This window comes from Microchirus variegatus (assembly GCF_963457635.1).
Source record: "Microchirus variegatus genome assembly, chromosome: 10".
NCBI lineage: Eukaryota > Metazoa > Chordata > Actinopteri > Pleuronectiformes > Soleidae > Microchirus > Microchirus variegatus.
In genome coordinates this window covers 22,692,838-22,837,016 of record NC_139811.1, presented here as the reverse complement: position 1 = coordinate 22,837,016, position 144,179 = coordinate 22,692,838, and the positions used below count along the sequence as shown (strand labels likewise).

Sequence of the window (144,179 nt, the reverse complement as noted above, 5' to 3'; positions counted from 1 at the left end):
TCTACCGCTTTATCTTCCACCAGAGGGTCGCAGGGGGGTGTTGTGCCCATCTCAGCTGACATAGGGCGATAGGCGGGGTACATCCTGGACAGTTCACCAGTCCATCACAGGGCCACATATAAAGACAAACAACCATTCACTCACACTGTCACACCTACGGTCAATTTAGAGTGACCAATTCACCTAATCAAGTTAAACATATCACATATATATATATCAAGGTTTGCGGACAACAAAGTTGATGGAGATGGTCTTTTATAAAGCACCTAAAATCTTTTTTTTTTTTTTTTATTTCGGTAAGAATCATGTTCTCACTGAGCTTACACCCAGCTGCTCGCACCTGCTGCTTCTCCACACAGGAAGCAAGCAGAGCACAATCAACTCTATGCAACACACTGAATTCACCATGACAATTTATAAATGTCTCAAACAAAACCCACATCAAATATCCCAAACTAGCCTTTTGTAGGTAACAAAGCTTCTTCAGCTCAGTTGTCCTGCAGTGCAGAGCTTTTATTCCCTTGGAGATCAAGCTGAGGTCATATAACCCTATAGTTCTCGTGATTTTTGTTTATTTTTTTTAAAGATATGGCAAAGCAAAAACTTGACTTGTGGTGATCTTTAACCACACGAGTGGCTGTATGTTTGTATAACAATAGCGAAAAGGCAATGTGCAGTGTTTTAAATGTCCTCAACATACAATTTAACTCAAACTTTTTAAAAGAATCAATACTATGAACAATACAAAAATCACTCCTTATTTTTAAAACCAGCAATCCCCCAATTGGGTCTCTCCAGGTTGCGTGGAAAGTGAAACAAGAGAATATATTGACCCCGGACAGCAGAATATGGGATACTAGGCTGAATAAACCTATTTTAAATGTGAATAACACAGCTCAAATAACATAATAAATAAGAAAATAAATCACGTATTACATATCAAACATATGTAAGAACAGAACCGCTGCATCAACCCACTTTTCCGCATTTCTGGATCTAACGCTCTGATACTTGTTGTTTGGCCCAATATGTGTGTGCCATCTTAGTTTACTCTTCACCAGTAACACATGTACTGAAGCTCCTTCCGCAATATCTCACACAGGACATAACTTTTGTTTTGTGACAAACAAACAAGCACACATATTATTGAACGGGTATAGTGCACTGATAAACAAATAAATAGGCACCCTCGTCTGTTACTGTTCGCACACAATTGCAGAAGCGATCATTTTCTTCAAAACACAAGAACAACTTTCCTTTCCGATGGTAATTGCCCTGACAGTTTAATTGGCAGAGGCATAATAATAATAATAATAATAATAATAATATTCCAAGACGCAGAAACTTCACCTCCAGGAAACAAAAATGAAAGGAATCAATAAAAGAACCCGTGACATTAGAGGTGACGAGAATGACAGCGGCTGTCACTGCGGATCTGTCGCCTTGGCAACAGGTCAGCTGTTTCACAAGCTGTAGTTAGCCAGCCCTGTCCCGTCTGCACGCACACATGCAGAAACACACATCTGACACAGCCGGTGACAGATGTGGCACAGATTACAAGTTGTCGAGGCAACATGTCTCAGATGTGTGTTATGATGCTGATCGCCATGTGGCTCCGTACAAACCGCTCTCTGTCGGCTGACAGAATAATAAAGAGAAGGAACAATAAAAGACAAATGGAGAATCAGAGGATGGAAGGTAAAGCGGTGGTTGATTCCTCCTAGCTTTTTATTTCAGAAGCCTGTGAACCTCAAAATTCAACTGTTGGATCTTCACATTCTTTTGTGATAAGAAAAGCAAAATATAAGACAGTGAGATCAAAAAAAAAAGAAAAAAAGCCACACACATTAAACTGTGCCACAAATGAAAAGACACTGTTTGATTTGAAGTAAATTGAAAGCCGTGTTACAGATCAGAGATGAAATATCACACTGAGCACTTTAGCCCTGTTTTTTTTTAGGGGAGGGTGTTGTCAAGCCCAAGGATGAGTGTGGCACACAGCAGTCCCTAGTGGGATGTTGGAGTAATTGCTTGTTTCACTATTCCTCCAGGGAATAGTACAAAGTGTTCAGAGTGGAATGCTCTGCCAAACAGCAGCCGCAGCCACACCTTCTGCTCCACATCTCCCGTCACCCTCTGCTGCCTGACTCTTTATCTCTGTCACAGAGACGAGGACAAAAAAAAAGTTTCTCACTGACAAACTTTTTTGTGGTTGACTTTTGAGTCAGAATGTCACCCACTGAAAACAGATATTATAGCCACGATTGTATATAAGAGTCACTGAGTTCATAAAGTTACATATTTATATACAACTATGTATATATATGTTATTGGTTGTGTGGGATAGATAGATAGATAGATAGATAGATAGATAGATAGATAGATAGATAGATAGATAGATAGATAGATAGATAGATAGATAGATAGATAGATAGATAGATAGATAGATAGATAGAAAGAAATGAACACAAACAGCGTTTAATGAAAACAAAACTCCACTTGAACTTAATGTGGAGAATCTAATTGCACACTGACATTAGTATGCAGCCATTAGCACTTTTACTAGGCCTGAGCCTCAAGAGGAAAGATTATGTTTGTGGAATTTAGGTGAGACTGAAGATTAAGGCTATTTCTTTTTTATGATCTAATTGGTCACAATTTATACTAAAATGTTCATTTCTGCTGAGCTATTCCAGATGACTGGTTGTTAAAAAAAATACTGAGTTGGAAGGAGGGGAGATGTCATTGTGAAAGGAGACAGTTTTACTACTGTAATGTAGTGATTAAATGTAAGTTACATTAGGATAATGCATGTTCATGACTGACAGCTGCTTCACTACCGTGACGCTTTGGTGTCATGTAACTCAGTTCAAAGAGAATTTGCTTCTCCATGTCATGTCTGTGTTTCTGAAGTGGAAGAGAGTCACACAGCAGCAGTAGATGGAATAAAGGGCAACTGAAAGGCATTCCCCATGTTAAATAATAGCTGCTTTTATTTGGTTTCACTTACAGAGGTGTGCTGTGATCACGCAATTGTTCTGCATTCTGCATCATTATTCCATGTCCTTGTTCTTTATTTAAAAAGCCTTTAACACACTGTACTACTGTGTGACCTTGACCCTTCTTGACTCAGAGAGAGAAGTGTGCAGACACGGCTTAGCCATCACTTCCTCTTCCTGCATGAATGATTGATCAGCCGTCCTTCTGCAAACAGCCACATAAGTCCACATTGCTATTGGCCTTAATGTACGCCGCATCATGAGCTTGTCTATGTTTAGATGCAGGTTTTCTTTTTTTCCATTCATACTTCACATGCCTATTGATTTTTGAGCACTGCAGTCTATATTCCCTGGTCAATTGGTCCTCTCTTCACTCTCACAGACAAACACATTTGTATCCAAATGACAAAAATAATCACAGAGAAACTGAGTAGGGGAAAAACTATACTTTGCCGGACGCGCCTGGCGCCTGGAAAAGCATCAATGAATCACAGCTCCAAAGTACTGCGTTTGTAGTTTTATTTGTGGATAAAAACAAACAATTCAGTATACAGTGATGTCTAAGCATGTAGTCTAAGCGTGTAGTCTAGGCATGTAGTCTAAATGTGTAGTTTAAGCATGTAGTCGAAGCGTGTAGTCTAAGTGTATAGAATTAACGTGTAGTCTAAATCACAGCTCCAAAGTATTGCGTTCAATTCAACAACAGCGATGTCTAACCCTGTAGTCTAAGCATGTAGTCTAAGTGTGTAGTCTAAGTGTGTAGTCTAAGCATGTAGTCTAAGCGTGTAGACTAAACATGTAATCTAAGTGTGCAGTCTAAACATGTAGACTAAGTGTGCAGTCTAAACATGTAGACTAAACATGTAATCTAAGCGTGTAGTCTAAATGTGTAGTCTAAACATATAAGCTTAGCATGTAGTGTAAGCATGTAGTCTTAACGTGTAGTCTAAGCGTGTTGTCTAAGAGTGTTTTCTAAGCGTGTAGACTAAACATGATATCTAAACATGTAGTCTAAGCATGTAGTCTAAGCATGTAGTCTAACCCTGTAGTCTAACCCTGTAGTCTAAGTGTATAGTCTAAGCATGTAGTCTAACCCTGTAGTCTAAGTGTGTAGTCTAAGCATGTAGTCTAAGTGTGTAGTCTAAGTGTGAAGTCTAAGCGTGTTGTCTAAGTGTGTAGACTAAACATGTAATCTCAGTGTGCAGTCTAAACATGTAGACTAAACATGTAATCTAAGCGTGTAGTCTAAATGTGTAGTCTAAACATGTAAGCTAAGCATGTAGTGTAAGCATGTAGTCTCAGTGTGTAGTCTAAACATGTAGACTAAACATGTAATCTAAGTGTGCAGTCTAAACATGTAATCTAAGCGTGTAGTCTAAATGTGTAGTCTAAACATGTAAGCTAAGCATGTAGTGTAAGCATGTAGTCTCAGTGTGTAGTCTAAACATGTAATCTAAGTGTGCAGTCTAAACATGTAGACTAAACATGTAATCTAAGTGTGCAGTCTAAACATGTAGACTAAACATGTAATCTAAGCATGTAGTCTAAATGTGTAATCTAAGCATGTCGTCTAAACATGCAGTCTAAATGTGTAGTCTAAACATGTAAGCTAAGCATGTAGTGTAAGCATGTAGTCTTAACGTGTAGTCTCAGTGTGTAGTCTAAGCGTGTAGTCTAAACATGTAATCTAAGCGTGTAGTTTAAGCTTGTAGTCTAAACGTGTGGTCTAAACATGTAGTCTCAACGTGTGGTCTAAACATGTAATCTAAGCATGTAGCCTAAATGTGTAGTCTAAGCGTCAAGTTTAACGTGTGGTCTAAACATGTAGTCTAAACGTGTAATCTTAGCATGTAGCCTAAATGTGTAGTCTAAGCGGTCAGCATGATAAAGTCATAATATTCTGAGAATAGTCTTAAAATATTAAATAAGTCATATTACAAGAATAAAGTCATAATTTAAGAGAATAAAGTTTATTTTTTATTAAGAAATAGCAGCAGCACACAGGTGTAACCAGCAATATCCTTGCAGTTGACCACTAGCAGCCATTTCCTCCTCCAAAAAAGAGATGATTTCCTCCAAGTCTGTGTGATTCTTTCTTCCAAACAAACTCGGTGTCTTCTTTCAAAGTCCTGATGCTAAAGATATTGTGGTGCTGATGTGCCAAAAATATATTATTTGTGAAGCCCAAATCAAAATGTAACTTCGCGAAATGCTCAGTGCGTTCCTCATCGTGGCCCATGGTTGCAGGTGATCATCTGCTTGAATCATAGTTATGTCTTTATTCTCGAAAGATTAACATTCCTTTCCCCCTCTCTAATCATGTCTGCATCTGCTTTGACCATCTCATGTTGGGTTAGGGTGCGGGGTGGGTGAGGTGTTTTTGTCATGATGGACAGTAGGTGAGCAGGAGAAAAGCAGTCAGTCCACATGTAAGAGGAGGAGGATGAGCTGACGTGAGTTAGACGTTAACAAGCTGTCACTGCCAACACAACACAGCGCCCACTGCAACAGCAAGAACAACAAAGACAACCCTCTGACAAGCCTGGAGTTGTAAACAACAGCCAAACACACACACGTAGCCTACACTCTGTTCCACCCACAGAGGAGAGGTACAAAAGCACAGGTTGCACTCGGACAAGTTAAATGGAAACGAATGTGTTGAGAAGAAAATGAAACAAAAGTCCATGTAATAAATTGCATTTTTTTTGGGTGGGGGGTGAAAGTTGGAGAAAGTTTTTCTCTCATCTTCCAGACTAACCTCCATGTCTGAGCTACAGTAACTTCTAAATAGCTTACAGCAGCAGGATGAGGATTAGTGAATGCTGCTGCTGCTGCTGCTGCCACAGCAACACTTTTTTTTTCTTTTTTTTAATGCAGAATTTTAAATCAATCAATCAAAGGGAAGAGAGAGAGAGAGAAGAAGAGAGAGTCAAATATATCTTCTGGCAACTTTTTCCTTGAATCAGCCAAAAATATTTAAAACAAGGTGACACATTCAAAGTGTTTTAACATCAGAGCTATTTAGTCAAACTTGACATTAAAGTGTTCAACTGTAGCACAATATTCCTTTTACCATTGGTACATCATCCCTCCATCAAACCATCCATCCATCCATACAACTTATTTTTCAGAGGTCACGGGGCAGCTGGAGTGACACAATCCCAGGTGACACATGGTGAGATGCAGGGTACAGAAGCCTTGGCTGTGTGTTGTTGTACTTCTGTTCAGGACTCAAGTCCTGAATCCCGGTACTCGACACTCAACTCTGACTCAAGCATTGACCTGGACTTGAACTCTGCATTTACTTGTGGAGTTTTAAGTTGATATATGTATTTATATATATTTGTTTTTGTTTTGTTAGTTTAAAAAAAAAAAATGGGCCACACAGTTGGTGTAGTGGTTAGCAATCTTGCCTTTGCAGCAAGAAGACCCGGATGTATGTTCTCCCCATGTGTGCGTCTATGTGTCCACTCTAAATGGACCATAGGTGTGAGTGTGAGTGTGGATGGTTGTTTGTCTCTACGTGTTCCTGTGATGGAATGGCGATCCGTCCAGGCTGTACCCCGCCTTACGCCCTATATCAGCTGGGATTGAGTGAGATTTTTAAAACACACCCAAATAATTTGGCATATGATGTTGATACCTAAATTAATACTATCACATAATTCAACTTTGTGCGAGGGCAGATTCAGTCATGTTTCCCAGCAGAGTGCTGAACACATTCCCTTAATGGAAATACAGTAGTTCCTGGCAGGCAGGCAAAAGTTATGGGCACACAGTTTGTTTTTGCAGAGATTGTGTTTGTGAGTGCTTTTGTTTGGCTAATGTGTCACAAAGGTAATACATTCACTCTGAAACTATTACATCTGTTTTTCCTGTGCATTTTTGCTCAATGTAAGAGCTTTTATATTTGTTTGTGAGCCATTTAACTGTGACAGAGTAACACTGGAGCTAATCATGAAACTTGACTCAGGCTCAACCTTGGATATGGACTCCGAGTCAAACACAGGATATTTGGATACACTGTCAGGGCCAAAAAAACAGAGCCAAACATTTCAAATACACATTTACATACACAGACAGTGTAGCGTCTGACTTACATTGTGGTACTCCTATATTTTGAGTCACATTCTGCCTTGTACAGTGGGCTCAACAGCTGCAGGCACTTGCTAACATTTCATAGTCTCTTATACTCAGAGCACTAAGTAGCATTTAACAAAGTAAAAGTGACATTTACTATGAGTCCCCAGGGCTAATCATCTTAGTGTTGTTTTCCTTCAGTCTTAATACCTCATGCTGCCAATCACACCCTTGAGAAATCTGCTTCTCTGGACACATATGCACAACAGAATGGCTATCACACCTGGGGAGCTGCAGCAGGACTCCTGCAGGGACCTAACACTATAAAAGTGTGAATAGAGATGTGAAGACATGTCTCTATTTTAGTCATTGTTGTGGTGGCCCTTCATCTTGCCACCTGCTGGCTCAATGAAACAGAAATATGACAATTGTTAAGTGTTTTGCCCCACAGCCCCCAGAGCACTTGGCAGAGTAGCCCATGGCTAATCCAGCAGTGAGACAGAGAGATGGAGACTGACAGACAGGGAGACTAAAGCCCAATTTATACTCCTGCGTAAAGTGCTCTGCGTAGGTTACGCAGAGTCCTCTGCGTCGACGGAGAGCCTGTCGTAGAGCATCTGCGTCATCGCCGACTGCACAAAATATTTTTTAAGTGTCAGTCACTCCGTCAAGGGACAACAGAGACGGCAAGGGCTGCGATTGGTCCTCAGGACAGGCCCAGCGGAGCTGCTCTGGGCTGGCTCACAGTGCGCACCGAGCGTCCACAGACGCGGGGCTGATCACCGCCGACAACGTCACTGCCAAACTATGAATACGTCATATCTTAACACACACAGCACATGTTTAGACTCTAAATGGCCAATTTCTCGCCTCAAATGATCTTAAAACTGTGTTCCGTGACACAGAAAAGTGACAAACAGCTACTGTTTCAACAACAACACAGTCTTTCTCTCTCGGACGCCATTGCTCACTGTAGCCAGAACACAAAAAACCTTGAGCAGCGACCCCTACTGATCGGGCGGGAAATTGCAGCGCATATCCGGCTCGAGGTGTCTCCGTGGTGACGCAGTCGGATAACGCATCACGCAGTCTGAGAAGTATAATGTGGCCTTTAGAGACAAAGGAAACTACAAAGTAAGAGAGAGACAAGTGAAGTGGAGATAACTGCGAGCTATGGACAAAAATGGAGGCTTGGCAGAAAGAGGTTGGAGAAGAAGAGGAGACAAATTGATGGTTTAAGGCCTTGACAAAAAAACAAGTGAAAAGTGGAGGGAGGGCTGGCAGAAGTGGGCCAGATGGTGGTTTGTACACAAGGAAATAAACAAATTGAAATTTAAGGAGGAAGACGTGGGTATTGGGGCCAAGAGCTGGATGAACGATGGGAGATGAGGGTGCAGAGAAGAGGAAGACGGGGGTGCAAGGTGTCCTCCAAAACCCATTTGTCACCCAGAGACTCATTAGTGTTTATGAGTAAGTGTTTGGTTATAAATAGACTTTGGAACGTGTGTTTGACAGGAGGTTGTCTCAGGTTTGACAGCAGGACATAAATCTCACTGGGGAACTCCTAGAAGATGGACAGAGAGACACAAACAGACACGGGTCTCTCAGAGTCTCCTTACCTGAGTCTTGCTTGTAGCTGGCACTGCGTACAAAGATGTGTCATATTTCACAAACGCTCGTGAGGGCTGCTGCCCGTTAACATGGTTGTTCTTAAAATTCCCAAATCTCTGTTCTCTGCTTCTGCTTAGTTTTTGCTGTCTTTTCACTTTCCTCCCTCCAAGCTCTGACTGCAGATCCCTTCATGCTTCACTGGACACATTTCCAGTTTCCACTTAAAAGATTGCCAGTCACTCACAGCATGTCCTCTATCCTCTTTCATTGTCTCTGTCTCTCTCTCTCTCTCTCAGCGGTTAATTGCATCATTTCTTTACTGTCCCCACAACAAAATGCAACACTCACTGCCTTCGGTTAAAAAAAAAGAAACTCACCACTCTTATCTCCAGCTGACATCTGGCTGTGACCTGCTGTTTCTCTCAGCCTCCAGCCAGTTCAGAGCAGATGTGCACACATTTTTCCATCTGTAGATGACGCTGCATGCTACAGATCTGCCCTCATCTCAGATTTGCCCTCATCTCCCACCACATCAAGCATCGTCACAAATCCAGTCTCCTTTACATTTCCCGATGTGACCTCACGTCTAACCTCAGTAAGTCCCTTTGACCCTGTATATGCTGTGGATCATTGGGACATAAAACTGCCACTGAGACCAGGAATGAATCACCTGGAGCTGAGTGTAAACAGCTTAACAAGAGCTGCTTTGACCTGGCTGATCATTACTAATGACTGGTTCAGTGATTCTGTCCCAAATCACTGCCACTTTGTCGAGTGATATCTAACTTCCCCTGGCAAGGGACAGGATCCACTGAGACATATGCACATAACAAATCAGTGTTTGATTACGTGACATGGCTTAGCGGTGGAATGGGTTGTCTTTCAACCAGAAGGTCGGGTGTTCAATCTCAGGCTCTGCTAGTCTACATGCCCAATGTCCCTAAGCATGGTAGCCCAGCCCATGTGAGACCTGATGGCTGTTCCAGCAACGTGTGAATGGTTATGACAGATGTGTAATAGAATGGGCTGTATCAATGTGTGAGTAAATGCATGTGAATTGGTGAATGGCAAACATTCTTTTAGCCATATCGTGACGATATGAAAGAACTTGCAGGACTCAATGGTGAGTATCAGGTTGTTTCTGTGTCATTAGACATGATATTATCATAGTCAGTCATAGTCAGAGGCCGTAGAGAGGAGAATGTCACAACACTATGGTTGGAAACGCTGTAAATACGCCCAGTGCCACTAGTTTGGGTTCAATGTTGGGCCCCTTGGGGCTTTTTTGGTTTGCCCGGGGCCTTCAAAGCCTCTTGCCCCTGGTCACAGCAGGCAGCAATTTTCAACTCAACCTTTTGAAAAGCCACTGCACACAACTGGCTCAGGACTAAACAGCACACAAGCTGGTGAACATCACAGAGCATTTAGCAGCTTAAGAGACAGATATTTTTCTCAGGAGTGGGAAGAGCCCCATGTGAATATTTCTGGACAGAATAACAGACTGACAGAACCTGTGTTGTCGAACAGGTTTAAATGATCACTTTTTTTCATATTTGGAATTGCAATATACTAAACCATAAATTTGGAGTAGAATAGACTTGAATTGCTGACGTGTCTATGAGCAGGACACTGTAACAGGCTCAGTCATGTTCACTGATACTGACCTCTGATCATCTTGTGGAGGGACACCATTAAAAGAGAGGATCCTGACAAAGGATCAGCGAGGCATCACATGTTGTCGATGTGATTTAGTGCACAGTGCATCCACCAGGAAATGTGCAAGTGCAGTTTTTCAAGAAAAATGCTGATAGATCCGAACTACAACGCTAAAGGGAACCCATCCCCGAAGAGATCTTATGCCAGAGGCCGACGTTTTATGTCGTGTAACTGTGACCGCTCAGGAAAAAGAAAATATATATGAAAAGGGAGAGTGGGGGGTTCTTAGAAACACTGCCTCAGCCCTTCATCATCTCCTCACTCTTCACGCCCAATTTCACCCCCCACATCTCGCTTCTCATCTATGAAGTTGTGACAAACGGGGCAGATCGAGAGCTCAAAGTTCGAACCTGGGAGGGGGGGGGGAGTGGTGAGGCTGAGCAAAACTGCGTCTTTCAATGTGAACCCTTTGTCACTGCACATACAGTGTAACCGTTTCAAGTGTACAGTCATTATGGATCTGCAAGGCATCAACAATGATTTGCACAGCATACATCGTCTTGTGTTCAATATTCCAATATCTTCATATAAAGATTTGCCATTTATACACACTAGGATTTTCATGTCTTATATGAGTTCAGATATCCATATGAGGTTGGGTGGGAAATCAAACCTGAAAATCAAATTAGAAATCAAAATATACGGCCTACAAACGATTGAGTAGAGTTGTCACCAAATTGTCCTGAGGGCAAAACATTGTTGTTTTGTGTCAAAAAGAAATTTTTTTTGTCCTGTCGTGGACAATCACGACAATAAATGAAACCCATGTGTTAGACGTATTGTTGCTTCTACGCCACAGATGAAAAGCGGAGGGAAAAATAGCTTAACTATTAGCTACAGCTGGCGACGCCTCAAGCTTTTGTCGTCACGTGTGTGGTACTTTGATCGTAATAGTGTGTCACATAATATTAGTTCAAGCATGATTTTCAGGCACATGTGAAAGCCCTGATATATTTACTGTAAATAGTTTTGTTGATGAACAGCTGCCTGGAGATTTCACCTCGGGCACTGAATGATTGTGATGTATTATTTCCTCCCTAAACAACAGATAATTCGACTGAGCTCAAACTTTATTAGTCGAATGTGAGGAACCTCAACTCTCAGTTCTGGTGCCGTTAGTCATCAAACTTTGCTGCAACCACAAGGTCTCCCGCCAGCAAGATGTACACGTCCTCTGAGTGAAAATGTGTTATTGTCACATCACAGATGCCCAACAAACATAAAAATTTTGATAAAAAAAAAAAAAGACATGCTTTTAGAGGAGCTATCCATCCATCCATTATCTACCACTTTATCCTCCACCAGAGGGTCGCGGGGGTGCTGTGCCAATCTCAGCTGACATAGGGCGATAGGCGGGGTACACCCTGGACAGTTCCCCAGTCCATCGCAGGGACACACATATAGAGACAAACAACCATTCACTTTCAAGCCCACATTATACTTCTACAACTGTGTAATGCATTATTCAACTGCGTAACCACGGTGACCCCTCGAGCCCTCATAGGTCTCCGTCGTGGTGCTGGATACGCACTGCAATTTCCCGTCCGATCAGTAAGGGTCGCTAAGAAAGGTTGTTGTGCTTCTGGCTACAGTGAGGAATGGCGTCCGAGAGAGAAAGACTGTTGTTATTGTTGCGGCTGAATAACATTGAAACACAGATACTTTTGATACAAAAAATGGAGACATGAAAGACTGAGGAGACGTGTTCGGAGGTGGTATGTACGTCCACTAAATGTGCCGAGACTGATGGCAGGCGAATTTAACATTATTGGACCGATGAGGTACGAAGAAACCCACTTTACGTACTTCCGAATGTCGGCTGGCAAATTTGTTGAACTTCTACGCCGTGTGCTACCTCATATTAATCAGGGCACCCACTGCATGCCCGTTGATGCCGCCCAGAGACTGGCTGAGGACCAATCGCAGCCCTTTGTCTCCGTTGTCCCTTGACGGAGTTTCGGACACTATGGGCTAATTCCAATTCCTATCTTAACCCTCAATCTTAACACTCAAGCGCAACCCTTAATCTTAACTGGCCCTCAAAACCAAGTGTTGAGGGTTATTTTGTCACTTAGAAATGGGACACACCTTAAATGCAGATACGTCTTCAGACTGTAGGGGGCAGAATAACGTGAAAGCTGCATCCAGTCTGACAACTCCAAAAAAGAAGAAGAAGAACACATTTACGTCACGATTATTTATTACAATCCGTTTGTCAGTCAAGTTATTAGGTTGTCAGTTAGTTATAAGATGATACTCATACAAATACCACAACCATTGACATATTCAGCTGACAGTTACCACACACCACGGCTTATTGAAAAGTAAACCCTAGCAAACGATCACTTGTCCGCACCGGCGGGCTATTGACAAAATATCGTAAAATAAAAATAGTAATCCATAGTCAGTAATCCATAATATGGGCCTAAACTAAGATAATACAATGGTTTTCATAATTTGTATATCTCTATTAACAAAGAAAATACTTAATTCATGGCGTACTCGTTTCGCTATTTTCGACGCCATCTTTGTTATGTGAAAGCACGCAAAGCATTCTGGGTAGCCCTTGCTCCTAAGGGTGGTCTCAATATTGAGGGTGATACAGCCCTTAAACTTGACCCTCAACTTAATTTTTCTGAGAATCGGGACAGCACTTGCACTAGAGGGAGCGCGTATTTTTGAGATTGAGGGTTAAGATTGAGGGTTAAGCAAGGAATTGGAATTCACCCTATGTCTCATGCAGTCGGAGACGGCTCTCCGACAGGCTCTCCAGCTACGTAGAGGGCTCTCCGTAACCAACGTAGAGCACTTTACGCAGGAGTAAAAATTGGGCTTCACGCCTACGGTCAATTCAGAGTGACCAATTTGTTAGAGGAGCTAATGTATGAATTAACCTTTAATACTACCTTCCATCACATTTTCAGCCTCTGCTTGTTCAATAAGACATTTCATTCTAATCTACAAAGCCCAGATCAACATAGATGTCATGTCTGCATGAAATGTCATCTTATTTGTTAGGTAAGCCAACCAACAAGGAGGACATGAGCAGATACAGATAACAGCTTGGTACAGCTCTCTCTCTTGTAAAAAAAAATTTAATAAATGCATATTTCCTGAAATTGTAGTTGAAGAGCGCTGGAGGAAAAAAAAAAACGCTTAAGTAATATTTCCTGCATCATCAGTTTCCACATTCCCACTCACTCCGAGGATTACATTGATATCATGAGTTCACTCTGAATATCCTAACTTAGATAGAGTTTGTACATTTCTTACACGGATTCAAGTGACAGCCACAAAACTTTGTCTCTGTCACGCGGACCTATGTTGACACATCAGCCACGATTCATTCCGCGTCACGCCGTGCATACATCTCCTCCCCAGATGTAAGAAATCCCAGTACAAATGCAAATGTCAGCTGCAGGTTTGATCTCGCTCTGCGTATTCTCTTGCCGTCTTCAATCGTTTAAACTCATTATATGAAAACAACAGTGTGGGTGTGAGAAAGATGTGGATGAGGAAAGTAATTTTATGTAGAATTATTCACTGTGTTTTCATCTCTATAGTGACTCCTTTGCTATAAGTGCATCTGAGTGAGTGAGAGTGTCTGTGTGTGTGTGTGTGTGTGTGTGTGTGTGTGTGTGTGTGTGTGTGTGTGTGTGTGTGTGTGTGTGTGTGTGTGTGTGTGTGTGTGTGTGTGTGTGTGTGTGTGTAGACCTGACTTTGTGAACCCTGATTTCTGAGGGGGATTTGATCCCAAATGCACAAACAAGCACACACTACACATAAACACACATATGTACACACATTAACTCTCTATTCAGCGATAGGATCGAACTGAGGGTATGATGAATAAATAATGGTTTAAACTCAGGAGATTCCCTTGACTAATTAACAGGGGAGGAAAAAAAACAACTTTCTTCTTGAGAAGCTGCAACACACGAGAGCAGGAGGAGGCCGAGCTGTAAATCAAGGATCGCTGCACACAGGCTTTTCGCATGCACATGCATGTACATGTACACACACACACACACACACACACACACACACACACACACACACACACTGTACATTTGTGCACATCCTAATTTGCGATTCAGTGTGCCGTGAAGGGAGGAGAGGAGAGGTGCTGGCCTCTATTGACCCTGCAGGCTAGAGAGAACTTACATACACGCACACACCCCCCCCACACACACACACACACACATACCCATGCTCATTAATGTCAGGTCTCTGTGACAGAGTGTGAAAGCCATGGGTTGGGTCACCATGAACCAATATCCAGAGAGAGAGAAATTGTACTTTCTTGTCAGTTTCGTTAACGCTTCAAGAGCTTAATGGTTACCCACCTACACACACACACACACACACACACATACACTCACACACACACACACACACACACACACACACACACACACACACACACACACACACACACACACACACACACACACACACACACACACACACACACACACACACACACACGCCACTAAGGTCATTAGAGTGGTATAATTATGAAGAATAACCAGTCTAACTGGCCCAGCTGCTCTGCTGCTAACATCATCGTCCATGTTCTCCCACATCCTGCACTGTCACTAAATATGAGCAAACAGTAGAACATGATTAGTGTAAAAAAAAAGGAGTGGCAACGCTAACTGACTGGAGGCTTTTATTTTGGCACGCTGACACGTCAAAGTCACCATTAAAGGGACAGCGAAAAGAGACAGGCGGTGAATTCCGAATCAACTCCAACAGTAACAACACTATTTTCACTCTCTGCAAAAACGTCAGAAAAAAAATGTGAATCAGAGTAGCATCTGAAGAAGAATTGACAATGGGAATCAGATGAACTAAAAGTGACTGGCTACAAGTTACTTTAAAAAGTCCCAAAAGGTGCACAGGAAGCCATGACAGAGTTTGTTAAAGAAGCTTGTGTCACAAACGCGGCAGAGGCAGCAGCCGCAGTTTGAGTCCTGGAGGAGCCGTGGAGCGCCACAGCCTTTGAACATACAGGAGGCAGGCGGAGGCAGACAGCAGAGCTACGTGACTCTCATGACAATCGTACAAATACACAAACACACTGTCACACACACAAATCCAAGTCCCTCAATGCTGCAGGTTATCAAGATTAAACGCCACAAGCATCAAACACACGTGCCAACAACAACAAAAAGAAAGATATCCTGGAACAAATTGGAGAATGGGGAAAGAAGAGAGCAAAAATAAGACAATCAGGACATAAGGAGAGAGGGAACCACTTAAAGTGCCCACCTGAGGGTTTCCCAGTATTCTCCATTTGTGCTCCTCCCAGCCCTCAATGTCTCACTCTTTTCTCGTCGAGGTCAATCCTCCACCCATTTCCTTATTCATCGCCCCGCCGTCGCCACTTCACTGGGACACTGGCTTAGCCAGAATATTGAGTGAAAAACACACAAAAACCATCCAAAATTAAAAGAGTGGGAAGGCAGCGAGTGACAAAAGGACGGGAGAGAGGAGGAGGAGAACGGGAAGAAACACAGGGAGAGAGAGAGACACTCACAGAGACTGTAAGACCGTGGAAGAGAGAGAAGTAGTGCTGCCACTTCTTGAACATTGTCTCTTTTCTCTCTGTCTGATTGTGTGTCCCTGCCTGTCTGTCTTCCTCACTCCGCTCTCTCTCTCTCTCCCTCTCGCCGTTTCCCTCGTTATGTCAGTCTGAGTGGTCATGCCAAGTTTGCAGGAGAAAACATGGAGCGCAGTGGCCATAAAACACCTCACAGTCTGTGCTCCTCCTGCTGGACACTGATTGTGGACCTGTGTTTGCTGGTGGTGTGCTGGAGGCCACAGATTGACTAAGACTGTGTGTGTACAAGTTTGTGTTTTCTGGCATAAACACTGACTTTGTCAGGACCAGTAACCAGTAGCCCTCATGGAGATCAAAACCTGGTTCCAATGAGGCAAAACCTTTAGGGTTTTAAGATTTGAATTGTGGTTAGCTAGGTACAATGTGTAGTATTTATGGGTTTATATGACCCAAAATCCACTTTTTTATACATATTATGTGCTCCTGCATTGTCTAGTCGCTGTATAATAGTTTTTGTTTCATTTTCGTAGTGTTTCAAAAAGTCATGTAAAATAACATGGTCGCGGGCTGCGGTTGCATAGCCACTGTTAGCAGCGAGACGCCATGTTTCTACGGGAGCCTGTAAGGACAAAAGCGAGAGAACAAATCAAGCGTCTCTTTACTTGTAGCGGAAGTCCCGCCTCCACTCCGCTTCGTCTGCTACGGCCTGCTGACACGGAGAAAGACGACGAGGATGACATTTGACCGGCTGCGGATACCGTAGCGCTCAGGGAAGGGAGGGGGTGAGCAGAGGAGCCGTTCTTTGTTGCAAATTTCAGCCTCTCCTCTAGATGGCACTATAAACTACTTACTTCACCTTTAAGGTTAGGATTAGGCTAGAGCTGCAACTAACGATTATTTTCGTAATCGATTAATCTGTCGATTAATTTCTCAATGAATCGCTTCGTTCATAAAACGTTCATCAGTGTTTGTCAAAGCTGTGATGTTCTCGAAAGACTTGCTTTGTTCACAAACCAAAATGATTCAGTGTTAATGTTTTCTTTGTTATGTGGAGCAAAGAAACCAAGCAAATATTCACATTTAAGAAGCTAAAACAATCAGAAATCTTGTTTTAATCATGAAAAAAGCTTCAAACCGATTATCGATTATCGAAATAGTTGGCGATTAATTTAGTAATCGATTAATAATCGATTCATCGATGAATCGTTTCAGCTCTAGATTAGGCATTAACACATTGTGGTTAAGGATCACGCTTTGCTCAGCCTGTCCAAATGAATGGAAGTCAATTCAGTGTCCTACAAAGAATAGGTGCACAAAGCTCTATGTGTGTGTGTGTGTGTGTGTGTGTACTGTCAGCTAGCCAGAGCAGCAGATTACTGTTGCTTCACTGGCACGTCCCACTTCATCCTCCTCTCCTGTCACCCCGGCAACACCTCCGCTCCCTGCCTACTTCTTGCATCACCCCCCCCCCCCTTCACCTCCATCTGCCTCCACTTCTCCCCTCCCTCACTTCCCGCCTTCCCTACAAGTAACCTGAGAAAGAGTCGTTAAATTTAATTTTCATCCATCGCTGAAATCTATAGCAGAAGGGAGAAGACTCCACGCGGCCCACGGGGATCGTCAAGATTGTCAATCTCTGTATCATAACCCGCTCAAATAAAAGAGCCCCCATTAAAATGGATGTATATACACACACACACGGGGCCCTCCGGGTGATTCCTCACTCAGATACTAAACAATCATAGACATGGGAAGTAAGAGAAGTTGTGCATTAAAGCCCTGTTTCCAACAAGGAGAACAGACACCTATTGTACACCTATTGTTTTCTCCAATATCAAACATAGAGAAGGATACCAAAATAACTGATATTTATCCAAACTGCACTGTTGTTGTGCTGTGCACTTACATATCCAACCCACACACCCCGTAGTGGCAACGTAAGCCAGATCAGGACCATTCCGCACTGTAGTGTCTAGTGGAAACAAATCATAATTGACACCAGTGGACCTGGACTTAAATCCACGTCGACGAACAGCCACGGTTAAAATCAGAGGTGGATGAAGGCATGCTCTGACATAGAAATGATCTTTTAATTAACATGTTAGATTTCCTCTAAATCTGCACACCGTGGGACTTTCACATGTTGAACTGAAGACATCTAAAAGAAAGTAGCGCAAGGAGAGAATCTGCTTTCAGTGTGTTTTTTAAAATGAATGGCTGGATGGTGTGGTTGAAATTGTAAATTAAACTACACTAGTGAAGCACCCGTTTAATATTTGAGACGGATGGACGTTTAGGAAAAGGGCTGAAGCAGCTCCTTTCAGGGATAAAATGGCCCATGGTACCAATAATATCACGATACAACGGTTCTGTGACAATCAAGATATTGTAAGACAATCATATAGCGATACGTCACGATAACTGTCTTACTGAAGAAAACAAAACCTCTGTGATCTTCCACTACACCACTGTCTTTCTTCTTCAGCCAGGTAACTTCCACCCAAATTTCCCTCGTTTATTTGAGCAGCGCCTTATTTTTTTCAATCAAAATATATGTATTTTCCTGGCATATGGATTATCATATTGCATGAGGAAGGAGGACGATTTTGACCCACCCCGACTGCACACACTAGTGCCTGTAGTGAGTCACGGGGCAATGTCTTATTATAATTTTTCTGACAAAGAAATACAGTACAGTGGAAAGTCCCTGTGTGCACATGAACGGACATGTGGAGCCGCATACTGTAGAAAAATCTCTCCGTACCATAAATAGTGGTCAAAACCTCTACAGCAGGGGTGTCATACTCATTTTCACTGAGGGCCACATCAGCATAATGGTTACCCTCAGAGGGCCAGATGTAACTGTCATACAGAATAAATGTAACTAAATGTCACCAAATATCATGTAAAATAAAGGTAACTACTCCGTAACATATTGATAAATAACTTATTTATTGCTTATTTCACTCATCGCATGATGCATATACAATGATACACTGCGATCTAGTGGTGGTGCCATCATTTTGCGCGTAACGCAATCGCTATGCACTGTGGGAAATGTAGTTTATGGTCAGCGCACGCCTTAAAGCAGCATAGACCTATTTTACCACAGATTTTTAAGACCAATTAATTGCTCAAGGGCCACATAATACTTCTCCGACTGCGTAATGCGTTATCCGACTGCGTAACCACAGATACCCCTCGAGCCTTCATACTTCTGCGTCGTGGACGGATATGTGCCGCAATTTCACGCCCGATCAGTAGGGGTCGCTGTGCAAGTTTGTTGTGCTTTTGGCTACAGTAAGCAATGGTGTCTGAGAGAGAAAGACTGTTGTTGTTGAAACAGTGGCCGTTTCTCACTTTTCTTTGTCACGGAATGCAGTTTTAAGATAATTTGAGGCGAGAAATTGGCCATTTAGAGTCTAAACGTGCTGTGTGTGTTAAAGGTCACATAGAGTGGTCCTGTTGCACATATATGTGAGTTATGGAGGTCTACTTACATATATTCAGTTGTTTTTATGGTCAAATCCTCCTAGTTGATGTAAACTCCCCGCCGCAGTCCCTTTATGACTTTAAACCGGAGTCAGACCCAGAGTCAGAAGACACTGTTGCTCGTGAAACACCTCCACAACGGACGTTATTCTTCTTCTGCGGTTCAATGTACGCAACCGGATGTGGCCGGACTACCGCCCGGAGCAGGACGATCGGTTGTTCAGGAGAACCGCTGCTTACGTAACGTTAACGGGATTTTCAGTGATCTCGTTGAGCCCCGAGATTACAATAAAACACAACTTTCTCAGCAATGGCTGAACTGTTTGTTTCGAACCGTCAGGCTTCATAAACAAGGTAATGACGCAGATACACACCAAAAAAAACAGCGATAATAGGAACTTCCGGTCTAGTTCCGCTTTAAGATATGACGTATTTATAGTTTGGCAGCGACGTTGTCGGCGGGGATCAGCTCCGCCTCTGTGGACGCTCGGTGCGCACTGTGAGCCGGCACATAGCAGCTTAGCTCGGCCTGTCCTGAGGACCAATCGCAGCTCTTGCCGTCTCCGTTGTCCTTTGACGGAGTGACGGACACTCACGCAGAGCACTTTACGCAGGAGTATAAATTGGGTTAAAAATGACGTGGTGGGCCACATCTGGCCCCCAGGCCTTGAGTTTGACGCATGTGCTCTACAGCGTAGCTTCAAACAATACTCAAAACTGGTGTATTTTAAAATGTGTTCCTTTTCCCCCTGAGCTGATTTCTTCTTTGTTGAGCTGTAGTGGATGAACATTTCTGAACAGAGGGAGAACTGTGAACTGAAACCATCCTATACGAACGCAATACATTGTTCATATGGACACATTAAACTTTTCCTCTAATGTACAGCGGGTGCTAAAGAGGATCGATACAAACTTTGAAGAGCTAACTGTCCTTCCCTGCCTGTCGAGCTGAAACATAAGTGCTGTAAAAGTGGCAGAAACGTTGATTGACTTTTATTAGACCGAGGTTACTTTGCCATCCATTGCCTACTGTACGTATAGGATTTGAAAGCATATAGTGTGATTCTGTAACAAAGGCCCACCCACCACGTCCTCTAGAGCAGACCAAAGAGCGGAGCTTAACACCCACAGATACCTCACCCTATGCTCAGCTGCCCCTGCTGAGTGGTGCAAGGTTGACAATGGCCACTTTGGGCTTAACATCTGCTGAACATTGCAGCTTTTCTCCCTGCAGACCTCACACGCACACACATCCATGACAGCATATCTGCACATCCATGCATGCACGCTTTCATGAAGATCGTCCATGTTGGTGTGGACACATTCTGTGTGTGGCTGAAGGACAGTGTGTTGTTGAGCTAACACGGGCGAGTTAATGCCTCCCAAGGACAAGAGAACAACAAGTAAACAAAACAGCGTATCGTTTACCTTTGAAAAACTACCCTCTCTCTCTACCCACGAAGCGTTTTAGCACCCACAAATACACACAGACGAGATAATAATGGCTTGCTGTGCCCTCTTTGACCTTTTAATTATTCTGATTTGTGTACGGAGCAAGCGTGCATTAATCGCATTAGCATCTCTGCTGGTTTACTTAATGTTCCAGTGGCGAGGGAACCCTGATGCACCAAGCAGATAGGATAACACGGCCTTCTTTTGTGTGCGTTAAATGGTCCAGTGTTTATGTCTGTGTGTGTGCGTGGTTGCAGTAAATCATGTGAGATTTATTAGCTCAGTTATCACCACTCAAACCCTCTGACATGCAATTATGCTCTATCAGCAAATAAATTATTTGGCCATTAAAGCCCATAATTGGTTATGGAACGAAGGGTACAATATATTGTCCAGCTATCTTTAGCCGTTTAGCATCCGGTCCTGTTCTGTTGTTGCTCGTATCGCAACTTATTCTCCACTTCCTCTGAACATTTCCCTCGAGAGAACCACTGCTCCTTCCTTTCTTCCTTCCCTTTATGTTTAGAAGAAGGCACCTGGAAAACACAGCCCTGTCTCCGCCTCCTGTCATCACATTCAATCAACCTGATATTTATTCATTTCCACTGTCCTACCAGCCTCTCCTCCCTCCTGCAGCTCTGCCCGCCTTCCTCTCTCTTCTCAGGTCCTAAACGGAGCGTTGCTTATCACCGTCCTGCATCATTCCCATCCACCCTCCTCCCTCCAGTTGTTTTCTGACCCACTATCTTTTCTCCTCGAGTTATTTTTCTCTACTCTGACTCAAGAGTTGTTGTATCCTAAAAGAATGTGGTGCCAATCGCGGATATATATAAACACTTAAGGTAGCAGAGGTACCATTTACCAAAAAAAAAAAAACGAAACCACAGCTCACTTGTAATCACAGCCTTCCTGAGGCTTCTTTCACTTCATAGGTCACCTCTCTCTGTGTGTGTCTTTCAAGCCTCTTTGTTTTTTTTGCACTTTCTCGCAGTTGTTTTGATTCAAAGCATGTTCCTCAAATAGCAGGTGTATTTCTCCATCACTAGAAAAATTATATCCCCCTTTTTGAGCAATTAAAAAAACATGCAAAATGATCCACTTGAGCGTGGAAAGATGTGGTGTGACCAGTGTGTGTCAGCAACCGGGGTAAAGAAATATAGATTGTGATGTATTTGTGTGTAATACATGGTGAGGGAGTGAGATCAAATGATTTGGATGCGATTGGAATACATAAAAGTGGCCTTGACTGAGTGACGGCAGCAGTGTGGTATAAAGAGTGACATAATCCTCCTTTACAGTATTCTGTGCTATAATGTGCATATGGGAATGGGACTGATGAATCGATGAATGAATGGATGGTTAATCAAAGAGCAGAAGAGATCGATAGACATCAAAAAATGTATGTAGTTTACATGATTGGCAATTAAATTAGTGTCAGGGATAGATTAGGGTTTAATGTCTCGATTTTATATTGTGTCAAAGTTGTATTTCACCCAAAATACAAAAAAACAAATGCTAACACCCCAGTACATCTTCTCACTTTAAAGCTGCAGCCAGCAGGATTTCGGTAAAAATAGTTGTTGACTGTTAAATTTCATCAGATAAGATTACACTCACTTCAAACGCAACAGGTCGACAGGAGGCAGTCTGAAAGTATCTGCTGATACTGGCACACGTTGTATTGTGTTTGCTGCGTGTCTCTCTCTCAGATCTGTTTATTTTCTGTTGCCCTGCTCAAGTAGCAGTAATTTCACCACGTATGCCTTCTTGGCTGCCCATAACACCACAGATTAAATTGTGAGGCTGTAAACTGAGTTTGAAGATCAGATTGTTCTCACTTGTTTTACATTATGCTGAAAGGTTGTTATGAAATTCTTACTACTATGCTTCATTCAGATGGAGTGAAGGCAGCAACGGAGAAGAGCATGGATACCTGACCATATCCCAGGCTTGGTCATTTTAAAATGTCTTTTTTTTTTCTTTCTTTTTTTATTGCTTCACTAAAAATATGATGAAAACCAGTTATGTCCAAAGTCCAGCCCATGGGCCAACCACAGAGTAGAAGGTGATTAACCTAGTGCACACATGCTAAAGCAGCTATCCACAGTGGATGCTATTGTTTACCTCCACGACAACTCAAATTAAACCACAAATAGTTGTTAGTAGTTATCAGCAGTTACAGCTCAACAAGAGTTAATGAAGGAGAACTGACTGTTGTTGATAGTGAGTATGTTATTATACCCATAAGTGCTGTTGATAACTCATACAGTGAAATAACAACTTATGTCATTTGCTGTAACCATAAATAAAAGGCGACAACCACTGTTTACAGGACATACTAAAATACCATGAGTCAGGTTTGGGTCGAGTTTATTCAATATTCTCTCAGGCTTGGTTGGGTTCAGAGAGCAAAATGCAGCCCAATCCGTACTCTACACCGAAGTCAAAGAGATGCACAGTATCTCCCTGTGTGAGGTGAATTTGTGTCAAGCTAGAGGTTAAGTAGGTGAAAATAGGCTGGCTGCCTAATTACTTCCACAACAGCAGCTAATTAATGCTGCAGTGTGACTGCTGCAATAAAAAAAAAAAACAGAAACACAAATAGAGATTGAGAGACAGCTTGAAGAACATGAGACCTTTCAGACCAGATCTTTTTTCTTTGTTTCTGCATCGCGCAAACAGTCTGTCCAGTGCTGAGATAACAAAGACTTGGTGGAAGCGGTATGAAGCTGATATCTCCGTGTGAGAGGGTGGATAAAGAAGACACATCTGTCTTATTATACGCAGGCTTGGCCACACAGGACAATTCTGTTCCCCGCTGGGTGGAGTTATGCCTCAGATAAGAGGAAGCTTAAGGAAAGACTGTTGAGTCGATAAAAACTGGACTTAGAAAACACAGAAACTGATAAAATGGAGTATGATTTTGACAGAACTACGGCGGGAAAGAGTGTTCGCCGAGGAAAGAAGGGAGAAGACGGAGGGATTTGCTGATTAAATGGCTGCAAGCTAATCATGACGCTAACAGTAATGGATCAGCAGGGCCCTTCAGAATGCCTCATTTAAGGGACACTTGAGTATCAGTTAGGTAATCTCTCTGACGCACTCACAAAAGATTTGAGTCATGGAGACAGAGTTGTGTAAAAGGAGACAAAGTTGTGTGTTTGATGATTCTCTGCCTGACCTTAGGTCTTCGCCCGATGTCGATGGCGCGAGCGGTGTGGAAACACTGCAGCACCGCGTGACCCCAGAGTCTCTGAACTGACATGGAGGGAGGGCATCACACAGAATCAGAAGAAACTCAGAGAGAGAGGGAGTGTTTCCAGACTTTTGTCCTCCTTTGATTCTCAATGGAAGGCAGAGCAGGAGAATGAACATCTACCATCCTTAACAACCTTCAGTGACATTTTCACACTATCCACACACAACACAACACATTTATTACAGCCTTGGGTATCGCCATATAAACTCTGCAACACTCTTAAGTGGACTCCTTCAGCATTCACTTCTTGTGGTACTAGTACCCCACATTTTATTGCCTTCTCATCCATCTCCTATACTTTAAACAAATCTGTATGTTTTTTTATCTCTCCTCATTGCGAGTGGCCATAGTACTGGAGCACACCTGTCATTTGTTTTTACCCTCATTCTTTCTGCTTGCTCGCTCCCTGTCATTTCTGGCTCTCTACCCCTTTAATGCCAGGGCTTACTGCGTTCTGTGTCCGTGCATAGCTGCTCCACATTTCCACATGAATACGTACTTGTGGTTCCATTCATACAAATAATGGCGTATTCCTGTCATTTTAGTCAGGAGGCTACTTTTAGTTGTAATATTTAATTTTTTGATTTTATATCCTGGCCGTGAATACATTAATCGTTGCTGTTGTCTGTTCCAAAGATGTCAGCCCACTACATCCATCCTGAACGTCTCAAAATCTGCCAGCATCGCCTACAACACACAATCATAACCCCTCCACCACCGACACCCCTGACCTACCCCTGGCCCTTCCCGACGAAATCTCACTCTGAACTGACTTCAAAACTTGAGAGCCTTGATAATTATTGCAGTAGTTTGAACAACGTTTATCAACAACAGATCTAGGGACCCCAAGGGTTCTATGAAGAGGTCCCAGGGGGTTCCAAGAGAAAAATAAAATGAAATATGTATATAAATTTCATAAAAATGAAAAACAAAAAAGGTAATATACTTAAGTGTTAGAAGGATGCATAGAGTCCACTAGCTCGAATGCTAACGCTAACGCATCCACTCGCATAGTAGAAGTGAGATCAGCAGCCGCATAACTAGAAGCCTCGGTCTTTGTTAAGAAGTACAGCCACGATTAAGTTCTTCTGCGTTTTTTCTTGTCCATCTTTATTAAACGGTGAACACATACAGCAGCTTCTTGAAGCAGCAGTGAGGAGAGGCTGCCACGGCTGCATATTAAGTAGCCGTGTGTTTTCTCTGTGAGGAACAGCTGATTGGACAAAAAAACAACAAAAGCACTGGAATTTGATGTCACCACACCCTAACTAGAAATTGATTCACAGCGATCAAACAAACCCAATTCAAATACAAAGTTTAGGGTTTTAAGACCCACAATGTTGTGATTTGAAGCATGTAGTGGCTGTCATGGGTCCAGCTCCACCATACCTTATTGTAGTACTATTCCTAATGGAAACACATAAAAAATATGTACTGTACCTTACCGAATCGAACCGTTCTACTCTGTGGAAATACGCCATAAGGGCCTGCATCTGTCTAGTGTTCCATTCATGCATATTTGATCAAATATTCCATTCCAGTAGTGGTGATTTCGCACCAGGAGTCCTTTCACATGTATTTTTCCTTGTATTCTTTGAGCAATGGGTTGTACATGTGCAGTAACCTGGCAGACCTCCTCCCATAATCTCAAGCAAGTTTCCATGGTGACCATCTTCTTTGTTGTCTCTTCTGACCAAGCCAAGACCATGCACCCAACTGAACAGGAAAGTGTTGCAGGGAGCATGTGCATGAGAGTCCAATAAGAGAGGGCCTTCCCTCTTTCTTGAAAGCAGCAGAGCCCTTACAACACAAATCACTCTTTATTTTTTTGTGATTTAATTTTAGTTGAAAATCACCAGTAGTCCTGCTTTGTTTATTTCTGTTTGATTCACTACAAGTCAAACCTGTTTGATATCCAATTTTGAAGGAAACACCTGGGTCACAGTCCCCTGAGTGGCTGTTTTGCCCAGGATTTCCATCACCGTTTGTTTGCTTTATTTTTGCATGATGACAATTCCCTCATATTTTGCATTAGAAAGTTTGTATAGCATCTGCTTAATGTGTGAGGTCTCATTTGAGCCTTTTTACTCGTGTTTTATGAGGCCATAACGCTCCTCATCGCTGACAGCAGCTTGGGTTTTGTTCCTTCCCTCAGTTTCTCTCTGAGGTGCTGTTGACTGTACTGTGACCCACACTGCAGTAATCCAATGTTATTGGGGCCAGCTGTAACTCAGTGTTATGTGATTTGGGCCCCCTCAGCCATGGCTCCTGCACATTATGATGAATGACCAAAGTTAGACTTGGCATAAATGAGTCAGCCTCTCTGAAAGGCTGTGATCAAAACCAATTTTTTGTGTTTCTGCTGCTTGTTGAATGTGTGTCAGTCAGCGCTCGTCAGCGCGTGGGTGAGTTTCTCCAGCGATGAAGAGGAGCGAGTGCTACAGTTTAATGTTAACATTAGATGCAATGAGTCCACCTGGAATCCAAAAACAGACATTCGCACTTCAAACCACTACACTGTAAGACCACAATGAGTCATTCATTGTGATGTTTGTCAATTCTGCTTTCACAGAAGGAAAATCCCATCAGCTTCGCTTCTCAGTTAACTCAGAGTCTTCCGCAGCGGCACACAGCAATGCAAATGAAGCCACTCACTCTTATTCCAAACCAAGGGTATGACAGTTTGTGTTAAAATTACCCTCGCCTCATGAGTCATTGTCTGACAAGAAAATAGTAGAATTAGAAAAACACAATCAAAATGCTAATAACAATTATGAACAAATGAAGTGCGTTATTTGATCCTACATCCATTACGGAGGGAATGAGGAAGCAGGGTAGTATTAAACTCACAGCGTTTAACAGTGCAGAGGGTCTGAAAGAGTCAGGAAACAGATAAGAGAGGTCATACTTTGCGGTTCATACAAAACAGCAAAGTCATCTTCCTCCATACTATAGTTCAACATGCTAAAGGCTCATTTGTATTTGTTTTTCTACATTTCACCACAAATAGCTGAGACATCCTGGCGCCTATGTCATGTCCCTGCACAAAGGCAAAACTGCTTCCTCATTCCCTGCTGCAAGTAAGACTCAGCACATTTAATTGCAAATGAGCTCCTTTTGAAAATACCCCCCCAAAAAAATATTACACTAATAGAAAATGAAAAATGGAACGGAAATACAAATGAGTACATTTGAATACAAATGCTGATTATGCACCAGAGTCCTCGCAAGAAAATGATAAGAAAACTATTCGATTAAAGTGTGTTTACACTTTTTTTTTAAAAATGACATTGTTACAGAGTTTGCGGTATTTTTATATATATATATGTATATACAGTGTTTGCAGTTTTCTATTTAAACTGTAAAATGAACAAATACATTCCTGGATGTTATTCTTTATGTCATAAATGAGCAATGCATGTGCTTTATAAAGAGAAGGGGACCCTAATATATATACAATAAAAACCAAAGAATAAGAACCAAAGTCCATCACTGTTACAAATACAGTCAGGGCTTTACATTAATCATGCTGCTGCACTACGTCAGCACTTTTGTGGAGCTGCCCTCTCAAGGTCTATCCATCAATCCTCCATCCCCGATGACCGCCCAGTTCTATGATGGGAACAGAGGCACTCGTTCATCCTTCAAAACCCCACTAAATGGTAAAGAGAGGATGGTCGCACATTGTGTTTTCTAACAATGTGACATAGCCTCTCATGGCTGTATACTGAGAGCTGCTGAGAAAAAAAAAACCCAATGAGTTTATTAATAATGTTGATTTCTGTTGCACAAAAGACTTTAATCCAAATTAGCATCCATGAAGGTTTAGAGAGAAAGGGGGGAAAAAATAGAGTGCAGTGTTCTGTGAAGTCCTAAGGAGCTTTTAATGACCGTTAGAGAGCGCGCACATGGGAACCTGACACCGCAGACGAATTAGCATTCAGCACTGGAGAAAAACAGAGACTCAGTGAGGTTTGAAGGAGATCCGGAGGGAATAGGCCAGCTCTTCCAACAGGACGCTGGACAGGACTGTGTGACATATTGATCGGCTATTGGCTACTTGGTACTGCACTGTGGGCTCCATCACCGTCACAGCGACACGCTGTCACTCCCTCTTTTCAGCAAGTAATTTGTGAGACTCTGGATCTTAGAAGTCTGCCCTGCACTCTGGCAGCCATCACATTCAGGACAGGGCCACTACATCAAACTGCTACTATGACGACAGGAATTTTAACTACGGTACAAGCCCGCGCTAATGCTTTTATGCATGGGCTTGCTTTTACCTTCACATGCATTTACTGTATTTCTGGAAACTGTCCTTCTCTGTCACCCTCAATCCACCTCTACTTTTCTGTCATGTCACGCTTTAAAACCTTCCCTTTGGCCTACACTCCGATGCTTACATGTATTAAAACATCCGGAGTGCCAAAATATGAGCGCTCTTCCTATTTAAGAGGCTTAACAGCATCCGCAAGCTGCTTTTTAACAGTTGTACTTAACCTCATCAGTGTAGATCTGAACGTCCTTGGAGAAAACAAAAGCTTCTGCTGACAATAAAGCCCAATTTATACTCCTGCGTCGACGCAGAGCCTGTCGTAGAGCCTCTGCGTCGTCTCTGACTGCACAAAATGTATTTTAAGTGTCCGGCAAGAGCTGCTATTGGTCCTCAGGACAGGCCCAGCGAAGCTGCTCTGTGCCGGCTCACAGTGCGCACCAAGCGTCCACAGAGGCGGAGCTGATCACCGCTGACAACGCCACTGCCAAACTATAAATATGTCATATCTTAACACACACAGCACATGTTTAGATTCTAAATGGCCAATTTCTCGCCTCAAATTATCTTAAAACTGCGTTCTGTGACACAGAAAAGTGAGAAACGGCCACTGTTTCAACAACAGTCTTTCTTTCTCTGACACCATTGCTCACTGTAGCCAAAAGCACAACAACCTTGCGCAGCGACCCCTACTGATCGGGCGGGAAATTGCAGCGCGTATCCGTCACCACCACGCAGAAGTATGAAGGCTCGAGGCGTCTCTGTGGTTACACAGTCGGATAACGCATACGCAGTCGGAGAAGTATAATGTGGCCTGACCAGAGAGGAGGCTTAAACCATAAAAGTTAACTTCAATCTGTTCAGTCTTTGTCTGTGCTGATGCTGACTTGGATAATGTGTGTGCAAAAAAAAAAAAAAAACAACCTCCGACAGTATCTCTAATGAAGGCACTAATTGACTGCTTAATTGGCTGCAGTTAGAGACGTCTGTATCAAACAGAGTTCAAATATCAACGGTAATGAGCTGCTGTATCTGATGATACCTAAATGCAGAATACTTTGTAAGAGAGGATCAAATGAGGTGCTAGGGGAGAGAGAGAGGACAAGATATTAAACTGGAGCGTGTTTCCAGAAAAAAAGAAGACAAAAGCTTTAATGAAACCACTGCTCATCCCATGTTGTCTGTGAGGAGTTAACTGTGTGTTTTACAGAGGGTGTTGGAGGGTTTTTCCGCTATGATCTCTCCTCAATTGGGTCGTTCCAGGCCTTCTGGGGGCCTTTGATGCAATTTAATTTTGGCTCTTCAATCCCATGTCACCAGTCAACACAATCAGCAACAACGAGGCATGAGTCAGTTTCACAGAAACAATTCAGTAGGCAAAGGTGGGAGTTAGAAATTTGCTTAAAAATGTCTGATTTAGAAAATAATTTGTTTAATCTCATTATGTTATTGCAGTCAACAAGAGTCTGATCTATATTTCAATTAACAGCTAAATAATTTTCAGTTCGAGTTAATGGCCTGATGACAACTGTCAACACAACTGTGTTAATATTGTAGCACTAAGAGCTCAACAAAACAACCTTTTAACCGTTCACACATATATTAATTCAATAAATACTGATAAATTCATTTCTATCATAAGTTAAAAGGTGACATTAATCACACTTGATGCCCATTGTTCCTATAAGTTCTTGTTGAAGGGAGATGATGACATGCAGAAACTAAGCTCTATTCAAGGTTGTCTCCACAGAAATCAGAACTCACCACTGTCAGACTTTAGATACCAGTGGAGGCAGAAGCAGATCATTGCAGAGACAGTTTGTGGCATCGTCATAGACAGACTCAGCTGCTACCTCAGATCAGACATTTTACTCGTCTCACTCAGTGGTGGTTGCTGGTCTTAGAAACAGGGGAAGCTCATTCCAGGCCCAGTTATTTATACATAAATTCTGCAAACACGAAACTAGAACAAGGAAACGCAATAATTATGTAAAACTGAAATGCTATATAAATGGTTGATATATTGCCGAGCAAATAAAAGCCACTGACCAGATGTATGTCTACAGACTTCCCTTGTAATATCCGCACAGGACTGAGGCAGAAAAGGCTCCGCTGTCGTGTATGTTTCTACACTGTCAATCAAAAACTAGTTCCGCCTTTCAGACAGTTCCTCCAATTATCATGCAGAAGCCCAGAGTCCACACCTGCCCATTGCTCCATTGACTCCGAGAGAAGCTGAGCTTCCATGGAAGTTAGGGCTGGGCGGTATGACCAAAAATATATATCACGGTATTTTTCAAAATTCGAACGGTTTCACTATATCTGACGGTATTTTTTTTTCATGCATAATCAGGTGTTCACAGTTTTTCTACTGGTAGAGAGCAGAATTACTGCAGTAGATTAACTTAGGGTGGTCTATTTTACTGACATGAATACTGTAGAATAACTCCACACTAGTATAGGTTTGCATGGCCCTAGAAAATGATGTTGTTTACAAAGAAGAGCTAGTCGTGATTCTAATGAAGTGAGGAATCAGAATGCAAAGACAATTACAGTCAAAATACAGAACTTTGACTGTGCAAATCAACATCTTTTATAAAAATTCCCTGTGTTACCTGCCGATGTGGAGGGTGCCGATCTTAACTTCCTGCATTCTTGATATTCGACATGCTTACTTGGGCAGTCAAAATTGCTCAGAAATGTTATTCGAATATTCCCTTTTAAAAAACACAGATATTCAAATATATTCGCATAGTATTTGCATCCGCTGCATCTGGGGGCTTTCAATCAGCCAGACAGTTAGGTGATGACAGCATGACGTCAATAACAGGACAAACTAATACAACAAGACATAACTACCTGTATATGTAGTTTCTTTAAGTTTTAACATATTTCACAACATATTAACTACACAAAAATAAGTAAATGAACTAATGACCAAGAGCGCAGACCTCACTCTCTCGCACTCGCTCTCTCTCTCTCTCCCACACCCCGTGCCAACAATGCCTCGCACTCTCTGCTCACACAGGTTTTAATGACAAACAAACAAATGCTGAGTGCCTATCAAAAAGTTTTGTGCAAGTGATTTAAGATCCTGACTCTTGACCCAAATATGACAGGCTTCGTTCAGTGATTGAAACAAATATATAAACATTAATGAAACGTTTACATGCAGAGTGCGCCCACTCGCAAAGCAGACAACAGCGCCGCGGCTGCGTGGAAGTTGTGTAATCAAAGACACCGGTATGGCGGTATATTAAAAATTCATATCGTAACGGGAAAAAAACGGTATTCGGTGTGAACTAGTATACCGCCCAGCCCTAGTGGAAGCTATTTTTTTGTCACATATGTGCAAACACCATCAAGCACAAGATCTTAAAGGAAGCTGAGTTTCCCTTGCTGTCTCGGAGCAATCACCACTGGTCTCACTAAAATAACTTGAAATTACAATGTCAAGTGACATAACCCTAACCCACCCCAAGCTTGACAATGATCTCTGGATTTTTGTCCAAACCCAGCTCAACTCGTCGTCAAATCCTTGCTCTATTTCACAAAGACAAGTGCCTCACTAACTATACCTGGAGGTAGATGTCACTGACCTGAAAAATGGATGGTCAATATTCATACTGATATTTGGCTGAAACACGGACAAATTCTGTGTTACTGGAGTACTTTACTCTTAGATATCAAAGTATTAAGTCCTGTGTTTTTGGTGGATACAAATACAGAATTTGAAATGTGTGGTGATCAGGTCTGCTGTTGCAGAAAGCCATGAGTGATGTGGGTGGAGATTTCTGTCTCTTCAGCTGTCTGCACATATAAAGCCATATGGGAGCGAAAGCTGCATAGCTTCACTGCAGAGGCGAGGAGTGGAGCTTGTGATTAAGAACCGACAAAAAGTTTTTTCTTTTCTTGGATTACTTGCCTGCAGCAAAATGAGCTAAATCAAAATATTAACATCTTTAGCTGACAAATCATTCACTCACTCACAAGTAAAAATGCATTGACTTTCACTGCAGCGTTACAATTGAGAGTATTGGGAGTTTGGTGAAGATATACTGATCCACACATGCTTGAATCAAAGATCAAACTAAATTGTTTCTCTTAAGTCAGACAGAAAATCTAGAAAATGTTAAATGTTGTTGCTTCATGAGCCCATTTTTAATTTGACATACATGCCATGAAACTCGGAATGCCATCAAATAAATCTAGGTTTCCTGTCAGTCATTCTGTTCTGAAAACCCAAAAGAAAAACCCATGGAATTTGCCTTTCATTATGTTTAAATATTAGATTGGGTTGAGAGAACCCTTGGATGTTTTGAGGTTAAGTTGTGCCAAATACAACATATTTCTATTGGGGCTGTGTACTGGTAAGAATCTGGTAGTGATATGATATTTTGGGATACTACTAAGCCTTTTCCCCAGGTGACAGGAGTGGAAGGAAAGGGAGCCAACCAGCAGTAGGAGATTTAAATACAAAACAAAACCACTTCCACAAAGCCACTGTCAAGAATATTTCCATTTTGCTAAAACTCTTCAATAATCTGTTTCACAGATTGCTGTGTTTGCCAGGATTAAAATATCTCTGTGTTTTCACCATAAATGCTAAATTTGGTGTCATCAACTCCCAATTCTTCTCTAACCCTCACAGTGGAGTCTTGAGTCTTGACCTTTTTTATCCAAGCGCACATCACTGGCACAACAAATTAGGAAGTGTGCCGAGTGTGTAAAGCAAGGAAAAGACATAGGCAGGGGAGACAAGGGTGAGTCATTTCATTTGGATTAAAAGAGACCCAAGACAAAGAAAAATCAAAAGAAGGATTTGTGAACGTGAACGAGGAAGATTTAAGGAATAAAACAAGGATGAGGATGTGGACAGTGAAGCGATGAACAGAGGGAAACACAAGAGGCAAGACTGAATCTGAACACGACTCCTGTCATCTGTTGACAGCGTGGAAATGGAGTGGGGTGCATGCCCTTGTCATCTCCACATTGCAATGATGGCAGCCAATGAAGTGAACCACAGAATGACTACAAGTCACAGTTATTACGGTTAGAGCTGGACAAATGAGAGCCTGCGCTCTCTAAACCCTAAAAAGACCCAGATGCAACAGACAAAATGAAGACGTTGTGCCTCGTGTCCTCCTGCAGACGACCTTGATTTACTGTTGCCATCTCATTATGTGTGTGAATACCTCCATTCACTTCCAGAGATGATAACAGGGTGTGAACGTGTCAAAGGGAGGCAAGAGCAGAAACCCATGGTAAGAACGTGCAATCCTGGTTCTATGCCGCAGGGGAAAAACGAGGAGTAGAGCACTTCATCCACTCAACCAACCAACCAACACCCCCACAGCACTTTACAGCCCTTGGCCTTTTTTTTTCCTTTTGTGCGTCTGACTGGTGATAATGGCAGGATGTCCGTCACGCAAGGTCTGACCCAAATTCACTCTGTGAGGAGAAGAAAGGGGAGTAGGATGATGAGGGATAACTCAGTCTTTTGCCCATGGGAGCGACACGTTTAAGAACATTCACATCATTGATGAGGTTGAGCAGGGGCCAAGGGCACAGTCTAGCCAACGTCTTCAACCAGTGATTCCACAGGAGAAATTAGAATAGTCCAATAAGCAGCCAATAACTAACCAGTGAAATGCAGTTAACTTAACTGCTGAGATATGATTAAGGCAGTGGAGGAGGACAGTTCCATATAGGGTGAATTCCAATTCCTTGCTTAACCCTCAATCTTAACCCTCAATCTCAAAAATGCGCGCTCCTCATGTGCAAGTGCTGTCCCGATTCTCAGATAAATGAAGTTGAGGGGCAAGTTTAAGGGCTGTATCGCCCTCAATATTGAGATTTTCCGAGACCACCCTTCGGAGCAAGAGCTACCCAGAATGCATTGCGTTTTCTCACATAACAAAGATGGCGTCGAAAGCAGCGAAACGAGTACACTACAAATTAAGTATTTTCTTTGTTAATAGAGATATAAAAATGATGAAAACCATTATATTATCTTAGTTTAGGCTCATATTATGGATTACTTACGTCATTGTTTTATTTTACGATCTTTTGTCAATAGCCGGCCGGTGCGGACAAGCGACCGTTTGCTATCGTTTACTTTTCAATAAGCCGTGGTGTGTGGTAACTGTCAGCTGAATATGTCTGTGGTTGTGGTATTTGTATGAGTATCATCTTATAACTAACTGATAGGTTATCACGGATAACGTAAATGTGTTCTTCTTCTTCTTTTTTGGAGTTGACAGACTGGACACAGCTTTCGCGTTATTCTGCCCCCCACAGTCTGACGACGTATCTGCATTTAAGGGGTGTCCCATTTCTAAGTGACAAGATAACTCTCAACACTTGGTTTTGAGGGCCAGTTAAGATTAAGGGTTGAGCTTGAGGGTTAAGATTGAGGGTTAAGATAGGAATTGGAATTGGCCCCATAGTGTAGACTACAATACACTATATGGACAAAAGTATTTGACCACACTTGTTAAGTATTGAACTCAGGTGTTTCAATCAGGCTTTAGGCTTGGCCCCTTGTCTCCAATGAAGGACAATCTTAACACTTCAGCATACCAAGACATTTTGGAAAACGCTGTGCTTCCAACTTTGTGGCAACAGTTAAGCTTGGTACCGGTGGTAGCTATCGGATGTTAGCAGAGCTTTAGAATGTCTGTCATGGCTAACTACACTGCAATGTTGCTAAAGTGATATTAACATGATCGAGTGGAACGTGTCTGGCAAAAACCATCGGAAACAGGTTAAAGCAACTTTGTCTGTGAGCTTCGTTTGAGCTAAACATATGCATATGTTTACGCTACGCTACAAAAACAAAGCATCGGACCCACAATGTAGTCCAGAGATGCTTGACACATGCGTTGACCACACGTGTGTGAATCCAGCCTAATGCTTTCAGAACATGTGTTTACCTCTTTTGTAAAAATGTATACTTGTGAGACACGTGACTGTGAGATTTGGGTAAATAAAGAAGAGGCCACATTGCTGTTATAGTACAGAGGTGTTATCCTGTATTTATGGTGTCCATTTCAGCTGAATGTCAAGTGAAACATGTGTCAGTTAAATTTTATGGCACCATTATCCATTAACACTTAAATGTCAAAACTTTATGAAAACACCTCACTTTCTGTAAAGTGCTGACATGTACGTAAAATAGTTAGTTCAATTCAAAGCCATTGCAAATTTAAAACAAATCTCAATCAAGGTGCTATTATGTTATTAACAGTCCACCGATATCCCAAACTGCATCCTGCTTCAACGTCCTATTACGATATTGAGTAAGTAACAAAGTAACTGGGATTTTGCTTCTGGGAATGATGATATCCGTGTTAAAACAGCAATCCAACCAACGGCTGTGAAGATATTCTAGATGAAGTGTCAACATTGCATTGGCCTCGAGCTCTCTCCAGCCACACCAACAGCATCGCTTAAAATGGATGAAGAAAACAGACAAGACATGTTGTTGGCAATGACCCTGATACAGTATATCTCATCATCACACAGCCATTTAACAGTTTAGTCATGGTGATGAGAACCTCGTGTGAGCGATACAGGAAATAGAGCAGTGGTCAGAAATGTGTTCTCTGCAAATATAACATACGTTTTCAGAATGTTATCTGACTTGGTACTGTGATAAAATGGACCCCATTCAATTAAAAATTCAAATTCAGTGTTGCTGCAGTCACAAAAAAGTTCAGTGTGGCGGACGATTAAACACTGAAGTGTTTGAATCCCAGTTATAAAGTGTAGCTGCACAGTTGCAAAATGACAAATTATATTAAAACTGTTGACACTTTTCACAAACTGTTATAGTTTGGTTATAATAATTCTAGGAGATACAAATTGGAATGTTTTCTTTTGTCTGTTAAGGTAAAATAATTTGTCACTTAAAATTATATAGATTATAGAGTTCTGCCGTCTGACAGTCGGAGAGAGTGGGAAGTGGAACAATTTATCGACTGCAATGGAATGATGAGTTTTGTTTGTTTAAAGTGACAAAAAATAAATCTTAATTGTGGCCATCATTATTTTGTCGACTTTTTTTATGGACGATTAATCGTGTGCCATTAACCCCACTCATACATCACTTTTAATTTTTTTTTTTAGATATTGTGGGATTCAATGCAACATCAATATTATGGTAAAGACAAGCACAGTATTTGATGTTGTTTTGGGGATGAGATAGTCCAGCTTCAGTGCAGACACACAGTTAAGGAGAGGAAGGACATATATCTGTGCCAGTTTAGTGTGGCACACAAGTGTTGCAACAATTAGACGCTAAACAATAACTATTAATAGTCGTTTGCTCCACAAATCAAGGAAATCATTAAAACCGTTTGTGGACAAAACAAGACAATTGATGTTGGACCAACTAATTGAGACGGATGAATCCATTATGACAATATTAGTTAGTTGCAGCCCTGTGGTACAGCACACGACATTTAAGAGCCATAATCTAAGCAGAGAGTCTAATACTATACAGAGCTGCTGCTGAATTAGAGCACAGTGCTTTTGTCCAGGTTTGTAAAAAAGAAGATGGTATTACTTTTCAAATTGTCCTCTGAACTCAGTGATAATAGGTTTTTATGATGGAGGACATGAGCTAACAGTGATATCATTCCATGCAGGGGAAGCTGCCCCTTTTTTTTTCTTTGTCTCTTCTGCTCATTTTGAGCGCCCGCTGCCATCCTCAGCTCTCTGTCTCTCCCTGCCTCGGTGTCCTTCATATGTCCTTGCGTGACAGTGCAACTGCAGTGAGCTTCGCTGTTTCTGTGGGAGATATCTCTGGGGTCCCAGTGTGTGGGAGAGGACTTCTGCCTGGCTCCCCCGTCTTTCTGTTGCTTATCTCAATCGTGCACACGCCTGCCATCCTTCTCACTGTCTCCCACATCTATCTCATTTTTTCCCCTGCCCTGCTCCACTTTGTTGAACGAACAAAAGGGACATTTCTCTGTCAGTTAACCGAGGCAATTGTTTCCTTAATTGTTCAAAAACAAACTACTAAAACTGAGGCCTGAACAATACGTTCTTTTTCTTTTTTTACATCGCTGTTATAATGTGTGAGAACATGTTTCCTCTCACAGCAAACTATGTCAGTTGTGCCAGTTTCATCATAAAAAAATAGATTGGTTCATTTTATAAGATCTTGGGTAGTGGGTGGTAGAACTAGGATACAATCCTCAAGGCTGATAATCAGGATTAATGGTTGTCATAGTCATAATCTTACAAAATAGTCAGAAGTGCCACACCAATGCACACACACACACACACACATCCACACTGTCTAAATCACAGCTCATAGCTGCAGAGAATTCTGCTTGATTGAGAGTGCTATAATGGCAGAACTAATTATCAGCGTCTGATTGTCGTGTCGCAGAGGTGGAAGTCATTACCATCATACTTCCTCCCTGTGCGCCCAGAATATAGTGGTTAAAATCAAGAAGAGATTCGCTACGCGGCTGCACTTTATGGTGAGCTAAATTCACATCTTTATTCATCAATGTATAGCGCACTGACTGTAACAGACATAGTCTAGTCTAAAAACTCCCATTTTGCAGCCTTGAGATTTACTGGCACTTTTTGTAACCCGGAAGTTCACAGATGTCACATTTTGGACTGTACTAGCTGTCAATCACTCATATATATTTATTCTGTATTTTCCTTTAAATAGAAACTTTCATTCATTCACATGAAGGGGGGAGCTGTGCCAATCCTACTTGACATAGGGTGAAAGACGGGGTTCAGCCTGGACAGATAACAAGTCCATCACAGAGACAAACAACCTTCCACTCTCACACTCTCATGCCTACGGTCAATTTAGAGTGTCCAATTTGCCTAATCCCCAAATCCCACACACACACACACACACATGGAGAACATGCAAACTCCATGCAAAAAGGCCCTTGTTCTGACCCAGGTTCATCTTGCTACATCAACCGTGTGGCCATAATGGGAACATGATTTACAAAATTGGCACCATTAACTTCCCAACTTTCACAGAGACTTCGGGCCAATTCCAATTAACCCTCAAGCTCAACCCTTAATCTTAACTGGCCCTCAAAACCAAGTGTTGATGGTTATTTTGTCACTTAGAAATGGGACACCCCTTAAATGCAGATACGTCTTCAGACTGTAGGGGGCAGAATAACACGAAAGCTGAGTCCAGTCTGTCAACTCCAAAAAAGAAGAAGAACACATTTACGTCACGATTATTTATTATGATCTGTTTGTCAGTCAAGTTATTAGGTTGTCAGTTAGTTATAAGATGATACTCATACAAATACCACAACCACGGACATATTCAGCTGACAGTTACCACACACCACGGCTTAACAAAGAAAATACTTAATGTGTAGCGTACTCGTGGGTAGCCCTTGCTCCCAAGGGGGGACTTGGAAAAAATCTCAATATTGAGGGCGATGCAGCCCTTAAACTTGCCCCTCAACTTAATTTTTCTGAGAATCGGGACAGCACTTGCACTAGAGGGAGCGCATTTTTGAGATTGAGGGTTAAGATTGAGGGTTAAGCAAGGAATTGGAATTCACCCTTTCACTGAACCTGAGTTCTTACTTCCTGCTCAGGCTCACCCTGCAAACGGAAAGACTACGTATATATACAGTATATGGTAGAGAGACTAGGGTCTGGGTCATGTTTTCAGGGTTCTGTGGCCACAGTGTGCTGCCACGCATTTCCCCTGCATCAATCTAACATTTCAATCCAGTAGTTGTGATTTCTCACCATCTTGATTTGGAGCAATGTCTTGTACACCATAACCTCATCACCATAACTTCGCAGCAATCATCCAAGGTTACCAACTTCTTTATCGTCTAGACCAAAAACAACATGCTACCAACTGGACTGGAAAGTGTTGGAAAGGTCCTTGTGCATCACTGCAGACATTGGCAAATGCAGACATTTCTGTCACCTGGACCATAGCAGATCTATTTGGACCCTCAGGTGGAAGAATGACTCAGGCCTTAATGCAGATGCACATTAAGTGGTTAGTGTTTTTTTTTTACTTTCTCTGACATTTTTCATATTGATCATTGTGATGGTAGAGGGTGACACAATAGTTTTCTAATTTCTTCTGCCACATGTCAGTACTCCATCCAGCAGTTTTATATTCACTTCAGGGTCTTTTGAACATTCTGAATGGGATGGAACAGGCTAATTACCCTGCCTGCCTGTACAATATAGGCCTTTGAGAGAAAGGGAGGCAGATGGTGACTTAAAAATGAAGGGGAGGAAAACATGGAGTTGTACATCCCTTCCCCATCCCTTCTCTAATGATCAATCACAGCTCGGATTTTTACAGCATCTCCTCAGTTCTATTCAAGCGTCAAAAATATTCTCATGGACATGAAATTATCTCGCAGTTGCCAAAGCATGGAAGACAGACCACGTCAGATTTACACACAATCATGCAAAAATGACAGCGACAGAGGGGGGCCACGAACACAGGAGCAAAGAGAATGCGGAAGCAAAAAATGTGTCACACTCATTGCGTGAAATGTTCTCCCAGGCTCCACTTGGCAGACAAAGTAGGCCTAAATGATTTATGCGAGGCAACACAGCATGCCAGTTGTTTGTTTTAGATAAATGCTGCACAAAGCAAAAACTAACAAACATGACAGTGGCAAAGAAAGACCAAAGTTTGTGGTGAAAAGAAAAGAAGACAGACCTCCTGAGCTCAGAATTTGCCTGAAAATCAAACTTACACTTGTGTGCACAATTGAAGGTTTCTGAAGTGTATATTTCAAAACAAGCTGGTGGCATTCGATCTTGAGTGAAATGGATCCCTGTGGCTGCACATGCTTGCTTACCTCCTGCAGCAGGGCGTCCGGGTCCCAACACCCACACCGGCCCAACAGTCTGGCCATCAGACACAAACACCTGGTAGTCCTCACCGTACATCTCCGTCTGTACCAGCCAGCAAACGCCCGCTATCCACGTGATCGACCTTCCTCAGCTGGAGCTAACTCAACGATTCATCTCAGTGCTGCACTTTAATGCACTGCACTGTAATGTTATCTACGACTCATTCTCCTCCCACAATAACTTTACGCCTCAGTGATCATGTTTATGAGAGACACTGATGTCAGAGCATGTAGCAGAGGCCTAAACAGGACGGCTAACTGTTTACACAGTGAGCACACACACAATGAGAGTGCACGTACACACACACACACCCCACCACTTATACTATACATTCAACATCTGCGCTCTTCATGAGCAGTGTGCCTATTCAAAGACAAGAAGGGAGACAAGCGCTGGAGGCTGCAGAAGCACTTCCTCTCTCCTTTCCTCTGCACTTTCTCTCTCCCTTGATCTCCCTCGTTCCATCACTCGCTTTCTTCATCTGAAAGATTCCTGTGAAAGGCTCGAGATGAAAAGGCCGCCCTCGGTGGGAGCGTGATTGCAGAGACAGCGCTAGCGGGCCAAGGTGCTACCAGAATTGCTCACTCAAGAGCAGCTCCACCCTGCAACGATGTGCGCGCCATTGTTCCGAAGTTTGTGCATGGATGACATTAAAGTTTAGAGGTGGAGGGAGAAGTAAAAGAAAGAGCAGAACGAGGAATTATGGCAATGTTATGGATGCCAAGAAGGAGTCAGAAAGACACTCAGTTCAAGATTCATATTCAAGCATTTTGTAGACTGCACAGGAAATCATGAAATATGCCCTTTATATCTTATGGATGTGACGTAACTTGCACACAATGCACAATGAGAAATAGACCAACCATGACCAGCAAAATGTAGATACTATGCTACAGGACACACACCCTTTACAACATGTTCTGCTTCTCTAAATACAGTAAAAAAAAAAAAAAAAAACATCCTTTACCACCTTAATTGTTGAAGCAAATAAATAAAAATCTGAAAACGAGTTAAAAGTGATACATATTCGCTGTTTCTCATGGTAACTATAACCAATTATCTGCTCATTTTTCAGCCCACCAAGTAGCAGAGTTATGAGGGTGATATAGTACGAACTCCACTTTTGTGAGTTGCACAGCACATAATCTATATGCAAAGTGAGACGTGAGGTGTAAAAAGGTTGTATTTGGTGTCTGTTGAGGGTGAAATGTCTGTATTACTGTTTAAATAGTGAATGTAGGAAAGTGGAGACGTGAGGATGAGGAGACAGATGTAGATAATCTGTGGTTGTACTGAGAACCTTCACTGAGGTATAGGTACATGGTCCTTGGCTGATGGACCCTCTGCCTCCACCATATACCAAGCTTCTGTCCAATGAACAACTCCATAAGACTGCACAGGAAAAGACACAAACATTGCCTGCAGTGCATTGTGAATCCACCATTTAAATAAGTATGAAAATACTGGGGCCCACGGTTGGTGTAGTGGTTAGCGCTCTCGCCTTTGCAGCAAGAAATTTGGGAAGTTAATGGTGCCAATTTTGTAAATCATGTGCCCATTTAGGGCCACACGGTTGATGTAGTAAGAGGAACCCGGGTCAGAAAAAAGGGCCTTTCTGCATGAAGTTTGCATGTTCTCCCTGTGTGTGTGTGTGGGTTCCTCTCATAGTCCAAAAACATGCAATATGGGGATTAGGTGATTTTGTCACTCCAAATTGACTGTAGGTGTGAGAGTGAATGGTTGTTTGTCTGTATATGTGGTTCTGCCAGGGTGTACACCACCTATCGCCCTATGTCGGCTGAGATAGGCACAGCACCCCCCGCGACCCTCCGGTGGAGGATAAAGCGCTAGATAATGGATGGATGGATGAAAAATACTGTGCTGTTGACTTTAGACCAGGATTTTATTTGTCAATGGTGCAGTAGCTTTCTGCTGCCTCATAATAGCGAAGCGCCAACAAAACACTCAGCCACACCTCACTTTAAGACCAACACACCCACGGTCGCACGCATGTGTGCGTGTGTGCATTTGCATTTGCTACCTACACAATGTGGGCACCGGGTGTGAAAATGACAACTGTTTTGGCTGGAAACTAGCTTCGACACTTTGTGAGATGGAGTCCACAGACACATACACACACATGAGCTGACTCAGTTCTTCTGGGATGATAAAACTGTTTTTTTTTTGTTAATGACAGAAAAAGGGCACAGGGACTGGTGCACAGAGCAGGCCAGTGGGTCACAAACATATGCTTATGTTAAAACGAGTGCGACAAACCAGTGCACGTAACTGCCAAGAGGAATAGACTTGCTGTCTGATAACAGCCAGTACAAATCTATATCCACCTCTGTGGTGAGTGGAAATGTTCTTGAGAAACCAAGCATCACTTTGGCTTTAGAGGGCTAAATGCCTCAGGAAAGCTGAGTATGAAATCGATGTAAATAGCTTGCCTTCGGTAAACACTGTGGACTGTTTGGTTTGGTACTTTAACACAGGGATGTTATTGATAGATCTGCGGCTGATATATCTGGATGTCACAGTTGTGTTTTTATATAGGGGACCATCACAAATTAAAGATTTGAAGCTCTGGATTTTCATTGTAATGTAAAGAGTTACCAACATCACATCCTCCCCTCACATAACAGAAGCACAGACATGGCTCTTCAATAAGTCTTGGTTATAATAATAATAGCACATCCTTGTCTGGTTTTAATAGAGAAGGCTGCAGATCAATAATACAGGCTGATGATGCTGTAATGTAACCACAGACCTGGTTTTCCACAGCACTGGGGTGAATACAAAAGCAGAAATCTGCCAAAGAAGCTCCAATGAAAGTGATTAAAATCAATGTGACTATAATGATTTGACCGCCGAGCCAGATTTATAGTAAACACATCTCTGTCCTGACACACGAATTGTAGTGCACAGTGAATTAGATTTCCAGCAGCCAGTGACAGGCAAGAAGAGAGGAGAGAGGGGAGAGAGAGGAGAGAGAGGGAGAGAGGGAGAGAAAGAAGCACAGAAACATCCCAGCTCTGCACATATGCACAAAATGGCTACAGCAAAAGGCCTCCTGCTGTCAAATCTACAGAACGACAGTCAATTACCCTCTGTAATCCCTAAAATAATACGCAGACATAAATAGGCGTAACCTCCTGGACCTATTCATACATTTGAGTGGAAACAGTGTATTTTCATAGCATTTCTGCCAAACGGCTCTCATCTCCTTTAAGTCACCACAAAATCGCCTTTTTAGCTTCAGTCCAATTAAAGTAATTACGTCTAAGAGAAGAACGAGCAAAGTGATGATTGTGATCCTGACGAAGCAACCTGGCACAGTAGAGCCTGGAATTGTGAGATGGGCAAATGGGAATTGATCTCCACGCAGAGTAAAATACAAACTCACAGCGAAAAAAAGCAGGTACAGGTGTCAAAGCCCAGTATCTCTTAATTGCACTTATACTGATTTACAACAGATTCTCTGGGGATCGACACTGACAAGCTTCCACTTAAGTGGTCGGCAGAGATGGATCGTAGATTGGTATTCATGATGTTGGTTGGGGGTGGAAAAGCTTGGAAAGTTAGTGAAAGTTAATGTGAAACATAACAGGTTTCATGGGCGGGGGGGGGGGGGGGCGTGGTAGTTGGCTGTAAATGCTATAAAACTGTTCTTGGCAGGAAAACATGTCTACTCTGCATATATTGTGTTTGTGAACAAAATAAATGAATCTGAGACAAAACTCCAGCCTTAGTAGAAGACTGTAAAAAGATCATCCAGTCATTTTTTTTGTTTTACTTTCTGTGACAATGTACTCATCAAGCACAAATCTTCTACAACTACTATTTTACTTATACGATTCAGGTTCAGACAGTAGCCAATGCAAACGTGCCTGAAACCTCGAATGACCACCAGGGGGCAACACCACAAGTGTTGAGCCTGTTTGAATGTGCATTTTTTGAGAAATTGACGATGGAAATGAGCCGACATTAATTTCATTTCTTGTCATTGTCATTTAACATCTGGTCATCGTCAAAATATAGCATGATGTGTATGTTGTAAATGAATACTCTGGTCAGTGCCCTCTTATTGCTAAAATATGACAAAAATGCATAAATAAATACCTCCACAATAAGCTAATAGTGACTCAACAGTCTTTAACTTGAGTGTTTGATTCACACTGATAAAAAAAATAGTAATAATAATAAATAAAAAATCCTTCAATAACAAGCATGAAAGTATTAAATGTTATAAAATGAAAATTAATACGCATTAGTACTGTGTGTGTGTGTGTGTGCACTGTGTGGTGCCTGCCTGCATATGCACTTGCATATGCATATGCTACACACTACAGCCACTCTATAGCCTCCATCTTGAGGCTCTGGGAATGTGCTGATCCTGACTTATAGTGGTAAACAGCACATTAAACATACTCTTGGTTTGAACTCAATTCCACTTTTGAGAAGCAGTTTTACATCCATGAGTCAAATTTTCAAACTGTTTAATGTGGGTTTTTCCACGGCGCACTGGAATCAATTTCTAGCATATTTTCTTCACAATTTTAAAAACCCTGCTGAGATTCTGGTCTACCCTGCTGCTCTATAGAGAATAATCACACAGGTCCATCTGCTGCTGTATGGAAGGGATAGACCAGAGCGTGGATGGAGAAACGGAAGGAAGGGCAAATAGCGAATGCTCTGAGTGTCTCTAAACTCCTGCGTCAAACACCCACCAACACAGCAGAATGAAGGGAAATCAATACTGAGTCATACTATGCTCAGGCAGCATCCGGTATATATGACCATTAAGACAAGAGAAGCAAAGTGAGAGCAAAGGAACACATGGAGATCAGAAGAGAGCAATGAGGTCCATTTTAAAGGCTAATGCCGCTCCTTATTGTTATTAAACAGACAATTCTGTTGACTCACTCAGTTGCACAACGCTGATCTGCTTCCTGTGACCTTCTTCGATAAGTTCTTGTTGCACCGCCTTCCCAAATAACTCATCTACTGCATCGCCTGAAATGATTAATCTATTTTAATCTGGTTCTCATATTGCTTTCAATCGTGTGAGCATTGTGCGAGTGTCACACATTACCATAACAACACACAAAGTTGGAAAGGTTAAATTAAGCCTGGAACGAATAGGAAATGAAAAACTTGCTGCGTGACTTGTATTTTTTTCCATAATGGGGGTGCGGGGTGGGGGGGTTTGGTTGGTTGGTTTGGGCTCATGAGAGTGAGATGTGCAGGTGACCGGTGTTTCTCAGGACTGACTGACACCTAAAGGGCACAGCTTGGCTTCTTCCGAGACATCTGCAGCATGTCTCATTAGTATTCAGCTATGAATCATTCAAACGCAGCCGGCTGTCATTATCACAAATAGCAGAAGAGGGACAGACACACTTACACACACATACTCCCTATCCCTCTCACACTTGGGGGCACAGACCATAAAATAGAGCAGAAAATAAATGCACAAGAAAAATCGACACCAATATGGAGGCAAAGTGTAAATGACCACTGATTCCAGCTTCTCCTGAGTCTATATAGGGTTGCTTTTGAGGATTAGTGATAAATATTATCCACCTTAATTGAAAATTCACTTAATCATTGAGTCAAACAATGATCACATCTGAAATGGTACCTTAATACCTTAAGGTGATGTCTCTTTTTATGACCTAATATGTCAAAAGTCTGTATTTTACAGTCAGGACACTGGAAGACACGCACTATAAGACACCTGCGAGCCTCTTTGTGCCTGCACATGGTGAAAACTCTCCTACACATCGCATTTGCATACTGTGCAATCCAGTTTTTGTGGTGAACATGCTACAACACACACACATACGCACTAGAACAGACATTCAAACAAAGACGCTCACTGTGGTGATGCAAAACTACAAGGACGCAACAACTCTGTGTCCTCGAAAATCTCATCACCATACTTGACATCGATTACCTATACGATTACATTATAACAAGCACTGTGCTGTGACAAACACTGGGACAGTCGATGATAACCCAGTGAGCTACAACGAATTTGTCAATTTGTGCTGGACTCAGCCAAGAGTCAGCATTTATTAAGTACCTCACGCCTAATGTGTCTGCTACTTTATTCTCTTGGAAGCATTAGTCTGCAATTCAAAGTTAGGCCAAAGTGTTACAGTATAAAACGCAATGTGCATAATTATTACTTCTCCCATATCCAGGACTGATCTCCAATTTAAATGTGGTTTGAATGTTCTCGAGTTGCACTTGACACATCGCAAAAGTCGAGAGGGGACAGAAAGAAAGCAGCTGTGTGGTTTCAAAGACAATACCACAGAAGACACAAAGCAAAGAGAGAAAAAAGTCCACAGTGGCCTGTGCAACCATTTTCACATCTGAGAAACAGCTGTGAGAAAAATGTGTTTAATGAAACCAGTAAAATTCAAACTCACCCCCCAGAGCTCACGGTGCATTAGTAATTCTATGAAGGTATGAATATTTGAAGCTTTGCTTCAGAGAGTCGGTGACACATCTGATTGTTTAAGAAATCCTTGAGATGACGCTGGTGAAATGATCGGATGCCCAAACGCTGCCTGCGCAACCTGAAGCCATCTCAACACAAATGGCCAGGGAGGCAATTTTAAAAAGAATAAAAAGATAATAAAAATCCCATCTGTGACAGCGTCCGACATTTGTTTGAAATGACACTGCTGCTTGAACAGATAAGTGAACGAGAAGAGGAGCCGTATCGACACTTTAAGAGATGCAAAATGACGCCAGAGACACAAAAAAACCCACAAACAGAACCAACATCAAAGAGTTGCTGAGATACTAAAAACATGCATACAATGTCTACTAAAAGATGCAAGGCGACATAAAATGACTAAGGTCACTTACAAAATGTCCTCAAAAGAGCCTTGAGACGAGTGACTTGGGGTGGGGCCACGGTGTGACATGATCCATCAATGCTTGCCAGGCAATATTTAACTCAATACATAACAAACTGTCTAAATGACAGGCGCTGACCTTTCTGTGTCCTCTTTTCTATCAGTGGAGCATCTTTTTTTGGGTAGTGGGAGGGAGTGGACTGGATTGCACTAACCTGAGGCTCCCTGAGGCTCTCCAAGCATCACTTGGTACATTTCCATGCACAGTAAAGTCAAGCTACGACTGACAACATAATCAACATATTCGTCGATTATGACAATAATGATTAGTTGCAGCTCTACTGGATTCTAGGGCTGAACAATTGGTCAAAATGTTATCAAAATGGCACGGCAAGAGGGCACAATATTTCTTAACCCTTCTGTTACCAGAACATCTCAGTATTGTACTTCTCATTATCATAACTCCTGGACTGTTTGCAATATCTAGAAAATTAAAATACTATGGACTTGCGATCTGTCCAGGATGTGACCATCGGCCTATGTCAGCTGAGATTGACCCGCCGTGACCCCATATGTGGAGGATAAAGCAGTAGAAGATGGATGCTGGAAAGCAGAGAAATAGAGCTTTGCGCCCATATACTTGTCATTACGGTAGCCCTGAGGACGACCGTCCAATCACAGAAAAGATTCACCAGCGCGTCATACGTTGCTGGTGACGTCAGCTTCTCAGTATCGTAATTCCTAAACGGTTGAACAACTGCCAGATATGGAAAGTGAAACTCCACTTGGAAAAAAGCGGCAGAAGCACTCAGTCATTGAACATTTTTTGGCAATTCTACAGCCATACAATCAATGTAATCACCTGATTATCATGATGGTTATTAGAGGGTTAAAGCAAAAATGTGGGTTGTACTGATCTATACACATCATATGTTAGACTGAAGAAAACATATTTGTTCAGCCATACTGGATTGTATCTTCAAGAGCTGATATTTTACCATGACGGCCTTTGGTACTCTGGTGTGTGCACAGACAGAATGAAAAAGATGCAATACCAGCCAGCCTCCATTTTTGCACCAAGAAAAAAAAAAAAACACACATCTGCGAAACCAAATGGAGCAGGTGGAGTCAGCCAAACTGCCGCACTCACCTCTGTGTCAAAAACAAAATAATACGGATGAAGAAACATTAAAAACCTGCTTTTAGATCTGCCTGTACAAATCCACAGTTGACGTGTAAAGAAGGATTACAAGGTCACGAAGCTGTGCTTATTTTCCAAACTCCTGCTGGAAAAGCAGTTGTTTGATGTATAGCAGCGCGGCACAACATGCATGCTCAATGAGTTTAACGCATTGTTTATCAGTGTGAAGGAGCTCTAATGGCAAAGTGGAGTCATTAGGGTAGCGGACACATTTGTCACGCCAGAGGGTGCACCAATTTACAATGTCAGACACTGAGACGGTGATGTTTTTAGGCCACAGAATTTCACCAAACACACGAGAAGACGCTCTGTGTGGCTGTTTAGTAACAGAAAGGGGAGATATTTTGTGATCTAATAGGAGATGTTTGTGTGTGTGTGTTGTGGTGTTGATGAACTGACCCCCAACATGTTTGCGGCCATTTTTTCGATGCATACACAGTCTACCATTTTTTGGCAGCATTAATCCATGGATCCTTACTTCTAATCATTGCTGGTCTGCTTCGTTGCTGCAGCTCCACATTCTGCACAGCCGGCTCTGTGAGCTGCCTGTTTCCTAGTAACTGTGGGGGGGGATGAAGGGCTTGGTGAATGCATGAGCTTCTCTAAACCTAAGGTGTCTGTTATTTGTGTGCATGCATGCAGTGATTTCCAAATATATGGCTCCAGTGGGTCCCCAGAGGACGATCTAAATAACAAGTCCTCAGACACCAGCAGAAGGGCAAACATTTCAGTTTGCCAGTGAAATGTGCACTGAATGGCACATCAGCTACAGACAATGATATATATATATTTATATAAATGGGCTGTAAAACTAATGGAAATTGTGCTTAGTGCCAAATAGCAAATGTCATTATGTTTAGATGCCAAATTAAGGTGGTTAGAATTTGATGGATACAAAATCACAACAACAATGGTCAATGCACCCAATATCTTCGTGGCAGCTTATTTCAGCTAACATTGGAGAAAGGTAAAGCACACTCTGGACAGGTCACCAACTAATTACAGTGTGCTCATATTTAATTAAGAGTCTTCAATTAACCTAACATCGGTGTGCGTGTCTTTGAACATCGTGTCCTAAACAACAATTATCTTAACAAAAAAAGACCTGATAAACAACAAGAGAGTCCAAAATCTAAAAGAGGGAACACATTTCACCATGACAACCTGCAACTTGTAACCTACAGGCCAAACTCCAGCTCTGCCACTGATTACAGTCTGATTCCCCAACTGAGCTCCCGACTGTTACTGAAGGTCAAACATCACACTGACATCCATTATATCCTCTCCTTGGTGCTAAAACGATGAACAATGAGTGACTCACTACCAGCCACAACAACAACCAAGCTCCACACAAAAGAACGCGGAGAACACGTCGAGTAAAATCAAGCACCGCCATTTTCCTCTCACTCTTTTCCACCTAGTGCTCAGCACAATCCAACACACATTCTGTGTGCTTCTCTCTGCCGTCCATGATGTTGATCCTATTGAACACTGGCGAGGTTATGTTTCATAAGCCGTGTGCTATATATATATATACGTACATTGTGAAGACGGATGCCACCCTGCATATTGATCGGGAGACGCAAAACATGGGCAGCATCAGATGAACCAGAAAGATACTGGTCCATCTCAGGGGAAAACAGATCTGACCTTTTCATACTCGCTGCTCTAATAGCTTATGACAGCGATTTTGGACTCTTCTGAGAATTTCATATGCAATGTTTGCAGCCAAGGCGGTCCCCATTAATGAAAATCCATCATTTAAACTATCTGTGTGTGCTTTTTCCAGACAGTTCCAAGTCATTACCTGTACATTAGTGTCCCATAACATGGGAATTGGGCTCCTTGTCGGAAGGGTATAGCTCCTTTTAGGGAAAATGAGGAAAGAAACTTGTCCTCAAAAGAGAGAAAACAAGAGACTTGCAAGCACTTGGAGAAGAAGAGCAAAGAAGTGTTATGCAAGAATATAAACACGGGTAATTTAACAGATTGGTACAAGCACATCTGATAGTTAATGTTTAAATGTTGAGTGAAAAGAAAGCACAAACCATTGATTGGTTTTGATGTTGTGGCCGATCAGTGTATCTGATGCTTTGCAAAGGGACACTCGATCTCTCATTGCAGTTTCATGAATCACCCTCTATTCTTGAGCGGGAGATAGTGAAGAAATCTATAAGGAGAAGTCGGGTCCAAAAGGAGCCCAATCTGCTCAAAACTGTCCCGGCTTTGTTCTTCATATCGAGGAATAAAACCAGAAAGTGCTGAGAGATCAAGGAATGAGAAAACTGTTTGAATAAAAAGAAAGCTAACCCATCATCTTTTCCCATTTCCCTCCCACTTTAATTTAATGAGTAACTGTCTCATTCTTTCAAGCGTCTCAACTGCTTAAGTTCAGCACCGTTTGTGAAATAAGTCGGTTGCCAGAAATGAGTCTTTAGCCCAATATTTAAAATATATCAAGTATTTGAAATGTTCCTTGCATGAAAGCCACTCCATCCCACTCTGGCAAGCGTGCGAGTGATGCAGTTCAACTTGTTCCAAGCTCTTATGAGCATTCGCTTGCACCTGCAGCATTAAATGTTTCATGATAACAGCAAAAACATGTCCACGGAACAAAACACAACCTCTGTGGGGATTAGAGCGGTGCAACATGATCTGCATCTCCTATGTTTAGATTCCTGCTGTCTCGTGCAGGGAGGGAGAAGGGATATTTTAACGTGACACTATGTGCCCCATTTCTGCTGAATATCACAAACAAGAGGTGTAGGCACTGCTGCTATTTTGGGTACAACAACACACAAGGTGAAACTTGTATGGACTTTTTTGTTTCACAAGAATAGGATTCGGCTATGCCGATGTTGTGCTGGCAAACATAGATGCAGAGAATCCTAGAGCAAAAACGGCACATTTTGTGCTGTTAATTGCTGTTTTGAAGCCTTAAATGTTGCAGTTTGATCAGCGCCGTTTTCTTCATGCAACCAGAAGAGAACCATCATTGGACGACAGGGTGGAGATGGGAAGAAATGAACGAACCAAGAACACGAGGCTTGAAAGGTCTCCTTGACAGAGTAATACATACCTCACATTATCTCCATCCACCTTTATTACCTTTCTTAACCCATTAAGACATACAGTGCACTTAAACATAGCTAAGATGTCTGTTATGATAGCTACACAAAGGTCACTAGAACAACTAGACTTTTCTTTTCACCTCTAATTCAAGAGGCTTCTTCAGTGCTGAAGGTTTGCGGAGAAAAACTCTCTGACACAACAACAACCTCCTTGTACCTGAGGGTTTTCTGGGTAAATTTGAAAGGATTGTCAACGCTCACTTTAACATTTATTCCTCTGTCTCTGAAGAAGTTAGCGACAAGACCTCTTCAAACCAGCTGCTCTTGGATGTTTGAGAAAAAGGTGTAAAAGCAGAGGTGATCGAGCCTTTTCATCACTATATTTATTTTTTAGCTTGCCTTTTGGTTTGTTTCTACCTGTATTCGCCTTGTATTTGTTGCACCTGTGAAGCACTTTTTCTATTAAGTTTGTTTTTAAATGTGCTACATAAATAAAGTTCACATTGCCATTTAAGAGATGCTCTCGGGAGATTTAGTTACTATTGGACAGGCCTGGGATAACTGCCTACCTCTGTTTGTTAATGCTAAATTGACTGGTATTAAAACTAAATGGATGTTTACTGGATATTTTAATGCTAAACTAACTGGCTGTGAAGTCATATTTGCTCTAATCTCTTTCCCGTCAAGGAAGCAAATGAAGCACATGAAAGTCAATTTTAGAATTGTCACAGGTTCATAAGTCAATGTCTCAATCAGGTCTGGTAAACATAAAGGGTAAGACAGACCAACAGAGCCATTGATCCCCATTGATTGGGTTAACTGGACACTCTAAATCAGAGGATTTCATGTGGCCTGCCAATTAATGTCAAGTTAAAATTAGTTATCTCTGTATTCTGCATTATTAATGTGACCAGACGGGGCCCACGGTTGGTGTAGTGTTAGCACTCTTGCCTTTGGGACAACTTCGGAACAAGGGCCTTTCTGAAAGGAGTTTGCATGTTCTCCCCATGTGTGCAAGGGTTTTCTCCGGGTTCTCCGGCTTCCTCCCACAGACCAAAAACATGTGATATGGGGATTAGGTGAAATGGTCACTCTAAAAATTGACCGTAGGTGTGAGAGTGTGAGTGAATGGTTGTTTGTCTCTATGTGTGGCCCTGTGATGGACTGGCGAACTGTCCAGGGTGTACCCCGCCTATCGCCCGATGTCAGCTGAGATAGGCACAGCACCCCCCACGACCCTCTGGTGGAGGATAAAGCGGTAGATGATGGATGGATGGATATGACCAGACTTGACCAGACTATAGATGGTCAGTGGCCCCCAAATGAGTTTGAGATGCCCGCTCTAAATTGACAGGGAGGGGAGAAAATCTACATCACTCCTCGTGCCAAACCCAAGCCCAAGTTGAGTCAAGAAGCTTAAAAAAAACAACCTCTGCAAAATGAAATAATATGTGTGGTGACCTGTAGAGAGGGAAAAGACAAAACGAAAAATACTACATGTACCAATATCTACTCATTGGCAGTACATATGAATTAGTACATAATCTATTTTAAATGTTTTCTAAATGATCAAACGGGAAAAACAATGACCACAGATTTGATGAATTTGAATAAGGACCTCCATTTTCACAAATGAATCTGCACTGTAAAGCTCACACTAAACAGATGCTGTCTTCGAAGTCAACAGTCTCTTTGACTGTTGGGAGGGAACAAGTGCCAAATAGCCTCCAAATAGAAAAGTTGACTGTCGTGCCGAGATGAGTCATTCTCGTTTGCCGTTACATTTCAAGACCACTTGTGAATATGGACCTTTTTTTTTTTTCCCCAGCACAAAACAGTTCTGTGCCACTTGGTCTCTCAGTCAGCACAAAGAGCTATACTTTTGATTTAGAGTCCATTTTGTTATGTCTCGCTACAGAACACTTTAACGCACAACAAGTTGCTTTTATGACCCACGAGCCGAAGCTTTCGAGCAGCACATTAGGGCAGCAGGACTTTGCCAACATATCACTGTGGACCAACAAGAGCTTTGCGAGAGGTGAAAATTATGAAGTAAATACTTGCCTGAAGGACCCACACAGCACATACATCAGGTTCATGATGTACGGGGCTGCTATGGGTTCATTTTATTGTCTTTTGGGGATTTTTTGATTTCCTACTAACAATTTATTTGATTTATATACACACAACATTGGGGAAAGCACTTGGAATGATCTTAAACTAGTTTTACTATTTTTTTAAAACATTCTCTGTAGCCTTCACCTCACTGAACTCACAAGGTTTTTGTTTTTTTTTAAGTGAAGCAGAATGAGTCTGTCACGACCACATGAATGTTAATAAAATGTATTGAAAATGACTGAGCTGCACATTTCACAAACACGCACACAGGGCACTAAGAATAACATGTTCCACTAGATTTATATCATTTCACATTTGTTGTATTCATGCCCATTGTTCTGCTGTTTTATTGATTTTGCTGCTAGTTTTATTTATTTATTCATTTATTTCTGTGTATGTTTGATACAGTATGAGGGGACCCACTGGAGTTTCATTATACTATAGTATACTATACTATAGTTTAATGACAAAGGCATTTGTGATCCAATAAACTTGACAAAGTAGATATAAGTAGAAGTAAATATTCTCATCATAATCTTTTTAGCATTAGGGTAAAAAAAATTTAAATCAACTCCAAAGACTTGTCAATACAATACGATACGATGCTCAATATTTGGTCCACGATACCAAAAATATCACGTGATATAAAAATATTCTGTGATAATCAATATTTTGTGAGACAATCCTAAATGGTAATTGGTTTTGTATTTATATAGCGCTTTTCCAGTCTTGATGACCACTCAAAGCTGCTTTACACTACAGTTCCCATTCACCCATTCACTCACACTGTCATACGTTTTTCTATCACTCATCTTTCTTACCCACTCACAAGCTGCCGGCACAGCCGCCAGGAGCAACGTGGGGTTAAGTGTCTTTGCCCAAGGACACATCGGCTTGTGGACTAGCGGAGCCAGGAATCGAATCCACAACCTTCGAGTTGAAAGACGACTCGCTCTCCCACTGAGCCACCGTCGCCCCATAGAGCGATACATCACCATATCTGCCTAACTGAAAAAAAACAACGTGTCTGTGAAAAATTAAAAGTGCAAGTTCTCCATTCAGAACATTGGAGCATCTCTTCACGGAGCTTTCTCCACAATTATTCTTCTGTAAACTTCTTCAGCCAGGTGACTTCCAGCCAAGTTTTCGCTCATTCATTTGAGCAGCGCCACCATGAGAAGACATGAAGTAGCGACACCCGGCAACTGAAACTGTCAGGGACTGTTTACTTTAGAGTGCTTTCATTCGTTAATTAAAATATCGATATTTGCTCTGGCATATCGATTATCACATTGCACGAGACAGGACGACGACGTACCACCAAATCGATATTTTTGACCCACCCCTACTTCCTTACAACAAATTCTAATTAATCTGATATTTCTCTGAAAAGGTCACATTTATTATCTCCATCTTGTTATCACAGTTTGACACTAAATCTGCATCGATGGTTCACATCAAGTCCCTGCTGCCATGCACACAACACAAATGTAGCATGGCAGCGAGGACCTTTTGATAAATACATGTAATATTTATACTCTTGAATCTTTGATGACCTTGAGCGCTTACTGTATCACTGTGGCTGCGAGAGACTCATCCTATAGATCGCAAACCTCTGGAGGGGGAAAAAAAAAAGCAGAGCCATTCACAAAGATTGTTCACTTGCAACCTCTGCTCGAATCAAGGAATCCTTGCCAAGTACATGAAACCCGAGAAAATGCAGAGAGACTCCTGAAGGAGACGCAAAGACATTCTCAGCTCCTTTTACACAATCGTTATACAACATCGACGCATGCTCTGATCGATATCCTTCTCCGGTGCCCAAATGCTGCTTGTATACAAATGTCCCTTTGTATGCTAATGCAGAAGCACACATGCATGTGGTTGTACATGAGCCTGAGCCCTGGCACATTTACAAACTGCCATGACAAGGACGCTGCATGAAACAAAACTAATATAAGAAACAGCTTGCTGGGTTGGACACAGAAGTCTGGCATTTTCCCCATCACACAGTCATTATGTGCTAAGCCCCATTTACGCATGAAAGGTTGTGCCCCAGAATATGTGGAGTGACTGTAAGTCTGTATGTCGTGTTAATATAGCGTTTGGTTGATTAACTTTAACATCAGTACAACTCTGGCAACGCCATTCCCTGCAGGGTCAATTACTTTGGAAATGCCCTCAAAACATGCAGCTCGATCCTCCGCCACAAAACATTGCATCATCACCAGCCAATCACGGGGCAGCATCGGTGGGGCTTTGTGTAGAAACAGAGCGGGGGGAATAAGCAGGTGCATTAAGTACAAAACAATGACTCCGTGAACACAGAGACGCACACGCGACTGCGCTCCACTGCCAATAACAGATGCTTAAAAGCTCCGAGCAACTGTTGATTTGGTAATAAACATTTGGAACAAAAAAAAATAAAAAATCATACTGCTTGTGAAATGATCCGTAGATGAATAAAATAAACAAAGCCACAAATCTAATGAGGATCATTTGTAGTTTTCTTGCATTTTAGATAAATATCCAACAGGCATAATGACGTGACACAGCACAGTCCACCTGTCCGTTGTTTATTCCACTATTGTCTTCTGAAATGAAAAGAGCTGGTAAACAGACCAGAGGAGCACAGCTGCTCTGGCAAACAAAAACAAAAAAACTATCACACTATTAAAAAGCATTCTGTTTATCTTACATTAGTTTGGTCATCAGCGCTTTGCAGGGGGTGTGAATCATAACATTAGCTGTGAAACATCACTGAAGGTCACAAATACTCATCCTCCCACATCCAAACTCTTATAGTATGTACATGCAGTTTCACTGAGTGTGTCTGCACCAATGTCAGCACAGGGTGAGCTACTGCCTCACAGCAAGAAGATCACTGTTCACATCCAGGTTTGGGCTCTTCTGTGTGGAGTTTGCATATTTTTTCTCTGGGTTTTTCTCTCCTTTAGCCCTATGTCGGCTTGGATTGCGCTTGGCTCCAGGACCCATTCCCTCAAATTCAAAGACCGAATGTGCTGATACAGCTTAAGATGGGAGGGCAACTTGTGAGAGCCACTTTGCCCATGGTGTCATCACTGTTATTGATTTGCAGCACGCTCTGCATCTGGACTAGTGTTTGTCCTTGGGATCTTGGGCAAAGCCAGTCTTTGTAATTCTCTTTGCTGAGACAGAGATCAAGGATTTTTGAAATTTCCCATGCACCACATTGTCATTTGCTCTCTCTTGCTCAACATTACTCGCGCATTGTTCTGCATGGCGAGAGACAGTGGACAGTGTTCACAACACACCTAGTAATTACGACTTGACGTATGTTCTGTGACAGTCTAGACTACGTATCATCAAGCAATGCAGAGCATGACACAGTAGGTGGCGTTTTAATAAACAAGGGAGTCATTTACCTAAATATCAACTTAACTTATTTTCATATACAAAATTCAAGCAGTTTCAATGACCCATGTCTATGTAGGGCGATTTTCAATAGCTTTCAAGGGCTAAATTCACACAGCGGACCTAGACCGGAAGTTCCAATTAAGGCTATTTTATAGTGTGTATCTGCATCCTTACCTTGTTTAAGAAGCCCTGAAGGTTCTAAACAAACAGTTCAGCAACTGCTGAGAACGCTGTGTTTTATTGTAATCTCGGGCTCAGCAAGATCTCTGAAAAAACCCGGTCCGGTTACGTAAACACCGGTTCTCCTGAACAGCAGATGGTCCTGCTCCGGGCATCCGGTTGCGTACATTGAACCGCAGAAGAAGAATATTGTCCACTGTGGAGGTGTTTCAAGAGCGACAGTGTCTTCTGACTCTGGGTCTGACTCTGGGTCAAAGTCATAAAAGGGACTGCCGCGGGGAGTCGTGAAGAAGCTATTTTTAAACATTGTTAAAACAATGTTTTGATAATGAGTAGCAGTGCATCCACTGTTCCAGAGGGGGGAGCTGCGCTTCTGAGAGCGGGTGTGCTGATTATGTCACTTCCGGGGTACTGGCCAATCACAAGCCTCTGTCTTCTGGGTGAGAGAGTTGAGTCTCAAATCTCGTGGCTGGGAAACACCGTCAGAAAAGACAGATTTTTATCGCCTCGTTTACAGCAACTAGGAGGTTTCTGACCATAAAAACAAGTTAATGTATGTAAGTAGACCTCCATAACTAACATATATGTGCAACAGGACCACTCTATGTGAGCTTTAAGGATTTTAAGGACCTGTGGGAACCGTGTTAAATGGGTAATGGACTAGCTCGTACTGGTATTGTATTTGTAACAGGTTGTGATATTGGTATTGTATCAGGGACAACAAAATGGTATCTACTCATTCCGGCATACGTTTGATCGATACTTGGTGACACAAAAGTGATTTACTATCGCTGTAATATTTCCTGTAACTGGGTTGCACCTCTACAACAAAGATCCTCTCACTTTCTGCCTCAGAAACAACTGGATTTTGATTCATATCGTGCTATTATTCACCACATGCAGTCTTGCCATGTCTAATATTTGTATCCCCATGTATTTCACACGGCGTCATGTCACTTCAACATGCAGCACAGCAGCATCTCAGTCACAGCGGGGACCTCCACAACCCGGCCCTGGCTTTGCCTCACAAGAGGGGATCAGCAGATAGACAGACATGTGTGTTGACATAAACCTCAACTGAGCATATAACACACAACACACAACAGGCAAATAAACTACCTGGATCAATCACGCCTCCACACAACGTCAAAAGCGTGAACTCTTCAGCAGCCTAATTCTGGGCTTTAATGCTCAACACCATGTAATCTATTCTTCATGGTTTAGCCTCACACTGTGGACTAGCACAAGTCTGTAATGGGCTTATATATATGCATCTATTTGCTGTGATCGCTTATACCAAATGTTATGCCATACTTCTTTACTTGCCAGCTTAGCAAAGCTAAGTCCTGAATAATTCCGGGTTAGGGCTCAGCGACAAACACAAAAAAGTGTAAAATCAGTCAAATATTACAGCTGCAACTAAAAATGATTTTAATTATCGATTAATGTCAATTATTGCTCGGATTAATTGTTTGGTCCATAAGATGTTGATATTGATCAGTGTTTTTCAAATGTCGTTTTGTCCACAAAAATAATGAAAAAAAACCTCATAATAGTTAACAATTAATTTAGTAATGGACTAATAATCGAGTCATTGTTTCAGCCCTAATCAATATCAATAAATACTGCAATAAAATATCAGAAAAAAAAAGATTAAATACTGATCCTCAGTAAAAAATAAAAAATAAAAAAAACCTTACTTGTAGTTTTTGTAATTATGTCTTGTTTGTCAAGTTGTTTGCACATAATTGCAGTAACATTATATTGATGCATACTGAACCTTTGCTACACTGAAGAAAATGATTCAATTGATTTTGTTCAAGCAAAGTATTAAATTGTGCTCTGCTACTGTAGGAAAGAAATGTATTGATCATTCTTGTGTGGTTCAATCCATGATAAACCATCTAAAATGGACACCGACTGCAGACAGCATTTTACACCGATAAAGCAAAAGAAAACTGTCCAGTACACACTCAGACCTCTGACTGGTGTCAGGGCTTTTTAATCTCACCTTTACATGAGCCTCACACTGATTTCCTATGTGTTTTAATAGCATCTACCACAAATTCAAACATCAACTTGGGGGGGAGACTCAGTTTTCCATAGTTTACAGAGCTGTTTACTATTCCACTGCTTAGCCCTCACAATCATTCCAAGTAAAGTCCTCGTTAAGACGAATTCTCTTTTCCTAAGAAGTCGGCATCTCAACTTACCTGTCCATCTATGAGCAGACAACCCTTTTTTTGTCCTCGGTCGTTTCAAACTTCCTTTCATTCTTGCGCCTGTCTTTCACATCCCCTCATTTGTCTCATGTCTCACTTCCTCCCCTTCTCCCCCACTATATCTGAGCAGTTTGTCCCTGGGTGACACACACACGAGGGCTGAAGGTGAGGAAGGAGGAGGAAGAGAAAAAAGGGGGAGTTAAGAGAGGGAGAACAAGGTGGATAAATTCCCTGAGCCTGTTTCCCTTGTATATCCTTTTCCTCCCCTTTATTCCTCTGCATCGTGAGACCGACCACTTTCCTTCTATTAACTGTCAAAGAAACATTTAAATCCCACAAGTGTCTGAAGCTGCATGAAGTATATTTCACCGCTTATTCCTCGTTACTTTAACCACCGTGCCCTTTTCTACTCTTTCCTCATGATCTGCCTTTTAAATGTTGCACACTCTCTCCTTGAATCTCCGAATACTGCACACAGAATTATATACTCAAACTCAAACATAAACCGCACCTGCTTCTCACCAGGAAGCAGAAACCTTCAGTTCAATTTTATATATGTATAGCATTTTCAGGCTGGAAAGAGGGTGACAGGAAGGACAGGAGGGAGATGAAAAGAAAGATATAGGGATTGATAAAAGAGAGAGAGAAAGGCCTGGAGGGAACACAGGGCTTCTTAGGAAGGAATTGACCCACCCAATCATCCGTTTACACAGTACCATCCCCCATTCACTCAAATCAAATCATTATTTTATACACAGCATGCTTTTACATCACTGCTTCATCTCTATCTGATCATCGCACGAACACAGCTATTTTTTTAAGGATTCTCATTCTTACTTCCATTAATCTGGGTTAGCCTTATCCTTAACCATGCACTATTTAGTGCCTAACCCCTTGACATGATTAATGTAGCTCTAAACTTAACCAGAGCCTCGGAAGAAAGAGGTTCTGGGCCAGTAGTGAGGACTACTGGTCCTGGCAAGGTCAGTGTTTGTACCCAACAAAGGTCCTAAAGAGATAATAAATGCATACAAACACACACACACACACAAAAATGAATTCCCTAGCCCCTTATCCTGACCGAAGCAACTAACCTTAAAGGTGCATTATGTAATAAATCTAAAGCAACTGGCCATAAAATCCTCCTAATATGTCACAGAGACTCAGGAATAATGTTCATATAACAAACTGAACTCACCAACAACAACAGTACAGACAAAATATTTGCATTAAAAACAATATTTTGCAGACTGCAAATCATGTTTATGTTTTGGAATCATGTTTTGGCATGTGGCGCCACCTACCGCCGTCTACCAATCATTGCAGTCAGTAGAGTCTCAGCTGCCGAGCAACCACGGGTTGCCAGTAACGTCACAAAACAAAAACCTAAAAGAACTCGGTATTTTGAATTTGAATGTAGTAACCGTTTTTGGCCACATTCTTACATATGGCACCTTTAACCCTGACCCTAAAACCAGGTCTTAACCACCCCAAAAAGCCCTTAAAAGATGTGAGGACCAGCCAAAATGTTCACACACACACACACACACACACACACACACACACACACACACACACACACACACACACACACACACACACACACACACACACACACACACACACACACCTTGAAGCTCTTCACTTCCCAGAGGTCACCCATGTGGCTGACAGGTGAAACTGCAACACACAATCACCACTGTGCGCTCAATTACACACATGACAAAAATCCCACTCTATGGTCACCATCCTCTCTCTCTCACGCACACGCACACACACACACACACACACACACACACACACACACACACACACACACACACGCACGCAAAGCCACACCCACCAACACCACCTGCTCACTGATGGCACTCGCGCTCTACAACACCAGCAGCACCACAAACATCTCCCAGCATCTCTGCAAGCCTCTCACATCCAGCCCGCTTCCCACTGAGCGATGCTGCCTCCTCAGCATCACTCTCCTCCAAAGTGATGCTGCTCCCCACGAGCCCTCAGCCCAACCCCCCACATCCTCTGCTTCCCACAGTGTGTGACAGGGGGGAAGAGAAAAAAAAAACCCTGCTACACAAGTATACATGAAGATAAGGTTGACATGCCTTGAGATGGTGCATTGCCCATGCTGCGACACGGACCGCTGCAGCTGAAAGTGACCGCGTTTCCTGTTTCCCCCTCCTCTTTTTTTCCTCCTTGTCCTCCTCCTCCCTCCTCCTGTCCCCTTCGCTTTTCTTGCTTCTGTTCTTCACAACGCGCCGTGTGTCTTCCTTCCTCGTGCCGCTCCGCGCGCTCCTATTCGCTCCTTTCCTTCTAACCGTCCTCCTTCTCTTTGTCTTGCTCCCACTCTGGCTTTTCTCTTCCCTGCGCTGGAACCTCCTTTCGCGAGATGGCTGGTCCAGCAGCGGCACTCCTGACAGCACTGCGCGTGTGTGGCTGCGAGCACGTGTGTGCGTGCGCGCGCGCGTGTGTGTGTGTGTGTAAGAGAGAGAGAGAGATGGGTGTACGCTTCAGCTGTATCAGCTTTGGGAGACTGTGCATGCCGGTGCAGGGATGCTCAGCGCACAGCAAAGAGGGAAGCACACATTTTTGCCCGTGATCAATTCACACTCCCTCACCCACGCGCTCCCACTGGCTCCCTCCATGCCTTATTTCCTAACCACCACAAATCATTCTCTCTCTATCTCTATCTCTCTCTTAAAGACACAGGCAGCATTGCTGCATTGCCACAGGCCCTGGACACAATTCATGATAGAGTGATAATAAAGGAGAGTCCAGGGTCACAGACCTTTGAGTGTGGGGGTCAGCACCAGAGAGAGCAGGAGGGGAGAAATGTTTTTGCTTGAAGTTGGAAGTTGGAATTTTCAAAGTTTACAGGATGTTCCTTCAATTGGAAAGGCTTCTAAAAATCCGGTTTCCAACTCTTAACGTCGGACATAACATAGGATAACATAACGTAGAATTCTAATGCTGTGTTCACAATGTACATGTGCCGCAGAATCGTTTTTTTACATTTTGTGACGCGATGGGAGCACAAGTTGCCGTATTTTAAACAGAAGTAACATTTCTTTTACCATCAACCAAAGCATTGTTGTTAGTGATGGGATCGGCAGTTCATTTGAGTGTACTGAATCACTTGAATCAGTTCATTAAAATGATTCGTTCAAAAGATTCGTTCATCGAATCGCTCAGTGCTAAGCAGGAGCCCTGTGTCCTGCTACGTGACTCACGTCCTCCCTGAGTGCAGTACGTTCGCGCCGCGGGTCATAGAGTGAGTGACAGCGCGGACAAGATTCACGTCCACAGCCACAGTTCACCAGCTCTCTGTGTGTCAGTTCACGTCCACAGCCACAGTTCACCAGCTCTCTGTGTGTCAGTTCGTTCACGAATCATGAGTGAGTCAGTGTACTGACGAATCACAGCAGCACGGCAGACACAGTTCTTCTCACTAGTTACTCCCTCCCCTCTCGGAACACGTTGGCTGGCGTCGGTTGCCGGAGATTCACGAGTGAGTGGCGACGTCGGCGAACGACCTCACGAGAACGCGGCAGTTCCATTACCGGCCACCACACTCGCTGCTGAAGAGCTGAAATGTGCAGTGACCAGCCGCCTCCCCGTCCCCCTTAAACAACAATGGGCAATTTGCAATGACATCTCAGTAGGAAACCTCCCTAAAGGGGCCCCACCTCACTTTAACCTGTGTGAAGTTATCGTTCTGCAAGTTGGAAAATGAAGAGGATTATTTACAGTGTAATGCATATCTTTTTTTACTCGGTTTTTCAGTTATTTACAGTATTTTATTGTTCTATATATTTATATTGTTTTATAATGTGGGTTCTTTACAGTGTATTTTTTTAACTAAGTTGATATAGTTTTTTAAATGCTATTTACAGTATTTTATTGTTCTTTACATTTATATTTGAATTTTTCGTTGGTGTCAGATTATTTGTAACATAATGGTGATGAACACTGGTTGGAAGGCCCGGTGGGAATTTTTGCTTAGGGCCCCTACAGACTCTAGAATTGCCTCTGTCCAACTCAGAGAGTCGGAGCGACCTCCCAAATCCCCACATAGGATAAGCCTCCTCAACTCAGACATTCCTACTTCCAACTACAACTGGAATGCATTAGTAACTGGTACACATAATACTGTTCAGGTTTAATCTGTAGTTGCTATGATGTTCGCATGCACAAAATACAATGTCTGCTGAGATAGGCACAGCACCCCCCGCGACCCTCTGGTGGAGGATAAAGCGGTAGATAATGGATCAATGGATGGATGGACTTTGGTACAGGAAGTGAGGGATTTACATAATGACTCAAACTTCAGTTTTGAGTCACGAAGAAGTGTAACAGTGTGAAAACACACCTTGAACAGGTGTCCATGTCTCAAGTTAGTTCCTGTGTCAGCACCTGATACAGCCACACTGGACCATCGCTTTCAATCGTGGCAACCACCAAAAATCTCCAGTAAAGGAGTAAGGCCAACATCATGTCATCTGTTCAGCGATGCCATCCAATCACAGTTACAATAAACTCTATATTGAAATCAATCATGTATAATTCTGAGTGTGATAAGTGGACAAACCAACGAGCCACAAGTGGCTGGAAACTGAGAACAGATGGAGCAAAAATGAAGGTTTAATAGAAAGGCCAGTGAAATGACAGAGATTTAGCTTGTTGCTGTCAAACAGAGTAAATCTATTCCTTTGCTGCAGGAGCTAATGTGTGCTGATGAATTAAGTAGAAAGGGGATACAGGGGAAGGGGGATCGGGCAGTAAAATGTCATGAGATGAAGAGATAAAAGAGGATGAAGGGACCTCTTCATGATGAGAAGGATGAATAATGCATGGTCAGAATACTCACACTGTTCCTGTCCATCATGTCCATCTTTGAAGTCAGGGAGTGCATGGGTCTGTCCACCTGTAAGAGACAAAAAACAAGCTGACAAACCCCCAAAAGAGCACAAATTGAATCGTCCATTTACTCCATTTGAAGTTAATGTGAGGGGAATTTACAAGACACCTCACGATAAGGTCAGAACGTGTGCCATGAATGAATCTGAGGTCATTAAATCATATTTGGGAACTGCACAAAACACAGTTGTGCTATCAAAACGAGAGACTCATCCCGGCTGCACCACACATCTCCTCATGGACACTCACACCCCCTACATGTCTGCTCTATACTGCAGCTGCTGCACATACGTGCATATATTCATATTCTACACATATATGGTCTCTTTTAACTAATTCTTGTGCAGTAAGGGTATTTAATTGGATTTGCTTTCATCTTGATTGATCCTGATTAATCTGATTCGTCATATTTGTTATTTGTTTTGTCACATTTGTTTGTTACTGTAAATCAGACGGCACCAACTCGCGGCCCGAGGGCCACATGTGGCCCCCCTAATCAAGTTCATGTGTCTGTTTTTGTTATATATAGATTCATTTTGCATCATTAATATGTTTCATATCAAACTATATAGCGTCCCACATCAAATCAAACACTTTTTTAATTAAATTCTGTCTGAATATGAGTATCTTGATATAATTTCAAGCTTATATTGCCCACCCTGACTGAATAATTATGCTTTGTTTTTCACTTCCTGACCAGATTTGACACTAATTGACCCCAAGGTCATTTCAGTTTGACACCCCTGCTGTAAATGGTTTGTGCTTTTCTAGTGATGATCACTTTAAGTTGCTTTACATACCTCTACAGCTATGTTACATACTGTGTGCAACACGTTTTTCATACCCGTTCACATGCTGCCCACACAGGCTTCAGGAGTAATGTGTCTTGCCCAAGGACACATCGACATGCGTGTAGACTAGCAGAGCCCACAACCTTCCAGTTAGAAGACGACTAACTTTACCACTGATCCACCATCATTCTGTTTGTTCCGCAGTTAAACACTACAGCAAACACCCTGTATGTTGTTCCAAATTATGGAGCCGTAACTACAGGATCTACATGATTAGCTCTGGGTTCAGCAACACATCCACTAGAGGGCAGTTGATGGTGATGGTGGTGATAACTTAATTGTTTTCCAGTTTAGAAAGAGATGACATGAAAAGTTCTGCCACTCTACACTATTCGCTACACTGCCCCCTCAGGATTTCTAGTGGTACTGCTCTGGTTTGTCTTGAACTAATCCATGAAATAGCTCATTACTATATTCTAAGTAGTGTTAGTATACAAACGTTAATGGGTGTTCAGAGGCACAGTAAACGTTAAATGCATTTTGGTAAAAGCATATGTAATCAAGGATAGTAATGTTAGTGTAAATACACTCACTGGACACTTTCTTGGGTACAAAAGCAGCTCCCAGTGTGTTCTTCTGCTGCATGTAGCCCATCTATTTCAAGGTTTGTTGTGCTTTTAGAATTGGTCTTCGTACTACCTTGGTTTCTATCATTTCAAATCATCGTCAGAGGTCATTTTCCTCTGACCTGGCATCAACAAGGCATTCTGACTTGTGTTTTTATACCACTGCTGTGTGGCTTTATTCTACACTGGCACGAAGCAAGTAAACCTACAAGACTAACTTGTAGACTCCGAGAGTCCGAGGATGCTGGAATTGTGTCAGTGAGATCATTTCAATGATTTGTGAGTTTACTGCACTGACACTGGTTGTTTGGGAAAACCGTAGTGGAAAAGCAGAACAGAAATGCCTAATGGCATGTTTTTGCCTTAGGGTTTGTATATTTTCCTCGAGACGAGGGCGAACACTGCAGAGGTGTAACTTGCTGAGTAAGGGGCTTTGTACAGTTCACGAGCACACTTTGTTTGCTAATAAAATTACATCTGCTGCTTTATTGTTGGCGTTGAGACAGACGTTGCACAACTGGGCATTTGTTTTTAGGTATTTTACAAAATTCCATGGTCTTAAAACACATTTCTGGTCAACTCTTAAAGGCTAAAAGGAAGCCGGTCAGTCCTGTTTTGCCTCCTTCCTTCTCGCCACCTCAGCAGCACAAACTCGTCGACCCAGAAATCCTTCGGCACATTCAGTGGCACAATAGATCTGTCCTCGCTTCACTGGAAACTAGCCAGCTGAGGTTGTTGTGTGGGGGCTGGGGAGGGGGGGCTGGGAGGAATGTCAATGACAGTGTGATGCGAATGCAGGGCGTCAGGACGAGGAGCAGAGATGCTGCTACTGTACCTGTGAGGTAACAGTCATCGCCCATCAATCATCTCTTAACCTTCCCTCCCCGGCCTGTATATAACCACAGTTGCATATGTCACCTTCACAACACTTACGCAATGACAGTGCTCAGAGGTACGGTGGCCCTGAGGTGCAAAACACAAACGCAAATCAACAAAACGCAAAACACAAAACACGAATGCAAATCAACAAAACACAAACGCAAATCAACAAAACGCAAATCACAAAACACAAATGCAAATCAACAAAACACAAATGCGAATCACATAACACGAACGCAAATCACAAAACACGAACGCAAATCAACAAAACACAAACGCAAAACACAGACGCAAATCAACAAAACACAAATGCGAATCACATAACACGAACGCAAACCACAAAACACAATCGCAAATCAACAAAACACAAACGCAAATCACAAAACACGAACGCAAATCACAAAACACAAATGCAAATCAACAAAACACAAACGCAAAACACGAACGCAAATCCCAAAACACAAACGCAAATCACAAAACACGAATGCAAACGCAAACGCAAATCCACAAAACACAAACACAAATCACAAAATACAAACGCAAATCACAAAACACAAACGCAAATCACAAAATGCGAACGCAAATCACAAAACATGAACATAAATCCACAAAACACAAACGCAAATCAACAAAACACAAACACAAATCAACAAAACACAAACGCAAATCAAAAAACGCAAAACACGAACGCAAAACACGAACGCAAAGCACAAACGCAAAACACAAACGCAAATCAACAAAACACGAACGCAAATCACAAAAAAACTAACGCAAATCAACAAAAACGCAAATCAACAAAACACAAAACACAAATCAACAAAACGCAAACGGTTTTTGCATTTGTGTTTTGCACCTCAGGGCCACCGTACAGAAAAGAGCAGTGGAGTCAGCAGAGAGGAGGAAAAGTAAGGGGCCTAAAAGCCCACAATGAGACTGTCCCTGTTATATGACCAGCATTTGTCATCCGGCCACTTTAAACCTAATGCAGCGATTTTGCAGCTGCTAATTCACTTATGACCTTATTTCTAGTGGAAAGAATTGAGAAGAATGTTCACTGGAGCAGATGAGCCACCATTTCAGCGCGCCAACTCCCAAAGAACAATAACAAACGTCGGCCAAAATACAGATTAAACACAGAATGTGTCACCAGATATTATGCACCATCTACTATGTGTGGGCCAAACAGCGAGTGTGTGACAATTCCTTCACATGCACCAAGGTGGTAATGTAGCTGAGAGCTTTTGGGGATGAGCTGGAAACAGTGGAGACAAAGTTTGCACAGCTTCGTGGCGCGTGATTGTTTTTAAATTTCCCAGTCAACATGTACATCTACACCCAGTGGGGTCACACACGAGTAGCACAGCAGAAAGGGCAATGTGACCACAAAACACAAGACATGACACAAACGGAACACAGCCGTCTGACACGTGTGGAGCCGAAAAGTCACGTATACTCTTCCCATAGCAGAAAGGGCAACATGATGATAGGACATAAAACATGACAGATAGTTATTAGGCAACAACTTGCAGAAAAGTTTGTTTTATTTAAATATGATGGATAAAAGCTGGTGATGTTAGCAGGTGTGAGTCATGACAATCCCTTTAAAGCAGGTGTCTCTTCAGCCCCTCTGCAATGGCTCCCTGCAGCTTTCTTTATTATTATTTTGTATTTTATTTTCATTATTTCTTCCTAACACTAATATGCATCACATCCCATGTCCACATCAGACGCGACATTGAAAACCTCCCAAAACCCGACATACATCCACATAATTATGCCAGCAGGTTAACTACATAACATTCAAAATTGGGTTACTTTTTATTTTATTAATTTTCCCCTAACAATATGGGGGCATTTTAGTATCATCAGTGTTTTTCCTTTGTTAAAGCGATGAGATGTGATGTGATGAGATGTCAACAGTTTTCTTTTTCTAGTTCTTAAATGTCATGAATGCAACAAACTATAGTTCGTTTACATAGTATGTCTGTATGCAAAACGTTATACACAATGTTATCTTCATTTTATGGGTCAAAGAGGTTTAAAATGTTTTAATGTGCTTTTTAATTTATTCCTTTCTGTGTATTTCATGGGTTTTTGTTGTTGCTATCAGCTTCTCCCTGTCTCATAGTCACCACAGCAGATCATCTGCACACATGGCTCAGCAGTAATTTTTATGTCAGATTTCCTTCCTGACACAACCCACTGGGGTCAATTTAGAGCAGAGGTCTCTTATAAACTTATATATTTAGACATGTATCTTGCATGATAAATTAGTTTTTGTTTAGTTTTTATCACATCGATTTCACATCGAAAGCAAATACTTTTTATTTTGGAATGATGTGAAATATCCCCACAAATGGCGTTATTGCTATACCATAAAGAAAAATTGTGATATCATTTTAAGGTCCCCTGATTGTGGCCCCCAGATCACATGAATTTGAGACCTGGGGGTGGGGACCTTGCTCAGGGGTACCCCACACCCTTCACCTGGCAGGGACTTGAACCGTCAACCTTCCTGTCAGGGCAAATTCGGTCAGGTTACCAATCCATTTCTGGTTACTTATTATCATTATTGTTATTATTATTTATTTGGATTTCATGTTTTATTTGACAGTGTTTCCTTATCTCCTTGTGTGTGTGTGTATTTTATTGTGGCGGGTCACTTGTTGGTTAATACATTTTACATGCATTGCTCCATTTCTTTGGTGATGGATTGTATTATGCGTGTTGTTTTTCACGTTGCTCCAACTGCGACTGAACTGAGAAATCAAGGGGTTCTTGGCCTCAGCACCGGTCTGTTGCCAGTCAGCTGGACAAATCCTGCGTTACCATGGCGATGTGAAAGGCTAGTGTTGATATGAAAAATAAATACATAGATTTATTTAAAAAAATTTAAAAAAGGAGTAGTCAGCAGTGAAGTCTGTTTTCTTTGGCGTGAGTGGGTGGATGGTCAGAGTTTAAAAACACCACCCCGGCAGCGACAGGCTCACTGCTGAGCACCTTCTGTGACTTCTGTATGCCAGAATCATTTTTACATGCATGATCAACATGAACCTCAAGCAACAAATATAGAGCACTTTTTTTGGGTTAAGACTGGGTCTTTGTCTTTATGTCTATAAATGCATATAGAAAGTTATTCTAAGTATTTTATATACGTTTCTATAATAATTAATATACCAGTATGTAGAAGCTCTTTAACCAAAATTATATGTTTTTTTCCTAAATATAATTATGGTCCAAGCAGCACAAGGACCCTAAATAGGGCCTGAACATACCCCAAAACTCATGGATTTCTGCGACCGCATCAATCCTGGTGTAAATTTACGTCTGAAAATCATTCGGGTAAATTGGAAATGGGAGGAGCTAAAACCTGGCGCAAATAACCTCAGGTCATCTGGTGTTGGGTTTAATGTACATGAACGAAACTTGGCACACACATTCATTCGGTTGAGACTGTCAAAAAAAGTAAATGACTACTTTCCTGTGAATCCTACATGAAGGCCACCGTCCTGGATTAAACGCCAACTCTGAGGCGAGAAGAAGCGCGTATATAGCCGATATATCCATCCATCCATTTTCTACCACTCCACAGGAGGGTCACTGGGGGTGCTGTGTCAATCTAAGCTGACATAGGGACAATAGGCAGGGTACACGCTGGACAACTCGCCAGTCCATCACAGGGTCACATATAGAGACAAACAACCATTCACTCCCACACCTGTGAGTGTCCAGTTTACCTAATCCCCATACTGCATGTTTTTGGACTGTGGGAGGAAGCAGGAGAACCAAGAGAAAAAACCCACACACATAGGGGGAGAACATGCAAACTCCATGCAGAAAGGCACTTGTTCCAACCGTGGCTCGAACCCATTAGTTTTAAAGGTCACATAGAGTGGTCCTGTTGCACATATATGTTAGTTATGGAGGTCTACTTACATACATTAACTTGTTTTTATGGTCAAAAACCTCCTAGTTGCTGTTAACGTGCAGATAGGAATCCTCTTTTCTGACACTGTTACCCAGCCGCGATATTTCAGACATAAATCTCACCCCCAGAAGACAGAGTCTTGTGATTGGCCAGTACCCGGAAGTGACATATTCAGCACACCCGCTCTCAGAGGTACAGCTCCCCCCTCTGGAACGGTGGATGCACTGCTCCTCATTATCAAAACATTGTTTTAACAATGTTTAAAAATAGCTTCTTCACGACTCCCCGCCACAGTCCCTTTTATGACTTTGACCCAGAGTCAGACCCAGAGTCAGAAGACACTGTCGCTCGTGAAACACCTCAACAAATGACGTTATTCTTCTTCTGCGGTTCAATGTACGCAACCGGATGTGCCCGGACTAGTGCCCGGAGCAGGACGATCTGCTGTTCAGTGTTTACGTAACCGGACCGGGTTTTTTCAGAGATCTCGCTGAGCCCGAGATTACAATAAAACACAGCGTTCTCAGCAATGGCTGAAATTTTTGTTTAGAAACTTCAGGGCTTCATAATTTCCAAAATATGTATGCTTTCTTGTTTTTATGACAGGTGGTAAACAAATTATAAATATTGTATATATATAGGTATTCAAATTTTAAATAAAAAAGGAAGATAATAAAAAAGATATCACACAGGGAGAGATTTTCTGGATCCCCAGAGAGCAGCTAATAAAGGTCAAGAGGAGCACGCTGTGGATGGAGACTGTGACTCTACATATCTTATGAGAATTATTTCAGGTCATTCATGTTTTCTTTAATATCAGGGTGAACCTGCTGGAAACAGACAGACGTATGGTATGTATGGTTTTATAGGAAACATGATGTCAAATGAACAAGTGAAAATGTTTCAGATCTGCGGCTCTGTGTAACAACAATAATCCCCTCCATTCATCGACAAAGCTGGATGATGTTTCAGACTTCTTCATGCCTCTTTGTAATCCCAGCGTGTTTAAAAAACCTGGATCCGCCCATGTCTTGTTTCCTGCTCTCCTTTCTCCATGTCTGCTCAGTCGCTCTCTATAAATACATAAGGTCCTGTTTCCAAGGTAACAAGTCTATTGAGAATAGGCCACCTGAAAACTAGATAGAGTGGAAAAGGGGGGGTGGGGGGGGTGGGGGTTGTTCACTGTCACTCTGTGTCCTGCAGTGTCGCCGCTGAGACCATCACTCTCATTATTACACTAAAGTTCTGCTTCAGAACTGTCAGAGACGCTCCTGCACCTGTGTGAATCATTGATCAATCTCATCTAAACCTTTCTGCCCAACGTGTTGCAATATCCCTGCATGCGTCCCCAGAGAGCTGCGGAGACTCGACGTGCTGATGATCAGATTTGAACTCGGTCGCCGCAAAACGTTCACTCAAGGACGAGGAAAAGTAACTCATGCAGTTGAATAATGATTTTTTTACACACACTGTGTTTGTGTAGCAGATTTGAACACAAACACTGCTCAGCTGTTGAAAAGTAAGTATTTTGTATTTTACTGTCTTTACTGCTGAAATACATGACAATTAACGGGGCCCAAATAATATAGTTTTTTAATGTAGATTTTTGTGATCATCAGACAGTGGATCTGAGACATACACTATGTCTCATTTACTGTGTTTCAGTCAATTATAACAAAAACAGATCTGCAAAAAGAACAATCATTTAAATAAATAAATAAAAATAAAAATGTAATCCAACTCAGTGACAGAATCTGAATTAAACAAACGCAGCAACATCATCATGATTTTAAGGTTATTCTTCACTTAAAGATGTGTGAAAATCCTCTAAGAAGGGACACAAGAGTGTGTGTGTGTGTGTGTGTGTGTGTGTGTGTGTGTGTGTGTGTGTGTGTGTGTGTGTGTGTGTGTGTGTGTGTGTGTGTGTGTGTGTGTGTGTGTGTGTGTGTGTGTGTGTGTGTGTGTGTGTGTGTGTGTGTGTGTGTGTGTGTTCTTGTATTTTATATGATCCTCTTTAGGACATTTCCTGGCATAAACACTGGCCTTGTCAGGACCAGTATAGTCCTCATGGAGAGCAGAAACCTGGTCCAAATGACCTGAACTTTCTGAGGAACTAGTAAAAGTTTTGAACTGACGTTAGGTTAAGGGTTAGATTTAGACATGGTTAACTGGGTTTGTTTTTTATTTATCTATGTATGTATCTATTTAAAGAAAGGCACGATGCATATTAATAAATATTCAAATGTAAATATGCCCTGTTGTGGCCTGAGGCTAATTTTCCGCCTGTAGTCCCTAGGCAGGTTGACGTTATGAGGGATAAAAATGAAAATATCTTCATGGAAACAAAAACATAGTGACATGAGAGCTCACAAAAATACACACGCTACACAAAGGAGGAAAGATACATACATACATATCCATTAAGTATAAGGGCAACACTTTGGTTAGGCTGTCCAAATGAGTGGAAGTCCTAAAAGAGGTTGTGGCGTCAAGAAAAATAACCTCAATCTTTGTGGGGACATTTGACCTTGTGGGGACTTTTTGTCCAGGTCCCACAATTTCAAAGGGCTTTTTCAGGAAGTGTACATTAATCTCTTATACTTACAATATATAAAGCATACAATGAAGAATGGAGTACAGGTCGTTGTCATTCGTTCTCAAGTGTTCACTGCCCTCCAGTGGTCACAGTCAGACCCTGCAACTCTAAAAATATTTATTATTAATCATTAAACAAATGCATTTTCTGACTTCCTCAGTTTTAATATTTCTATATGAGTTTGCCTCATACAGCTGTTAAAATATCGCAATATCACACCAACAATAAATTAATTAATGTAAACACCAACGGCTGCGACTTAAGATTGTTTTTTTTTATTATCAATACAAGAAAGGAACTGATTAACCAAACAGTGAAAATAAAGCAGTGTAAGTGCAATTTTGAAGTATAGGCAAATAGGCAAAAAAATGTTTACCTTGGTGTTGTCATAGATTTCAGATTTCACACACCTCTTTGTTTGTAAGGCTCACATATTTATTACAGCAAACATGATTTTCCACTGATTCCCTCTGACAACAGCAAACTTCAGGTGTATAGCAGGGGTCTCACACTGGCGGCCCGGGGGCCACATGTGGCCCCTCAATCGATTACATGTGGCCCCCTCCCCACTTAATATCATGTTATAATGAAAACATGGCCCACGACCTCACTGTCTTTTAAACACAGTGTGTAGCTGAGGCACAGCTGCCAGCGAGGTGATAGAATATAATATATGTTTGCTAGCAATGTTTATTATAACAGTAATAATAACACATTTGGTCATAATTATCCCATAATTAAATGTATCATATACAACATATTACATATATAAATACGCTTGTTAGGGCCCGAGCCACGAATGGCAAGGGCCGAAACGGCTCCTGGTACGAACTTTAAATACAGTTGTCGACACTATTATTTATGTAATTTAGAATAAATGTCTGTTTTTTATATTACATTTATTTTGCATCATAAATAGTATTATTAAGTATGTGTGACATCATGATACAATATTGTGAACAGTTGTTTTTTTTTTCCCACATTTTGTCGGCCGGCCCCCTCTTGACCACAATAGATGCGCATTGGCCCCCAGGTCATTTGAGTTTGAGACCCCTGGTGTATAGTCTGTGTTTTTACAAACCGGAGAGGAGCTTGTTCCTTTTCAAGCCACATGATCATTGTTCATTCACTGTAAAGGCAGAATAATTATTAACTTGAAGTCTTAATGCTGCAATGAATACCAGGGAAACTAATGAAATCATGTCGATTAGTTGATCAGCAGTCCTCTTTAATCATTTTTCTCCCTGATGACACACTGAAAAAAGACTGACATTCATTCTGTGAGTGAGAGGTGGCAGAGAAATCTTCACACTGGATGTCAAGACGTGGTGTGCAAGAACTTTAACAGGATTTTGGAGTTGCCATGCTGTCAGTGACAGAGCTCTGTGGAACATCATGATGTGGCGTCATGAAAAATAACCTCAGGAGGACAGACAAGTGTACGGCTGACTGACGGGGAACACACCGAGGATGGTGACACTGTCGTGTTTCATAGATTTCACTGGGAAGGAGAATCGGCTCCTGAGAGGCAGATGAAGTCTGTGACACCTGTCACACCTTTGACGACGCCAGAGGCATTAAACATACGCGAAGTGGCTGATATGGTTTTACATGCGTTTGAAACGTGACTGGTAATTTAAAAAAAATTAAAAAATCCTTAATATAATGAGTCTTGTATTAAGTACCTTAAAGGGATACTTGAGTAAGTACAAGTGTGTTAACAGAAAATGACTGGTACAGGTTTTTACGGCACTTAAGTATCAAAAGTGATTTCCTCATATAAAATGTACTTAAATTTTAGAAGTAAAATTTTTTTTTTTAAAGAAAAGGAGTTCAGATTGAGGGGTAGAGCCAGTTGAACTAGAAGGTTGTGGGTTAAATTCCTGGCTCTGCTCGTCTAGATGTGTCCTTGAGCAAGACACTTGTGAATGGGTGAATGGCAAAATTGTGTCATCAAGACTAGAAAAGTGCTAGATAAATACAGACCATTACCATCTCTTATTCTTCTGATTTTATTTGGTAGTAACGAGTAACAAAGAGAGGAAATGCAGTGGAGTAAAAGTTGCTAGAAATATTAAGTAAAGACATGAATTTTGTACAGTAACCAATTATTTATACTTCAAAGTGTTTATACTTGGTTACTCTGGTTACTTCTATACGTTTTTGAAGTAATAGATTAATTTTGTCAACATAGACTTTCATTGTGAAACTCTGTGAAATACTGTCACAAATGTAGTGTGACAACTGTTATAGTCATTTTCAAATCATATCGCAGACCCTGACTGAGCAGTTGGTTTTCCCCACTATGCAGGAGTTTTGTTTTTTCTCTTTTCCACTTGATCGGCCCCCTCGAGACCTTTGCTTGAAATGGTAGCTTTTAAGGTCCAGTGAGTGAAACTGGCAGGAATTAAAGATGAAATAATATTTAATTGTAGTGTACAATCACCTATTGTATGACTCATTGAATCTTTCATATTTATATCAGGAGATGGGCACCTGAAGTTGAAAGACAGATCTCAGCCCAGCTGAAGTTTTTCCAATGAGGGAAGCCTGTGCGGACAATGTACAATAGAGATCTCTTTATTATAGTGCATTTATCAGCTGTTACAATAGTAGTTTAGAAAAAGCATTAAAGGTACTTAAGAAATACATATGCACATACCATGTCATCTGTACATAAAACGTCTTTGAAAAATTAAAGCTTCAAATCTGAACATGAATAGGTGGACGCAGTTGTGTTAAGACACATTTCCTCATGTAGTATTGCATACATTTGTATTTCTTGCCATATGCCAGACTATGTAATGCATCTGGAGAAAACACCATAATGTACAGAAAGCCAAAGGGATTAGTCATCGAGTTACCTAGATTTTCCAAGAAAGCATCATGTTGTAGAAAAACCAACACAGAAGGGGAACTCATTTTCCCTTTTAGATGTCAGTGTGACATTATGACCTTTGGGTCATTTTTACTCATTACGAGGTGTGCACTGTTCCAAGATTGTTATCTTAATAACTGCGGGGTGGGGGTTGTGTGATCAATTACTAGTGGAACTGATGCAACATTCTCAATTGTACATTTTAACTGTGAGCTGGTGTAGAGCCATAGGGAGGATTATTGCCTCAAGACCCCTGCAAAGGCTTTCACTTGAGTCCTTGTTGTGCAAGCCGATGAGAGAGGGACAAATATAAAAAATAAAACCTGAGACAAAAAACCCTGGCTATATATGCAAGGGAATTATTCAAAGGAGCATTTGCAGTGAGGTTAGCACAAATATTTAAAACTCAAAATGTAATGTCTGTCACAGCACTAATGATTTGGTCAAGAGGATGTGTGCACCCTCTGGAAAATAGCGAAAGGAGGCTATTTCGCACTCAGACAAATCCAGAATCCAACCAATTGTTCCCAAGAGCATTTTCAGGTCAGGCATTTATCAATGTCAAAGTAGTAATTATAATAATAATAAAAAGAAAATAATAATAATACAGAACAGCCCTTAACCAAAATAACTACGTACAAGAGAACACGAGATAATGAGTAAATAAGAATCCAGAGTGGGAGCAACTCTACAAAAAAAAAGGCCTTATGTCGCTGGAATCCACAACACACATCCACTATTGAAGCTGTACCTACACTCAAAACACAAAATAGAATGTTTATTTCTTCTAGTCCTGACGGATCCTTTAAAACCTGTTAGTACAGTCAGGTTTAGCAGGGCGGGATGGGCTGGATATAAAAAGAAGAAAGAGGCTGCAGAATGACAACATTGTAGCCCGACAGGATCTACAGGCTGAAGAATTTGGATATATATACTGAAAGATTAGATGGAGTCACGCATTCCAGTGTCTGTTGCTAGAGTTAAAAACTTAAATATGCCACAAAAAAAAATCCCCACAATTCTCAAAATAACGTGACATGATCAGCCATTTTACTTAAATACACATTGAGCGGTTACAGTGTCTCTGCGGCGGTTGAGTTAACGGTTACACAGACCTTAATGCCATGTGCAGTTGTTCTTTTTAACAATCACCGTAGACTACTGACAGCAGACTTTGTGGAAACATGAATCTTTAGATGTGTCAATACTGAAGGCAGGAGATGTTTGAAAGGAAATTGTGTTCAAGGCACGGCAGTGCTGCTCCCACTCTGCTCATACATACAACACATTCTTTCAATCACCCAGAGGGAAAAACAAACCCATACAGTACACAGATGCAAGGGAGCGAGCGCTGGCCCATGGTACCACTCTTCAGGGGGAAAAGAGAGGAAAACAGGAATGAGTAGGATTCGGACCAGCGGATTCCATTTACATTAGACACGAGACATGATGGACAGGAAGGAGACTGAAGCATCATTTTTTTAGCTGGTGTGAGAGCCAGTCCAGGCCCTCATAGAGACCATCTCCACTGGTGGCACATGTGGCCTGAATATACCAGTTACGATTGCGCAGAGTGTTTAGACCAAGCTTTTCAGTTATCTCAGCTGCATTCAAGGCATTGGGCAAGTCCTGCAACAGAAAACAACTTTTAAACAAGAAAAAGAAAATTTAACTTTCCAAATTAAGTTTTAAAGGCATCTTGCCGACACTGGTTGCTCAGTAAATCATGTCTGTATAATGAAACAGCAATACTGAAAGTGGTATTTATGGACCGTCAGTGGTACTGTATTTATATCATATCAATGCGACATGCAATAATTAGTCCAGTGCTTACCAATGTGTGGGCTGTAGAGTTGTCACGATACCAAAATGAGTAACTATTATTATTATTATTATTATTATTATGTATTTGTACAAGTTATAAATGCTAATTAAATACTTATGTTGTTTGGTGCATGATAAACATAATACTGGTGAAGTAACAATGATACTGAATGGCTTTAGTTCATAACTGGGTCAACAAGAGTACATGAACAAAAGCATATCAGCAATAAAAAATAAATAAATAAATAAATTAAGTTAGAATGTATATGGTTGAAATTAAATAATCATTAAGTTTACTTTGCACATTATGACTCGTCGCAGTGTTTTGATTTTGAGTGTAACCTTTTTTGGCCACATTGTTACAGATGGCGCCTTCAAAATGGGACTGGGACCCAGTAAATTCACTGGTTGAATTAGTTAATGGGTGTTTTTTTCTGCAAATGACAGCTACAAAACTATACCTGTTTGTTGGCAAACACAAGAAGCACAGCGTCCCTCAGCTCGTCCTCAGACAGCATACGATTAAGCTCTTCCCTTGCCTCGCCAATTCGCTCCCTGTCATTGCTGTCCACAACGAAGATAAGGCCTGAGAAAGGGAAAAAGGCATGATATTTGTGAAGGATAGAATGACGGCTTTGTGTGTAATGGAGGATTTAACTACCAATTGGCCAACACCAGTGAAACAGGTCTTAGGTGTGGAAATATCAGGAGGCTTCTTACCTTGTGTGTTTTGGAAGTAATGCCTCCAAAGTGGCCTGATCTTATCCTGGCCACCGACATCCCACACTGTGAAACTGATGTTCTTGTATTCCACTGTCTCAACATTAAAACCTGCACATACAAGGAAAAAACAGCTATTAAACATGTCTCAGTTTACTGGAAGGTGGTACTTCCTCTCTAGTACCACACAACTGAAGATGGAGAAGACTCACCAATGGTAGGTATAGTGGTTACAATTTCTCCCAGTTTTAGTTTGTACAGGATGGTGGTCTTTCCAGCAGCATCCAGCCCCACCATAAGTATCCTCATCTCTTTCTTGCCAAAAAAGCCTTTGAAAAGGTTTGAAAACGCACTTCCCATCTTGGCTCACCTATGAAATAACAAAGAATATTGTACTTTGAGCAAGGTCAGATCTCAAAATATTACTTACTTTCAGTGTTGTTTTTGTCAACAATGACGATCATTTTGTTGACGTCACTTTTTTCATAACGATAACGAGACGGTGACGAGATAAACATGGCTCTTTGATGTAGGGCTGTAATCAACCAAAGAAACGACTAAAGCCCTGAAATTTCGACTAAAAATCGACTAATCGGGAGGGAGGGGGTGGTGCTTTGCGAGTGCGGCTATTTTAATTTGAACCCGCAAAGCACATGTGTGGCTGCGGCTCTTAATTTGAAAAGACCCACTGGGCTGCACTAAACCAAAATAGTGGAAAACAAGGTGGTTTTCTCTGAATACAGGCTGTTACCTGTGAAACATGGGTGCTCCATTAGACTTGGTACTTTCCTCCTAATGAAATTCACCATAAAAAAAAAATAATAATAAGCATCAGTATCGTAAGCAACCCAGGATTCAAGACGCATGTTAAGACTTTGGACAAACGTCACGTGTTGCCGTCACGTAAACATTTCAGCAGTTGCTCTGCCAGCCTTGTATGATAAATGTTGTGCTGAAGAAGCAAAGGATGTGCTGAGGGAGTATAGCATTGTTTTGTTTTTTTGAAAAAGAAGAGCATTTTATTTTGATTTGGTCCTGTGTTATTAGTGATGTATTGTTTTTATTGCTATCATTATTTTAATTTACTGTTATTATTTTACTTGTTTACGTGTTACTAATTTATTTCTGACTGTTCGTTTAAGTTATATTTAAATTTGAGTTTTGGTTGGTTCAATAAATACTAAAGTTTTGAAAACAATGAATAATCGTGTTTGTTAATCGTGATTTCAATATCAATCAAAATAATCGGGATTATTATTTCTTGCCATAATCGCCCAGCCCTATTACAAATGTTTCTTTTTTTTTAACCGATTCACCGAAAAAAACAATTAATCAATTATTAAAATAATCGTTAGTTGCAGCCCTACTTTCAGAATATGTAAATAACTCAAAATGACCCTCGGCAGAGTTGTTCCCAGTTTTGCCATGGCTGGTCAAAAATGTAATGCTGGCATACAAAATGCCAGCAAATCAACAGAGTTTGGTACCGTAGACCAGGGTTGGTTATTTTCGACAATGTCATGATATTCATTCATCGTCTTGCGCTTTATCCTTCACATGAGGATCTGAATATTCTGTTTCTTATATCAGTTTCTTTGGCACAGCCAAACTTAATACCAGTACCTTACATTCAGTACCCCCCCCCCCCCCCACCCCCCAAAAAAAAATTTGCCGGGCAGCTTTTGAAATTTTTTAGTAAAAATGGGGCATTTTGTGGCTTTTTGAAGGACCATTATGGTGACTCATGAAGTAAGGGCAGGTAACTCAAAATGGAAAAATACAGAAAAACCTAAATTAATTATTGTGACAATTTTGTAACATTTTTTTTTTTTTATTATTTTGTTAAATATAATTTTGTTGTTATGGCTGGGACTGAGTCGGGGCTTTTTTTTTCTGCACACCGCCCCTGCTGACTCTGCTCTTCTCTCTCCTGCATTGTGCGCCACTGTAAGGGGACCCTTCGTATGGATGGAATATATTATTTCTCTGTGCGCAGTTTCATCCCCACATTCATATTATGAGACGTACATAATGATCTCTATGACGAGGATCGAGTGCAGTCGCCATGAAATACAGGAGATCCAAGTAGATCATAGTAAACTGTTGACAGATTCTCAAGAGCGCACTATTCAATGTTTTTACTCCGTGGTCTTATTCTTTCTTTAGAAGATGCTTTAGCGCTGTAATTAAGGGAATAACAGATGCATCAGATGAGCTGATCTCTTTAGTTAACTGCTCAAAGAGAGAGAAGAGAGTGTCGCGGGGAGTTCATAATCTGTGCCGCACGCAGCCAAGTTTCACTTTTACGCAGAGACTTTCCAGCGTTTAACAGGTGCTGTTCCACCGTATTGTAGCTGTGTTTCGACCACCGAATTATCAGTGCATCCCTAAATATAACATCTTTACTGACAAGAACGATGTAACCGTAATAATGGCGCACTTGATAGTGTGACTTGGGTTTCAATCGGACAAGCATGCGCTTTGGCTTTTCCAAATGCTAACTGCTGTTAGCTGCCGGAGCCTCAGTGAAGCTGACGTAGTTTCCTGCGTCTCATTTGCATTTAAAGTGACAGGTACTCAAAACTGACTGTTCTGAACAGGACTGTTTTGGCAGGGTGATTGAACTGCTGCTCCATCTTTAAGGTATTTTGACCAAAGCATGTCACAGACATAATCATTAGGACACCAGGGAACTCGGTTAACTTGTAGAAATATGATATAATGAGTCCTTGCAAGAGAATGTACTTGTGACCAGCAGCTAAGGATGATCATGTCAGGCACACTGCAAAGCCAGCAGACAGATAAACTCACCACTGGCAAACTGATATTTAGACATACATTTCATTTAAAAGGGAAAGAGGAAAATGTGAAATGTTTTTTGGGGGTTCATTAGCATAGGGGGTGAAGCCATCTATTCACATTCTACTTTAAATGTAAGCATGTCACTTAAGGATACAGAGGACACCCACGTGATTATTCATCAACAAAATCAAATGCCAAGGATATGTTTTAGCTAATATTCTGTCGTGAATGATATACTAAAGTCTCCAGAGTGAAAATAAGTCACTCGATCTATATATGTTGCTTACAGTCGGTCACCTTAAATATCCATCCTGTCACTATTCCCGATAAGAGAAATTCGCTATAATCAATAATATCGTATGTGGTTCACAGCGACTAGAGTAAGGTAAGCATACAACTTCTCAGACCAATATCGAGGCCATGTTGCATAGATTCTCTTTTGAGTAAACAAGAATAACAGGTTTCTACTAACAGGACGCAAAGGGGGTTGTTGACCATTCAAAAGCATGTGTGACAGAACTAGTCTATGAGACACTATGAATACAGTATTTAACATTACAAAGTATTTGTGAGGCACAATTAATGTGAAAGATAAAAGAAATGCGCTGCAGAAGTTATACAATCCACAAAGCATTTTTATTAGTACTACAATAAAATGTGTCGGTTTCTACACCATCTTTCGTATTGGCTACACTATATGTTCAAATAGTGTAAGCACTTTCGTTATTACACCAACAATTCAGTTGTTCTTCAAATGACAGTACGTAGCTATTGGTTAGCATGCAGTTAGCATGCTAGCGAAACTGTGTTTAATGACTCACTACGGGCAATGGATTATTAAAGCACAGACGTGACTCGATATGCACACAGATGACAATGGCTGACACAGGATATGGTTATTAAGTCAACCAAAGGCTCAGGCGATTTGCACTTAATCAAATGCTTTAAACTTCTAGAGCTGTGCTAAAGTTTAACTACTAAGGAAACTGCTAAGGAACTTCAACGACCAACCACCTATAGCCTCCTGTAAAAGCCTCCTGTAAACATAAAATGGCGTTCTCGTGGGCTCTATTGTTTTCACTTACTTAAATAGTAGTACAGTGTCTATATTTGTCATTCGGGTGTTAATTGTTTTAAAAGTTTGTAGTTGTACCTTGTGTAGCGATTTTCGGTCCTTCTCCGCTGCTTGTGTTCGGCAACAAAATGGCGTTTGAAAGTGCCGTCGTCGTTTTCGTCGTCGTCATCCGCCCTTTAGTTCTTCTTCGCGGTGTGTTTAATGGCAGTTACACACACGAAATGCCTCGTCACTGCCGATCAAAGGATGTGGAGTGCTGATGCAGGCCAACCTGGGTGTTGTGTGCAGGTAATAGTTAGCTAAGTTTGCCTGTTCATTCATATAAGACTGCAAGTAAGTATTTAAAATAATAAAATAATATATAATGTGCATCAAATGCATGTCTTGTTAATGTAACCAAAATAATGTTCTATGATGGTTGTGACAAAGTAACGTAAAGGGGAACATTCTGGGAACTCAAAGAGAATGTTCAAGAAAGGTTGTAGAAAAGTTGTGTTAGGGGAAACGTTGGAATGCAATTATAGACTCAATATGCACCAAACATAGACCTTACTTTAGTATGGCATAGTTACTCATCAATTAATGGCGCAAAAACCACAAAGTTACAGGAATTTATGGGTGGGGAAATGAGAGATGGGACAAGTAGCAGACCTTGATACCGCAGGTAGTACAGATTGATAGTGGAGCAGATTAATATTAATATATTAATATAATATAACAGATACTATTCCATAAGAATCTTTCACTTGGCAATACAAGCACCACATTTGGCACAAATGATTTTAAAGAAAAGTACGTTGTCCAGCTGAAAATCCAAGATGGCTACCAGTTTTGAAGATGACCGCCTCGTCAAATGCAAAAAAAAATGGTATGGAAGTAGAAATGTGTTAATGATCCAAAGATCAACATTTATGTATTCTGACAGGAAAAACTCAATTGTGTCAATTGAATACCAGTATGGCTGCCCGTGTTCAAGATGCCGCCTATTACGTGACTCAAAATGAGCATTTTCCTAAGCTGTCTGATCACAGATATTGCATTAAGGTGAAGGGCAACATCCATGATCATTCATTGAAATGCTGTGGTCAAGCTCTATTGGTTTGGATTACTTCATAAGAGTGAAGTCAAAGCACAACCAGGGCACACTGGTGACATCACTGCTGTAAGACTCAGCATGGGGTTCAGTGGAGGCTTGTAGTGCACTAGCTGTAGTTGTAGTTTACTAACTGTTGTTGTTGTGGTGTACTCTCTGTAGTTTGTATTTAGTGTCCCAAATGCTATCTAATAAGCCCCTGTATATATCTCAACTAGAAGTTTAGTTAGCTGTAGTATTGTAGTTAGATAGTCACACCTGAATTGACAGGATGTGCCAGCACAGGAGAGCTAAGCCAACATCATGTCCCTCTGTAATAAAATTACCCATACCGTTTGTACAACTATAGGTTTACTGTAGGGATGGGACGATACCGCTTTTTGTGTCCGATACCACAAAATCTACCAATACTAGTTCGATACAGTCATTTTGGACCATTTATGAATCACATTCGTGCTGAGTGCTGAGAATAAGACACAATTCTCCATTTGTGTAACAAAATACTGTTGTTACACAGCCCAAACACAGGCTGCTCTTGCAGATTTTTATTTTCTAATTTTTACAGTCTGTGCATAGTGAAGAATGCGACATATAGGATTTTTGGATTGTATGGGATTTTACATTTTTATCTGTCCATTCCAGTGATTTTGACCAGTATCAGACCGATACCGTTGACCGATACCAATTCCTTTCCCTAGTTTATTCACTCACTCTCACTCACTCATCTTCTACGGCTTTATCCTCAGGCATGAGGGCGCCAATCTCAACTGTCATAGGACAAAAGGCGGGGTATACCCTGGATAGTTTGCCAGTCCATCACAGGGACACATCGCTCACACTCACACCTACGGTCAATTTAGAGTGTCCAAATATCCTAATCCCCATATTGCATGTTTGACAGTGGGAGGAAACCGTAGACGCCAGAGAAATAACTTACTTCCATTGTTGTCAGAGAGAGACAAGGTGGATACAATGTAAGAGGGAAAGTAAATTTAAGAACAACTTTGAGTTGTACCCCTGAGTAAAAAGTAGTTTGTACTCAGGGGTTGACTTACGGAACAGCAGAGTAAAAACATGAATCAGTTTAAAAGAATATCTAAAATACAAATTTAAAATAAATATAAGGAGGAAGAAGAGCAGGAAGGTGACGTAAATGGTTTAAAGCCAGACATATACTTGTGTTGTACTGAGAACACTATAAAATGCTGTGTATATATTTGGTGTGATAAAGTAGTCTGTAAATCGAGTTGTGTGTAATAGGAATGGGGTAGGTACATTTATATTTCTGCCTACTACTTTTCAAACGTGATGAAATGAGTTGTCATTGTAAATGTTGAACATGTTTGAAAATAAATTATCTATCTGTCTAAAACCCACACTTTGAAACCATGGTCCAGAGTTTGCATCCCAGCCACGACAGTCAGATACATGCATTCACCTCTTTTTATGATATTGACTGTGAAAGGAAGGCAGAATTTTTTCATTTGTTTACTACTGCGTGGCTTAGATTTGGTTACATCGCCATTTAAAGATGGTAATTGTGACAAGGAAAATCAAAAAATATTATATAACAGTACATTTGTATGTAACGTTTGCTGTTAAATAAAACTGGGAATCTTCACATTATCAAATCTGACTGTCCTTAAAAAAAGTTTTCACACCCCAGACTTATTCCCGCATGGAGGATCCTCCCAAAAACGTTACCATACATTGGTTTAGTTGCAAATCTTTGACAAGGTCCAGGCAACTGACCAAACATTATACAGCTGTTTAAGACACATTTAACTTTAAAGTTCAGTTGACATCTAATCATGAATCTGCAGATTGCAATGAACAAGCACGTCTCAGACTACGGTGGCCTTTGAATGCCAGAAATGATGTAGTTCTTGTAGGTGGTAAGGTTTTGCTTCAATACAAAAAACGCATGTTATAAGACCAGTTTGGCTCCCGCCTAAAGAACATGTAAAGGGATATTACAGTGCTTATGATTTATTTTTTAGTTTACTTGCTTTGCAAAGCCCACACTCTTGTCCCCAGATTGAATGTCTGTATTGGTTCCACTAGATGGGGCTCCATCCTTGTTTGTGTGTGGGGGTTTCTTTGCCCTATACTGGAGAACCAAAACATTTTGGAGGAACATGTGGTCTGTAGCTTGATTGGAAGAACAGACTGTATTGACCTTTAACAACATATAATTTAGCTTCCTTTGATTCCAGGCCACGTGGGTCATTTACTTCAGGGTTGAAACTGCTTTGCTTTGATTTGTTTGCAGGACTCGTGGGTTTTTCTTTTTTACTGCCTAATGGAAATGATTATAACGTAATAACTTGTGAGACAAAAATAGTGATGTTCCCTTTTAATTTGACTTCTCCTCCATGTTAATGGCTTTAACCTGCTGCACGGGAACATTTCAGAGTCCTTTCTTTGACCTTGAACCTGAGTTTGACTCATGAAACCTCTGTGCTGCATACTTGTAAAATAACTGCATATAAATATGTGTGCAAAACAAAACAAAAACATTTTTGTCACAAGGGGTTAAAGTTGTATTGTAATGGTCAAAAACAAGGTGCTTTTAATCTGTCAGTCATTATCACAGTGAGAGTTAAAGTGTGAGTTTTGCTCCTTAAACGGTGTTAACGTTCTTAATAAAAACAACACAGAGGAACATTTGGCAATTCGGAAGAAAAACATCCTTAGCAATTATATGTTGTCTGTCTCCAAGTGAGGTTACACTCTGCACAAACTTTACATTAGACCTTTATTGAACAGAAAGAAAAGAAACTTCTATCGCGATATGTATTCTTTCTCATGTAAGTATTGTTCCGCCCTAACCATAAATAAACTCTTCAACATCAAAGATACTTGGGTCTGATTCCTGTGCGTAAATGTTCACCCATAATTTGGGTCGTTTTCTATAATGGCAGCAGGTAAACGCAGTCCCCCTGCAGCTCCATCCACCTGGGTGGCGTTAACAGTGGGAGTCAACATACAGTAATATCGAGAGAGTCCAATGAGGGTGCGGTAATAAGCTGTGCCTCCCCCATGCGCGCGCCCCCACACAAAAGCGCGCTGCCTCCCCGCGGACCGCTGGGCCAGGCTCACCGGATTGAAAGTTCGTGTGCGCGTGGGAGCCACTTTTAAAGAGTTGCGCCGAGCAGACGGCACAGATTTTCTCCGTTGAAGAATCAGCGAGATGAAGAGCAGCGCCAACCCGGCACCATGCGCTCCAGGCTCCCACGGACCGCCTGCTTACTGCGTCTCATTGCGCTCTGCATCCTCCTCTCGCACTCTGCAGCTTATTTTGGGTCAGACATGGTCATGTTTTCTTTATCATTATTGTAATTACTGTTGTTGTTGTTGTTGTTGTTGTTGTTGTTGTTGTTGTTGTTGTTGTTGTTATTTCTACCACATGTTCATGTTTTGCCTTTGCTGGTTTGAATTGCAAAAAATATAATGTAAACATGAGCTTTGACCAATTTACGCACGCGTTCTTTGCGCACATTCTATAAGTAATATCCACAGTTTTGCAAATTCTAGTGCGAAATTATAGCAATTAACCATAAACACCAATAATCTTAATCTGGGGCGTATATTAACCAAATTAAGACACATTAATTGTGCGGTTGTTTTGGTGATATGGTCTTAAATGTGTTTGTTGTTTTAGTTTATCTTTTAGTTTATTCATGCAAGAACATGGACATCTATTAGAAAACTTGAGGAATCCATGCGCAAAGAGCGTCAAACAACAAATTGGCTCCAACGCACAATATACAATCATAAAAACACGTGTAACTGAGAATATTTCATCAGTGATAGTGGAGAGATCACGTCTAACGTGTTCCATTATTTCCTCTCAAAGGCTGACAGGTCGGGAACCGTTGGTGTTATTACCTGCTCCGTTTTCCAATGAAGCCCCGACAGGAAAGGCTCACCTGAAGCAGTGCGAGCAGATGAGTCTGACCAGGCGGCAGAAGAGGCTTTGCCGCAGGGAGCCAGGTTTGGCAGAGACGCTGCGGGAGTCGGTGCGCCTCAGCCTCCTGGAGTGTCGCTATCAGTTCAGGAATGAGCGCTGGAACTGCAGCCTGGATGGACGGGGAAGCCTCCTGAAGAGAGGTGAGTCAATTTGTCTGTCATTAGTGGACACGTGTGGATTATTGTGGATTACAGCATGTTGTATGTCTTTTTTCTCTCTCTTTAGCTGTTTTTATAAGTGAGACAGGTGCACCTTTGCAAACACCTCCATCACTCATCTACAGTAGATTGCACACAGTTTATTCTGTCAGACATTTAAAAAAAAACATTACTTTTATTTGTTGGTAGCAGTTATTGTATGAAAATATGAAATAAACACGTACTGCATTACTGATTTTACAACATAAAAATGTACTCATTGTCTCAAATCACTGTTGTGCACCTTATTTATACCATATTCCTACTTCTAATGCAACACAAAAGCATTTGTGACATGACAGCTTACTCTTATACATTTTTATTCAATACTTGGGATGTAAATCTTTGGAGTTGTGCCAAGCCCTGAAAGGTTTTTTCCAGACGTTGTCTTCTCTTTCTTGCATGGTCTGATACAACTATTGATTTGCCACATTATGAAGAAAAAAAATCAATGTGTCCATATACTAAATTACCATATAGCTAAAATCTCCCATAGGGCGACTGTGCACAGAAAATGCTTTAGGATCCTCCAGGATTTATGCATGTGATATCAGCATGTGGGTGAGCATGAACAGGTCAGCATGGAGGTAATGAGGGAGTAGAAAGCTGAGAAATGTGTTGCGGTGCAGCGCTCTCAAGCCCTGTGGTTATATTTATCTCGGGAAAGCGCCCATTCCCAGAGGAAAAGGGTGGTGTGATTACCCGCTTTCATCTGGGAAAATCCTTCCTAGTCAAAATAATAATTAATTGGATCAAAATATACACTGGTGACAGCTCTGAGTGAAGGAGAGAGAAAAAACACACAGCAAGAGTCCAAAAGGGAAGGTCAGACAGAGGAAGGAATTATGAAAACCTGCGGTGTAATGCTGACATTGTTTTCAACCGTGACGACACAGTGAGCACGCTGTAAACTTTAATGTTTATTCAGTGGCACAAAAGACAAACTTTAAATGACTCCCTGCAGCTTTAACACACATTTTAATGGCTCCAGAAATAGTGAACTAATTTCAGTATATTTTTTTATCTTTTCCACAGCATTCAAAGAGACTGCCTTCTTACTGGCAGTGTCCTCCGCAGCACTGACGCACGCCCTGGCCAAAGCGTGCAGCTCGGGTCGCATGGAACGGTGCACATGCGACGATTCCCCCGGCATCCAGCACCGGGAAGCATGGCAGTGGGGGGTCTGCGGCGACAACCTGAAATACAGCACCAAGTTTCTGAAGAAGTTCCTCGGCCAGAAGAGGGTCAGCAAGGACATGAGGGCTCAGGTCGACATCCACAACATCAATGCGGGAATTCGGGTGAGTGGAGTGGTAATATGGAAACACAGACCCCCCGCCTCCTTCTCCTCCAGTCTTGTTTTTATGATGATGTTACCACCCAGGACATCAAAAACAGCCCCTATATACCTGAGCCACAATTAGCTCAATTAGCTGGGCTGCAATTTTACATGACAATTATACCTCTGACACACTCCTGCATCATCAGAGTGTAGAGAATTGTAATCCTCACCTACACAATTTCTCTCAGAGCCAGACAAACAAACGCCCCCCCCTTATGTGCTGCTCTCGTTGGCCTTGGCGGATAATACAGAGGCAGAGGGTGAGGCAGTGTAGCAGCGAGACAAGACGGCTGTGGGATCTTTGGAGCCAGGTGTTCTCAGGCATGATAAAGCTTGCTGCGCGGGGCCCGCAGAAAATTAAAGGCCTCATGTCGGAGAGAACGATTATAACCGTGGCCTCTTTTTAATATACGAGCAGGCATTTTTTCCCTCTTACTGGATCACTGTGCCTTTCATAAATCCACTTAATGTTCATAACCACCACTGCGAGGCAGCAGGAGGCCCCCGGGGTCCCTGCTCCTACGACTCGCATCCAAAGCCTCTTCACATTGAAATTAGTGGCTATGCCAGGGACTGTTCAACCTGGGTGAAGCCATGAAAGGCCCGTACACACGAGACCGAGTTTAAGAGAATGCGAAAAAGTTTTGTGTCGTATCTTATACGCATTATACGTTTTGGGTGTCACATACAGGCTTTAGTCTGTGTATAAAGATATAAGGAAAATTCTTAAGAACAAAAAAGAAAGTTATTTTTCTGTATGATAGGAACATTAAACCATTGTTTCTTCAGAGGAAGAAAACAACAATAACAACTCCAAATCCCTCAGTGATAATGTTACAGCATTTTCACTTCAGTCTCACGTTCCCACCGATGCTTATTGGAGCCAAAGCCGGTAAATACCTGCGCGCATTTGCCGAGTTATTTGACCCAGGAGTGAATGTCCATTCAGCACATTACCACGACCATTTGACAGGTTATCTGACCAGTGGGGATAAGTCAGCGCTAGAGTGGTGACAAAAAAAAGAGAAACACAAAAGGGAAGAAGCGACTATCTTATCTCATCTGTACTGCGTTAAATGTTTTCCCTACTTTTCACCAACGTTGCTCCCAATGGTGCTCTGAAGCCCCTGAGGCGTTCATACCTGTAAAGGGAGGAACTCGGCAGAACTTTTCAACCCAGAAAGTTCCCTCTGGCTCTCTCTCTCTCTCTCCCTCTCTCGGTGTGTGACCTGTCTCTGGCCTCCACTTAGACAGCAGCCTGACTGATCATCACGCTCCCATCACTGACCATCAAGCTCAGTGAACTATTAACCTACATCAGCGGTGGTCACCGTCACAAACCGTTTTTTCTTTTTTTTTCTTTTTTTGGCACTTTCTTGTGCAGAAATTCTTATCAGTTGTTTTCCATGAGCAGACATGCTCTAAAATCAGGGTGGAGAGTCTGTCACCTCTGCCTCAGGCTTTAGGAAAGAGAGATGGGAAAGAAGCAGACAGAGCTAGTTTCAACACATTTAGAAGGGGGGGGGGGCTGTCCAAGTGAGAAATGTGAAGTAAATGAAATATAGCATCCTGAACAGCCCCCCTCTCAATCCATTATGTCAAAAAAAATTTGACTGAGGTGAGCTAAAGGCTCGTGAGGTGCAGACCTCCACTCCTCCTCACCTTCTTCCCAACCCTGCAGGAAACTCTGTCCAGATAGACCTCCCAGATAAGAGGCCAGGTAATGAATCACACTGAAGCAACTGACATCTCCCTTTTTGCCCCCCCCCCTTCATGTCAGGCGGTGAAGAGCGGGCTGAAAACAACCTGTAAGTGTCACGGCGTCTCCGGCTCCTGCGCCGTAAGGACTTGCTGGAAGCAGCTGCCGCCTTTCCACGACACGGGGCGGCTGCTCAAGTATCGCTACGACACTGCAATGCGAGTGCTGAGCGTCACCAACGCGGCCACGGGCGAGACGGAGCTCGCGGGGCCTCAGCGTCACAGCCAGAGCCTCCGAACTACAGACCTAGTCTTCCTGGAAGACTCCCCCAGCTTCTGCAGGCCCTCCCGCTACTCTGCGGGCACGGGCGGCCGCTCGTGTGCAAAGGACACCACGTGTCAGAGTCTGTGCTGTGGGCGGGGCTACAACACGGCCATGCGTCTCACCAGCATGTCCTGCCACTGCCAGGTGCGCTGGTGCTGTCACGTGGAGTGTCAGACGTGCGTGAGGGAAGAGGAGGTGTACACCTGCAAGACTGCGTGAGCAAAGGATGAGCTGGAGGGATTGATGTGACGTATCGGCAGGACTGAAAGTGCAGCCTCCTGTGCACAACCACACCACTCACATCTCGGCTCCGAGTTGCATGTTTTGTTTTTTTGTTTGTTTGTTTGTTTTTCGGCGAGGAATATCCCCTTTTTAACGTTTCAGATATCGCCACTTCTCCCGCTAATCACCACTGATTTGATATGCAGCCGCTTACAGTAGATTTGAGCGCTTTGCTCTGACTGGATGCACTGAGATCCCTGAGACTGAGGGGGGAAACACACGCTCTTAAAACACAGGTACTGGACCGGACTGGGTGCCACCAGCAGTGCAAGCTCCGACACTGACTTTGTTGTAATTACCTTCTTCTTTTATTTGACTATTTATTGTATCAGTCACGTGTCCGTTGTGCTGCTGCTTTGTACTTTACCCTCCTTATTAATCACGAGTCGTCACCGAGGCTAACGTGGCCTCAAAGGAATGGACCTGTCTGTCCTGCTGTGGAGAACTAAAAAGCACTTATGTTGCTCTTATGGAAAACAAAGTGTATAGTTAATCATGGATGTTTTAAATATATGTATAAATAGCCTACAACCACTGGAAGCTTTGAAGGGACGGGTTAATGCCATTAATTGACGTCGTTGCCACATGCATCAACTGGGTTATTGTGTTAAGAAACAAGCTGGGTTTCAGTTGCGCTTATGGAAATGTCTATGGAAATCTAATGTGTGCTCAACAGAACAAAGGGAACTTCCTGGGGATAGATGAGGGAAACATTTTAATTTATAAACATACCAGCTCTACTCTATTTCTGACCTGCTGTTTAGAGAGTCGCATACTTTCAAGTTTAAAAATGGCCTGATTGAAGCGTTTGGTCTTCAAATGTGGTCTAATCTCAGCCACATCTCTGTTCTCTGTGCCTTTTGAACCGGGCCAATCACACTCCTCATTTTCCCCAAAATTGCTAATCACCAAAACAAAATTATTTTCTTCTTTTCTTTTTTTTTTACTACATCCACATCCACGTGAAATGTACGCGTCCGACCCAGGAGGTTCATCTTTATTGGCCAGTTTATGTTTTGAGTTTGAGTGATTAGTCTGAACTGTATATATGATACGACTATAACTCATGTCAGGGCTCCAGGCGTGTGACAATGTGGAATCGTAATTTTCTACCTCACTCAGTCTTTTGGCAAATACCATTAAGATTTATGAGCTATGCAGAGTTGCTCTCTCCCTCTGTGGATACATGTTCTTTCATTTGCATTTTTCTTTCATATATATATATATATACACCTGTATATATATCAAATTTAAAAAAAAAGGGGTCAATTTGTTTCCTTAATCTTGTTGCAGTACATTCTTATTTAAAACAAGACGAATAAATGCTCATACATTTTGTCAGAGCTCCTGTGTTTGTTGTGTCTCGGCGGTATATTGCTCTCTCACACACACACGGCCACACACACTTCACACGCAACAATGGGGAGGCGGGTGCAGTACACCTGCCTGCACCACTTCCTGCCTCACACTGCCCTGCCCTCCTTTTCATCTGAAAGGCCTGTGGTCTCGCCGCGTCGCCCTCAACTGCCGCGTACAGGTGTTGTGCCTCTGGCCAGCGCAGCAGCAGCAGCAGCCACGATGACAATCATAATGACGATGATGACTCAGAGGAATGCTGTCTCACTTCAGCATCTGACCCCAGATTCATCACTAGAAAGCAAACATCAAACCCCCCCCCCCGTATGACGATGATGAGAGCAGTTTCCCCCGTGAATCATAACCATCTACTCATTTGTAATGCATCAGTGAAGCTGCAGCAGCGCACACAGAGAGGCTATTGTACAAGGTATTTATGTTTATAGTGTGTGTGTGTGCGCGCTCTGGTGCTTTTGATGTTGCTCCCTAATTACTTTGATTACCCATTATTATTCCTTATTAGAACATCAGAGTGTAAAAGCAAGAGTTTAATTCTTGCATTAAAAGTCTCTCATGGATGTACAGTATGTGTCTTGGGGGAGATCCTCAGTTTCAGAGGAAAGAGGATGAGCCAAGTGTCAGTGAGTTCATTGGAAATGGGAGAAACAACGTGAAAGATTCCAAATTGTACAATTTCTTACACAGACTAACTCCTAATTCAGCAGAATCAGTGGTTTTTGGTCTGGTGTGACTTGGTATTTTTTTCAAATTTCAGGGAGAAGCTGCTCTATAAAGAAAATGAGTAACATTGACTTCTTTTCTAAATATGAATAGTGTTCAAGAAAGTGCTGTAGTTTTTTTTTAATGAATCTATGGGATTTCAAATAAGTGTGATGAGTTTTAGGAAGAAAATATCAGTGAAACAATCAATGATGTTATAAAAAGTTATTATTATTATGAATGCCAAAATAAGATGTAAAAGAGTCATTATTGTCGAATCTTTGTGAGATCAGAACGTCTGCGATCTCATGGTTTTACTTTTTTGATGTCATAATTGCAGAATCTTTATCAGGTTTTGATCAGTAATTATTGATGGTTTTTCAAAATGAATGTTTCAGCGAGATACAGCTCCATAATAAAGAGATTAACTTAACTTAACTTAGGTGAACACTCTCTCACAACAGTGGCTGAACAATCACAGAATCTTGTTCTGGATTTCAACAACTAATTTCTACAGTTAAATAAAACATTTAAAGCCCATTGGACAAGGCTGAAACATTGAGACAACAGGGCTGAAAACAGGGCTGGGTTTTTTTTTTTTTTAAATTTTGCTCACAAATTGTTGACATTTTGGAGACACATGATAACAAAATCTAATAATGACTATTTAAGCTTTTGCACATATCCTGTGCTCCGCTGAGAATTCCTCCCCTCTCCTCAGTTCAGCGATCCACATGTGCGTCAGCCGTCTGATAACCCGGGTCAAATAAGTTCATACAGTGAGACTACTGACTCACCATATTAACCCGGCATATTATAATAACGTGGATCAATATTTAACTTTATTCACCATGACTGCTGTGATTCAAAAACGAGACAGGGCAGTGTGTCGAAGGCAGCAGGGTGGATATTAAGATATTGAAGGACACAAAGGGGAAAAAGATGAGGATGGAGGGATGAGTCTGTGACTCCGGGAGTCCGATCCCCTGCTGCTGCTGCTGCTTCTGCTGCTGTTGTTTTATAATGAACTTCTAAAGCCTTCATTTCCCTCACTGCCCTGAGTGGAAGGGGGTGCAGTGATGGGGGGGCTGGCCAGTCCACAGCCGGATTCGCACGCACAGGCCCCGAGGGTGGCTACTTTGAGCGGGGGGGGGGGGGGGGGGGGGGGGTGCAGTGATGGGAGCAGGGGCGCAATATGCCAGATCCTGTGTCTGTGTATGTGTTTGAAACAGGCCTGACAAGAGACAGGTGAGGGCAGAAAAGGTTTTTGCATATGTGTGTGTGTGTGTGTGTGTGTATGAGCACACCTGTGGTCACTTCAGTGGGAGTGATGTGTGAGTGTGTGTTTGTAGTGAGTGTGTTTTTTTTCCCCCCTGTGCGGGTGGGAGCTACAGGCGGGCGGCCCGGCTGCACGCTGCAGTTTTCCTCTGTCACCCTTGGACACTGAATGACATAGATAAAGCAGGGTGATGCTGGTGGTAACTCTATCTCCTGTGTCTGCACTGGTCTGGTTCAGGTAAAGGTGACTATGACGGGCAAGGCTGTACCACTGTGTTAGTTATAGGGGTTTGGGGAGTGAAAACATTAACCTATTTTTGACTCTCTGTCTCATTTTTTTTTTTGGCAATTCTAACACTTTAACACCTACGCCTAAAATGTCCCTCAGGATTTTTTTGTTGTTGCTTATTTAAACCATAAAAGGGCCACAAAATGTACAAAATTCACATATCTGGACTTTACTTTGCTATTTATATTTCCTGCAACTTTTACTAGTCCACTACATTTCCTAAATAAATTGTCCGTTTACAAGAGTTGGTCATGGTCTGTATTTATATATATAGGGCTTTTCTAGTCTTGATGAGCTGCTACCACTGAGCGACCATGGCTCTATCCTTACTCCTCACTTTTTTCATACTTTTACTTCTAAAAGTACATTTTATATCAGAAAATTCCTTTTGATACTTAAAGGTGCATTATGTAATAAATCTAAAGCAACTGGCCATAAAATCCTCCTAATATGTCACAGAGACTCAGGAATAATGTTCATATAACAAACTGAACTCACCAACAACAACAGTACAGCCAAAATATTTGCATTAAAAAAAATCTTTTGCAGACTGCAAATCATGTTTATGTTTTGAAATCATGTTTTGGCATGTGGCGCCACCTACCGCCGTCTACCAATCATTGCAGTCAGTAGAGTCTCAGCTGCCGAGCAACCATGGGTTGCCAGTTACGTCAGAAAATGAAACCTAAAAGTTTTTGAATTTGAATGTAGTAACTGTTTTTGGCCACATTCTTACATATGGCACCTTTAAGTGCAGTAAATGTCATATACTAATATTATAAAAAGTGACTTCAACTTCTACCAAAGTCATTTCCTGGTACTTTTACTCAAGTATCCGTTTTAGGTACTTAATATAAGGCTGGGAGTGTTAAGTTTTACCATTTCTGCTAAAGAAACAGCTGCTGAAGTTGTGTTTATCAGTGTTTTTCTGCAATAAAATAATTTTCATTTGAATTCAGTAAATATTAAGGCTCATATTTGTACTGTTTTCAGAGGCTCGGCATTTAATAAAATTACAGCAATAGCTCAGTAAACACTGAGTAAACAAAGCCAAGAAAACCACTTTATTTTCTACTTGGCTTGATTTTATCTATGTTATTATCAGCAAGGATAGTTACATTTAGCAGCAAACTTGAAAAAATAACTGTTGTACTTGTTATTTACCACTGTCCAATTCAATGTAGATGAATGTGCAGTGATTGTGGAGGTTTGACTCGTGGTTTATTGTCTCAACAAATGTTTCATTCAGTTTTGGTTCAAGGAGGAAAAGAAAATCACACTTATTGATACAATTGAATCACAATATTTGTGGAATTGAAGTAGACCCTTGACGTTTTCAAATTTGAAATAGATTTAAATCTAAAATTCATTTATGAAGTAACTTGATTTTCATTTATTTGATTCATAATCAAGATGAACTGATATAAGTTAATTTATATTGTTATTATTGACTTAAAAAAACTGTTGGGAATTGCAAATAATAATAATAATAATAAAAAACAATTTCAAACATACTACAAAGTGGTTAATTATGATTAAGAAAAAAAGAATATAATTTAACACTTTAGCACTTCCCACATAAAACATCCTTTACTGTGACTCTACTCTGGTCAAAGGTCAAAAGGGCAGGTGCTTGAGCACCACCCATGGTCTTTCTGTCCACGTCCCTGTTCTGACAGAAGAAGATGATGAAATCAGACACTGCGGCTGCCGGAGCCACGTTTTTCCAGATATGCATTATATTTGTGTTGCTTAGCAAAAAGATAATATCATAGCAACATACATAACTTTCGGGTTTATACATCACTCATTTGTGTAAGAACGGCAGACGTTCACTGAAGCGTGGGCGGCCTGGCGGACACTTTGCTCAAGGACACAAAGCGCAGCCTCGTCCTGTAATCAGAACCTGCAGTGCCTCGGGTCAAACACCTAACACGGAGACTTCCGCCTCTGAAGAGATGCTGCTTTGATAGCATCAGTGCTGGGTCTAATCCCCACACGGTGACGTCACACACACACACACACACAGAACATTAAATGATAAGGACGACGGATGTGGAGAGATGGATTTGGTGCATGAAAAAATAAAGATGGAAAGAAAGAGACTGAGCTGTGGATACGGCACGGGCTAGGAATCTGGAATGTGAAATGACTAATGCATGTTGCTCAACCCACAACAAGAACATGCACTGCCTAAAGCTATGACGAGCCTGAGTGCATACCTCTATGGGGGGCCGAGGCTCAGAGGCTCAGGGTGGACGACGGGGACATGTGGCTGAGGAGCCCCTCACTGTGGCTGATGAGACGGTGTATACATGTGTGATGGTCAATTGAGCAGGCAGCAGGGTTGAAATGATGGATTTCCACCTGAGGACACAGAAAAGTAGGGGATTACAGTAAGAACCAGTAGCTGCTACGCAGAGTGACAACATATTCATTCCATTCATTGTCTACTGACATGTTTCTGAGAAGGATGAAACAAATAACACAAAATAAAGTCAGACAAGTTTGTCCATTTACAAAGCAAATGGCCAAGATGGACGCCAAATTCAAAATGACTTCCTGTTGAGTTGAGGCCATTATCCCAATCGACTTTTTTGTTCGTCTCGGGCTATAACATATTCCCACCAAGTGTTGGGAAAATTGGTGCAACTTAATTTTGGGGGTGTTATCAAGTAGTGGTGGTTGTTGGTTTCTGAAACAGGGGAAGCGCATTTCAGGCTAAGTTATTTATTCGTGAACTCTGCAAACAAACAAGCCCCCCACCTCCCCACTCCCCACCTTCTCCCTTCCCTCGTCTGTCTACTCTCCGTCCCCCTGTCCGGTCCAGTTGCCATGATCATAAAACAAATAAATAAGAATAAAAATACTGCAGGCCAAGTATCAGAGACTTGCCCTGTGCACAGCAAATCTGCTCCACAGGGAATGCAGTCAACCATATTACATGTCCCAGGTACTGGGCAGGACATCTTAAAAAAAGAGAAGAAAAAAAAGAAGAAGGCCGCAAAGCCACGGAACAATAATAATAATCTGAAGGAAAACAATAGGTTCCTCGCACTGCGTGACAGGAGCCATTTCAGCCCCTGGTACTGGCCCTAAAAACTGTACACCTGTCACCTTATCTCTTGCTTCATCTTAATCTCATTTTATTATACCAGTGTCTGAAGTATATGTGAGGAAGAGGAGGATTGCCATTGATGAAGTCCTAATATGTAAGTAGATAAAAGGCGGCAAACTGTCCAAACGACGAGGAGACACTGGTGAAAAGAGAGCTGGTGGTTGAGCAGATGAGGAAACGTGCTGCCTTTCACACTGCAAGGATGCACTGCAAATGTCCCCCACACCATGACCAGTCCACTGTCCACCCTCACCTCCTCCTCCTCCTCCTCTGAATGGGAACCTCTTTGGGGAAGGTTGTTCCCATGCTGCTCCACAGAAACACCTGCGGCACCAGCAGCAGTTTACATTGCAGCAGCAGTGATAGGACGTGATAAGAACTCATGCACCTTCATAACTGACTCCCCCTGCTATATGTATGGTCCTCCTCTGCCTTTTCCCTCACACACACACACACACACTGACCTCCATTACAACCGAAGCAAAACTTTCCCAGGTCAACAACATGCGAGGGAGAAAAACACAGATAAAGGGCAGAGCTGTGTGTTCTTTCAAGCAGCAACATTTCTGAAAAATAAGTCTGGAATGTCACCGTCCGTGATTATTTGTATTATGTCCAGCTTACACCAGGACACGACTCTGCTGCCTGTTTAAGCTTCATCACTTTAAGCACTCAGCACAGTCACTCAAGTTTTAAACACACACACACACACACACTAGTAATCCTGAATGTTGTTCTGAGGAATTAAACTTTTTTGTTTTACATCAGCGGAAGTTCTATCCCTAGACTGACACTTATCTACTTTACTTTCAATCTTGAGAAAGTTTATAGATTAATGAATGTGAATTTAGAGTAGAATATTGCTGAGTTTGTTGTTTTTTACCATAGACTGTACAGTGTAACAGTGGTCTCAAACACTCATGCAGCTCCCCCAGTCGATGTCCTGTGGCCATACATTCATCATAATAATGCATTAAGTTGCATTTATCACGTTATTAAATTCAACATTTAAGCTTGTCTTGTGTTTTAATTCTAATTGTCTACATGTTATTTTGTTTTAATGTTTTGATTCTATCTTAGTTGACTGTTTTTTAAATTCACAGAAGAAGAAGCTAGAAGCTCACTGGCTGTGGTCATTTTGAGTTTGAGGCCTCTGCTGTTTATAAAAAGGTTTCAAAATGAACTCTTGTTCTGACATTCACGATTTGCAACTTGAAATGCCAGACTGTTTCTGGAGGATAGCAGTCAATTACAATGGTGTCCACTCACTTCCCCTGAATGGGACCAAAACTCACTTAAAGGACATCACGCTCTATTGAAGAAGACCTGAAATGAGCAATTGAGATGATGAACTCCTCCTGCTAAGAACATATTTGTAACGATCAGGACTGGACCCAGATGCAAGACGGTGGTTGAAAAAGTTGCATCGTGCCATCCCTAATATTCTGTTACCCTGCTTTATTCTTTCCCTTTCATTACCAGATCATAAAATTCACTAATCCTTTGAGCGTCATGAACCACACACACACACACACAGATGCTCAGTGACACAGTGAAGTTAATCAAGAGACAAAGGTCAGAGAGGGTTTGTGCATGACTGTGGTGAGACGTCGTCAGGCAGGGGAAACCCAGCGCTGAGCTCCGTGCCATGCGGCTGTTTGTGCTTCCACGCTAGAGGAGCCGTCATCACACCTCAGAGATGGATGGCATCTCTCATCCTCAGAGGACTGGGGGTCACAGGTGTGTGTGTGTGTGTGCTTGTGTGACAGCTGCACAGAGTCTGTGAGGTCAGAAGAAACAACCCTTCAGCAGCGGTTTGGGCGACAGGTTAAAGCTCATTAATGGTTACATGGAATTTTAATGGAAACGAGTATTACTTTTTAGCTTTAAAGCTCCCATAGAGTGGTCCTATCACACATAATGTGTGTGTTATGGAGGTCTACTTACGTACATTAACTTGATTTTATGGTCAGAAACCTCCCGCACTGTTTCAGACCGAAATCTCACCCTCAGAAGACAGACTGTGCTGTGAGTGGCCAGCCAGCAAGAGCTTTCCCAAGTGTCTTGGCCGTGTCTTGGTGATTGGCCAGGTACCTGGAAGTGACGTGATTAGCACGTCAGCTCTCAGAAGCGCAGCTCCCCCTCTGGAACGGTGGATGCACTGCTCCTCATTATCAACAATGTTTAAAAATAGCTTCTTCACGACTCCCCGCCGCAGTCCCTTATTACGACTTTGACCCGGAGTCAGACCCAGAGTCAGAAGACACTGTTGCAAGTGAAACACCTCCACAACGGATGTTCTTCTCCTGTGGTTCGATGTACGCAACCAGATGTGCCCGGACTAGTGCCCGGAGCAGGACGATCTGCTGTTCAGGAGACGGGATCCTTACGTAACGATTCCAGGCTTTTTCAGACCGATTGCAGAGCCCGAGAATACAATAAAACCCAGTGTTCTCAGCAGAGGCTGAACTGTTTGTTTCAAAACTTTAGGGCTTCAGAAACAAGGTGATGGCGCAGTTACACACTAAAAAATGTAATTGGAACTTCCAGTCTATGGGCGCTTTAAAGCTGCAGCATGTAACTTTTAAAACGTAAACTAACACATAATTCTGATTGAGCCGTTACTTCTCTCACTACAGCTGTGTTTAGATCTTGTGTCACCTGGTGACATCATCATGCTGCACACAGGAAGGGATTTGTTTTATATCAAGACAGATGGAGGCAACTGCAACACTGTGCTAGTAAAGCAAGAGGACAATGATATCAGATATCATAAAGAGGGAAAGTGAATTCATGTAAATAGTATTGCATCATATAATATGATATAATATAATAAAATAACATAACATAACATAGTATAAGATAATAAATATAACATAACATCACAGCAAACTTGACTGATAACACAAAGAAGTGCCCACGAAATGTTTCAGAGGAGAATTTGATGAGATAAAAAAATAAATTGTACCCACCCACCTGTGCTGCCACTACGTATACACACAAACACTCCCTCAGTCAGGTCTGATAGTATTGCTTGACAGAGCTTCTTACATGAAAGACGCTGCATACAACTTAATTTCTGTTCACAAAGACCAAACAGATGCAGAGTAAAAAAGCAGCAACAACAAAATAATCACATCAGCTTTAAATGCTTTAATGTGAAATCATGGCAGTTAAAAGGCTGCCATCACTTATTCCAAATAGCCTGCAGTCGTGGGCAGGTTTTCAAAAAGCTTCTGCACACGCGTGTCTGCACAAATGGCCCGTCCACATCTTTGACTCTAACTGTGGGGTTATTTTGCATCTTTATGTGATGATGTTTGGTCTCTTTAGCATTTCACGGTTGTTTTGCATCACTTTGTGATCATTTTGTGGTTGTTTGGTGTTGTTTTGTGAACACTTTGAGTCTTTCTGTGGTCATTTGATTGAATGTCCAACAAAAAAAGTTGCAGTTCCTTCACATAAGGTTCCTAGACTGACAAGTCAACGTCCTGTGAAGATTCACCCTTCTGGTCCAACTTTTCCCACCAAAACCCACCAAGACACTGGAAGCTTATGAGTTTCTGCTGTCACCCCTGACAGGTCCTCAATTGCTTTCATTCAGCGTCTCATCACGGCTTCAAAGACAAGTGGATCATCTTCCCTGGGGGGAGTGAGAACATCAGTGTGTCTCCAAAAAAATGACTGGCATCCAAAACTTTTTGACCCAAGGCGGTTTTTGCTCCTCATAATTGGCCTCTTCATTCTGTCTGTCTGTCTTGGGCAATCATCGCAGAGTTATGATGTATTATATTGCCAGGAAAACATCATTAAGTGTGTCGTGTAAAAGTGGTTCAATAACATATCATTTTACCTTGATGAACAAAAACAGCTTTATTGAAAGGGGGTTAATCACAGAGTGCACTGTGTTCTCCCTGCAGAACAAGAACTCTGCTGCCGTGTTGTCCACGCAGAACTACAAGACTCATCCAGTGCTAAACTTTGTTTGGAGAACCTGAAGTAGCACATACACACACATGCACGCAAGCACTCACGTTTTCCTACAGTTGTGAGGACACTCATAGAAATAAGGTATTCCATAGCCCCTAACTCTGCCCTAAACCATCTCTGTAAATGCCTAACCCCAATCCTAATCTAACCCTCAGGTGTGTTTTATAATTTCCATATTTTTTTCTGCTCTTAACCCAAATGGTTTTGATGGAGCAAATGATTTTAAGGATTTTCTCTAATTAAAATTTGTCTTTAAAAACACACAAAAACAACAACAGCAGCATTGTGCCCGTGCATTTGGAGCATTCCAACTTGTCAATGCAGATTGCGTCTAAATGTCCACACACTCACACATTATATCTGAGGACAGCGAGACATAATGCATTCACAAACCATTTACCCTAACCTTAACCATCACAACTAAATACCTAACATTAAGCCTTAATCAAAACCCAAGTCTAACCCTAACCCTGAAACCAAGTCTTAACCCCCAAAAAACCCTTTTAAAGGTGACTAAACGTGAGGACCAGCCAAAATGTGCTCACTCCCTATGGTTTATTATTGTTTTTGGTCCTCACAAAGATACCCACACAAGAACACACACAGTCAAATGAGGGTAAATGATTGTACCTCAGTACAAATTGAGGTACTTTATTTTTTTACTTTCACTTCAACTCTACTCCCCCATAAAGTTGTTGGAAGTTGTGAATGTCCATTGCTAATTTAGTACATCTTTGTGATATTTATGTATTATTACTTTTACATTGTGCCACAAGTGAATGAAGCACAATCCTGGATTTTTGCCACTTTCATTGTGTTTGTCTGTTACTGTGCTGTATGTTTTTATACTTTTTGAGTATTTAAGGGTTTTAGTTCTTAGCCCCCTGCTATTTATTACATTGAGAATTTTGGCAGAAGCTGGTGAGGAACATCTTCAACATGTGTATTTGTTTTACTAATACCATGTGAAATAATACTAAATAATCCTGAACCTTGCATCTAATATCAAAGTTTACTGAAGAAACAAACGTGACGTTCTTCCTCTGCCGATCAGTCACGTGAACACCATTTCCGAGCGCACAGCGGTGACACCGCCGCGCGTGATCTCTCGGTCAGTTGGAGTGGCGTGATCGGGCTCCGCACCTGGAGTCTGGATTCCAGTTTGTGCCCGTGGTGCTCAGGTGTGGGGGGAAAAACCAGTAAGCTCATCTCATCCTCTCCTGAGGGCTGAGAGATAAAGGACAGACGGCGAGAACCCTACGACCTTAGGAGTGTGTGTGTGAAAGAAAGAAAGAATGAAAGAAAGAGCAAGGGGAGGCAAAATGTGCAGATAAAGCAACAGGTTAAAGCTGTGCACAACCAACCGCCGCCCCGGGGTTGTGTTATGACAACCGAAAATGGTGAACGGCAAGAGCAAGAAGTGGCATGAACACATCTCAAAGTCTCTGACATGCGTGTGTGTGTGTGTGTGTGTGTGTGTGTGTGTGTGTGTGTGTGTGTGTGTGTGTGTGTGTGTGTGTGTGTGTGTGTGTGTGTGTGTGTGTGTGTGTGTGTGTGTGTGTTGGGGGTGGTGGGGTGAAAAGGACCTCTGTTGAGAAGTGTCTAGCCTGAAGATACAACCATCAACTCAAGTACCATCAGGCAGTCATGGAAAACTGTCTGGACTGACTCCTTATCGCGGGATGAGGTAAACAAATGCAGCCACAAACGGGAGCAGGTAACAGCTCACTGCACTCATTAGGTTAAAGGATGCGTAGACGATGCTTTGGCGTCGTTTGCTCCAGGCCTCATCAACTCGCCGCTCCCAAACGGGTAAAGGGAGCCGTGTGATGGAGGGTTGGTGAGAGGTGATTGGGATGTGGTTTTGTGAAGGTGCCAGGCAGCGCCCCCGGGGGAACCATTTTCTCCCCCCTTAAATCACCAAGACAGCATTGTGAAATTTCCATGCCGTGTTCTGGGAAATCCAATCACAGCCCTTTCACACAGGGCTCCATGTCCGTGACACGCAAACGTCTCCTTCCTCAGACGTGTCTCTCTTCTCCGACTTCTAATCTCGCCTCAACGTGAAAAGTTTGATATCATCCGTTTTTTGGTGTCTCTGACCTCGGGCAAGAAGGAAGCTTCTGGATGGATGGACAGGAATATTCTGACACCTAAAAAAAGGTGCTGGCCTAATTAGACTGAGTCAGGCTGAGCTGACAAAAGCTGCCCCCAGGACATGTTTTGTGGAGTCTTTCCTGTCACATGTCTACATGTCAACAGATTACGCTATATGCTCTCTGAGCTTGTTTCAGTAGGGGAAAGGATCTCTGCTATTACACTTGTCAGCTATTAGGTTTGAGAGAATATCAAATATAATGGAAAATGTATCCCCAGGCCAGGATTTAGATCTGTGAAACACTGACTGTTCCATTACGGACACGGACAGATTAACCTTCTGTTGGACACCAGGGCAAACATTTGGTGTTGGACATTTATTGATCTCTGCTGCTCTAAGTTTAAGTATTGATGATCTCAGACAGAAAGATTAAGCTGAAGGTGATTTTAGACATTCAGATATCCAAAAATGTACTTGTTCCAGCTTAATTTTTGTTTTATTGAGTTATTACAAAGGAACAAGCAATCTTATGTAAAGAAAACTATGATGTTGATGAAACATTGGTTACAGCATACTGTGAATATACTCAAAAGAAATAATAAATAAATCAAATGCTTTGTTTTATGTATGTTTTTAATTATTGGAATTAGGGCTGCAACTAACAATTATTTTCATATTAATCGAGCACTCGTTTGGTCCATAAAATGTCTATGGATATGGATATGGAGCAAAGGAAACCAGAAAATATTCACATTTAAGAAGCTAAAAAAAAAATCAGAACAGTTATTTTAATTATTAAAAGAAACACTTAAACTGATTAATCACTTAAAATAGTTGACAATTCATTTAATAACTGATTAATCATGTAATTGTTGCAGCCCTCATTGAAATATTGAGAGTGCCAAGAATATCCTGTTGTTGTTTTTTTGCATGTTATTATACACTGTATTCTTAATGCACATGACAAATAAACTCCTAACTTGAAATTGATGGAATCACCTTGCTTTTGGTTTTCTGTGAGTTCCTTATTTGTCAAACAAGAAAAAAAAAACTTGCTAAAACAAGCAGGTAGTTAGTTCAATATGATCTAAAAGTATAAAGATTAAAGACAGATACTTTATTTTTCAAATGTAATGTCATATAATGAACTTTTTTTTCTACATATTTAAGTGTTTTCAGAGCTTCAGAGCAATCACTGACACAGACATACTGTGCATCAGTGGATTAAGTAAAAGTGTGGACATTTGTGGTCACTGGGAGTCAAACTCAGTGAACTCTGGGATGATGTCACTCTGAGGTTCTGATGTAAATAAATGCAGCATTGTGTCAGGACCTGGGTCAGCTCTATAGAAGCTACCATTTTGTACTAAAAGGTTTTTACAGAAGCACACAATGGACAAACTAAACATATTTTGCGATTTGATGCTACCTGAAGACTACATGGTGCTTTTCCAGCACCAGGAGTTTGGTGTATTTAGCTACTGTACCTTTAAATTTAACATGTATTGGATATTTATCTGTCTGCTACTGATCTGTTCTGACACTAGGTAGTGTCTCTATCTTCACAGACCAACAATAACTATTAGAATAAGTGCATTTCCACCAGAAAAAAGTTGGGAATGTTGAGTATGTGACACTGTCTTTGGTGTGTGCTCTCCTTTATTTCCTGCTTTTGGTTTGCACTTTACCAACTAACATAACAATATACAATTACCAAAAACATTTTTACAACACGTACTGTATGTAAAAATGATTTAAAACTCTCTTTACCGCCAGAAAAACATACACGCTCTGAGCCGTACAAACGCTTCAGTAGATGTTTTCTGTCACTACAAATTCAAGGCGAAGTGAGGGCTCTTCGTTTTTCATCAAGCTCTTTCTGCCGTGACGTAGCGGAGCTTCCGCTCTACTACTTCCGTACACAAACAGCTTCAGCTGATGACGTGTACACTGCCTGCTGTACCGTTAGCTTGCCTGCTAGCTGAGCCACCTGTCAGAATAAAGGTGTTGTAAATAGAAAAATAACGATATTAAGGAAACGGGGAGCGTCGAATTTTGTCACATCAGGGAAAATGGAGACGCTTTATCATCAGACAAACAAGTGAGTGCGTTTGTCAGGAGTTGGAAAAGCTCTTAGAAGATTGATGTAGCTAGCTAACTAGTGAAAGCACGCCGGCTAATTTTGTTATCAGTATGAGAGGATCATTGGTTGTTTGCCGATTTTCTTCAAACATTCATTGAAAAGTCGAGTTATATTTTGTGCCTTTACCTTCGCTAATGTGATGTTGTTGCTGTGAATTAAAGGCACATCCAGGAGATCCAGTCCATGATGGGGAACCTGGAGAAGACAGACCGACAGTCTGTTCACTGTGAGTCCTCAGAGCTGCTGCTCACACCTGCCTCTCCTCCTTCAAAATAATGACAAAAAATCCCACTCGGGATCCACAACACGGCTTAAATGGGCAACTGCGTGTAGCAGCCCCACCCTCCCGCAAAGCTAAACATGTTCTAGTTCTTCTTTGCCAAAATGAAAATATTAGACATTCAACCATATAATTTAAGTATTCTAGGTAAACTCTAGATAACCACAATGTGATTTATTGATATGTGCATCTAAAATATTATCCGGTATCTAGAATAGAGTGTAATTCCAGTTCCAGATAAAAAATATATATATTCACCTGGAATTATAACAACTCAGAATTCCATTGCAATTAAGTTGTAAAATATCAACAATTTAAAGCTGGGGGGACACAACGTAAAATCAGGCAAAGAGAAAAACAGTCACTGCTTTAGTGTTTAGATGGACTATGGAAGGATGAAATCCCCTTCATTGTTTTGTCAGCACAGACATGGTTTAATCTCATAGGAAACTGAGAAACTGCAATATTGTAAAATGTTTGATTGATGATGTGATCAGTTAAATTTAATGTACTATTCTTGTCTGTCGTGATGTTATTGTAGTGTACTGTATTGTCTCTATCTCAGCCTCTTGTAGCTTTTTTTTTTGTTTCTGTTATTTGTTCAATTGAAGGAAATCATGTTGGGGGAAAAACAAACATGTAAATTAATGGGCTGTTCATGATGTAAGTGTAGATCACATTCAGCTCCTTATTACAAGTGTTGTTAGATCAGTGTTGATGGCACCACTTCCACTGCACTCTCCTTAATTTCTGCTCAGCGCTCAGTCTTTGTTATGGCTGCCTGACATAATGACTGTAGGGGGGGCTGCTGTGTCTCCCTGCTTGATTGTGTCCCGCGGTTGGTGCCTGCTCGAGCAGCTCGAGACCAGGCTGGTGCCAGGACAGGAAGCAGTGGGGTGGGTGCAGTGACAGAAGCAGGGAGGGCTTCTTCTAGATAATGGTGGGAGCCAGGGGCAGTAGACAACCCTGCCCCTCTTCTCCTTTCCCAAATTATGACATCATGTTGAGTTTTAACGTCAGTGGGGATGACGCACGCTAACTTCAAACATTTATTAAAGAAAGAAAGGTGATTCAATCGATGGAAGCCACTGAAAGAGATCATTACTCAACTGACATTGGTGGTATTATTTACTTTGCCTTCGCAAGGGAAGCGTAAGAAAATGTGATTTAGCGTTGAGATGAATGGTCGGGTAAAGGTCCAGTGAGTGACATCTAAGGGGGAGACTGCAGATTATCAGAAATGGGGGACTAAATTCAGGAACTGCAGTGGCCTTCAGATAAGAGACAGGATGTCACTCTGCGAAACACATGCTCTGATGGATTTGTTTGTTCGGTCTTCTCTAGAAGCATAGCAGTGCTGGTGGGGACAATATTTGATGCATTATTTGTACCAATATATGGACTATACTAATTCCTTAACTATATGATAGTTGTTCAAGCAAAACATTCCCTTACATATGTAGAATTCTTACATTTCTGATCATCTGAAAGTCAAATCATCTGAGGGCCAATGAGCATCTAGTCTGGTCAGGAGGGAGCCAGTCAACCGTTAAAAAAAAATGCAACTTTTTGGGAATATAACATCTGTTTAATATGGGTGACGATATGAGCTGAGATGTTTATAAAATAATAACCGTTTGTCACAATGATTTGTGCCAATATTTTAAAGAATTCACAGAAAAAAAGTGTTTGTTTTGATATGGAATGATATAAAGTTCACAAAAAAATAATTTTTCATGCAAAACTAATCTATGCATATCATAAACAGACAGAGATAACTCACTATAACTTGATATTAAGTGGTGGGCCGCATTAAATCATTTTGTTTTGTACACTTAAATAAATATACTGATGGTGGTCAGTCCATTGCTGCACAGAAAACTTAAAACTGATATACACTTGGCCTTTAATTGATAATATATCTCACAAATATTTTAGTAAGTGATTAATCATTTATTTTTTCTTTTGTTTTCAAGCAAAATGTCAAATATTTGCTGGTTGCTATCTCTCAGAGGTCAGAAGCTTTGGGTTTTAGAATGTTAATAATCAGTTGCAGCCCTAATTGAATGTCATTTATTGTAATTCTCTTCTTTTTTTTTCCTCCTCCCCTCACCAGTGTTGGAGAATGAGCTGCAGGCTAGAATCGACCAGATCTTCAACCACTTAGAGCGCCTTGAGATTCTGGCCAGCAAGGAGCCACCAAACCGCCGTCAGAACGCCAAATTGTGAGTTGGGACTGAGTGGATTGATGGTGGTGACCCTAAAGCCCCAGAGCTGGCAGGACGAGTCATATCTCATAAAATGCACAGGGAGGGCGTAGGAGATGAGACAGACAGGCTGGTCCTGCCCTGTGGCGACGCGGCTCTATGAAAACATTTCCTCAGAAACCCCGTCATCACCAGCATTCCTGCTGCATTGGGCAAAGATTCATCTCTGAGCTGGGTAAACAGGCCTTAGGGGACACAGTCCACCCCATCCCACAGTGCTCCTCTGATCTGTGCACAGCTCTAGTGGAGCCTGAGTGAAGCTCAGCAGAGAGAGAGGGAGCCTGTGAGGAACACTTGACACCAGCTGTGTGAGGTTCGAGGGAAAATAAATGTTCTCACCAACCAGAGCAATTATAGGATGAGTGATGTCATCCAGCAGGTAGCTGAGTGAGTGTCATGGGATTGTACCAGGTTCACCAGTTTTTATGCCACACAGATGGAGGATTTGTAGCATTTGACCTTACATTACAGTAACTACAAGGTTAAAAAAAAAGTGTGGTTAAAAAGGATAAACTATTATGGTAATACCTTCTTATTTGGACCACAAGTTCCACCTTGTTAGTAACAGTGTGGTAGTTACACTGAAATATCCAGGTTATAGCTTGTAATGAGGCTTCCATCAGTGTAAGGGTTACATGTAAATGTTTATGAATCAAAATTGAAATAAAGTCCTATACCCTGTTTAATAAGTGATTACTTTTTGATTACTTTAATTCCAAAATGATTTCCATACTAGTACCATTATATTTACTGTAGTGTAATATATTTTACACTGAAAAGGCCTTCAGTTATGTTTTAAGTCATCTAATTTTCTCAGAGCTGCTCAGCTCTATTAACAGATTATTATGAACCCACAAACAGCAGAAAATAATAATTATTAATAATGTTAACTTTAAGATTTTGATCAAAGTACTATGGACAATGAGCCTCCTGCAACTTTTGCGATATTATTTTTAAAATACCTCAAATTTAGCACTCTAACTACTAAATTCACTGCGAGACAAAAAGATGTATAGAAATTATTATAGAGATAGCAGTTAACAGTTTTACTGTATCCTTTTCTTTCCCCTCAGACGAGTGGACCAGCTAAAATACGACGTTCAGCACCTACGCACCGCTCTGCAAAACTTCCAGCACCGACGTTACGCTCGAGAGGCCCAGGACAGGGACAGGGAGGAGCTAATGAGCCGCACCTTCACGACCAACGTTAGTCACACGTAACGTGCAAACACGCTGGGGAAAGTACACGGAACAGTAGTTGATGTAGTTATGAAATGCTTTACTGGGCTGCTTGTTCTTTGTTCTTTCAGGACGCAGACACTTCCATCCCCATCGACGAGACGCTGCAGTTCAACTCTAATTTACACAACGCTCACAGTGGCATGGACGATCTCCTGGGCAGCGGCAGCAGCATCCTCAACGGCCTCAGAGAACAGAGGTCCACACTCAAGGTTACACTCAGACTATAAAGATTCTATTCTGTGTAGATTGAAACTTGTCAAATTTGGGCCTGGGGGCCCAAAATGGCCCACAAAAGGGTTTCATTTGGCCCACCAGACTTTCAAAAGTCAATAATCATCATCAAAATGTCCAAATATAATAGCATTGTTTATGTTGTTCTCTTGTTGGTCATTTAGTGGAAGGCAGAGAATTCAGGTTCTGATCATGACTTCATCTCGACTTTGCCTTAAAGCACTGTTAAAGGTCCAGTGAGTTAGATTTTGTGAGAAATACTGACATCTCATGGTAAGACTGCAGAGTGCAACAAACAAAGTACTTTGTTCACTCCTCCCTTTCCTGAAAATGTCAGAGAACTACGGCCTCATACACCAGAAAAAGATGTGAGCATTTTTTCACAACCCTCTCCCCCATGTCCTTCTTCTCTGCTGGTTTATGTGTCCATCGTTTCAGTGATAAATTCCCGCTTAGAAATGCGAAAATGCAAGTACGTCCAAACTGAAAAACGTTTTAAATCCCGTAAATCAATCGCCCGTGCGTATAAAAGGCTTTTTCACAAACCAAACCCTTTTTATTTTCAAGAAATTACACGCTTACACAAACATATTGATTGTTTGTTTTGTTTATTCCATTTCTGCCTCTGATGAGGCTAAAACCCAATGATTTATTTAGTTAGTTGTTTTTCTGTATTTACAAGTGCTCAACTGTGCACTTCCTCCTGAAGTGACACACATACAACACTGTCATATGGAATCCTTCAAAATAAAATGCTGTAGATACGTGGCAGCCGTAGCTTAAGTACACACAAAAGGCTTTTTCTCCTAATGCTGTTATTTTTTTAAATTTCAAATCAATTATGCACGTCAACTTTTGCCACTTTTTGTCACTTTTACAAACTCCTGAGGTGACCCACACTGTTGTCATGTAAGGCTGCAACAATTAACGTATTATTTTGATAATCCCGTGATCTGTTTTAAGTGTTTCTCTAATTTTCCAACTCCTTAAATGAAATGTGAATATTTTCTGGTTTCTTTGCTCCATAGACCAGAGGAAATCATTAAAACTGAATCATTTCGGTTTGTGGTTAAAAGAAGACATTTGAGATGATAATTTTGAGGTTTGGGAACACAGGTCATAACAACTAATCAAATTACACGAAAAAGAATTAGTTTTCAGCTCTATATACATGACAATGTTGCCGTCACCAGGGAAAAAAGGGCTTGTACTTGAAAATAAAAGAATAATGGCCCAGCCAAAATGTATAAAAAGACACAAACAGGACGAAGGTTTCCTCCTCTGACCCAGTGTCTTGTGCCCAAATTGATCACAATAGTCTCATTGTTGGCGTGCATGAGCTCCACTGAAGGGTGAGTCCTTGTTTCCAGGGAGGAGATGGTCTTCCTGGGTTTTCGCTTCAGGCCTCCTCTTATCAGGGTGTGTCTGCCGATCAGCACTCACAGCCATGAGAACCCTCTGACTGAGCGGCGCGTCAGTGAGGGGCGTCGGCTCTCGGCGTCCTCCGAAATCAGATCAATTGGCGGAGATATTCGCATCTAACGTGTGACCGTTTGTGTTTTGGCTCCGCACGCAGGGAACGCATAAGAAGATGCTGGACGTGGCCAACATGTTAGGGCTGTCCAACACGGTGATGAGACTGATCGAGAGGCGAGCCACCCAGGATAAGCTCATCATGATCGGAGGCATGCTGCTGACCTGCGTCTTCATATTCCTGGTCATCAGATACTTTGGCTGACCGTCGTCGAAACATCTATCGATCAGTCGTGAACATTTCTGCAGCACATCATCCCTCAAGATATGAAACGTGGCAGAGCTAACATTTTTAAAGATCAGGTTAATGTAATTTTTTCTATAAATTACTCTGCTCTAATCGCAGTATTTTTTTATTCCACTTGGAGCTTCAAGAGGAACCTGGACTTTGTGCTGCTTCCCTCACATTACTGCCACACAACTGTAGTCCAATTTCTTTTTTTGTTTCATTTAAAAACCACTCTGAAACCGTCGCTCTCTGACTGGACCCAGAAATACTTCAACCAGATATTTAAACTCATCTTTCTTCTGTATCTAGAGAAGCTTTATTTTTTATCCTGTTCCTTAATCTGTTACTAACACTGTCCTCGTCATTCTGACTCAACACAAGAAATACTAACACAAATAGAGCAATACTTATAAACACATATGTTGTGTGTGTCAGTTTACTCAGTTGGGCCTAAACTAACGATTATATTCATTATGTTGCCGATTCTGATTAAAGCGATGACTTATTTCATCAATAAATTGTCAGCTGTTTCATAAACACTTTTGTTTTGTCCCTAAATTAAACATTTCATAAAAACCAGAAAATGTTCATCTTTTAAGAAGTAGAAATCAGATAATGTGTGTAAAAAATAATTAAAAAATATACATGTATACTTGAATGGATTATCAAAAGTTGAAGTAAATCCTACATACATGAAAGTTATGAAATGTTGTTCTTGGACTTACATCTGTCTAGTCTCACTATGTGAGTGATTTAATTGTCGGAATAAAACAAAACACTTGTCACTTCCTTTGCTTGTTTTTAAAATGTCCGAACATAAACACGACTGTTGTTTTCAATGTGAGCAGCTTCACTGGTAATAAGGACAATTGACTGCCTTCACGAGATGATTCAAGGAAACAAGAGCACCATCTAGTGTTTGATATTTGACACTGAAGCGTGCTGCATTGACTTCCTGTCAGACTCAGGTGACGCTCACACTTACTGTATAACTCCATGATAACACTTCAGCATAATGCAAATTATGGTTAAAACTAGACTTCAGCACCTTCTCTAAAACTTGGAAATCTACAGGGTATCCTTGGGGTCTTAAAAAGTCTTAAAACCAATCATTTGAATTTAAGGCCTTAAAATGTCTTAAATTCTCCTAAAATCTCATAAATGTCTTAAATACAATTTTGAAAGGTCTTACAAATCTATTAACGTTAATTTTATTTACAACATGAATAAACTTCAGTCTTGCTTTGAAATGTTTTTATTTTTGAGGATGCGATAACATAACTGCACGGAACTAAAGTAGGCCGCCTGTGCTGCCCGGTGAGAATCACCACTAGCTAGTGGGCTGTGCGCGCGCCACGGTGTGTTACAGTTTAGCATAGCAGCGGAGAAAACTTAATGAAAGTCCACAGCTAAGCCGAATTGCTTGCATAAGATGGGTAAGTGCAAGTTCAACAATTTGTGGCTCCAATTTTCCTTCATGTCTTTTGTACTTTTTTGCCAGTATGGATTTGAAATGGGTCTTAAATTATATTCATTATGGTCTTTAAAAAGTCTTAAAAAGTCTTAAATTTGACTTGTTGAAACCTGCAGAGACCCTGATCTGGGTGTAGCCCACCATTCGCCCTACGTCAGCTGGGATACGCAACAGTGATCCTCGTGGAGAATAAAGTGAAAGATGGATGGGTTTTTTTTACCTTGAAGCTCACCGTGCTTGTGTCCAAGACAAACCAAGCCCCCCAAACTGGACGCCTGATGCCAAAGATCATGCCTTTGCATCGTTGTTTTTAACAAACGCAGGGAGGAAAATAAATACATTCATGCAGACTTTTTGTAGTCAAACTCTGGACAAAATGTAATATCTCATGAAATCGTGATTAAGACTTTTTAAGGGCCTTAATTTTCTTCTTAAGACCCCACAGACACCCTGTACATTAAATAATTGTAATTTCTTCCCACTTTTGCCATACCTTACATTTAAGATGAGACTCAACAATCAACTTTTTATCAAGCAATTCTGCTGCATTAACTAATAAACCCGTTTGCTTTAGACCTCCATGTGAATTCCATTAAACAAAAAATGAAGGACAATTGAACTCAAGATTTTATTTGCTGAAACAGAGTTAGGTCTTTAAAAAATACAGAGTTGCTCCTGTACACTAATCCTTATCCATCTCAGCCGGGGGTTGTTTAGAAATAGTCCTCGATAAAATACATGGGCGTCTTTTTCTTTACTTTTTTTTTTTTTTTTAGATGTTCCCCTCCATCAAATTTCTCTTTCCGTTTCTGTTTTTCCTCCCCAACAACAGTGTCAACCTTCTGCAATGTTAATAGGTTAATCTACAGCAGTTTTATTTACAAAATTACACAAAAGAAAAAAACAGAAAACGGCCCTTCTCCTGAAGAGCATTTTGGAAAATAATTTAAAAACAGAAGAAAAATACAGTTATTGCAGTATACTACAATCTTATTGTTACATGATGCAAAAGCACCATCTTGATGTACAGATTTCAGTGCAATTCATTCAGGTGTACCCTCACCACAGAGAGCGGGAGCTTTGCCTCTGAGCATCGGGGGATTTTAACACCACCTACATCACATTTCCCCTTGGCTTTAGGAGCGGGGGTTCGTAAGTGACGATGTCGTGTTGATTGGGACGTGGCTATAATTACATATGATTATCACTGGGTGGGATTCTTCACATTACACACTGATATATGTACAAGACACTGCAGTAAATATTAGCTTAGGAAGATAGGGATCCAACAGAAAGCGAGTAGTCATATGAGAACACAAAGAAACATCAGTAATCATGAAATAGTACGTCTGACGTTAACGTTAGTTGAAGCGGTTTGACTCTAGAGAAACAACACCCCCTCCTCCTGCTCCTCCTCTACTGACAGGATTCAGCTTTTAGCATTAGCTGTCAAACATCTCTTTGGCTACCAAAGTAAGCAAAAAACTGTGATAATATTTTATGTGGAACACCAACAAAAACAAAGCTCCAGTGGTTTCTCTGATTTGTCAACAAAAAAAAAACTGGGTTCTTGTTTATATTCCCCCATTCCCCCCTTGAAGGGATTACAAACCAGTGTCTTTAAACTGACATCCTGCTCTAAAAATGCAGGAAAAACCATGAAGGAAAAAAGTCTTTGTGTCGTTTTTAAAGCCAACACAGGCAGCACCACTTTGTGGCTACAACTTCACTGCACTGTGTAGGCCATTAGGGATGAGCTTCCTGTCACGCCAACTGTGTTTCGTTTCAAAGACTTTATCTGAAAGCCCAAACTGAAAAGTTTAGGGTAAAGTCTTTTCACCGAAATCTGCGATTTAAATTTGCAATATTTCTTAATAGTCATGACCCATGATTTGGTGGGTGCTGGAGGTCCTGCCCTGAAAAGATTGGGTGTAGGAGTGGGTGGAGCTGGAGAGCTGCAGCTGCAGCAGCCTGCGAGGGCCGGGGTGTGAACAGTGTGGGGTAGAGGGCGGTATGCGGGACGTGGTGAAGAGCTAAAGGTGTGTGGTGAAGTGCGGAGGCTGGGATAATATGTATTGGTTGGCCAGAGAGGAAGGCTGTTGGGTGGGCTGGAATCAGTCCGGCGTGTCCCAGTGAATGTCCCAGAGAGGGACCAAGGCTGGGTCCGAGAGGAGACAGGGAGATGGGGGTCAGGTGGTGTTGGGGAATATGGTGAACCTGGGCCAACTGAGCGTGTGCAGGGTGTGGGTGGTGGGCATGTGCTGGGTGTAGGCCCATGGCAGCAGCGTGGTGCTGGAGGATGGCGTGTTGCACTGTGGTGATTGACGTTCCGGAGGCCATGGACACAGTTGGCTGTTGGATGTGGATCTGCTGCAGAGCAGGCGGAGGCGGAGCCGGGGCCATGCTGGCGGCCGCTGCGGCTGCAGCCGCTGCTGCAGCAGCAGCAGCAGAGGGAAACGTCTTGACTTGCTTGGCTAAAAGCTGCTGCTGGATGTGCTGCTGCGCAGCCTGCTGTAGCTTGCTGTATTTCTCCATCTCCTCAGGTGTGAACGTAATGGGCTGACTCTCCAGTGGAGCCAGTCCATCCTCCTCTGCCTCCATGCCATCCTCCTCCAGGTTGGGCGGAGGATAAGCGGGGTAGGCATGCATTGGTGGCTGCTGCTGCTGTTGCTGCATTTCAGGCATGAGGGACTCCATCATTGGGTTCTGCTGGGGTTCCTGTCCTGACTCTCCTTGGTACTGAGGCATCATCATGGCAGGGTCCTGTTCAAACAGTGGCCGTGCTTCTTGCTGCACTTGGGCTTCTGTAGTCGTGTGCTGTGTCTCTTCTTGTACAACTGTGGTCTGAGGGGCTTCCTCAACCTTTTGGACAGGTGGAGCTGGAGGTGGTGGAGGAGGAGGGAACTCTCTAATAGGTTCGACCAAGATAATCTCTCTGTCCGCTTCAGAATCTTTCCCTGCACCGGATTTGTCTCCTTCATCTGGCCTGGTTAAGGGAATCAGCGGTTTCTTCCCTGCCTGCAGCTTACCAAAAAGTGGAAGCATGGCTTTACTTCCCAGGGTCGGGGGTAGTTTGGGACCAAAGAAACCCTGTGGTGGGTCTTTGATCTTAATACCAGACTTTGTTCCAGTGGCAGAATCATCACTCTTTTTAGACTGAACCTTCTCTAGAAGTTGGCGTGCAGTAAGGGAGTTTTTATGTTCCCCGGCATCTCTACTCCCACTTGGCCTCAGACCCTGCGAGCTGGATGAATGGCTGTTGCGGTTAAGGCCTCGTGATGTCGATGATCGTGGAGACTGAGAGCGGTAGATACGTGAGCGGATGAAATCTCTGCGATTTGCGTCACTGTCGCCTCGACCTCTGGCACCTCGTCTGTGAGGCGAGCCTTTGGCTGAACTGGAGGAGCGGCTGGCTGAGCTGCGGCTTCGGCTGTAGCTACGCCTCCAGGATCTTGCGCTGGTACTGCGGCTCCAGCTACTGGAGCTTCTCGAGCTGCTTCGGTGGTGCCGCCTGTGCCTTTTTCTGCGACTGTAGCTGCGTGAGCGTGATCGGGAGTCGTCTGAGGACGAAGAAGAGTATTGGTGTCGCCTGGATCGTCTTCGTCCCCGGCTTCCCCTCCGCTCATACTCTGAGTCTGATGAACGTTTGGAGCGCCGCCGCCTGCGACCCTCTGTGCTGTAGTCACTGTAGCTGTCAGAGTAGCTGCGGCTACGGTGGCTGTAGGCACTGCTGCCTGCTGAGGAGCGTTCAGAGCTGCTGGAGGAAGAGTGACTACGCGAGGTTTGGCCACGATGACGCCGACGACTGCTTCCCCGTCTTTCCCCTCGTCTTGATGAACGACTACAAGACCGCCGTGATTCCTCACTATGGTGGCGGCGTTGATCCCGGGGACTTGACCTGTGATGGCGTGAACGTTGAGTATTGGAGCCTCCTTCTTCCTCACTCTCACTGCTGGGAGGTCTGCCAGGACCAGGACTCTTCTGGGCTGAGGTGGAGCAGGAGGCACTTTGAGATGCACTGGACTCTGTCTTTTGTCGCTTGGTGCCACTGTGCTCATCTGTGTTGGTCTTGTCAGAACCTTTTTTGATTCCTCCTTCATCTGCTCCAGACTTACAAGGCACTTCTTTATTAGCACGTTTCCTCTTCCCCGGTTCTGTACCTGTATTTCCGGTCGCTCCTCCGCCTCCTGACGTCACTTGGACAGAAGATGAAACGGCTTTGTCGTCAGACTTTGGTTTTGCTTTATCATCACCTGTTACCTCTTCCTGATCAGGAGCTTTGTTTTTACTCTTCTTCCGTTTGTGTTTTTTTTTCTTTTTGGGTTTTTCTTGCGATACCTCCGTCTCTCCTTCTGCATTTTCTGCTGCTCCCTTTTCTTTGCCTTTACGTTTTGAGTGCTTGGCAGACTTCTTATGCTTCTTCTTTTTCTTTTTTTTCTTTTTCTCACTACTGCTGCCAGGTGCAGGCTTTGGCTCGTCACCTCCCAATTGCCCAGTTTCTCCCTTTATCATTGACTTATCTTTGTCGGTGCTGGCCCTGGGTTTTGTAGTTACATCTACTTCGACTGTTGATATCGGTACTTCTTGTCCCTTGCCATCAGACTCCTCAGGCTTGGAGGACTTTGTGGCTTTCCCACCACGCACTCCTTTGTTGCGGGACAGCTTGAAGTCAAAGTAGAGAGGATTACAGCTGTAAGACAAAGAAGGCTGAGCTTTCGTGAACTCAAGGAGCTCGGAGGGCCACTGCAAGGTTGTGCTCTCATCTTTGCTTAGAACTGGGAAGAAGGGACCAGTGGGGATTTTCGGGCCCAAGTTAGAATCCACAGTATCCTGTGTGTTCTCTGCTTTTTGTGCCGGTGGAGAGGGTACTGTGTCTGCTGTGTCTGCTGTGTCTGCTGTGTCTGCTGTGTCTGCTGTGTCTGCTGTGTCTGCCGTGTCTGCCGTGTCTGCCGTGTCTGCTGTGTCTGCTGCACATGAGGAGACCTCTTCTGTCTTCACTTTAGGTGATGGAGGAGTTGGCTCAGACTTAGGGGTTGAAGATGCGTGGTCTTGTTCTTTTTCTTGTTCTGGTTCAGTATTACAATCTGTGACAGTGGCTTCTGGCTCTTCAGGATTATCTTCAACTTTTTCCTCCATTCCTTCTTCCTCATCATCCTCTTCTTTGCTCGGACACTGGTCAGAGGCCTTCATGAACAGCAAAAACTGGAAGTGAGGTTTCACCCGGCAGTGAGCTGGAGGTATATAGTGATAATACTGAGGCTCCTGTCCAGCATATCCTTCCTCCTTTTTCATCATCATCTTAAGTTTATTGAGTGTGGAGGCCAGAGAGGCTCCATCATCAGGCTGCTGCACCTCTTCTGTCCCTTCCACATTAACAACCTCCACTCCTTCTCCTCCTTCTGATGCTCCCTTGGGACTCTCTGTTCCACAGACAGATGTCTCCTCTTGACCTCCAGCCTTTTCGCCCTCCTGGCTCTCCTCTTCTTCCAGAGCCTCCTCACCATGATCAGCAAACACTGCAGCTGCTGTCTCTAGCTTTACTGGAGCTTTCTTGGCAAATGAGAAAGACACACTGACTTTGGATGCACCACTTGGGGTTGGAGACAAGGAGCTGTTCTTTCCCAAAGAGAAGCTGATGGAAGGAGTAGGTTTCGGGGAGTCTTGCTCAGTTTTTTCCATCAATGGTACTTCCAGGGCACTATCTGCCACCAACTGCAAGACAGGGTTCTCAGGTGTCATGCTGTCACCATCTTCTGCCTTCTCCCCATCCACAGCAACTGTGGTAGTTTTGAACATGGGCCCACTCCCTGGAGTACTGAAACACAGAAGCATGATACCAATGTGATATGGGTTTCCTGCTAAAAAGATAATTTTGTTTAGTGGATAATAAAATGCTTGAACTTCTCTATTATCATAATTCATTGGTGACAACAACAAAAAGAAAGTAAAATAAACAGAGATTTAGAGGCTGACCAAGATTGTTTTAGTTTATTTTGGGAAATGTGCTTTACATTTGACCTTATATGAAAATGAGGTAAAAACTTCACAAAATATATAATATATAATAATGATAACAGATAATAATATAATCTGTTTGAATACATGGTTTTTGTGAAATGAATACTGCAGGACAGGTAAGTGTTGATACGTTGCCAGCAGAGGGCACTCGAGAAGTAAATTCTTACCAGTCCTGAAGTTTCCTCTGCTCTGCCAGCTCGTGCAGTCTGCGCAGCATCTTTTCCTGCTTCTTTCCTCCTTTCCTGGAACGCGATGACACATTACGAGCAAACTCTCTCTGCTTCAGCTCTTTGAGCCTCTGTAATACACAAGACACGACAGAGAGAAACAAACATCAGGATCTCATAATTTTTCATACAGATCTCCAATAAAAAGGAACAGAGATGAAAGTGAACAGTACCTGTTTGTGTGCGTGGTCATAGGAATTAATGTGGTTGTCAAATTCCTGGTGCTTGGTGTACTGTTTGTCACACAGCTCACAGTAGAAATTGGCTCTCAGGTCTTCCAGAGCCTTTGCAATGGCTTTCTCCTTTTCCACCTGGTCCTATAAAAAGTGAAATATAAAAAGTGTGTCAACTTCCACTTCAGGACAGTGTGAAAGAAAACACAAATTTGCATTACATTAACATGACTGCAGGGCCTCACCTTGTATTTTTGCCGCAGTTCCTCTGTGTCCTCCTTCTCCACTTCGAGCACCCTTCTCTTCTCTGTAGCATCCTCTGCATAGTCGAGCTAAAAGGAAAAAAAGAAGCAGCAAACCAATCACTTCTGAATCAACAGCATCCTGCCCCCATTTCACCAGTGAATAGAATATTATTCTGTGGTATCAGTGTTTCACAAACGGTTTGCATCTAAGCCACAGGAGCTGTGGTAATATCAGTTTGTCTTGCTATGTGTCAGAGACACACAGTTTATTGATGGCTAGTTTATTAGGGATTGCCGGAACACTTTGTCACAGACACACAAACCCTCCTTATGATTAATGATACTGAACCAAAATGTGACTCCCAAATGAAGTTGAAGACAAATGCTAAACGTTTGGCATTTTGAGAAGCATTTTCAAGTACTGGACATGAACCAGATGCATTTTTACCTTACCTTGTAGCATACAGTATTTTCTGCAACAAAGCGTTTTCATTTCAAATTGGGATTTGAGGTGAAGGCTTGCGTCCAACAAACCTGTTTTTTTAAAGCCGGTGAGTAACTTCCACTAAAGGCCACATTATACTTCTCCGACTGCGTAATGCGTTATCCGTCTGCGTCACCACGTAGACCACTCAAGCATTTATACTTCTGCTTCGTGGTGACGGATAGGCGCTGCAATTTCCCGCCCAATCAGTAGGGGTCGCTGCGCAAGGTTGTTGTGCTTTTGGCTACAGTGAGCAATGGCGTCCGAGGGAGAAAGACTGTTGTTGTTGAAACAGCGGCCGTTTGTCACTTTTCTGTGTCCCGGAACGCAGTTTTAAGATAATTTGAGGAGAGAAATTGGCCATTTAGAGTCTAAACATGTGCTGTGTGTGTTAAAATATGACGTATTTATAGTTCGGCAGCGACGAAGTCGGCGGTGATCGGCTCCGCCTCTGTGGACGCTCGGTGCTCAGTGTGAGCCGGCACAGAGCAGCTTCGCTCGGCCTGTCCTGAGAAAATATTCCGTGCACCCGGAGACGACGCAGAGGCTCTTCGACAGGTTCTGCGTCGACGCAGAGGACTCTGCGTAGCCTACGCAGAGCACTTTACGCAGGAGTATAAATTGGGCTTAAGCAGGGATGCTCTGCAGGCTTAAGTTGTGATTATAAGAGGTGCATAAAATGATGTTGCGATCCTACTCTGGGCTGTTTAATGCCTTGTGCACAGGAAATAATCCCATCAATCACTCAACACACAAAATCGTCGTTTCCGTTTAAGACAGCAATCCTCCTGACCAGTGTCCACCCGTGTCACTTATGTATCTGGCAACTATGATGGACTTTGCATACATAGCAAAGATCTTGCTAAAATGCAAGCGCCAAGTGTTAGCTTTAAACTGACTTGAGAAACAATCACAGTACACACTGTATATATCTTGTTATGGGTTAATTGCAAATTGTCACTGACATCTGGTTGTAATGTATGTAATCTTAACTGCGATACACATGTTTGGAACTTAGGTTTAAGTGATTATGAACCAGGTTGGTGCAATGCCAAAATAAATTGCATATCAAGCCAAGTGATAAATTAAATGGCTCCTTACCTCCATTTCCATCCGGCCCATTCCCATGACATCATATTTGAGGATGATGGGCACAGGGTCGGTGCGTCCTGAGGGAGAAGAGACAGAGAAAAGACTAGGTGAGTTTTTGAGACCGGGACGGAGGGTCAGCTCGAAGACAGCCTGCTTTTAGAGCATAGGGTGCTGGGGTTAGAGAATTTTGCCTTGAAGTGCAAAGAGACCAGAAAGCTACAGTGAACCAAACACCAGCCATTCTCACAGCTTACTGCAGCCAACAATGACAAACCAATTTATCCTTCCTCTTTCATTTGAGCTGGCTGCTAATTTGCATTATGAATTTGTTTGAATTTGCTGCAGTTTCAGTTTGATGAATTAGGTGAAGTCAAGGGCATCCGGGTTGTTTAGTTACAAGTCTCTGTCTTACTAGAAAAAGATCAAGTTCATGAAAAACCAAACCTGTCAGCTTTAAGCCAACCTACTTCAATACCGTTTCAGTGCAGTTATGTAGCTCTCCACCCCTCCTCCACCTGTTCTTTGCTGCAGTCCTGTTAAACCAGATTGCCAAGTTTATCAAGGACGCTAAAGCTCAAGGGACTGTGGGTGATGTTGCAATGTGTGTGTATGCATGTCTAAAGGGAGCAGCAATGGCAGCAGCTGCCTGTGAAGCTGAGCTCACCGAGTACCACTGCGACATCCTATATGAGGGAAACAAAGGCTCCCACTATTATCTACAGCCTACTGTATGACATCTTCTAAACTGTCTTCAGGGTAGCTGACCCTTGCAAATGTCCCCTGCCCCTTTCGATGTCCTGAAGTCCAAACATGTTCCCTTGTCCCAGGCCCACTTTAACTGGAGCTTAATGATCAGTTCGCTTTGTTTACTTAAGCTATGTTATGTAAGCTGTGAAAAGAGCTAGATCAGAAGAAAATTAACTGTAGAAAAATAAACAAACCAAAGACAACCAAAAAAAAAAGAACAGAATGAAACATTGAAGGTATAAAATATATACAAATCAAAACTACTTTGGAGATTGACACAGAACTGCTTAATCCACTCATAATCAGCCAAACAAAGCAGAGATAAAGACAAAGAGTAAAATAAAAAAAAAAGACACAAGCACTGAACTACAGCAGAGTGATGTCACAGGCCAGGTTTTGCCATGGTGACAGTGCAAGGGATGGGGGATACTTACCTGGTAAAACATGGGTATGGGGAGGAGGAGAAGGAATGGGAGGACAGACAAGACAAATAGACATGGGAATTTCAAAACAAAGGGCATAAAAAGAATTTGGACTAATTTGCTGCTCCTGTTGCCAGCCAGATACAATAATCCATCTTACTGATAGTAATTATCAATTCAGTTTGGTTTCAGTTTTTTTTCCTACCACATATTAAAGTCAAGTTTTTTTCCATGAATCAATTTTAAATATATACCATTGGGCATATAGAATTGCTATATTCACTAGGCTACAATCAAAATGTAATAGTTGTTGTTGTTGTACTTATTTCAAGCAAGGCGAGTTTCAATTTCTAACCAATTTGACTAAAAAAAGTCTCAAATAGAAACAAAAACAAGGCAGCTGATGCAAAAACAGCACACAAACATGCATTATTATTATCATTATTATTATTGTTAGCTAAATTATTATTTTACTTTCACGGTATTCTTACCTTCCTGGACAGAGAAGGGCAAGAATATAATTTGGGCTTGATATCTGCCTCATTCCTATACAATCCTTGTATATAAATTTAGTTCGCAGCCAAATGACATATTAATTGTGAAATCATAGATGCATCGGCAGTGTAACATATAGCGGCCTGTCTGGACTCTCAGTCCCACTGCAGTGTCTATCTTCAGTGTGAATGTCCGTAACAGAAAAACCTAACTCTGATTGCACAATTGCGGAGGTTTTACTCCAAAAAGGATGTGAGAGGAGAAACTGGAGATCATAAGACTATCTACCAGATAGACATGTGTGTTCATGCCTTTTGCCCAACAGCAGAGGAGAAGTGAAACTAAAAACAGGTTTGGTCTGTTAGTCAGCCACTGCAGTGGTCTGTCTGTAAGGAGTCACGAGTCAGGCCTCGCATTAAAGATTAATGAACAATTACAGTCATCCCAAACTATCACCAATCGTTAAACACAGTGACAATACTTCCACATAACCCATTCCAGTGGAACACAAAGGGACCAGACAAAAACAATGTGCGTCTAAATCACAGGGTGTGAATCACAAGGTTTTTAAAAAAAAAACTGAAAACAAACAAAATGACAATGTTCTAAGAGTAATACATATGCATGATAATATACAAGCAGCAGAATGAGGACTAATACAGAAAGAATTGACAGCCTATGTAGCATTGGTGCTCTGATGAGAGGAAAATGGAAAACAAAATGGGAGAAATCAAAACAAAATTTAAAAGAAAACAATTCAATTGGGGGATAAAATAACATTTACCACTAAGTTTACCATCAGCACAACATGGGCAGGATCAAATCGCTGTAAAAAAGAAACACCAATTGGTTAAGCAGGAAGATTGAGGCACATAGAGAAGGGAGGGTGGGGTTTGGGAGTGTGATTGTGTGTGTGTGTGTGTGTGGGGGGGGGGGGGGGTAAAAAGGGGGTTCATTACCAGAGGGGTTTCAGGGTATCACCCCCCACCCCCCTCATCCCTTCACTCAGGGCTAAGTGCTTACAGGGATTTCCTCTCACCACTCTCTCCCAACCACTGGTCGCAGTCCCCAGGCCCCTAAACTGGCATCATCTTACTCTCCCATATTCCTATATTGTTTTTTTTGTTTTGTTTTTTTAACAAACCAACTAGCAGTTTCTTAACTAAGCAAGTAGCTGTGTTGGGGTGGAAAATGAAAAAAACTGTGTCAGTTTGAGGAAGAAAGGGAGTGTATCAAACAGTGGTACAGGAAAACATGTGTGCCATTTTAAAAAGATCTAGTCTGAGATGATGAAATGCCACTGGGGACAGCTACCATTTTCCCCCTTTAAGCTTTTTTGCCTTGCAAACGCTTGTCAGCCCAGTTAGCAATTCTCCCTGTGATTCCTTTATTTCCTCACTAGCCCACAGCCATCAAGCTTGTTTTGGGATGTGCTTAACCCTGGTACAAGTGGACACATGACACACATAAAATGTACCTGACAGAAAGAGCCAGAAAGGCTTTAAGCAGTGCTTAGAGTAGGTTCTGCTTTGCTATGAAAGAGCATTTTTGTAAAAGTAAACATAAATGTGAACTGTGCATCTATTTGTAATGTGAAACTAGTAGCTTGGTGTGTTACCTCCAACACTGCTTAAAACCCCAGGTGAATGTGACAGTTTGGGGCAGGCAGGGTTGCACTTCTGGGACAAACATGCTGTGCAGGATGGGCAAAGAAACAGGGGGAGGATGGGAGCATGTAACCGTGGGGACAGAGACATTCGGGGTATAGAAAGGTGGTGAGGCTTTCCCTGTAAGTTGACTATAATGCCCGGTCAGTAATGGACACACGTCTCAGTCCCACATAATGACCACGCACATTCACACAAGTTTAACAGGTTTGGAGGTAGAAACAGGCAAACAAGCAGAGGGGAGAAAACTTGTCTACTCTGCAAGCCATTCACAGTCTGAGCCGTGGTTACAGCCAATCATATACCCGACAGCAGCCACGGAAACTCAAAGAGGAAAAAAAATCTAAAACACGTGGAGATGATGATTCTAAGGGATTCGATGGAATCACGGCTTCCTAAATCTGCTTTGATTTTAATGGATTTTTTGTTTTTTGTTGAAATCAAACACTTTACTCTTGTGCAGATTGAAATATAGGTTTAGTGATTATGCAGCAAAGAGGAAGAAGCTGACAGAGGCCATTAGCCTACAGTAAACTGTAAAAGGGGTGTTATATTGAGGTCAACTGCAGAGTGGGAGAAAGAAAACACACCCACACACACACATACTGACATACAGAGGGGATCCAACAAACCTTACCTAAAAAGGGGCAAAAAGGACAAAAGAAGAATAAGAACAAAGTCAATACAGTGAAAACTTAAAAAGGGGACACAATGCTTTCACTTTAAAATTCAAAAACCTTCTCTTCTGGCAAGGAGGACAGGAAAGGAAAATAAGATTATAATCATCATCCAGCAGATTTGGATTTGACGCAAGAGTTCAACTGTGCTGTGAGCCTACTCCTGAGAGCATTAGGTAATTTAAGCAGAGATAGTGGGCACCAACACTGGGCCATTAATTCCTACAAAACAACTGGACAGTTTGCCGCAGTCTCATCTGCCCACAAAGCAGGATGCTTATGTAACCACATGTCAGTGGAGCCAGCGGCAAAAACGAGCACTGTCAGCTCCTGCAACGTGTTCTCTTGCAAGCACACACATCCTTATCACATCAAACTGAGTGATATTCAGACGTTCAAGGCCAGATGGGAAAAACAACGACAGACTATCTAACGTAAAGCTCAGAAGTTTGTGCAGCGTTGTTCGCATTTGTACACTTGTCACACTACCCAGAATGAAGCAGCTCCCTTGCCTACTCTGTTCCCTGGCCACGGTCAAGCTGAGAATACCTATGAGATGACACGAGGAAGCAAGGCCATATATGTACATGAACGAGAGACGCTAGGGCAGCAAAGACACAGCTTAACAGCCAGTCATCGGATCTGTGGTCTCTGGAAGCTAACCAATACATAATCAACATTTTACCATCTAAATATGGAGAGCAGATATAAATCAAGATACAGGACATATGGTTTACAGGACTACCTTTTAAGACCATTTCCAAACTGTGGCAAACAAATCTCACACCGTTTACAAGCAAACAAAGGAAAATGTCTTCACAGACCCCTCTAACATGTCCTCCCTGTGGTTAAACAACATTTAACATAATTCATGGGTTAAGATATCACCATCTGCTGGACAGGTGTTTCAATTATACAAAGAAATTCCCCTATAGATGAACAGTTTCTGTTTAGTTTTAAAATTCCCAAAAACCTGAGCACACAGAAAGCACAAGTCTAAACACATAACGCAGCATTTATAATTTTCCGTGTGTATTTAATGACTTGCTTAGTTTGCTAATTCTGTACAGGCTCTTGCAGATCTAGGGCTATGACTTGCTCAGATTTTGGGTGTGTGCTGGAAACTCATTTTTGCAGAATGAGTGGTGTTTCTCATTAAACTGCTCATATTGAGTACAGATGTTACCGCTGGGTTTAAAGGGAGAGCTCGAACTGAGCGACCAAGAGAGACAAAGAGGTCAGAAACAAGTGCACAAGAGAAACATAAATGAAACCGGTACATCTGCAGTTAGAATGGGATGGTCCAAGAGGACAGAAAGGGACATGCTGCAGGAGGTAGACAAGACTAAATGCCAAAAGATATATGTGGAAAAACAAGCTTTAGAATGCAATGATTCATTAGATTGTCAGTGATGATGTCACTCATCTGCAATGCCATACATCATCCTCTCTGGAGAGTGCAGGCAAGGGTGAGGCTATGGAGTGAGAGTGAAAGTAAGACAGACAGAGAGAATGGAGATATTGATGAAAGAAAAGCAAGTGAAGAGACAGGAAGAGAGGCTCAGTGGAAACATGCCAGGCCTCTGCACCACTGCCTCTGAGCCAATGAGCCTTTGAGCACAGCAAAGTAGAGCTAATGAGGAACTGACGTTAGCCAAATGAATCCAAACACTCAGCTGTGTCGAGCCTTCTCCTTCTTACAGCAATAACCTGGTCATCCAATGAGAGCTACCTCCATAAAATATATGTTTTTAAAGCAGCTTTTTGGACAGTATATAATTTATTTAATGCAGGGCTCCAGACTAACATTTTGCATTGGTTGCACTGGTGCACAACAACTCACTGCTGTCACCGCCACAATGTTAGTTTTTTTGTCATTTCCCGTATAAATTCATTCGATAAAAAGTTAAAAAGTGGAATTGGACCGGTATTATAAATCTTATAAGAGCTGAGGACACAATCTGAATAGGCTCTCCAAACTAGAACCTGCTTTTTGAGTTGACCCAGTTCTATTCCACTGGGACAAGTCAGCAAATGCAAATACACCAGGCTCATATTTGTTTCCAGAAGCAAGAATGTGCCACTTATTATGTGCAACGCTGCCCAAAGAGAAATTACCCATGTTTCCAAAGAGAAACAAATATTTAGCTTACACTTGAGATTAAAACAAAAAAGCCTATGCTGATCAGAGACAACATTTGTGTCCAACCAGGGATTTAGTGAAAGAACTGAAGAAGGAAAGCAATTAGTGTACTCTAAAACGCAAACAAACTAGCACATCAAATTCCAAAACCACCGTTTCGCAATGATAATTGACTAAACAACTGGATGTAAACAAAACTTTAGCAAATTACACTGTACTTAGGAGGTGGAAACGCCCATTTTATTCACAATAGCTGAAACTTAATATACCCTTCTGTCATTTCCCAACCCCCGGGGTTCCTCCACTCATGATTATTCTGTGCATTGCCTCCAGAGCTTCAGAACAGCAGCAGGAACAACCGGAATGACGTTTGTTTAAATAATAATCCATTTTGCCCAGTAATAGATACAAAGGGAAAGGTCAGAGAAATGATGTGAACAGAAAAGAAAAACTGCTAGAAAAAAACAAACCCTGGAAAAATGAGGGGAGAGAAAATGGCATAAGGTAGTGGCACATTACCACCAGCATACATTGAACATAAGTGTACTGAACAATGAGTTCTTACCCTGCATGGTTTTGCCAAGGCCTTGTCCCAACTTCCAGCCATGTTTCTGAAGCAGCCGGTGCCCGATGTTATCCTAGCAGAGAGAAGAGAGGAGAAAAAAACCAAAAATATTCCAATAATAAGAGGAGCTTTCCCCCGTGGGCACGGGTCAAAATAACAAACAAAATAAAATAAAAACACTCAGATCACGCTATCATCATCAGCACAACCACCACCACCATCACCATCATCATTATCATCATCCACATCACATACAGCATGTAACATCAGTGTCTTCCAGTACTAGGAGTTGTAGTTGGGGTTGGGTAGGGGAGATAGAGGGAGGGGAGGCTGAGCGGATGTATAGGTTTTCCACTATAATGAATATATGAGGCTATGTGTAGCCTGTAAGCCACAAGACACCTTTGTGTAATGAGAGTGCAGTTTTAAAAGGCAAAGGAATTGGGCATGAGCATTTCTGTTGTTTAAAGATGGTTAAGATAACAAGTCACATCCACTAACTGAGAAGTTAAGAGGTGGAGGAGGAAGGAAGGACAGGGTAATATATGTATCACACGCATACATATATATATGAACCACTACAGAGCAAGATCTTAGTACACAAAGAACGGGACACAAAACAGGTATGGAAATCTTGCATTAACAAAAACGAAGACCAGAAACTCCAAGCTTGCTGTGATTCCGTAACCATGACAAGGGGAGCACCATGACAAGTATGCAGCTGTCACAAAGAAATAGAGCGAGAGGAAGAGGCAGAAGTGGAGCTAGTGGGCCTTGGATTACCATTACAAGGCCCAGGGTGGATAGAATAAGCACATGTGAGGGGGGACATGTGGGTGTGCAGGTGAAGAGAGGGAGACATTGTGTGCATGTAGCCCCATTAGATATACTAGAAATAGCCATTGTTTATGTTGTTGAACACCTCCAACAGCTCCGTTTTCAACGGTCTGTTCCCAACCACATTCATGCTTTTTTATCTTAAACGAAGACTTCATGCTGTTAGCATGCATCACCCTCCAAAACATACTAAAGACTTAATGACCTTTACAGACTAACTGCAATATAGTTACGTCACATGACTTTACGCACAGTTTCTTTAACATTCAAGCCTGCAGACTGTAACAAACCGAGGAGTATATGGACTTCACATACCAGAAAGGCTGTTGTGTTGTTATGTTGAACACACTGGCTGGTTTGTGCATTTGGGCTGTTATAGAAATATGGCAGCGCAAGAAGGCGGCCTCTGTATGGTCTTTGCTTGAAGGACATCATTTCAAGCAGGCTGTACACTGAGGTGTAATGCAGCCCTCCACGGTTTGATCCTAAAATTCTTTAACTTATTTCAGCCAATATACCCTCCCACTTGTTGCACACTGGTCCTTTCACCAAGAAGAGTGAATGGTGTGAATTTCACATCTCATGTCTCATGTTTGACATGGAATCCTTGTCAACTCACATCTTTGCCCTGCATTTGTATGTAATCTCATTGCTCAAAAAAACTCACTTCATATTTAGTGTGAACACACCATAATGACAATAATTTGGGCAAGACCAGGCAAATGTTAATGGAAAATAGAGGCTAAAGAGGAGTGCAGGAACATACACAAGAGGAATTCCTAGTACACCGTGGGGCCTAATGTGCATGTCTGAGACTGTGTGGGTCACTAGTGTGGGTCAACAAAAAAACACTGAGTGAAATGCAAGACCATCCCACCACTACACACTACATTACATCCTCAAGCACAAATTAACAAGAGACAATGAGATTTCTTAATAAGCAGTGATTTTTTTTTCTGTTGTGATTATAACTATTCCAAGCTTGTCTAACATTCACCAGAGTGCTGCATTCTACGAAAAACATACAAACCAAACAGAAAAGGATATTTATAATCACAAATAGATTGACATCAACTTTCACAAACAGAAAGTGAGGGGGTTGGAACAAAACTGGAAAAAAAAACAGCATGCAGCTTTTTGTTAAAGAGTTTTTAACAAAAAGGATCGTCGGTGTTAGTAGTGCACTGTGAATGGTACACATACAGAGAGGTGGGGCGGACTGAGGGCTGGAGGGTGGGTTAACAGAACCCGACTGTGTTAGTCTCAGGTGGAACAGGCACAGAGAGGAAGGTGATGGCTCAACAGGGCTCAATTAGTTCGACAAAATAAAACGAGGTCAGGACACGGGGCAGAACAGAGCAGGCTGAGCCATGGTGAAGGTGAGTTTGTAGGGTGGTGGAGGTGAGCTGGGCTTGTATGGGTTAGTGCATGTGAAGGGGAGTGGCAGTCACACACACGGCATACGCTGCGTCTCCGCCCAACAAGGTCTCAATTGAGACAAAATTGAGTCTCATTTGTTGATTTATACCCCTGTTATTTCAGAGCGAACTGTTGCCTTTCTTTGCCCTACTTAATATTTTGAAAGAAAACAACAGTATGTTGGTTGTAAGAACCATGAACTGATGAATCAATTGAACACACTCAAAAACATCGAGCTGATTTGCCTCAAATACCATAGAGGGAGAGTTAACTGTGACACTTCCTGTTTCTGTTGGGGTGTGTTTCCCCCCCTCCATTTCATGATGTTTGAGCTCTTCAACTGTCAGATCCCTTCCGCTGTGGAACGAGATAAGAGAGGAATCTGTGCTAGGCTTTTGCATTGTGGGGAGAGGACTACCTTTATCGGTCCATAACTAGAACACAGACAACTGCATTATGATGTTTTCAGTGTGTCCCTGCCCGACAGTTTCTGTATACATCATAAGATGCGTAGGATTAGCGGATGTATGTCTAGAAACATTTGTTTCCTTCTCCTTGGTGGACAAAATGTCCCCTGACTTCACTGTGAAAGAGAACACTGCAGAATTTGCTGCAGTGAATGCCTCCCCTCCCACTGACATTGGGCATTGCTTCTATCCCATACTGCAATATCAAGGTCCACAGAAACATTCATATTAACTTGGAGGTTTGGAGCAAGGAGGGAAATAAAAATGCATCATTAAAAATACTTGGCCAGAAGTCTCAAGAGTTTTACGATGAAAGATAAACTTCTGAAAGCCATACGATACATTAACATCTATACTTTTCCTAATTGCTCACATTTTATGCCATCTCTGAAAGATTGGATGAGGCACCAGTCACAATCGCTAATACTAATAAAGTACAGTCCAAAAAGAGCTCAGGAAAAATGGGCGGAGATGAAGCGCAGACTGCATGTTGAACAACAGATGAGTGCACCAAAAGAACTGACAGACAGACGGATGAAAGCAACGACGGCGAGTCCAACAGCAGTGCAAGTGGAGTGAAGGCATTTCCATACGAACCTGGCTTTAAAATACTGGGCTGTCAAAAAAACAGTCACACGTGACACAACGTAAGAAACCGGCCAAACGCTTTCAACTGCAATTCTGCTAGCTTCTCTAGATCTTAAAAATGCAAATCTCTCTCTGCTTTTAAACAAACATAATACTGTATACAAACAGAAAAGGAGGCATGTCAATAAATCCACCAATGGAATGTTAATACAAGAGAAAGAAAAATAATAGAAAATGTTATCCAAACAAAAGATCTACCAGAGGGTTGTTTTGTAAAAGTGTGCATTGCGCCGTCATTGGCACAGTGCATGGCAAAACATATAGATAGAGGAAGGGATATGCAGTGGACCCCACCAAGAGACCTCAGAGTATTTAGGAATTATATTTATTTTTTGTGTTTGTGTGCAAATACAATAGATTTCTTTGGTTCCGATTGTTAAAGAGGACGGGGTTTGAATTACAAAATCTAACCCGATTAAGACTATGTATATCTTCTGGTTGTCATCACTTTAAGAGATGTAAGATTTTTTTCAATAACAAATATAGACAGACTCCTTAGGGATCTGTCTTGTAAGAAGTGGACTGCTGTAGTTACTCATCATCCTTTCACATGTCCCTGAGGAATGTCTTCTGGCATGAACTGGTGGTGAACCAGCTCTGTCTGCTGCTCCTCCTAAACTCATAGTTTCTGCTTTCTCAGTTACAGAAAAGCGTGGCGACAGAAAACGTGTCAGATTTAAAGTTAAGGGATTAACAAATTACAAGTGATGGGGAAAATGAGACAGAGATATGCGAGTCAGTTTTAATAAAAACTTAAAAATGCATACTTACCTCATAATTCTGAAGAACAATTCACCAATCAAACGCTTAGCAAGGTTAAGTAAAGGGGTCTCCCATTTCTGTTTGCACACAATGCTAGTGCTTCCACTAGCTTTATATGGGTTCAGACTGATGTACAGATGAAGGCTTGAGTTATTCGTTATCATTTTCATGTGAGCTGCCTAAATAATGACCATGAAACCTTGTATGGCGCTTAATCAAAGAGGTGGAGTTTCAATAAAAAAGAAAAAAAGGTTAAGTAGTGCTGGGTGGTATGACCAAAAATGTATATCACGGTATTATAAAAATAAAAAAAATTCAACAGTGTTACGGTATTTTCTTATTTTGCTTGAAATCGCTAATTTCTGCAATTACTACCAGTTACTTCTCCAGCTAAGCTAAAAAGGGTTCCCCCTCAAATATTTTTCATATTCAAAATCAAAATCAAAATTCACATCGGTATACCGCCCAGCACTAGTATGTTGTCGATTATGACCTTTCCCATGTGGTCAATCTTTAACTATTGGATAAAGGGACTAACAACTGTCAATAAAGGCGTTAACAGCTAAATTGACAATTTTTGCTGCTGTACTTCATGTAACCAGGTTCTGCTGAGCCTCCATTACATAACAACATGTTATGAAGATATTTAACTCCCTGTGGCCACATGTTTATTTGATTTCTGTTGCGTGTGAGTGCTTTCTGTGGCTCTGAGGCTGCCCGCTGCATATCACTCTGAGAGAAGGTCAGGTAAGGGGAAGGAGTGGGACAAGGGTGGGTTGGAGGGGGCAGGAGACATGGGAGGAATGACTTTGAAAGGGGGAAAACTGTAGTATCGATTAGGACAGTGTTGAGAGGAAATAGCACTGAATGCTACCAAGTTAACACATGCAATGCAAAAACAATGTTAGAGAGAAAGAGCATAAAAGACCAAAGAGGAAAGAGAGAAAAAAGATCCCAATAAAGTACCACAGACCTCTAGCTGCCTATGAATCACACACAATAAGTGGCAAGAGAGGGGCTCCGAGATGCTGGGCCAAAGGATTCACCAACAGCTCCAAGATGGAAGACATGTGGACAATTGCCACAAATCCCACCACATTAGAGGTCATACTACAGAGGCAGGGCAGTCCTGCGTTTCTATTTACATTATTATACACAACACTGTGTGTTTTTCTCGGTTTTATCTTTCAAAGTATGAATTTAGGCACTCTGTAAATCAGATATTTCAAAGCTCAGCTGGTATAAATTAACTTTTATGCTTTTATGGTTATTTAAAAAAAAAAAAAAAAAAACCTGCAATGAAGCTTTTAACTTGGATGCGTTTCTTTTTAAAGAGGAACTTTGACTTTGTTATTGACAAAAATGCACTTGATGCAACAAAACATGCTGTCAGATTAACCAAAATGGATTAGCATAATTAATTACTGGTAAATGTGTTTGGCTTCAAGTAGATAAAAAAAATCTACCTCATCTTTTTTGGACACATTTTCCAAAGAGAAAACGTAAAACTAAGTCACTGTGATGGCCCCTCTGATGTGGCTGTTTTTCCATTGATGTTCGAGGAACTGTGTGATGCTATGGCGCGGCCCTCAGTGCCCCTCCACGAATAATAGCGCAGGAGTAAATGAGCCACTCAAGCCAGGTGAGCAGGCCACTTCTCTCCATTTCTCTTCTCCCTCTCCACCACCCACACACAGCGGAATATTTGTGTGATAGTAATCATTACTGAAAGTAGGCCAGGATATTACATTTTATAGTTCTTGGTCTACTGGATTGTAGAAAGCATGTGTTCATTGTTCTTGTTACTTTGTGAGACACATGATTTTTACTTTGGTCTGCAGGGGGACATTTGGTTGAAAATCTTTTTAAAAAAATCATATTATGATACTGGGAATTTAATTATGTATATAATGTGCCAAATAGCTTATTTCTGTAGAAAAAATATGCCTTTTACATATATTGATCTTTACCTGAACAGATTAAGAGACCAGTTTATCTGATTTTAACTGCAGGCCATTATTTGTATTTATACCTGGTTGTTAATGGGCTGTGATTACCTAATAAAGAACGTCCATAGAGTTGTGGAGAGGTGAGCTGACACTGTGGAGGTAAGAGGAGTTTGGGCCTGCTCACCACACTGCCTCAGAGACAGAAGATGGAGGGGGTGGAGAGACTGGGGAAGGACAGAGAGAAAAGAGCTGCCTGCGCTATTATTGATGTGCCTCATCAGCGAAAAATGCAGTCCCAGTTGCACAAGCACCATGCCAGCACAGAATGACAGAGGGTACTGTACACCGAATAACTGTGTAGTAGGGAGTGAGCGAGAGAGAGAGAAACTGAGCTTAAGAGATAGAGAGAGAAAAGATGTAGAGTGTGAGAGAGAGAGAGAGAGAGAGAGAGAGAGAGAGAGAGAGAGAGAGAGAGAGAGAGAGAGAGAGAGAGAGAGAGAGAGAGAGAGAGAGAGAGAGAAAAAAAGAGAAAGAGAGACAGAAAGTCAGAGAAGCGTTACAAGGACCCTAAAGATAGGAGTAAGAAAGCAGAGCGTGCAAATACAAACCGGGTCATTGCTGCTTAGCTAATATGGGCCAATTCGCTGCGGGAGAGAAATGTCGAACACCCCAAGTTGTGTACAATAAGATAACTGTCCTATAGACACAAACACTGTACACTAATACATGAATTCTAAAACTACATAGACACACACACACACTCTCAAACACAAATGTAGCCATTCATACCATCTAATGTGTGCTCTCGTTTGCTAAATGATGTGGAATAAGCACTGCACGATTTTTATATTTGAGCCACTGCAAAACATTCAAATCTTGTGTTGTAAACTCCTGACATCATATTAAAAGATGTGTGAAATAATTCACATTTATATAGGTTGTGTAGGTAGATCACTGTTGGATCACAGCATAGCAGGATACCAAAAATGCACGGCTCCGTTTGCCAATGCAGGTGTATGAAGTAATAGAATTTGGTCGTGTCCAAAAATGGCTTTTTCTGTGTCGTTTAAAATGCTCAAGTGCTTCGGTAACAGCTTATTGACGACAGTGCTTTATCCACTTTGTGCTTTCAGAGTCATCTTAGTGCTAAGATGACTAACAATGACTAATGGGAGACTGATACAAAACTTTTTTTATCAGTAAGCTCTATATAAAAACACAAAGATCTAGCATATGCATAATCATTTTAACTGTCACACGGGAAATGGAGTAGGCAGAGGACATGGGAAGTGGGTGGGACTTAAGGGTATTAATAGACATGAGACAAGTGATTCTACAGGTTACGTGGCAGATGCGTTCAGGAAAACACTGGATGCATCTACATGAACAGAATGAATGGAGTAAAAAGGTGTGTGTTTTTTGTTGTGGTTTAAATAAAATTCTTCCTGGACCAATCATATCCACTCTCACAGCTGGTCCAATGATTTGGGATAATGGATGCAGCCTTACCGATTCGATGGGCTTGTCCAAGGACGCCTGTTCCAGCTCCAGCTGGCCCTCTTCATACTGGTCAAAGTGATTCCCACCCTGCAGGACACATCACACATATAAGCTTATTTTAGAATCATAATTGGCTTGAACAGCGTGACAAGCTGTTGATAACAACCAAGATCTGACAGGAGATGATTTTTGAAGAAAACAGGGTCAAATATTACCAAAACATAACATAACATAAGTACCAGTTTAAAGGACACGAAAAGTAAACTTTTATCTTCTGCAATAACCGATAAGGAGGATGAAGTCAGCATTTATTACGGATTTTACCATCACTTAAGTGTTTAAAAACAAGACACCGACTGAGGTTGTTTTTATTTAGGGTTTCAAAACAACGGCACACTGAACATGTGTCAGTTACACAAACTGAATAGCAAGACTGGGGAAGTCTGGTAATTATATTAGACAATCTATAAGGTATGTTAATCAAGAGACAAACTCAAGTCCGTGTCTCAGCTGTTGCTGGGTTGAGTGACCTTTGCAAGCTGTCAATATGTCACGAGCTGAATACACTCATGTTTGTAACAATGTGAGGGAAGTAATCCTAATCTTTCTCATAACGATCACATGTGCGTTCTTGATTATACTTGCAAAAAGAAAGACCAACACAAATAAAATACATTAATATACTGTTCACTGCATAATTTGAAAATGCACACAATGCAGATACACAGTACATGTCTACTTTCAATATGTCAAACTCCATCTTTGCCAAAGGCAAAATTGAAAATTGACTTAGTTTATTTGCTTCTCTTTATTTCTTGGGTACATTTTGAAGAGGAGAACTTCCTCAGGCTGTTAGTTGTCTGAATCTAAAGCACATATTTACTCATAGAAAACTGAGAATTTGTGTTTCAATCTATGCCCAGGGTGGGACAGACAGGAGACAATAAGTAATGGGTTTGCTACGTAAACCAAAAGGAGTGTTTGTAGAGCTGTTTCTGCTCCGAGACAGATGGCTTCCTCACTTCTGCAGTAAAGGAGAGATAAAGGTCATGGGTGTGCGTCTGTTTTTTCTGGACCTTCACACAAGCATAAAAATGTCATGTTCCAAAGCAGTCCATGCCACAGTGTTATTGTTTAACTGGCTGCTTGTAACCACTGACAATGAGAGATTCCTTTTAGCCAATTTAAGGTTGTATTACTGAATTAACCTGCACTTTAAAGACAAAAAAAAACAATGAATTCATTGGTAAAATAATTGACAGATGATTAAATTATAAAAAAAAAAAATAGAAGTAGCCTTCGTCTACTTACAGTTTATATAGATAACAGAGAAGACCAATGATACCATAGGGCTGGGTCAAGAGGATTTAGCCCACATATTCTCTAGGGAGACTGGCTTTGCAGAGATAAGCAAACAATCAAATCATCTCAGAATAATGAGGTGATTTGATGCCAGTGTGGCAGTCATTAATTCAGATGAAACAAGACCCTGCATCAGCATGACTGAAGCCAGGGATTAGGTGGATTTATTTATGAACAAATCAATGGCTTCCTCCCTCTCCTCCTATGTGTCCTCCTCCTCGCTTTCTGCCCAGACCACTTAATGTGGCATCAGCACAATCCCCAAGACAATGACTTCTTATTTTCATTGCTATGGGCTTCCTCAACCCCCTGATTCTGGTTCACGAACATCACACCACTGCTGCACTGAAATACAATCATTTCTCTGAGCTTAGATGGGCAGTAAAACAGTAAATTCCGATTAGTGCTACACTAGTGATATGGATGCTCCATTCCACCCCACATTGGGAAATGAGATAGCTACTGCTGGTCAATTTTGCAGTTGCTCTTGAATTTCTTTTATGCTTTATGTGTGTTTCTGCAGCTTAAGATGAGCCACATGCTAATGCTGCAACAACAATGTAAATCAACAACGCTGGACTGGTTCTGGATATTAGGTAGACCATCTGTGGGTGTTTCCTGAGCCGTGTTACTTTGGCAGCAAGCTCTATCCATGAAGTCGGGGAGAAACTTTCAGAATACTGAGCATATGAATGCCTTCACAACAGATCTCTCACACACAGAGCTCCACTGTGCTGAGCTGAAACAGCGCTCAACAGACCCATTCAGACCACACAGCAATTCACCTCAATAAAAAAAAAAGTTCCCACTTCCCACCAACACAGTGGGTGTAGAGGGAAGAAAACAATAACACAAACTTCTCCTTGTACACAAGTTTAAACTTGCCATGGGTTTCGCAGCATGTCTGATAAGTTCACCATTTCAACACAACATTTCCTTAAGTAGATACAAGATTGTTTCTACAGCAAACAGCAACTGCAGTTGGAGTTAAAAAAAAGGGCAAGTAATGTTCATCATTTTAGTACAACCTTAAAAAACAATAAAAAACATAATATATCTTCAAAATATAGGGTGTAGGGCTGTAACTAATGATTATTTTCATTATCGATTGTTTTGTCCACAAACCCAAAGAGTTTTAGGATTTCTTTGTTATATGGAGCAAGGAAACCAGAAAATATTCACATTTAAGAAACTGAAAAATCAGAAATCTTGTTTTAATTCTTTGAAAAAAAAAAAAACACTCCAGACCGATTAATCGATTATCAAAACAGTTGACTTAAAGGGCTTAAGGAGACAGACACCTCCCTTTAGGTTTGTATTTAAATTGCTGATCTAAAGCCTCAGTCTGACCCAGTCCGAACATCACTGTTGATACAGCAACATTCCACTTAGTTCACAAGTCACACCAAGACAAATAGCACCTTTGATATGTAATTGGATAACGGAGACAGTTAATAAATGCTCATTTTATTCGCAATTATACTATATGTATATAAAAACATGACAGACGTATGTTGCAATAAAATTGTTCACGTCATCATGAACAGAGGGATTATTCTTCTCTTGTACAGCCAGAAGTGTTCTTCCACCAATGTATGTTTTTATGCATTTAAGGCTTGTGGTTGTGCAATGACCCCCTGAGGGATTTAGAGGAAGGACAAAAATTATCTATCAAGAAAGACAGAATTTTTATGATGAGAAAAAAAAGACCCCGCCAAGTAAGAAAATATGCACGTCAAATTGGTTTTGCAGTCCAGCTGCTAATGTTGTTTGACTGTTACGGGGTGTGGTCCAAGATTACAGATAAACATGTGAAAGAACTCGAAGCCCATAGAAGGGTTGTAAAATTTAGCGACTCAACTTGTGTTTGGAATACAAAAAAATGTCACTCACTAAAGAGCCGAGACACATTTATTTGTATATTTCATCAATAACTAAGCAAATGGAGCAAAACAGGGCATTGTTAACAACCTACTTTGTTCAGTCTGCACTGTTTTAGAGTCAACGGTACAGTTAAAATATGTTTATTGCTTTACATTCGAGTGAGATCACATTTTCTCCATAAACCATCCCTCAGATATAAAGTTTATATAATTAGAAATTGAACGCATAAAGAGCTCCTACGGTCCAGTGCTTTCATTCATAACAAGTGTGATCAATGCCATTAACAGTGATTATTTAATTTTATTTAATTTAATTACAGAAAATCTTACAAAATGCTAGGAAGACATTCCTGGAATCCGAGGTGACTTCATCTGATGTTTTAAGTGACCACAAGTTCAAAACCAAAGGTATATGGAGATGCTACGATTGTTTGATTGATCGATTATTCATCATTTTTAATAATAAAAAAAAAAAACATAATTAGAAGATCTCTGATTTCTCAACTTCTTTAATGTGAATATTTTCTGATTTCTATGCTCCATATAACACAAAAAGTTCTAGAATCTAGAACATCATCATTTGCAGGTCAAACATTTTCAAGATTTTCTCGATTAATCAAGAATAATAATAATCGACAGATTAATAGATGATGAAAATAATTGTTAGTTGCAGCCCTAATATGGTTAAAATCATATTTGACAAATAGAAACTCACCAAAATCCATTAACAACATGCATGCTTTTATGTGCAACAAATTATTATACAATGTAGCTTTGGATTATCTGTTGATCACCTAATTGATTAATCCTTGCAGGTCTAGATTAGAATTACTTCAATTATGTCAATGTCTATAGTTCATAAAATGCATAGAGCATCAAATGGAAACATACAAAGTAAAGCAGGGAGGAAAAGGCAGCAAATTAATGACCAGGAAATTACTTGATTAATTGAGTAATCAGTTTGAGTGTTCAAATAATTAAAACAAGTTATTCGTTGTATCCAGCTTTGATACTTTACTCCATAAAACAAAGAAATCATTAAAATGTAATACTTTTTGGTTTGTGGACAAAACAAGACATTTTACACAATAAATCGAGATATAATCGACAACTTCATCGATTACAACAATAAATCATTAGTTGCAGTCCTGAATGTTTTGTTAATATATATTATCTTATGTCTCAAATGTGTGTTTAATCCACGTAAACAATAGGCATGATGTTTAATGCAATCGATTGATTTAACCAGTGAAACAGACCGGGCTAGTTTACTCGTGGTAACTAGCTGTTGAAGTACTGCTGTCAACATGATACAGCCGTTTCAGGCTAACGCTCAACCAATGTGCATTCGCATTTGCTACCTGCGACTTAGCTAGCTAGCTAGCTATCGACGGCTAGCATATGTCGATAAATAACCAGTCTACCCAAGGTCACTAAACATGCAAATTAAACGTTTGCGCGTATTTCACAGTCACCCGCTTACGAGTGTCACATTGACGAGTGTTAAGGTTTCCATTCAATGATAGGAGTCACTATAGAACGCGGCCAAAAACTGAGACGTGAACGAAGTTAAATCCTGAAGAGCCGCAGCGAACAGGCGTTAGCCGTGCTAGCTTGCGGTGCTAGCGAGGGGACATGTAGAGCGAAATACACTGCGGTGTCCGGGCTGTTCGTCCCGTTTGAGTCCGCATGCATGTCAAGAAGCGACGAAACGTGCTATAATGCATGCAGGAGTGCCTTCAAATGTCGCACATTACCTGGAAATCACGCTCTTCGTTGAACCTAGAAAATCTGTCGGCCATTTTCTGAACACAACCGCAGCATCGGCTCGTCTGCTCTCTCCGTCTGAGTCCTCGAGCTGAGCTGAGCTGTGGTGGTGGTGATGATGCGCACTCCGCAAACGAGTCACTCACTCTCACCATAAACTGACATTTTGTTTACAATTTTCACCAACATTGTGGACTTAAGTTTAACTATGTCAGTATTGTACATACAAACAATATACATAATTTACTCCGTTTGAAATGTAATTTTGAAAAGTGTTCATCCATCAAATTATCCCATGGTTCTCAAACTGTGGTGCGTGTCCCACCAGTGGCACAAGTTTCTTCTGGTGGTACTTGGAGTAAAACCAGAAATACTACTCTACTGTAAATACCAGGTCATGTGATCAGAGTTGAGCTGAGGAACTGTGACCAGAGTGCATAGAAAATGAAATAAATCACACAAAAAATTATAATTATTGTCACCTTATGTCTTGCTCTGTCTTAATCTAATTCCATGATACCAGAGTCTGAAGTATACGTGAGGAAGACGAGGATGATGAGAGAAACAAATGACCTTATTTTGTGCCTGGTAGCTGACATTGCTCAATCTATTTACACCCCTGTATTTTAATATATTTAATATCACTGTATTTAGTGATAACCCAGCTAACGTTTTTTGGTTCCCAGGGAACCTTTTGGTTGTGGGAATGTTCCGTGAAGGTTCCTCCTAGGTTGTCCTGTGGTTGATATGGAAAGTTTTCCTAACCTTCACCTAACACTAGTTTTTGGTTGCACATTCGGTTCCCAGAACGTTCAGCTTTATTTTGTCACAACATTCATACAACCTTTATAGAATGTTCTCTTTAGGTTCCCAGAACGTTCCCCTAATGCAGTGCTTCTCAATTATTTTCTGTTATGCCTGTTATGAAGAAAACATTTTGCGCACCCCGCAACCGACTCCCCTGCGGCTATAAATAGTATAATTTGTCAATAAAATTCTTATAAGTACACGTTCTGCATAACATTGTATGCTTATTAACATTAAAGAAAAAAAAATACAGATAAACTTACAACAAATAATAACTTTATTAATGTTGTTGTTTAGTCTGTAACAAAAAATATTTAATGTGCAACGATTTCGGGAATGTGGATGTGCAATTACAATTTATTCTAATACGGCAAAAACGGCATGTAAATGCATGGCAAAATAAACTTATAATCAAAGTCAAAAGTAGAAAACAAACTCTAAACATGGTGTTAATGGTGTTACCAAGGTGGTACTTGGTAGAAAAAAATTTGAGAACCACTGACTTGTGGTGTTTTTATTAGAACTGAACAATATGGTTAAAATGTTGTGGGGTTTAAAGTTTTTTTGTGTAAAATTTACCAATATTTATTTTTGCACATTGCAGCTGAATATAATTTCCCTTACAAGGGGGTTGGAGAACCTATGTACTGCTCAGTTAGACCTGACCCAGTTCCTGATATACATATAAAAGGCTCATTCTGGAGTATTATGAAACAAAAAATAAATAAGTCTAATTATTTCATATTTTATTTCTGCCAAATGAAAACATTTTCACCCACATTTTACACTCTAGACCAGGGGTCACCAACGTGGTGCCCGTGGGCACCTGGTAGCCCACAGGCAGCCAATACGGTGCCCGCGGGCTCACTTCACTTCACCTCACTTGCATGTATCCGTATGATCGCTCAGTAAAATATCTTTGATATTGTTTATAAAAACTGGTTATCGTTAGGAGTAAGCACTGGAATGAATGTGTATGCAGTTGAATGCATAATATTAATCATTTAAATGGTAAACAAACAAAAAAATGTTAATGTGGTAGCCCTCCATATTATTCTTTACCCTTAAGGTAGCTCTCTGTCTCAAAAAGGTTGGTGACCCCTGCTCTAGACCTTAAAGTTAATGTTTTTTCAGTAATAGATAGATTTATATCAAGATAAATAACAGAAACAAAAGTTATATCGCTTGTTCCCAAATATCCAAGTATGAGAATGAAATCATATTTTACTTGCTCTGTTTTAAGGAAATAAGTCCATGTCTTAAGAATGTCTTGGCTTTTGCTCACACAAATGTCGCAACAACAAGATGTTTAAGGAGTTTTGCTTGGAGTTGGAAAAAAGGGGGAAATTGACAGATCATCAGTTTCCTCTTTAGCACATGATGCAAACAAAGAATGTCCAGCACATCTCTGCCTGAAGCTGCTCAAATAAATGACAGTTTGTCAATATTAGTATAAGACCGAGAGTTATTTTGACCTGGCTTGATTTGTGGTCATCGACTAACTAATCAAAGACATACACACTGTTGCTGCTGTCAGTCATCTAATCCAGTGTTTTTCAACCTTTTTTGAGCCAAGGTCCATTTTTTTCATTGAAAAAATCACGAGGCACACCACCAAAAAAATGTTTGAAAAAAATGATACTCTGTAGTCTATATTAACAATTTAGTAATTCTTATCAAAGTGCTTTGAATATGTATATCCATATTATTTGTTTTCAAAAAATGTTTTTTGACCAATTAGGTGAAATTGGATAATTTCCAACGGCACACCTGACGATCTCTCACGGCACACTAGTGTGCCACGGCACACTGGTTGAAAAACACCGATCTAATCGTATTGTCTTTTTACAGTTTCTGTTACAATTGGTGGAGATTTACAGTGACATTTCAAACAAACATATTTTGTATTAGTGTATATGCACAAGATATTAGCTTCAGTGTTAGACTGAAGAGTTTGCTGAGATGTTTGTTGTGTTTAAAACAGTGATTCACTAAAATGTTATACCGAGTACCACCTGAGAAAATATTGAGCTCTTGAAGTAACACCATTATAACAAACAATAAAATACAGTGATGTAAATAGTCAGAGCAAAGTCAGCTACAGACTGTTCACAGGAGTCAGATTTATTCCCTATAAAATAATTTGCTCTCTCATCGTCCTCCTCTTCCTCACATTATACTTCACCCTGGTACAGATGGAGAGAG

The 144,179-nt window shown here is 41.6% G+C and overlaps 4 protein-coding genes across 7 annotated transcripts; 2 read left to right on the top strand and 2 right to left on the bottom strand.

Annotated features, from left to right (window-relative positions):
- Positions 1–75,770: 75,770 nt before the first annotated feature.
- On the bottom strand, positions 75,771–82,582 carry arf2a (ARF GTPase 2a). Its single transcript, XM_083896586.1, has 5 exons — positions 82,539–82,582; positions 78,796–78,953; positions 78,584–78,694; positions 78,325–78,449; positions 75,771–77,668 (listed from the first exon to the last, which is right to left on the bottom strand). Exons 2-5 carry the CDS (start codon positions 78,941–78,943, stop codon positions 77,513–77,515), a joined length of 540 nt encoding a protein of 179 aa, XP_083752712.1. The 5' UTR covers positions 78,944–78,953; positions 82,539–82,582; the 3' UTR covers positions 75,771–77,512.
- A 4,190-nt stretch (positions 82,583–86,772) lies between these two features.
- On the top strand, positions 86,773–91,307 carry wnt9b (wingless-type MMTV integration site family, member 9B; the record flags this gene model as incomplete). The annotated part of the gene is made up of 4 exons (XM_083896839.1): positions 86,773–86,858; positions 87,413–87,666; positions 88,759–89,024; positions 90,846–91,307. The coding sequence occupies 4 exons, from the start codon at positions 86,773–86,775 to the stop codon at positions 91,305–91,307; spliced, it is 1,068 nt and encodes a 355-aa protein (XP_083752965.1).
- Positions 91,308–106,182: 14,875 nt separating this feature from the next.
- On the top strand, positions 106,183–112,802 carry gosr2 (golgi SNAP receptor complex member 2). Its single transcript, XM_083896883.1, has 6 exons — positions 106,183–106,320; positions 106,524–106,588; positions 108,759–108,867; positions 109,983–110,115; positions 110,220–110,360; positions 111,959–112,802. The coding sequence occupies exons 1-6, from the start codon at positions 106,292–106,294 to the stop codon at positions 112,118–112,120; spliced, it is 639 nt and encodes a 212-aa protein (XP_083753009.1). The 5' UTR covers positions 106,183–106,291; the 3' UTR covers positions 112,121–112,802.
- A 1,437-nt stretch (positions 112,803–114,239) lies between these two features.
- gpatch8 (G patch domain containing 8) lies at positions 114,240–141,241 on the bottom strand. Of its 4 annotated transcripts, none has more exons than XM_083896196.1 (11): positions 141,158–141,208; positions 136,165–136,242; positions 135,264–135,299; positions 131,894–131,912; positions 125,826–128,646; positions 124,306–124,347; positions 121,867–121,934; positions 120,282–120,368; positions 120,037–120,180; positions 119,804–119,934; positions 114,240–119,433 (listed from the first exon to the last, which is right to left on the bottom strand). In XM_083896196.1, exons 7-11 carry the CDS (start codon positions 121,891–121,893, stop codon positions 115,497–115,499), a joined length of 4,326 nt encoding a protein of 1,441 aa, XP_083752322.1. In that variant the 5' UTR covers positions 121,894–121,934; positions 124,306–124,347; positions 125,826–128,646; positions 131,894–131,912; positions 135,264–135,299; positions 136,165–136,242; positions 141,158–141,208; the 3' UTR covers positions 114,240–115,496. The 4 variants fall into 4 exon arrangements, with proteins under 4 accessions (XP_083752322.1, XP_083752323.1, XP_083752321.1 ...); XM_083896197.1 differs by having other exon boundaries at positions 128,574–128,646; XM_083896195.1 differs by lacking the exon at positions 124,306–124,347 and having other exon boundaries at positions 128,574–128,646.
- Positions 141,242–144,179: the final 2,938 nt, after the last annotated feature.

Excerpts from the sequence above, each read along its gene's own strand:
- arf2a (XM_083896586.1), bottom strand. The coding sequence starts at position 78,943 with ATGGGAAGTGCGTTTTCAAACCTTTTCAAAGGCTTTTTTGGCAAGAAA. Across the intron at positions 78,695-78,795 it reads AACCACTATACCTACCATTG|GTTTTAATGTTGAGACAGTG; the intron begins GTGAGTCTTCTC and ends TTGTATGTGCAG. Across the intron at positions 78,450-78,583 it reads TTACTTCCAAAACACACAAG|GCCTTATCTTCGTTGTGGAC; the intron begins GTAAGAAGCCTC and ends TCCCTTTCTCAG.
- gosr2 (XM_083896883.1), top strand. The coding sequence starts at position 106,292 with ATGGAGACGCTTTATCATCAGACAAACAA. Across the intron at positions 106,321-106,523 it reads CTTTATCATCAGACAAACAA|GCACATCCAGGAGATCCAGT; the intron begins GTGAGTGCGTTT and ends TGTGAATTAAAG. Across the intron at positions 110,361-111,958 it reads AACAGAGGTCCACACTCAAG|GGAACGCATAAGAAGATGCT; the intron begins GTTACACTCAGA and ends CTCCGCACGCAG.
- gpatch8 (XM_083896194.1), bottom strand. The coding sequence starts at position 141,202 with ATGGCCGACAGATTTTCTAGGTTCAACGAAGAGCGTGATTTCCAG. Across the intron at positions 121,935-128,573 it reads CCTTGGCAAAACCATGCAGG|GACGCACCGACCCTGTGCCC; the intron begins GTAAGAACTCAT and ends CTTCTCCCTCAG. Across the intron at positions 119,434-119,803 it reads CAGAGGAAACTTCAGGACTG|TACTCCAGGGAGTGGGCCCA; the intron begins GTAAGAATTTAC and ends TCTGTGTTTCAG.